At 34.3% G+C, this 110,484-nt stretch overlaps 2 protein-coding genes and 1 long non-coding RNA gene across 5 annotated transcripts; all 3 read right to left on the bottom strand.

Moving 5' to 3' along the window:
- Nucleotides 1-4,825: 4,825 nt before the first annotated feature.
- LOC141381164 (uncharacterized) lies at nucleotides 4,826-8,918 on the bottom strand. Its single transcript, XR_012400901.1, has 2 exons — nucleotides 7,349-8,918; nucleotides 4,826-6,801 (listed from the first exon to the last, which is right to left on the bottom strand). It is a non-coding gene; the product is annotated as an uncharacterized lncRNA (long non-coding RNA).
- A 3,279-nt stretch (nucleotides 8,919-12,197) lies between these two features.
- Nucleotides 12,198-48,647, bottom strand: cavin1a (caveolae associated protein 1a). Its single transcript, XM_001920667.7, has 2 exons — nucleotides 47,695-48,647; nucleotides 12,198-13,264 (listed from the first exon to the last, which is right to left on the bottom strand). Exons 1-2 carry the CDS (start codon nucleotides 48,241-48,243, stop codon nucleotides 12,566-12,568), a joined length of 1,248 nt encoding a protein of 415 aa, XP_001920702.1. The 5' UTR covers nucleotides 48,244-48,647; the 3' UTR covers nucleotides 12,198-12,565.
- A 3,006-nt stretch (nucleotides 48,648-51,653) lies between these two features.
- atp6v0a1a (ATPase H+ transporting V0 subunit a1a) lies at nucleotides 51,654-102,580 on the bottom strand. 3 transcript variants are annotated; one of them, XM_005163798.5, is made up of 22 exons: nucleotides 102,532-102,580; nucleotides 95,164-95,321; nucleotides 93,519-93,597; nucleotides 93,255-93,352; nucleotides 90,918-91,046; nucleotides 89,018-89,100; nucleotides 87,416-87,542; nucleotides 87,185-87,267; nucleotides 85,121-85,214; nucleotides 75,867-76,079; nucleotides 68,532-68,682; nucleotides 67,801-67,940; nucleotides 65,436-65,599; nucleotides 63,803-63,893; nucleotides 63,593-63,711; nucleotides 63,295-63,511; nucleotides 62,814-62,921; nucleotides 61,184-61,291; nucleotides 57,672-57,689; nucleotides 56,115-56,232; nucleotides 53,904-54,075; nucleotides 51,654-52,677 (listed from the first exon to the last, which is right to left on the bottom strand). In XM_005163798.5, the coding sequence occupies exons 2-22, from the start codon at nucleotides 95,278-95,280 to the stop codon at nucleotides 52,584-52,586; spliced, it is 2,523 nt and encodes an 840-aa protein (XP_005163855.2). In that variant the 5' UTR covers nucleotides 95,281-95,321; nucleotides 102,532-102,580; the 3' UTR covers nucleotides 51,654-52,583.
- Nucleotides 102,581-110,484: the final 7,904 nt, after the last annotated feature.

The following is a 110,484-nucleotide window of genomic DNA, read 5'->3' as shown; positions in this document are numbered from 1 at the left end:
TTATTTATAAATATTTAGAAAATACAGACTGTATTTTTAGAACTGTAAAACATAATAAATATATATTAATATATATTTAAATATAAATAAATATTGAACATGTCATGTGTTTTTTTTTCTGGGAATAATATTTCTAAAAGATGATATGCTGATGATATGGAATTGAACCAGATTTTGAATAAAAACTCAAACAATACAGAGATAAAAATAAAACAAAACAAAAATAAATATGAAATATGAGATATGTTTAATACTAAAGAAATGACACAAGGAGAAAGTACTGAACTACTGAAACATATTTAATACTCTATATAAAAGGCCTTTTAATGATGGCAGCTTAAAGACGCCTCTCGTATGGAGAATGAAGTCACATGCATTGCTCAGGCATGAGTTTTTCACAGACTTAAACATTGTGTGAAAATCTTAAATCTTAATTCTGCGGGTCTTTCTATCAGATCCAGCCTGATCTCACGAGGAAATGTAAGAATTTTGTTTTGTTAGTTTAGTGGCTAATTAGCACATATTCGAGTTCAGTTGTACAAAAATTTACAATTTTAAAAAGGACCCTACCCCTAACCCCAACCGTCATTGGGTGATGAGAAAATCATACTAAATTGTGCTAATTAGATTGTACGAATTAGCCACTAAATCAAAAAGTTACAAATTGCTGTGAGATTGCGTTGATCAGATCTGATATTTATTTTGTATTCTTTATTGAATTCAGGTCAGAGGGTGGGTTGGGCCGTTCTTCAGCTCTTTCTCGGAAAGCATTTGAGAGTTTCCTTGGCTGTGTTTTGGGCCATTGTCTTGCTGAAATGTCCACCCTGGTTTCATCTTCATCCTGCTGATAATGTGGATGTTGGACTGAAGCAGCTAATATTCATATACAGTGTCGGATGGCAGAGGCTTTCTGAAGAATACTGAGAGATTTCAGCTGCTGTCTGGGCGTTTACTGCCTTTCTACACTTTTCAAACTTAACTTAACAGAACAATCAGCAAATCATCTATGACTTCTGAAGCATCATCATGTGATATTGCAGATATTGAGTCATTTCAAAATTCAAATTACAAAACAAATATGAAAATCAATCAACTTTTCAAATATTTGCTCAACTAATTGTATATAAAGTTGTAGAATATTTGCACTGAATAAAGGATTACTTGAATTTACTTAATCTTTTTAAGGTGGTTGCAAACAATTTATTTGGGTTGAATTTAAACAAACAAATGAAGTTGAGTAACGCTCAACTTAATTAGTTTTTTTTAATTCACCATATATAATTAGTTGGCAACCACTACACCTTGAAAAAATAAGCTAAATCCAGTGAATCCTTTATTCTCAGTGCAGCCATGCCTGTGTTTGTCTTCTGTCGTCGTCTTCTTCTTCCTCCTCTGCCTCCCATCTGGAAAAGCACTCTCCTTAATCAGATTGCTCTCATTGATTATTTAATGTATTCCCTCTATGACCAACTCGACACCAGCAAGGGCAGAGGACAGACATGAGGGAGAAAGAGAGAAATGCAAGAGAGAGAGTGCAAACAGAGATGGCTCTGTGTCGCAACATCTAACCAAACAGTCTATACAGTCATCTATTATAGTACTCATGTCTAAACATCTAATGTTAGAAAAACTAGATTTTAATTTCTGCTTAGTATTTCATCACTTTATTATTATTGGAAGATTTTAAAACACCTTTCATCCTAAAACTGACTGCATACAGTGCTCAGCATGTGTACAGATCTTGATTTTAAACAAATATTTTTTATGCTTTACAGTAATATATTTGTGCATGTATATTATATTAGCCAGTACTAAAGCCAAAACTGAAGGCAGATTAATAAGTTTGGGTAAAATATAAAATGAAAAGTTAATCAATTTGTTGATAAACAGATAAATACTGAAACAGATAAACACTGAATAATACAGATAATACAAATATTAATACAAACAGAAATAACAGGAAAGTGAAGTAATTTGTATAAAATATTTTTTAAATATAATAAAATTATATATTTATTTTTGCAATAACTCGCTTAAATTTAAATGCATTTCTGAAGACGTTCAGGGATCGAATATGGAGCCAGATCAGTCTCAAAATAATACATTTACAATATAGTTCATAAATGCACGGCACAATTCACATGAACAAATTTCAATTTGTAAACTCAAAACACAATTCATAAATACAAAAACAATTTGTAAAAATCTTAAATATTGTCATCAAATGAATTGGATTTGTGTGTTTTTGAATCGTTTTTTGAACTATGTAATGAATTTGTGTATTTTCAAATCATGTTTTGAATTTACAAACTGGATTTGTGTATTTTTAAATCGTGTTTGGAATTTAAGAATTGAATTTGTGTATTTACAAATCATGTTTTGAATTTTCTAATTGTTTTTTTTTTTTTTAAAAGGTTTTGAATTAGCGAATTGGATTTATTGTTATTATTTTTTAAATTATTTTAAGTTTTTCCCATTTTAAAGAACAAACCCCAAAAATCCCTCCCACGCCAGCAAATAATAATAAATAAACATATGTGAAATGTAGATACATATGCACATGCACATCCACAACTGTACAGATACCTAATCATATTCCTCCATGAGTAATCTATACCTGCACATATCACAAGTCCAGTCAAATATCTGCATATGTTCATTTTATATAGAGCATATTTATACATATGAACAAGAGGGGGAAAAAACTGAAAAAGGAAAAGAGATAAGCAAAAATAATTAAAATTGGAAAAAAGTTTTTGGATATATGAATACCTAAACATACCTAATTATTGAAAATTTGTAATTTGTACACATAGCTATGATTTGTGAAATCTTCCACACCACTCATTGGTCAGTCTGTACACATTTTAAAAAGGGCTTCCAATTTTTTTTTACATTTCTTTGGTTTACCAGCAATCTCATATCTAATCTTTTCCATATGTAGTACATTACAAAACTCTGTGAGCCATGTCTCAAATTAAGGTGTACACTCTTTGTTCCACATCAATAATATTACCTTTTTTGCCATAGTTATTCCATATTGAACTGTCTGGATTTGATCCAAGCTACAGTTTTCAAAGAAAGGAGCCCAGCCTAATATTGCAATAAGAGGGTCAGGAGGAAAATTAATCCTTAGAACTTCAGAATAAAAAGACAACACCTCCGTCCAAAATGTAGACATTTTTGGCCAAAACCAAAATATGTGGGCCAGTGTACCTTCATTGGACTTGCATTTAATACATAGAGACGATACAGAGGAGTATATAGAGTGCAATTTAGTGCGGTAATAGTGTGCTCTATGGACTACCTTATACTGGATCAGCTAGAAGTTAGAGTTAATGGAACAGGACCTGATAACTTGAAGAGCAGTAGTCCAGTTATCTTCTGAGATCTCAGGTCCCTTTCCCAAGACACCTTTAAATTTTCTGTTAGAGCGATTCTGGTATCATTAAAATATTCAACATATCTAGAGACAAGACCCTTCTAAGCTCCAATGTCATACATGACTAAATATATTCAGGTGCTTCATACGTTTTGAAATTGGAAATATTCTTTTTAACATAATTCCGTATTTGTAAATTCCGAAAAAAATAAGAGGAAGGTAACCCGAACTTTTCACTAAGCTGCGTGAATGAAGTAAAAATGTTGTCTATATAAAGATCCCCTATAGTTATAATTCCACTATCTTTCCATGATAAAAATGTTCTATCTGACTGTGAGGGAGTGAATGCATGATTGCAAGCAAGGGGTAAGACTACAGGTCTGAGGGAGTTTCAAAATCTTTCTAAGTTGATACCAAATTTTGAGAGAGTCTAAAACAATAGGGTTACTTGTATGTTTTAATCGTATTTTGATTTTACACATTGGATTTGTGTATTTTTGCATCATGTTTTGAATTTATGAATTGGATGTGTGCATTCACGAATGGTTTTTTGAATTTATGAATTGGATTTGTGTATTTACGAATCATTTTTTGAATTTATAAATTAGATTTGTGTATTTACGAATCGCTTTTTGAATTTACGAATTACATTTGTGTATTTACGAATCGTTTATTGAATGTATGAATTACATTTGTGTATTTACGAATCGTTTATTGAATGTATGAATTACATTTGTGTATTTACGAATCGTTTATTGAATGTATGAATTACATTTGTGTATTTACGAATCGTTTATTGAATGTATGAATTACATTTGTGTATTTACGAATCGTTTATTGAATGTATGAATTACATTTGTGTATTTACGAATCGTTTTTTGAATTTATGAATTAGATTTGTGTATTTACGAATCGTTTATTGAATGTATGAATGACATTTGTGTATTTACGAATCGTTTATTGAATGTATGAATTACATTTGTGTATTTACGAATCGTTTTTTGAATTTATGAATTAGATTTGTGTATTTACGAATCGCTTTTTGAATTTACGAATTACATTTGTGTATTTATGAATCGTTTATTGAATTTATGAATTACATTTGTGTATTTACGAATCGTTTTTTTGATTTTACGAATTACATTTGTTTATTTACGAATCGCTTTTTGAATTTACGAATGATATTTGTGTATTTCTGAATCTTTTTTTGACTTTACGAATTACATTTGTGTATTTACAAATCGTGTTTTGAATTAAAAAATTGGATTAGTGTATTTTTGAATCGTGTTTTGAATTTACAAATTGTATTGTGTAACTTGCGCTGTGGATGTATGAATAAAATTTTGTAAAAGTATTATTTTTAAGACTGATACGGCTCCATAGTAGAGAAAGTACCTTTTCATTCGCATTGTCTTATTCACCAAAAATGAGGCTTCAGGTCTCACAGCACACAAGTGGACACCTTTATTTGTTTAATAAAATCCACCTTAAATCCATTTATACAGCCACAAATCTCACATGTACAACAGCAGAGCCATAAGTATCATTCAGACCTCCACAACTAAAACTACTGCCCATTTGTGCAATGAATAAAGCAATCATTTCATAATATCAGATCACAGGTTTAAAAAAAAAATCCATGTGCTGGTTGTAAAAAAAATAAAATGTAGGCTTATATGGTAGTCTATTTAGGCTATTGACCCAGAGAACATACTCGAGTGGCCGCCACCATCAGAATCTTTTTAACTTCCGGTCTTACTTCAATTGATTTTTAGACGTTAAAAACAACTCGTTGTGCTGCTTGATGTTGCAAACGAATGATGTCTTATTATTTCAATTTTCTTTTTTATGTATAGTCATTAACACACTTATTTTTAGCGCTATTGACTTGCAGGAGACGGCGTCACCATTTTAATCTATTCAACTTCCGGTCTCACTCACTTCCATTGATTTTTAGACATTAAAAATAGCTTGTTATACTGCTTGATCTTGCAAACTGATATTGTCTTATTATTATTATATCTTGTCCTTTCTCCCATAGGCAGCTGAATTGGAACTTCGTAAAAACGAGTGCACTTCCGCATTACAGAATAAGGTCAAGAATTGTTTACATACATTTCCAAAGTGTTACATCAGTTGCAAAAATGATAGCGGATATCTATGGGTTGATTATTTAACACAAGGCACTTAAAATATTAGCTTTTAAATTGAATATTTACTTTAGCCATCTAAACCATAAAGGTACATGAAGACATCATATTAAACGAACTATTCCATAACAGCTCCTTGTTTACTAATACTGTATTTATGTGTATGTATACTGTACAAAGGAGAATAGACTGAGCATGTAAAAGTAGCACAAACAATGTTTTTAGAAGCATATATATTTAGATCAAATATCACATTGCGCCTTCTCTAGACGTCAGCTGTAGTAATTAAATAAACTCTGAGTCAGACGGCGAGGCATTTAAAACATCTGGAGATCACATTCACGTCAGTAACAAGACTTCAAAACAACTCTGCATATTTCCAAGCGACTATTAAAACCTTCAGATTCAAAGAGGAAAACGTTCAGTCATCAGTGGTTCTATTTCTTTTCTGTTGCTTGCTTGTTTTTTCGTTGACTTTATTCCTTCAATAATTTCTAATTCAGTTCCTCTCATAACAATATTTTCATAATGTAACATACTCTATCAGAGTTTCACTTTCAAAGGTTTCCAACATTTTAATCACAGCGTTAAAGAGACTGTTTCTCAGGCCATCCAAGATGTGGGTGACATTTTTTTCTTCCTTTTCTTCAGTGGAAAAGAAACTGAAACTGTGGTCTTTGGTTGTTCATATTAGCATTTTGACAGTCAAAAGAAACGCATGTAAAAACTCTGTTAGGATTGTTTTTATCTAATTGTTCCTTTAACATTGTCTTACATTGTTGTGATTTGTTTTGTTCATGTGTGCTTTTATTGTTTTTTTCTTTTGTGTTGCTTGATTGTAAAGTGCTTTGAGTAAGATATAGAATTTGAGGACAATATACAAAATAAATGTATTTTTACCATTATTAATATTGTTATTAAATGTAATAATTAGTGCTGGGCAAATATATAAGGATGGGCAAACATACATCCTATATATGTCCTATATACACGCACGCACGCACACACAAACACAGTTGAAGTCAGAATTATTAGCCCCCTTGATCATTAGCCCCCCCTGTTTATTTTTTCCTCAATTTCTGTTTAACAGAGAGCAGATTCATTTCAACACATTTCTAAGCATAACTGTTTTAATAACTCATCTCTAATAACCGACTTATTTTATATTTGTCATGATGACAGTAAATAATATTTGACAAGATATTTTACAAGACACTTCTATACAGCTTACAGTGACATTTAAAGGCTTAACTAGGTTAATTAGGTTAACTAGGCAGGTTAGGGCATAACAAGGCATGTTATTGTATAGCAATGGTTTGTTCTGAAGACTATCGAAAAACTATATAGCTTAAAGGGGCTAATAATATTGACCTTAAAATGGTTTTTAAAAAATTAAAAAACTGCTTTTATTCTAGTCGAAATAAAACAAATAACTTATGTATTTATTTAACTTAATATATATATATATATATATATATATATATATATATATATATATATATATATATATATATATATATATATATATATATATATATATATATATATATATATATATATATATATATATATATATATATATATATATAAAATATTTTCACAGTATGTGTAATAATATTTTTTCTTCTGGAGAAAGTCTTTTTTGTTTTATTTTGACTACAGTAAAAGCAGTTATTTAAAAAAAAAAAAAAAAACATTTTAAGGACAAAATTATTAGCCCCTTTAAGCTATATTTTTTTCGATTGTCTACAAAACAAACCATCGTTATGCAATAACTTGCCTAATTACCCTAACCTGCCTAATTAACCTAACTAACCCAGTTAAGTCTTTAAATGTCACTTTAAGCTGAATAGAAGTGTTCTGAAAAATATCTATTCAAGTATTATTTACAGTCATCACGGCAAAGATAAAATAAATCAGTTTTTAGAAATGAGTTATTAAAAATATTATGTTGAGAAAAGGGCGAGGCAGTGGCGCAGCAGGTAGTGCTGTCGCCTCACAGCAAGAAGGTCGCTGGTTCGAATTTCGGCTTTTCTCTGAAAGTTGGCATTTCTGTGTGAAGTTTGCATGTTCTCCCTGCCTTCGCGTGGGTTTCCTCCGGGTACTCCGGTTTCCCCCACCGTCCAAAGACATGTGGTACAGGTGAATTGGGTAGGCCAAATTGACCGTAGTGTATGAGTGTGGGTGTGAATGTGAGTGTGAATGTGAGTGTGGATGTTTCCCAGAGATGGGTTGCGGCTGGAAGGGCATCCGCTGCGTAAAAACTTGCTGGATAAGCAGTTCATTCCGCTGTGGCGACCCCGGATTAATAAAGGGACTAAGCCGACAAGAAAATGAATGAATGAATGTTGAGAAAAGTGTTGAACAAATCTTCTCTACGTTATACAGAAATTGAGAAAAAAATAAATAAACTGGGGCTAATATCTAATAGTCTTAGGGTTATATGTATATATTCATTCATAGAATTAAATATAAATGTATATATAATGTCTTTCATATGCATATCAATGCTATATCAAAATATAAACATTTTCTTAAATATATGCATGCATGCATGTATTTATTTATATACAATTAATAACAGTACACATATATTATGTCATAACAAACTTTTATTTTGGATGCGATTAATCTTGATTAATCTTTGCACTAATCTAAGCACTAGTAATAATGTTGTAAATTATGTTCAGTTTCTTGAACAGATTACCACAGTTTCAGCCAAAACAAAACTCTACTGAAAAAAAAAAGGTCTACATCTTGGATGGTTTGAGGATGTTTAAAGTAGAACTATCCCTTTAAAATCCAGAGGTTCAACAGGACACAGAGGCCCTGTTATTACATTTACAGCATTAAAATCATCAGCCATCACATCACATGACAGTACAAAGAGCACAGGGCGTTCATTAAATATAGACACTTTTTATATATGGAAAATATATCTTGGCTGCAACCGCCAAGCCTTAATTACAAATCAATAAGTTAATATTATAAATCCTATCTAATAGTCTCTAAATGCCGTGACAGTGATTTCTGAAATATATATTTGATATCTGGATTTTCTGACATTAACATTAATTACTTTTTTCTTAAGCTTTTAAATGTACATTAAGCCAATCACAGTTGTTGGATCTTCTTGAAGTATTATTATATAGTTCACCACACAATAAAAAGTAATAAAATAGTCAATTTTAAAAACTGACAACTAAACTAAACAAAAAAAGAAAAAGAAAAAAAAAACCAAACAAACCAAAGGTTCATCCAAAGGTCCGGTCAACTCAACATTCACTTGCTCTCTAATCCGTCCTCGAGCACATCCCAGAAAAAAAAAGCTAAAACTGTCACTGGGGTGGTACCTGTTAAAATATATATTTGTACTTTTTAGGTACTAAAATGTCACTTTAAGCATTAATATACACTGTAAACAAATCTGTAAACTGGCAGTTTTCCATATTTTGTGGTTCATGTTTTTATTTTGCCCCCATTTATTTATGCTTTTTAATTGCATTGTGGCACGTTGATCTTTGAACTTTTAACCCAAAAAGGTTGGAAAAAGTGACTTTGAAAACATTTTTAATAGTTTAAAGTGAGCTATTGTCTGAGATGGTGTTGTATATCACCACACAAAAACCTTGTAATAAGCTGACAGTAAATTTTCTGTTATTTCTCAGACTTATTTATCTCTATATTATTTCTTCTACATTATATGAACTCAAACAAACAAAATGTCAATAAAAGTCAATTTGTTAAACGGCAGAGAATAAGGTGACTTTTTTTAAAGGTTGACTTATCTTTTGGTTTATTGATTTGTTATTTTTATGACAGATAAAATGAATACAATAAATATAATGACCTTTCTAATTAAAATACAGGTAAAGTGGCTAAATAATTCCATTATCATGAGGTTAAATAGACTATTTTTGATTAAAGCAAGTGCAGTTTCATAGGAGGGGTATTTACAGCCACCACGTTTTTAACTGGCACGCCATTAGCAGTTAAAAAGTTGCAAATCTTTTGAAATATTGCATAGATCATATCTTGCAGCATCTGGGTTGCATTAACAGACCTTAATCTCTGCTCTGTCAACTTTTCATGTTGAAAAATAAACAAAAACCTTGTAATAAGCTGCCAGTACTTCTCTCTATGTTATCTATTATACCAGCCTGATCTCACAAGAAAACGTATTTTATGTTTTGCCAGATTAGTGGCTAATTCGTACAATTCGAGCTCAGTCGTACGAAATTGTAAGATTTAAAAAAAAAAAGGCGTGGCACCCAACCCCACCCCTAAACCCAACCGTCACTTGGGGATGAGAAAATCGTACTAAATTGTACGAATTAGATCGTACGAATTAGCCACTAAATCAAAAAGTTACGAATTGCCGTAAGATTGTGTTCATTATACACTATATTATTTCAAACTACTGAAAATGCCAATAAACTTCACTTTGATTAACTGTAGAGATAAACATCCCATAATGCAGTTCACAAACAAAAATAAATCAAAAACATTTGTGAATCACAAAATATGTTAATAAACAGATGCAGTGGCGGCCAATATGATTACAACATCTGATAGATCTTTGGAAAACATGCAGTCTTACCATTTTTATCCTCTCTTAAAGGCAATATCTGGTATTTCCACCATTTTTTAGCAGATACAGCAGCACATCTTTCTGGGAGATTATCAATGCATTTCCTGAGAACTTCAACACTAATGTTCTCCATGTCTCCATTATTTAGGACTAACTGTGTGACATTGCTTGTTTTTAGTAAGGAAAATGACCTAAATCTTCTTTAGAAGGCTCTATGCTATGGTTTATAGAGTGTAATGATAACTTTATAGGTATTTCATTTGTTTAACGGGAATTGTAATGAACAAAACTGCTGAAATCTCTTAAAGAGCAGCTCATTTGGATTTTTTAAAAATATATATTTTTTATTGTATTAAGCAACAAAAGTGCAAGATACATAAAGATACTAATCAGATTTCCATTGTAACATGAAGCAAATCTGTACGAAGCTAGAAAAAAAAAAAAAAAAGACAAATGTGATTTCAGTGCATTTTCATCAAGTTGTAAGAGCGGCTCACTGTAGTATTTATAACTTAGTAACCAAGAGGAAACAAGGCAAGCTTAATGGGTATATATTATTTCTTAAATGATGTTTATCAGAGCAAAAAAATTTTCACAGTATGTCTAATAATATTTTTTCTTCGGGAGAAAGTCTTTTTTGTTTTATTTTGGCTAGAATAAAAGCAGTTTTAATTTTTTAAAAACGGTTTTAAGGTCAAAATTATTAGCCCCTTTAAGCTATAAATTTTTGATAGTCTACAAAATAAACCATCATTATACAATAACTTGCCTAATTACCCTTATTAACCTAGTTAAGCCTTGAAAAGCCTTGCTGTCAAATATTATTTTATCTTTGTCATGATACTGTCATCATGGCAAAGATAAAAGAAATCAGTTATTAGAAATGAGTTTAAAAGTATTTTATTTGTTTAATGGTTAATATAATGGCCATAGCATAAAAAATGCTGAAATCTCTTAAAGAGCAGGTCATATGGATTTTCCAAAAGTATCTTTTATGTTGTAGTAAGCAACAAAAGAGCAAGATACATAAAGATACTAGTCGGGTTTCCATTGTAACATGAAGCAAATCTGTTCAAATCTAGAAAAAACAAAAGACAAATGTGATTTCAGAGCATTTTCATCAAGTTGTTAGAGCTGCTCACTGTAGTATTGGTAACTTAGTAATCAAGTGTAAACAAGGCAAGCATAATGGAGGCAGCTGATGGATCACATGGGTCTAATGTTTACTACTAACCACTTTTCTATGAATTACGAGATTTGCCATCTCCATCACTCGATTAATATGGAGTCAATCTACGGTCATACTTGCAAAATAAAGTTTTGCAAACAAAAAATAAAGTATTAAGCAAAGATCTGTGTTCTGAAGCATTGTTTCTCAGCCATGTTTCTGGAGGCCCACCAGCTCTGCACATTTTTCATGTCTCCTTAACCAAACACACCTTATTCAGATCATCAGCTCATTAGCATAAGACCTGAAAAGGGTGTGACAGACAAATGAGACATCCAAAACATGTGGTCTTGGTGGTCCTCCAGGAACATGATTGCGAAAGCCTACTTTCCTAGAAAATGCAGAGCTTTGAATTCACACATATTACTTGCCTTATGTGTTTTACCACATATTAAATAGTTGGGTACATCAGGGTGTAAATTACATGGGGGTTTGAGAGGGAATTGACCCCCTAATTAATGCTTGATCACCCCTGAAGGATGTCAAAAAAAGATGTATGGGTGGTCAGTCCTCTAAATAGTGAAAAACAGTTTGCTCTGAGCTGTATTTTAAATAATAATATTAATAATTAAAATATAAGATAATATAAATATACATTTGAGCACCCCTATAATGGTTCATACCATTGTGAATGCATAACTGGCAGATCTAGAGCAACGATAAACAACATCAGTGTTCACAAGACACCTTACTCATAAAATAGGTGTTTGCTTCTACATTCAGATTAAATGTGAAGTAAATCTAGCTGCATATTTTATATGGTTTGACCTACAGTAACCTCTGAAATAACAAATCAGAGGATACTGTTGTTCAGAATGCATCAAAAATTCCACAAAACACTAACAAACTTAAATACGTTTTATTAATGAGGTGAATAAATACATAAATTTGATTCACTGACGCATTTATTACACAAACTATCATTATCGTAATTGTTAATCGTCAATGTATAATTCACACCCTGGGGTACACCCAATGTTTTCTGACCCATTTGCAGCTGTATAGTCTTCTGGACTTCAACACAATATAAGGACACATAATATCCCTATGACCTGCACTTCAAATATGCGCTGTGTTCTAATCATTTTTGCCACCACTGACTTTACACCTTCCTGACTGTACACCGCCTCAGTGACAGTTTAGTCCATTTATTTCTTAGAGTATCCCTTTATCCTCGTATTCCTCCACAAGATTCTTCCCTTAGCATATACGACTTACAGGCCGGCCGTCTCTCGAGGCCTCACCGTCTCCTGGAAGGCCAGTCTAGAGCGATCTGCCGCCTCCATCTCTGGGCCATCCAGACTGACCAGTTCAGCTTCTTCCACGAGATCTCCTTCCTCCTCCTCTTCCTTCTGCTCCTCATCTTCCTCCTCCGGCTCTGGCGTGGGCTCCGCCTCGCCCCCGCGGATCTTCTTAACGTGGAAGGTGAACGGCGGCACGCGATAGGTGGTGGATTTGGAGCGGGCATAGACGGTGTGGTCGGGGTTCAGTGACTTCTTCATCTTCTCCCTGGAGCTGCGGATCTTTTCTCTCCGCTCGGTGTTTGGGGTCAGTTTTGTTCCGAACTTCCCCATCTTCTTGCCTAGACTTTTCTTTGTCTTCTCCAGGTTCTCTCTGGTCCTCTGTCGGGTCTTCTCCAGGTTCTCTTTGGTTCTCATTCGGGTTTTCTCCAGGTTCTCTTTGGTTTTCTGTCTGGTCTTCTGCATCTGCTCCTTGCTGAAGGCTTTCTTCAGCTCATCCACCTTCTGGAGGCCGCTGCGCTTGATGCGTTCGGCTCGGGACTCCTCAATGGTCTCCTCGACCTCCACTTCTTCTCCTTCAGAGGCATGCTCTTCCTCTCCTCCTTCACTTAGCACTTGCTCTCCTTCTTCTCCTGCAGGCTTCTTAGAGACTTTCACAGGTTTCCCTTTTTCCTGCAGGGAGAAACAAAACTGTATTAGGACAGAGAGTTCAGAAGAACTTCTAGAGCCGAATTCGGCACAGGTTTTTCTGTGAATTACTGCACCATTTTTTGACACTTATGTGAATCATGTTGTACATTCACTTTCTATACTATAGTCAGTAAAAATGTTAAGGCTATAAGTAGCAGGTATTTTCAAATATAGTCATTTCATAAGAACATCCTGTTCATGATGCTATGGACATTTTGAGATGCTTTCAACAATGGTGGAAAAAAATCTACACCTGAATGTATAATATTGATATGGCTTCAAATTATAAATGTATAAGATTTATGTATTTATTTTAATGTATTTATAACCCAAGTCAAATCAATATTTTATGTCTATGGATTCTGCTCCTGAACCTTTTATTATTTCTATTGTAAAATAGTCTGTATATAATTACAATAAAATATATCCATTTTGCAATGTGTAGTTCTTTGCTTTGGTGTCGTGCTTTTAATACCCTTTAACCTACGGCTATCCATTGATTATTCCATACACATTACAGACTGTTGAAATGTTTTATTCTGATTTGCTTGAAGGTGTGCAATAAAACTGTTTATGTGCATTAAAACTGTTTAATGCACAGGAATTTCCAGTAAGTTTTTCTCCCGGTGCGACATACACATGAGTAGCAATCATAGTAACTCAGAATTTCAGAACATTTATTTCAATCTTCCAACAGCTTAAATGTACTATTTACATGCAAGTTTGGGGGATTTGAATTACTGAACAGCGAAGCATAAGGCACAATATATTTTAGTATTTTTTTTTATCACTTTTTCAAAAAAATCTTCTGCTAAACAATTATGGCTGCATAATATTTGATCAAAATAAATAAAAACAGTAATATTGTTATATGTCAGATTTAAATTTGGAATAACAACTTTTAGTTTTTAACAAAACTTTTATTTTAAATATGAAGCAGCTTACCTGTTTTCAACATATGATAATTATAAAAATATATATTTTTCTTGAGCATCCAATCATCATCCAGGCTAAGAATGATTTCTGAAAGATTTTTAGAGTTCACATGAGATGGAATATTGAGTAGTGAGCGGAGCTTTGTTTTTGCACAATATTCACTCATAGCAAACTAATGGTTGAGAATATTGTGGCTGAAGCTGTCAAACTGACATCATCAGAGAAGAACAGACAGTCTAAACGTAAAAGCAAATGCTCAGACTTTAATTGAACAAACTTTGTTTTTCCAGTGGAATAACTTGCACAGCTTACTTGTTCACCTAAAGAATAACAAAGTGTGTCAGTAAAATAAAACATTGCAAAATGTGATTTCACACAGATTTTATATCAGTAGTTTAATTTGAGCCGGATCCTGTTCCGGAAAATGTCAGCTATCCGTGTTTTGCGTTCCGGTATTTATTTTAATGGATTCGGCATTAACTTCTGCTTGGTAAATACCTACTTGTGTGTGTGTGTGTGTGTGTGTGTGTGTGTGTGTGCGTGTGTGTGTGTGTGTGTGTGTGTGTGTGTGTGTGTGTTTGTTTGTTTGTTTGCGTGCGTGCGTTTGTGAAAAAAAGAATATGCAAGTGAAGGCTGCGTCGATTGTGGCCGATCAGCCAATCGGCTTTCCTATGTTTGATCCCTCTTATTGGTTGGTGATTATTGTTTTATGCAGAGTAAGCAGCGAAAATAAATAATGGCATACAGGCCAATCTAAATAATATTTGTATATTCAAAATGGCAAAGAGACATATGAGAGGCATATGTTCATTTTTTAAACCAAGAGTAAATGTGATGAGTCTGATCAAAAGAGATCTTGAGAAGATGAAACTGCGCGAATGGATCAGGATAGCAGCAGACAGAAGCAAAGCGATCTTAAGTCAGCCAGAAAACATGACAGAAGTGGTAACTGTGGGCTCTTCTTGAAGATTAGACTGAGGTATTTAATTATTATTTTTCACTTCACACATAACAGTAAAGTGAACTGAATAGAGATTGTTCATACAATTTATGTTTGTAGCTATTACTTTATTATCCATGACTGACCTATAACGTTATATGGCACAAAATAATTAAACACCGTTAAGAAATGTTATGCTTTTTTTGTGTGTGTGTGTGCCATCACTGTTTAATGACGTCATGCTCTGAAAAAACTAAAATTGTGTGGTGGACATCGGTCATGATCATTTTTATCTCCTGGATTTGTTCCGGGAATTATTCATTTACAAATTAAGCACTGCTTTAAATGTCAAAAAATAGACGGAAAATATATTAAATATAATATTTTAAAATGTATCACCAAATCTACTGTCCACTGTCCATATAAACTGTAAAAAAAAAATGTTGGGTTCCAAACAAAGTGTTCATGTTGTCCCAACACAAACCGATTAAGTTAATTTAATTATTTGGACACATTTAAGTGGACTGAACATAAAACAATTAAGTTGTCTAAAACAATAAAAAACAATGATTGTGATATTTTAAATAAGCTGTTTAAACAACCAGCCAAAGTCCTCCTTTGAGTGTAGGACTGCACAATATTCTGAATTATTCTAACTTTGAACATTAAGTTAATCTTACATTAAGTAAGCTAAAATGAAAGTAATTGTACTCATATTAGCTTTATAATCAGCTGGACTTCATTCTGTCTTAAGACTCATAATCTGTGGATATTGCCACCCCTATACCCGTCCTGTACATCAGAAATGGTGACATTAGGAATTCAGGACATGCCAAGACTCGTGGAAAACTGAGAGATAATCACCATCATTACACGGCTGGAGGAGCTCTGAAATAAGATAATGAACTGATCTGTATGCAACAACGATGAGAAAATTACATTATGATTATTATAAAACATGGGCCATGCTTAAATCCATACAGTGAACAGCCAAGAGCAGCGCGCCCTCTAGAGGAGACTTTAACTATGACATCTTTACAAAACAAGTTTCAATCTGTGATTTAGAAAAGACAGGTTGTTTTTTATTTTCTCTGTATCTTATTACAGTTTTTTCTCAATCGCTAACAAGCTCTTACCCACATTTTTCTGAACTCCTAACACAGACTCACACCTACAAAACACAATTGGCCAAATGAATCATTTTCTTCGCACAATACATTTGGTTAAATCCAGGGGCGTTGCTAGGGTCGAAAGGGATAAGGGGCTTAGCCCCAAAGAACCCCCCCCCCCCCCCCCCCCAAAAAAAATAAGTAAAAAAATAAAAGAAGTTTTAATTCACCGCACTAATATACCTATTCTAATCTTATTACCAGGATTAAAAATGGTTAATAATAAATAAAGGTTTTTTAAGACTTGTAAAATCCAAATAGGAAAAAAACTAGTCTGTTATGAGCCATATCATACCTCTTGAGCCTCCTATCTCCTTCTGATTTGAAGTTTCTGTTTGTTTTTTGAAAATGTAATTTTCTGCATGTCTTCAAATCTGAAAATATTATTTATTTTATAGTATGAGTTGTTATCTAATGTGATACAAAGCTACAAACATGTTCATTTGGACAGAGTGATTAACTGAGATGTAGTGTTGTCAAAATAATGGAATTTCTAAATTCAATACCTTGCAAAATATTAATATTCAATAGGCTACTATTTTTTACATAATAACAATTCTATCAAAAATAGTAGGCTAGCTAAGGCTACAAAAAAAATAATAAAAATAAAGATCTATATGCTAGAAATATGTTTACTTTAAATTTCTTCAGAGGGATTTTTTTTTCCAGTTTTCCTCAAAATAGGGTGATGTGGGCATTGCAGCACTTTAAATGCATGAAATGCCTGTTTTATTCATACTTGAGCAGAAATTCCATATATATTCTTCACAAAAGTAGTAGAACATTCTAGGAAATCCCTAATATGGATGAAGGCATCCAGCTGTTGCTGTAGTAGAATAAAAATATGATCTGAATAAAAATAAAAAGGCTTTAACTGATCATTTACACGACTGCGACAATAAATGTTTTATACAGTTGAAGTCAGAATTATTAGCCCTCCTTTGAATTTTATTTTCTTTTTTAAATATTTCCCAAATGATGTTTAACAGAGCAAGGAAATTTTAACAGTAGCCTATGTCTGATAATATTTTCCTTTTGAAGAAAGTCTTATTTGTTTTATTTCAGCTAGAATAAAAGCAGTTTTACATTAAAAAAAAAAAAAACATTTTAGGGTCAAAATTATAAGCCCCTTTAAGATTTTATATATTTTTCTTATAGTCTACAGAACAAACCATCGTTATACAATAACTTGCCTTATTACCCTAACCTGCCTTTAAAGCCTTTAAATGTCACTTTAAGCTGTATAGAGGTGTCTTAAACAACGTCTAGTCAAATATTATTTACTGTCATCATGGCAAAGATAAAATAAATCAGTTATTAGAGTTGAGTTATTAAAACTATTATGATTAGAAATGTGCTGAAAACGATATTCTCTCCGTTAAACAGAATTTGGGGGAAAAAAATAAACGGGGGCAAATAATTCAGACTTCAACTGTATGTGCTCTTCCAACCATTTTAGGTATTTTCATAAGAAAGTCGATTTATAATTTGATTCAAACTGACATAGCATGTTACAGTAGAGTTATATAATAATAAGCTAGATGCATAAACTCACTGTGATTTAACTATTACAGAAACAGATGTGACTTGCTATATCATATAAATATATCATTTCTAGAAAGTTAGTACAATTTACTTTTTTTTACTTGTATTTACATTGATATGATGCACATTTTATTGATTATAGTTATTTTAAATCACCAGAACTACACACATTTTATACTGTGGAAACAAGCTTCATCAGTAGTTAAATCTATTCAGTTTCGCGAAAGAGTTGTATTATTACCTCATTAGCTTCAGCTCCTCAAAATAATAAATGAATGATGTGCAGTGGCGGGATTTTTTTAACACCATGTGACAACAGAGCCACTCCCACCTGCCGGTAGAAATAGGTACTGCTGAACAGCTGACGGTTTAATTACCTGACACAAACGCTGCGTTAAGTGGAATGTTCGTGATGTATGTGGTAATTTTTAGTACTTACATAACAAAATAAATGTTATACAACATATTTTTATTTAAGTGCAACATATTCCAAGAGATCAGGGGCTTTTGACAATACATCAGGGGCTTAAGCCCCCAAAGCCCCCCCCTCGCAACGCCCCTGGTTAAATCTATATTAACTCTTCATTTCAAAATAGAGCACATTTATTTCCGCACACAGTAACTTTACCAAAACACCGTTAATCTGATGATTCTGTCAAAGAATAACACTTGTTTTTGCTTCATGAGGTACATGCACTCAATTAAAGTACACCAGGTTTCCAAATACTGCCTATTGCTGCAGAAACTGCAAATACTTTTTGTCCACATGTACAGTAATGTTCACATTCAAAAGCATTCCAGTAAAAAGCTAATTAATGGGGTTTGCCATAGGCAAAGTCCATTCTTACTATGCTCTTTTTTGCTTGTTATTATTTTTTTCTTCTTCTTCTTCTTCTTCCTTCTTCCGTCCCATTTTTCGGCGCGTAACTAGTCCCGCAGCTTTCGTCCCAGACCCTTGAAAGTAGGGTCAAATCGTGCGGTCTTATCGGGAATGGTGTGCTATGACTTTTATAAGGGGTGGGGGGTTTTTTGGCCCCGCAGGGGCCAAAAAACCCCCCCAAAAATCCCATAGACTTAACATTGAGCTGAACTTTGACGAATCACAGCGCCAAGTATGAATTTCCTAGAAATATGGGATTCACAACATCTGTAGGGGGTTGCAGCCTAAGTGAGAACATACCCCGCAAGGGGGTATAAGTTGCACCCCTGGGGCTCTAGGACGTCCCAAAGTTTTCCCATTGACTTACATGGGCCCCATTGACTCCCATTCATTTTTCTAGAAGAGCACTAACGCCCCCGCGAAATGGGACAACCTTTGAAGCGTTATAGCGCCAAGTGTGAAATTCGTAGAAATATGGGATTCGCAACATCTGTAGGGGGTTGCAGCCTGTATGAGAACATACCCCAAAAGGGGGTATAGGTTGTACCCCTGGGGTGCTAGGACGTCCCAAAGGGGTCCCCATTGACTTTACATTGCCCATTGACTCCCATTCATTTCTTGACTCACATGTCAATCACATTACATAGCAGTGTCATAGACTTAGGGGTTGGCCTATTTGACTGAGGCAACCAATCAGCATCTCAATATGATTTTGAAGCTCACAAGCCACGCCCCCCAAAACCATTTAAAGACCCTTAATAACTGCCCCATTGACTTAACATGGGGTGGGACGTCCCATTGCAAATCCCATTGACTTCTATTATAAATGTCACACATCAATAACATTACATAGGAGTGTCATAGAGAAATGGGGGTGGGCACATTTGACTCAGTCAACCAATCAGCATCACTATATGATAATGAAGCTCACAAGCCACGCCCACAAATGAGTCCCATAGACTTCTATTATAATAGGGCTAAATGCATATCTTTGCATAGCAGTGTCATACAGACTTGGGGGTCGACTCATTAGACTCAGACAAACAATCAGCTTTTTATTATGATAATGAAGCTCTTAAGCCACGCCCCCAAATCCATTTAAATATCCTTTATAAGTGTTCCATTCACTGCCATTTTATCTGGTCTACATGCATAACAGTGTCCTATAGACTTAAGGGTTGGCTCATCTGACTCAGACAACCAATGAGCATCTCAATATGATAATGAACCTCACAAGCCACGCCCCCAAATTGATTCCATAGACTGCCATTATAACTGGCCTACATGCATATCTTTGCTTAGCAGTGTCCAATTGACTTGGGGGTTGGCTCATCTGACTCAGACAACCAATCAGCATCTCAATATGATAATAAAGCTCACAAGCCACGCCCCCAAACTGGTCCCATAGACTCCCATTATAACTGGCCTACATGCATATCTTTGCATAGCAGTATCATAGAGACATGGGGGTTGGTTCATTTCACTTAGACAGCCAACCACATTCAAGTTCACTCTGTAACCTCGCCCATAGCAACAAAACAGAGTACCCTAGCAACTATTCATCAACAGCTATATCTCAGCATCAGAACATCGTAGACACTTGGGGATTGGCTCGTTTGACTCATGCTAGCAAACGGAACTTCCTATACGCTACACATGCTAGCAGTGACTAGCTATATGCTAATATTGACTAGCCAAGTACTGTAACTTGCTAGAAATGCTTACTAAGTATAAATATTTTATCAGGCATGTATGTGAGGCTTGCCTAGTAACCACCCAGGGTACCCTAGCAACTGCCTAGCAATCACCCAAATTACCCTAGAAACCGCCTAGCAACCGCCTAGTAACGCCTTAGTAAGGGCCTAGCGACCACTCAGGACACCCTAGCAACCGCCTTGCAACGCCTTAGCAGCCACTTAGAATACCCTAGTAACCACCTAGCAACACCTTAGCAACCACCTAGCAAACACTCAGGGCACCCTAGCACTGTTGCTAGCATGATGCTAGCAACTCGATTAGCATGTTGCTAGCATCATGCTAACACGATTAGCATAACGCTAGCTACATGCTAATCATGTTAGCATGATGCTAGCAACTCGATTAGCATGTTGTTAGCATGATGCTAACACGATTAGCATCATGCTAGCTACATGCTAATCATATTAGCATCCTGCTAGCAAGTCGATTAGCATGTTGTTAGCATGATGCTAACATGATTAGCATGTAGCTAGCATTATGCTAATCGTGTTAGCATCATGCTAGCTACATGCTAATTATGTTAGCATGATGCTAGCAACTCCATTAGCATGGTGCTAGCATGATGCTAACACGATTAGCATCATGCTAGCTACATGCTAATTATGTTAGCATGATGCTAGCAACTCCATTAGCATGTTGTTAGCATGATGCTAACATGATTAGCATCATGCTAGCTACATGCTAATCATATTAGCATGATGCTAGCAAGTCGATTAGCATGTTGCTAGCATGATGCTAACACGATTAGCATAATGCTAGCTACATGCTAATCATGTTAGCATCATGCTAGCAACTCGATTAGCATGTTGTTCTATTGCCCAGTTTACTACCGTTTTGTACCCCATCGATTTGCCACGCAAACCCCATTCACATTTCCTTTAGGAAATGTACAATTCTAGTTAGTTTTTGTTCCTTTACTGTTTACTACAGGATGTGCAGTAGAAACACGGTATGATAGAACAGAAAAAGCTTTACAGTATATACAGTCAACAAAGTAACCATGAAAGACACCAGAGCATTCTGAAAAAAAAAAAAAACTGCAAAAAGCAGATAAAAAGGGCGATCTTAAAAAAAAAAAAAAAAAGCACAAAATTACTGTTTCTTATCTCTGCGATCTTCAGGGTTAGTTTTCATCAACATCACTACTCAAAGTCCTCATTTTACTGTATAAGTGTAAATGTAAGAGAAAAAAGAACCCTGCCACTGAGTTTAAGCCACACTGGAATCAGTTGGCTTAGTTTACCCAACATAAATCAGCTGTGTGTCAATTATTTCATGTAGTTTTTACCCAATATGCAGTCAGTAAACACATTTTCACAATGCTTACATTTTCTTAACAGACATGCTAGACCTCCCAACAAAACGTTGGATTTTTTTTTGTAGTATTTACAAATGTTATACACAGAATCCCACAATAGCAAACACAATATTCCCAGATATAATATAAAACATCTGCTTCTGTAATGATATCAGTTAAACAATATCAATATCAATAATACATTTAAAGTCAGAATTATTACCCCCCTTGAGTTATTAGCCCCCTGTTTATTTTTTCCCCTGTTTCTGTTTAACGGGAGAAGATTTCTACACATTTCTAAACATAATAGTTTTAATAACTCATCTCTAATAAGTGATTTATTTTATTTTTGTCATGATGACAGTAAATAATATTTGACTAGATATTTTTCAAGACACTTCTATACAGCTTAAAGTGACATTTAAAGGCTTAACTAGGATAATGAGGGTAACTAGGCAGGTTAGGGTAATTAGGCAAGTTATTGTATAACGATGGCTTGTTCTGTAGACTATCTTAACAAAATATAGCTTAAAGGGGCTAATAATTTTGACCCCAAAATGGTTTTAAAAACTTAAAAACTGCTTTTATTCTAGCCAAAATAAAACAAATAAGACTTTCTCCAGAAGAAAAAACATTATCAGACATACTGTGAACATTTGCTTGCTCTGTTCAACATCATTTGGAAATATTTTAAAAAGAAAAAAATCTGGATCATAAACAAACAATTGAATAATTGACAGATGATTTATGTTGGGTAAAGTGGGCCAATCAAGTGCAGTTTATTCCGTGGTGGCGACCCCAGATTACAGTTTTATACAATTGCTGACACACTAAAATAAAATTTTTCCCACAATTAGCAAAACCTTACACTCAAGGAGCAAAACACAAGGCTAGATCTGTACAACTGTAAGCACATAGTCAGCTTCACACTTTTAGCAAAACATTACACACAGTGGTTTGCAAATCACTAAACACACTTGGATGCTTTTGACACAGATATTTTTCACGATGGAATTTCCTTGCAATTACAAAGCAAAAGCTTTCAAATGAACACACGAGCCAACTGGTTAAACACAGCTGTCAGGTGTGCAGGCACACTGGTGTAAAACTGTAGACACACCAATCAGCTGGAATCACAATAAAAAGCAATGTAAACTATTAGTCTTCAAGAAATATAGAGGGCAATGTGTAAGAGGAAGAGAAAGGGAGGATGATTGGCAAACAGGAGACAATGGGGGAGATTTTTTTTGCTATTGAAATATATACATCACCAGAGAGCTGAATAAATACGCTTTACATTGATGTAGGGTTTGTTAGGATAGAGCAATGTTTAGCTATCGGTCTATCACTGTTTGATGAATTTAGTAAGTTCATGTACTTTATAGCAACATCTTTAAAACAAATCAAACCCAAATGATATCAGTATTAGTCAATTAGAAATGATACGAGTGTTTGAGTGTTTGATTACATCAGTGTGTAAATGAAGCAAACAGACTTATATTGAATGAAGAGTTCTGTGCGGTGTCAAAAGTGTGTTTTGCTATAATGTAAACTTTTGAATGAAGCGTTTCATTTTGCAAAAGAACCGACGTGTTCTGCTGTTTGTGTGTGTGGATGTGTCAACTGTGTAGTGTTTTGACAAAATGAGCCTTCATTTCAAAATCGTGCTTAAGCAATCATAGAAAACTGTAATAAAGGGACTAAGCTGAAAAAAAATGAAAGAATGAAGGAAACTAGGTGAATCCGTTCCCAACCAAGAAATTTAGTTATCAAAATGTTTTGCATGCATTAACCTGTAAAACTCAAACATAAAAGTCTGTGCAGTTTTTGTAATGTCAACAATAGGCAGTATTTTGAAACCTGGTGTACTTTAATCGACTGCATGTACCTTGTGAATTGAAAACAAGTGTTATTCTTAGAATCATTTCATTTTGAGTCAGATTTGCATTGTTTTGGTAAAGTTAGTGTGTGCAGAAACAGATGTGCTCTATTTTGAAATGAAGAGTTGGTATAGATTTAACAAAATGTATTTTTGAGAAGAAAATGATCCATTTGGCAAATTGTGTTTTGTAGGTGTGAGTCTGTGTTAAGAGTTTAGAAAAAGTGTCAAAAGTATAAGAGCTTATTGAAAATGTAAAACTATACACCGCAGCTTATTTGAGTTTTGAAGAAGTGTGCTTTGTTTTTGTTTTCCTAATTTTTAAAAGGTAATGTTATCAACATATAATACTCAATATACAATATATTGAATCCTAATTTTCTTTTTACAGTATTATACTTTTAAAATGTACATTGCAAAAAAAAAAAAAAAAAACCCTGGCTGCCCTAAAGTTTTAGCTGAATCAAATTAACCTTATTAAGTCTATTGAATTTATAATATGTTGACCTGACTTAAAACAGCTTGCGTAACTTAATGAAATAAGTTAAACAAGTTCTAACTTAATTTTATTATTCACAATGACCTAAATTTAACATTTAGGTTTAACATTTTACAGTGTAGTAACCAAAATTCAGAACAAAATAAAAGTGAAGATCTCATGAACAATGTACATTTTAGGATCATTTTACGTCCCCTAGAGTTAAACAGTTGGGTTTAACCCACAGTAGTTGACTGACTTTTTAAATGATAATGGTTGCATCCACAAGTACAGCACTCCCTCTGCTGGACATCGAGAAACTGACTGATGCTAAACTACAGGAGCTTTCATTTGCTTCATGACTAAACTCTCAGGATCTCATTACAAATAAACATTCATGCTATTATCACAGACTTGGTGTTGTCTTTCTGGCCCTGTGCCGTTGGAAACCCTCATCAACTTGCATGTGTTTTCTTATCTGGTTATGGAAGCTGAAGATGTTTGTGTGTTTAGTTGAGATCTGCCTCATTCCCTGAACAGTGATTCACTCCTTAAAGGGTCAGTTCACCTAAAAATAAAAGGTCTGTTATCATTTACTCACCCTTTACTTTTTTTCAAATCTTTTGAGTTTCTTTCTTCTGTTAAACACAAAAGAAGATATTTTGAGAAATGCTGGAAGTCTATCCACTGACTTCTATTGTATTTGATTTTCAAAGTCAATGAAGGTAATTAAGCTTCCAGCATTATTTAAAATATCTGCTTAAAGGGATAGTTCATGCAAAAATGAAAGGTCTGACATAATTTGCTCACCCTTTACAAGTTTCTTACTTCTTTCTAAGTCTAAACGTTTCTAAGTTTGTTGTTTGTAGCTTGAACTGTCTAGGCCAGGGATCACCAAACTTGTTCCTGGAGGTCCGGTGTCCTGCAGACTTTAGCTCCAACCCTAATCAAACACACCTGAACAAGCTAATCAAGGTCTTACTAGGTATACTTGAAACACCCATGCAGGTGTGTTGAGGCAAGTTGAAGCTAAACCCTGCAGGGCACCGGACCTCCAGGAATGAGATTGGTAACCCCTGGTCTAGGGGTAGATGCATATAGAAATTTCTCACAGAAGAAGTTTATGTAGTATAACAGCATGCTGGCTTTCACAAGCCACTATAATGAACGATTTATTTCAGTGCAGCGACTATATGTAGTGCAGTCCAAATAACAGAGTACATACAAATCTAGTACCCATAAACAGCACATTAATACTGCTGCCGGTGTGTCTGCCACCCCATAATACCCTAAAACGCTGTGCTAAATAGGGCGTCAGTCCAGCCTATATATAGAAACATCTCTATTCTGACTCCTCAAAAAGAAGCGAACAATTACACAGATTAGCAACTGTCTGTGGATGATGTCACCATGACAACCGTCGCCAAGACAGCAGCACAAACATTTGGTGCAGGAGTTTGCATGACATGCAGCTGAACAAATCGAGCCGCTGATGGCTTGATAACAGCTGTGTGTGTGTGCTGAAAGGCATCTAAAGGTTGACACACACCGAGCAGCTGTTGAGTTTTGCTGCAGCTGTACGCCTGAGAGCCTCAAACAGCCCCGAATAACTTTCATCAGGAGTTTAATGTGAGTTTTATGACAGGTATTACCAAAAATATGAGCTCTCGATTGCATCCGAGATGAGATCTTAGGCCTGTCAGTCAGGAGCGAGCCACATGCACGTGTTTTTCTAGGGGCCAGGATGGCATTAATCAGTGAATCAGGCTTATGTCTCTCATTGGCTGAAGACTATATTAAACTACTGCGGTTGAAACAGGAGCCAGATGCTGCATTAATGACAGCTTCATAATGGCAAAGAGGTAAAGACTTTTCACCCAATAACCTCCTTTACTAGACTCTCATTCAGTTTATGTGTCATGTCATCATGGAAAAGACTAAATAAAATATACACGAGTTCTTAAATCTATTATATTTAAAATGTGTTTAAAATTCTCTCCATTAATCAGCACTTAAAATCTTTGAAAAATAATTTGGGGAATTAAGTATTGAACACGCCACCATTTTTCTGAGAAAACATTTCTAAAGGTGCTGTTGACTTTAAATTTTCACTAGACGTTGATAACCATTAAAGAAATCCATATATGCAGAGAAAACTAATCCAATTAGTTTACAAATGAAGTTATGCGTAATAGAATAAAATGACACAGTGAAAAAGTATTGAAAACAAGAAGAAAGGGAGGTGTATAAAGGCAGTGAAAGCCCAGACAGCAGCTGAAATCTCTCAGCAGTTCCTGAGGAACTCTCTGCCCTTCCTTATTGTAAATCATTATTAGCTGCTTCAGTCCAACATCTACATTAGCAGGAGGATGAAGATGAAACCAGAATGGACCTTACAGCAAGACAATGATCCAAAACACAGCTAAAGAAACTCAAATGCTTTCAGAGAATGAAAATCAAGCTGTAGAATGGCCTGACTTATATCCAATAGAACATACAAAATATAGATCAGATTTACTTAAAACCCACAGATCCATCAGGATTTTTACACTCTATTGAAGTCTGTAAATAAAATTACACCTGAGCAATATATATATATATATATATATATATATATATATATATATATATATATATATATATATATATATATATATATATATATATATATATATATATATATATTTTTTTTTTTATTTATTTATTTTTTTTTGTCATTTTTAAATATTTCCCAAATGATATTCACCAAAACAAGGAATTTTTTACAGTATATTATATATTTTTTTCTTATGTGAAAGTCTTATTTGTTTTATTTCAGCTAGAATAAAAGCAGTTTTTATTTTAAAACCATTTTTAGGTCAAAATTATTAGCCCCTTTAAGCAATATGTTTTTTCGATCGTCTATAGAACAAACCATCGTTATACAATAACTTGCCTAATTATCCTAATTAACCTTGTTAAAGGTGCAGTAGGTGATCTGCAACATGCTAACCTGTTAGCATAAATCTTCACAGTAACACAGTCCCCTCCACTGCTGTCCAAAGCCACGCCTTTATATATGAATATAAAACCAACTTCAATAAAGCAGGCTTGGTGAAATAGCAATATTTACTTGTGTTTTGTTGTTAAATTAAATAGAAAATCTACATTATCATTGCTGTAAAAGAACCTTATGAAACTGAAAATAGTCGCATCAATCTATCTAGATTTCAGTGGCTGAACAACACTTCTGTGCATATAGCCCATTTATAACAACACAATCTACATCAGCTCTGGGTGAAGCTAAAATAGATTTAAAACAAAACATTACCCCTCTAAAAAAATACTTAAGCCATAGTGTTATCCTTCCTCCAGTGTGCAAAAGTAACTCCAATATTCATTCAGGATTTGTAAAAGTTTTGATTTAGTATGTTTTTACCGCTTTCTCCCTTTCATGAACAGGCAGCGGGTGAACGCACAAACAGAGGATCTGCATACAAACGGCTATGCAGTAGTTAAAATCTACATTTGCTGACAGACAGTCTGAGCTACTTGTCAGAATTATGGAATATGTCAGGCGACAATATTTAATTGTATGGACAGTTTTTTGTCTTATGCCTTAGCCAGATATAAAATACATATAAATACATTTAGATCATTTACTGTAATCATTACTAATGGACTGTGAAGAGACTTTCAACCAGCACAACAAAACAAGTTTCTAAAGACAATCACCTACTGCACCTTCAAGCCTAGTTTAAATGTCACTTTAAGCTGTATAGAAGTGTCTTGAAAAATATCTAGTCAAATATAATGTGCTGTCATCATGGCAAAGATAAAATAAATCAGTTATTAGAAATAAGTTATTCAACTGTAATGTTTAGAAATGTGTTGAAAAAAATCTCCCCTCCGTTAAACAGAAATAAAATATACAGGGGCTAATAATTCAGTAGGGCTAATAATTCTGACTTCAACTGTCTATATATATATATATATATATATATATATATATATATATATATATATATATATATATATATATATATATATATATATATATATATATATATATATATATATATATATATATATATATTATAATTCTTTTTTAGTGTGCTTGAAAAGCCAAACATGCTTTTATTCATCCTGAGCTTTGTTGAGCTGAAGTGAACATATACTTGGACAGCATGATTCCTAATCCAGGTTTATTCTAACTGAAGGTGGTCTGGCTCTGGCATTATTGTATCAAGTGTTGCTCCATATCCATCCACAGTCCTGCTCATGCAAGCGATATGAGAGTACTGTATGTAGTAATTCCAGGACCTGATAGAGAACACCTGTGGTGTACTATCAATGTGATACATAGAAAGTTATTTCCTCAATTTTTTATTCCATATATTTATCTAAAATACAATAAAAGGGATGCTAACACACACATGCAAACCAACTAACATGCACAAGCACACACAATAAATGCACACACAAATGCACTAAAAACAAACACAATGAATTGGATAGACACAAACACACATCAAACAAACATACACACACAAAATGGACACAATTACAAACACAGACATGTAATCGGAATCTCTCTTACTTACACAAACACACACACAAAATACAGACACACACAAACATGATCATAAATGGACACAAATTAATATCACAAACATAAACTATTACGAACACAAATGCGTTCAATTAAAAACACAGATCACCATCTCACACAAATGTGCATAAAAACATGCACTAATACACAAACAGACAGACAGACACACACACGAGTGCACATACAAACACACACAAATGTGCACAATATAAACAGAGACAGATACACACATAATCACACGCACACAATCACAAACTTATACACACAAAAGCACAAACGTACACCCACAAACGCACAAAATGCACACAAGTATAAACACACACACATAAACACACAATCACAAACACACACGTACAGATGTGATCACAAACATACAGAAAAGCTCACAAAAATATGCACACACACACACGTGTGCACATACAAAAACACAAATGTGCACAAATATACACACAGACAGATACACACACAATCACAAACACACACACAATCACAAACTCATACACACAAAAGCACATACATACAAATACACACAAAAGTGCACACATACACACAAACACACACGTACAAACACACAACCACACACACACAGATGGCAACTCCTGCTTTATTCACAGCCCATTTATCAAACATCACATTCTGGCCAGGACTAACATGAAGTACTTCTACACCTACACACACTCTTACACTGTACACACACACACACACACACACACACACAAGCAGACACACACAGTGCTGTCTGGAGAATATGATACCCTGAATTCAGCGCAAAAATAGAGCAGAGGCCAACAGTAGCGCTGGAGATCACGCAGACCTTCATAAGTCATACACACACCTCATCATCTCACGCAGACGCTCTGAGCATTCAGCGTTTCTACACTCATCATATACAGCTCGCTGACTGCAGCACACTTCTCAATGCATCAACACATGTGAATGTTCCTCTACACTAGACATGGGCCGGTATAATATTCTGACGGTTTGATAGAGTTGGATAAAAATATCACGGTTTTTATTGGGAGATCTCTACAAACTCAGGTCTGCAACCCTACAACCTCCGCTATCTTTTCTCAGTCATCCGCACCTCATCAGCCGGTCGAGGCTGAAATACATACACTGCGACTCTTGTTGGAATATTCGATCTACCAGCCCTGACGATAACGGCCTAATTTTATCCTTCTGGTCTAATACCATCACTAATTTGATCACTCTGGTCTTTTTCCCTCAAAACATTTTCAAACGTCCTATTGGCTGAGCTGATTCTGATATGTTTTCTTTTTGGTAAGCGCTAGGGTGCACTCACACTATGCTATCCGAACTGTGAACTACACATTTCCGGTTCGTTTGACAAGTGTGAGTGCTTCAGATCAGGCCCAGGAGCAGAGGTGCAAGACGCAAACCCCCCACTGGACGACAGCTGCACCTTCAAAAAACCTCCTAAAACCTGCAGCACGAGTGTGTGTCACTGCATCCTAAGCGACTTAAAATAACACTAAACGATATAACTAAACAAATATCTACTTTGCTGAGCGAGAGCGCTTCTTTTCCTGTTAAACTGAACAGTCGCATCATCCATGACGTAAACGTGCTTAGTTCTAAGGCAAAATGAAGTGAGAGTGCAGGACGTCGGGGTAGAGGGGAGTCGGGACAATCGTGCTTCAACACGATTCAAGGCAACTGTACATAGTTTGACTAACCCCTAATTTCTGGGTAAATTCTGAGGTCAGGTTTGGGATTTTTATTGCCCATAAGTGTCAGCTTCTCACATAAAATCTGACTTTAGATTTTTACGAAACTAAGGGTGCTTTTACACCTGCCCTATTTAGTTCGATTGAATCGCACTAGAGTTCGTTTCCCCTTTTGGTACGGTTCGTTTGGGCAGGTGAGAATGCAGCAATCGTACTCAAGTGCGCACCAAAAGCGGACCAAATAAGCGTACCGAGACCTGCTTGAAGAGGTGGTCTCGATACGCTTTCAAACGAACCCTGGAGTGGTTTGTGATGAGAATATGATCCGTACTAAAACAGGTCCAACCGCAAAAAGTACTGCACCTTTTGGACCAATTCAGCTGCCGTAGGCCGATGCGTTGTGCATTATGGGATATGGAGGAAACATATTTGTTGTCAGCGCTTTACCAACAGAGAGAGAGAGGGGAAAACATTACCTGATGGATCGATGGTAGTATTTCCGCAAGATGACCATGTCGCAGTTTAGCTAAATTAATTCACGCCTCCTCCTGAAGTGACGAGCGATGCATTAAACACTGTTTTCCAGCCGCAGCCGCACTTCATTCTCGAAATGTATAGTTTGTCTAAAGCAGGCATACAATCAGTCAGCGCAATCGTCCCACCAGAGTAAAAATGACATTTTGTGTCTGCCGGTTTTGTTTACCTGCTGGAGTTCATTGGCATTTTCCCGCACGTGAATTCTGACCAATCAATAAGCAGTTTAGGAAATATGTTCAACAAGATCTGGCCAATGAGAGATGTGGATTTTGTCAGATGACTGCATATTGGCTCGTTTCAACTGGTTTGGACCAAAGTCAGCAGCGTGGTGTGAAAACGACCCAAAGACGGCAGAAAATGCAACAATGAATCATTTATTACCCTTGGTGCGGACCAAATGAAGCGAACTACAGATGTGAAAGCACCCTGACTGATGCTTTTCTCCTAGACAGAACAAACTTGTTTTCTTTATTTTTTTAGTATAACACAGCAGCCTCTAAGTAAATTTCTCAAGCATAGGCACTAGGAGCTAGTGGGAGACGGCATTGGAGCATAAACCACAACTGCCTAACTCACTGAAGAATCTCCTGTTTCCACAAAAATTGTTCATTGTGAGCTCCACAGGTTCAATATACATGGCTGGGCTGCTATAGCCAAACCTTTGGCCACTCGTGCCAATACCAAATTTTGGGTTTAATGTTGACAGCAGTGAAAATCTTGGGCTGTGGACAATGTGAAACATGAATTGCTCTCTAATGAGTGCAGCTTCACTGTCTTTCCCACATCTAGGAGAGTTATGGTGTGGAGAAGCCCCAAAGAAGAGTACCACCCTGACTGTTGCATGTGCAACAAAGAGAAGCATGGGGCTGGATCAGTAATGGCTCAAAATCCTTTTGACCAATGTGCAGGACTCCATCATTGCCAAGATGATCTGATGCTGTATTGGCTTCCAAAGGGGACCCTACAGCAAACTAATGAATTATTGTGGTCTGAACCCAGGCTGTTCAGTTTCATTGTTCGACCCCTGTAAATCACAGGTAAATCTTCAGACTGCTGACCTTATTTTACTACAAGTGCTCCAATCAGCACTTCCCACAGTCTTTTGAGCAGAATGTGAGTTAGCCACGCCCATATATTTACTTGCCATGATATACACAGAGAATTACCGAAAATATCTCAGAATTGCAATTTCATATTTTGTTATGCTAATTTTATCACGCTGGCCTTTTCCCCTATTGGCTGAGCTGATTCCGATATTTTTTTCTTTTTAATGAGTGTTAATAATCAGGTAAGTTACACATTCAAGCCCAGATGTCAGTTTCAATGATGCCAGCAGCAAAAATCTTGGGCTGTGGTCAATGTGAAACATGAATTGGTCTCTAACGAGTCAATCTTCACTGTCTTTTCCATATCTGGGAGAGTTACGGTGTGGAGACGCCCCAAAAAAGCACCACCCAGACTGTTGCATGCCTACAGTGAAGCATGGGGGTGGCTCAAAATCCTTCAAGCCACTGTGCAAGACTCCGTCATTGCCAAGATGAACTGATGCTGTATTGGCTGCAAAAGTAGGCCCTACACCAGGGGTGTCCAAACTCGGAGGGCCGGTGTCCTGGAGAGTTTATCTCCAACTTGCTTCAACACATCTGCCAGGAAGCTTCTAGTATCTAGTAAGAGCTTGATTAACTGGTTCAGGTGTGTTTGATTAGGGTTGGAGCTAAACTCTCGAGAACACCGGCCCTCAAGGACCGAGTTTGGACATCCCTGCCGTACACCAAACTAATGAATTATTGTGGTCTAAAACTCGGCCTTTCAATTTAATTGTCCGACCTCTGCAAATCACAGGTAAACTTTTAATTCATAAACCTAAGTAAAGTAACTGAAGCTCTCTGTACTTTATTTTCAGAATTTTTATTGTTATAATGTTGTTTTTTCCCTTCGATGTATAGGTATTTTGTACTGCTCCTTGCTGCAGTTGCAACAATTTTAATTTATTTAATGGTATTATTATTTTAATGGTAAAAATGTCTTGCGATGTTGATTGTTCCCTGTTTTGTGATGTGAACTTTTTGCAGCAATAAAAAAAAAATAAAATAAATACTCATTCATATTGCTGACCTAATTCCTCTGCGAGAGCTCCAATTGGTCTCTTGAGCAGCATCTGAGTTAGCCACACCCATTTATTGACACGTCATGATATACACAGAATAAAAAAAAAAATCCAGAGAAATTCACCTCTGTTCACATGTTGACTTCATATGTAACTTCACATGTCGTGCAAATACTTAATTCTGCATTTGGTGTGAACCCGGTATAAGAGTGTGTGTGTTTGTGTGTGTGTGTGTGTGGACAGAGCCTAAATACCATTCTGATTATGCATGTTCCTAAAATAGAACCGAAACTGACATGACATGCATGATCACCACAGATACACAGCTGCAAAAAGCAACACACTTTTATGCAATGCAATGAAAAACATTGAAACAGATGTAAGACCATTAGGTCAGATGCCATATCTACCATACAACAAAACTTAAACAAGCAGATGGAGTTCTGTAAGCTCAGTTATTCTGGTAGTGACATCTAAAGACAGGTTCTGAGAATAATGATGTTAATGTCAAGTCTCAAAGCAAATTAAAATGCTATTTATATCACGTATTTATATCATAGGAATCATTAATGTGTGCACTCTCTGTAAGATATGCGCACACACACACACACACACATGCCTGTCACCTACAGGAGTCCAGTTTTACAGGGTAATTTATGTGGGTCTCAGAGGCCTGTGATTAGATATCTGATAAATGCCAGAAGTGAAACCTGCAGCCTCAGTGGACATTCCAGTAGAGAAGACTGAAACTGACACTTCAGGAAGAATTAAACACACCAATGCACACATACACACAAACATATATGCAAATGCACAAATACACACATAGAAGGCTGTGCATTATTGTCTAATAATTAATCTGAGTTATTCTGCTTATACTATAGTTACTATACAGCCCTTATACTATAGTTAGAAAAATATTTCTACATTTTATGGTAAGCTACCGTATTTAATTAATTACTAATGTTATTACTCCAATGTTTTGAAGTACAGTATGGATATCTATATATTATACCTGGTTACACACACAAAAACACCACCAAAAGCATGTGATGTTGAGAAAGATATTATAATGCTTTCCCACAAGCAGAAGATTAACTAATATATAGAAGATGCTCGATGTCATTCACACAACTACAAAACATGGTAACAGACATGCAACTGAGGAATGAAACTGAAAGTAATGCATTATTTATCAACGTAAGATGTAAGATTCAACTCTAATGAACATGCAGCTTTTTAGTTGGGGGACAATTGTATTGATAAAAACAACAAAGCTCTCACAATGTGTAGTTTTTGTCTCTATCATCCATGTGTGTGTTTGAACAGGAGTTTAAAGGGAAAAGATTAAAAGCTTTTTGTACGTGATGAACATCATTGTGCGTCAAACACAACCATTGAAATCATTTGGTAGAGTGATATGGCATGCTATCAATATTTATTTAATTTGTGTATGTGTGTTTATATAAACAAACAAACATACACCATTCATTTTCTTTTCGTTTTAGTCCCTTTATTAATCTGGGGTCGTAATAGCGGAATGAACCGCCAACTTATCCAGCATATGTTTTACGCAGCGGATGCCCTTCCAGCTGCAACCCAACTCTAGGAAACCATACACTCTCATTCACACACATACACTACAGACATTTTAGCCTACCCAATTCACCTGTCCTGTACCACATGTTTGGACTTGTGGAGGAAACCGGAGCACCCGGAGGAAATCCACGCAAACATGGGGAGAACAGACAGTTTATGGAGACTCATTTGTGCATCCTAAAACTCCACCTTCCTAGTCGCTGACATTATCTTCAACAGGTAAAAACGTTAACCGACAACTACTTCTTAACAAAGACTATAGAATACACAAGACTGGCACTCGTACAGTTTTGAATGGAGAAAAGTATAACGGTCAACATGGCAAATGGAGCCCTGCCTGCTAGTACAGGAGCCAATCAGCAATCGCTATAGACTGACAGTTCTCCAGGGCAGGGGCTCGGGCCAGCCTTGAGTTTCTGCAGAATTTGTGTGACTAAAACGTTTAGAAATGAAACTAAAGGCACAGTTGTTGTTTTATTTCCTTGGTGATTATGAAATTTATGAAAATATGAAATATAATCATAAGCTTGGCAAGCAATTTTGGGGAATTTGATGTCTCTCCATTCAGACAGAATGCCCGAGCATACAGTCTTAAAAGGACTTTGTTCTTACTCAGGGCTGTTTATGCTAATGAGGGAGATTGCCATTAATGGGCGGGGCTTTAGTGGCTGGCTATATTCACACACTAGCTGTTACCGAACTGTGTTTGAATCCCTTAAAGTGATTTTTTGCATAACATGCCCCCTTTCTATATAACTATGTGGACTTTATGCAGCATAGATAGCAAAAGTGCTTAAATTAGATTTGATTCAAATAGATCAACTGACTTGCTGAAAATGCACATGTAACTATTAGCAGAGCCGGCCCAAGGCATAAGCGAACTAAGCGGCCACAAGGGGTCCCCAAGAGTGTTTGAAATGACTGAGTGACTTTCGTTTTTGTTTTAGTTTGATGGGTTATGGTTGAGGGTTGGGACAACATATATGCCCATTTATCATGTTATTTCCAGCCGCGATGCATACTCTGGCAGTATCAATATTTATCTAAATTTACAAAAGATCTGAATTAATGAATTACTCTTTCACACTGACTGCAGCAGTTGATCCAGCTTCTGATTTTTACATTTGGTTAAATTTTTTTTTTTATTACACAGCCATGTACTATGGATTGAGAGGTGGTAAATACACTGCAAAAATGATTTTCTTATAATTTTTGTCTTGTTTCTAGTCCAAATATCTAAAAATTCTTAAACCAATAAACATTTTCTAGACAGAAGTTTAGTAACAATTATGTGGGTTTTTCATTTAAAAAAGCTCAATAATTAGCAAATTAGGGTAAATAAAAGAATATTGTTTGTGGTTTTAAATAACATTATTTTACTCATCTTATTGGCAGATTAAGTTGTTTGTTTTACAGAAAAAAAATTCACTTAATTCAGAATTATTTCTGAAAATTGATTTTTTTCTAGATACTTAGTATATATGTTACATGCGAATATGTCTTGAAAATACTTTCTGATTTAATTTTTTAAAGATATTTGAACTACAAAATACAATTATTATTTTTTTGCACTGTTAATATTTATATCCATGTAAAATAATGTTTTATTGTCACTATTTTTGACTGTTTGGCAGCGTCTTGTGACTGAATAATAAAAATAATAATAACAATAATAATAATAATAGGTATGGTACTGGTTATTTCTAGCTGTTTTTCTGTCAACATTAATTACAGCTCAGATTAATTTTTGTGTCTAATTGTTGAGTTTTGTGGCAAGTAGTCATATAAAAAGTGGGATCAATAGGCAGTTGTTTCAGCAGAACAATATTTAGAACGGTCTTAAAACATATTTTAGGATGTAAGCAACACAGCTACAGCAAATAAAATATCAATGCATGTTTTAAATTTAAAGCGTGCAAAAAATCAAGGATTGCCAATAATTGGTCATATTGTTTTCACCAAGGAGGGCCCAAAAAAAATTCAGCTTAGGACCCCCCTAAAGGCTTTGGCCTGCCCTGCCGATTTAGTAATAACAAAATGCAATACAGATACATTTAACTTGTGTTTTTTCTGACTTCTACTAACAAGGGCACATTTGCATAACGGCAAACAAATTATGCACATATAATTATCCGTGCATAATTACAGTATTTGCATACTTAACATTGCCACTAGATAAAATGAGCTTTGCAGCATGTCTGGATTTGCACATTACTCATTCTCAAGAGAAAAACTTTCTTTGGATATAATATATGCTCCCTCCAACACATCTGATTATCCCTAACAGACCATAATGATCCACATTAGTCAACATCCGCCTAAAGAAAACATGGGAAATAGGTGGCCAAAAGAACATCACTTTACAGATACAAAAATAAATGACCTCCATCACTCGTTCACTCGCTCCAGTCATCTTGTGTTTGCGTTAAAAGTTTTGGAGAGCAGCAGAGAGATGAGCAGAGGAAATGACTCGTTAGTGAGGCTAAATGCAGAAACGCTGCAGTTGAGTAAACAACTGCGAGGAGCTGGAACACACTGAACCTCACACTAAACACACACAAGCTTATATTTCTAGAACATGCATCTCATATTACTGAGAAAAAGGGGGCGTGATAAAACAATTACTGGCAGAAAATGATAAACAGTTGAAGTCAGAATTATTAGCCCTCCTGAATTATGTGTTTTTTACCCAATTTCTATGAAATATTTCTATGTTTTTTCTGCTTAAATTAAAGCTGTTTTGAATTTTTTATGAACCATTTTAAAGTCAAAATTATTAGCCCCTTAAAGCTAATTGTTTTCCTGATAGTCTCCAGAACAAACCATCATTATACAATAACTTGCCTAATTACCCTAACCTGCCTAGTTAACCCAATTAACCCAGTTAAGCATTTGAATGTCACTTTAAGCTGCATTTAAAACTTTAAAATATCTAGTCAAATATTATTTACTGTCATCATGGCAAAAATAAAATAAATCAGTTATTAGAAATGAGTTATTAGAAATATTATGTTTAGAAATGTCCCCAAAAAATCTCTCCGTTAAACAGAAATTTTGGGAAAAAATAAACAGGGAGTTTAATAATTCAGGGGGGCTAATAATTCTGACATCAACTGTATATCTGAAAAATATTTGAAACATAATTAAAGTTTCACAGGAAAGCAAATATTTTTGTAACTTTGATTAATTATTGCTATAAAAAAGATTGTATTGCACAGTTGACTTTTATTTCTCAGATTGACTTTTATTTCTCAGACTTTAAGGTAACAAAAAAAGTTAGCAAAAAACTTTCTTATATATATGAAACAAACAAATCAGTATTGTGACATTATAATACAACTTTATAATTGTGACTTTAATTTTAGTATTTATTATGGTATTAAATACAATAAATCACCGTATAGGCATTATATAAGGCTTAATCACCTATATTGTAATGTCATAATAGCAATATAACTGAGAACTGATAATATAATTATGCTTCCATAATTGCATTTAATGGCTGTTTCAAAGTCAAATACAGTTGAAGTCAATATGATTAACCCTCCAGTGAATTTTTTCAAATGTTTCCCACATGATGTAAAACAGATTCAGGAATATTTCACAGTATTTCCGATAATATTTTTTTCTTTTATATATATATATATATATATATATATATATATATATATATATATATATATATATATATATATATATATATATGTTGAGAGGTAAGCGTGTTCGAACACCCAATAAGGGGGGAGAGCATGCTAGGAGCCCGCCGGCTAATCAGCAGGTCAATCAGAAATGATAAACAACACCTGTCTTTCTAGTGATTGGGCCGGAGAGACTCCCTTCTTAAGGGGAACGAGAGGAGCAGTCGGGGAAGAGAGAGCGCACACACACACACACACACACACACACACACTGCTACATGTGTGGTGGCATATAAAATTAATAAAACAGTTTGTTTACCTGAATCGCCGACCCTGTCTTCTTCTTTTTCCCTCAACAACAACAAACTTTACTACAATATATAAAACTGGAAATTACAAACTTCGAACAACTAACTAAATGTTATATCTCTGACAGAGTTCAATTCAAGTGTATTTGTATAGTGTTTTCCACTATCATTATCCTTCCAAAAGCTGCCTTACAATGACTGCAAAAGTGACATGCAAAACTGTTTTGCTCAGAACTGCCGGTAGCGTCGTTAATGCAGGCTTGCAGACATGACGGCATTCTGCTCTATTATTAGACTGAATTTGAGGGGGATGGAGGTCTCAGAGTGAGTGTCTGTCCTTACTACCATATCTCCAGCACGCTCGCAACACACTTAATACTTAATATACCACTCCAGCTCAGTCCAGCTCGCTTGCACAAGACTCTCTTTACAACTGCGCTACAGATAGCAGAGAAACGCTACACGCTGTTCTGGCACTTTAGCAAAACACTACACAGAGAATATACTCACACACGTTGCTTTAGCACAAAACACTTGCTAATCTTATTCTCTTATCACTAAAAGAAACATATTTTCACTATTTAGTTCGAAATGCTGTGAAATATCACAACCGTATAATGTCATACACTATAAAAATATCTGAAGTTTTCCACATTTTGTGATTCATGTTTTTATTTTCCACCATTTATTTATGCTTTTGAATGACATTATGGGGCCTTGATCTTTCTTCCAACAACTTTTAACCTTTTTTTTTTTTTTTAAGTTACTTTTAATAACATTTGTTATGGTCTAAAGTAAAAAAATGTCTGGGTTGGTGTTGTATATTACAATGCAAAATCCTTGTAATAAATTTCCAGAACATTTTCTGCATTTTGTTTTACTTAATTCTCTCTATATATTATGTCTTATACATTTTTATTTTCAAACTACCAAAATTGTCAATAAAAGTCACTTTGTTCAACTGTACAGTTGAATTGTCAACATTAAAAGATGACAGATCAGAGATCAACATCCCATAATGCAATTCACAACTGAAAATATGTGGAAAACACTTGTGAATCCCAAAATATGGAGACTGTTAATAAATAGATACAGTGGTGGCCAATATGATAACAACACCTGACAGATCTTCGCTTTGAAAGCACGCAGATGGTTGAAATATATCAGAAAAAGTGAGTCTTACTATTTTACACCTCAAACACCCATCCAGTGTATGTAAATCGATCCTAATAAATTGCCTTATAATATAAATGTACACCCTCAGACCATTAAGATGTAAATTAGGCTCCTGATGATAGAGATCAGATCTGCACATAAAAAACTACAGTAATTTACAGTAATTATAATATGTTGCCTTTGAATAATTAGTAAAGTTAAATTAACATAAATTGATTAGTTGTGCTAGTAAAACAACTAAGTTTTTAACAACTGTATATATCACAGTTTACCATAGTAAATCAAGCAATTTATCAGTTTAATACACTAAAAAAAGACTAATGTACTTGTTCAAGCTACTTTTTTAAAAAATAATTTAGGACAACTGTTTTTATGTTCAACCCACTTAAGTTTGTAAAAACACTTAATTTAACCGATCTGTGTTGGGACAGCATAAAGGAAAAAGCAAGCATTTTACACAATTGCTTTTACAATTGTGTAAAAGCAAGCATTTTTATAGTGCAGTTAATACTACATTCTTTAAAATGTTGTACTGTAAATACTATAATATATGAAGGGTTCAGGTGATGGAGTGGCGCAGTAGGTAGTTAGTGCTGTCGCCTTACAGCAAGAAGGTCGCTGAGTCGAACCACGGCTCAGTTGGCGTTTCTATGTGGAGTTTGCATGTTCCCTGCATTCACGTGGGTTTCCTCCGGATGCTACGGTTTCCCCCACAGTCCACAGACTGTGACAGCGACCCCGGATTAATAAAGGGACTAAGCCGACAAGAAAATGAATGAATGAATGAAGGGTTCAGATGCACAAACCTTTAGGTGCCATCTGTCATTTTCTCCTAAAATTATACATTTTCTCAGACTACTCTGTACCGTATAAGTTGAGTAATTTCTCTTTTACGTCAATTAATTTTATTTGCATTACCTTAAATGTGAAACTATTTACCATAAATAAAGGACTCTCTGGAAAAATGCTCAGTTTAGAATAAAATTTCAGACAGCACTTAGAGGTTTTGGCATCTGAACTCTTCATATAGGCTTCATATATTATAGCATAGTTCAGAAACACTATACTGTAGTAATTTTTCATTTAGTTGTGCAAGAAACGGAACATTACTTACAGCATTATAACCTCAAGTCAAGTCGAGGTTTAGTCATTCTACTACTCGTTGAGGGAACAGAGTAGAAAATTTCATCATTATACCTGATATACACAATTCAAACAAATGTCGCTATAGGGCATTTGCTTCCTGAATAAACTAAACAAACATGTTGACTCAAACTCTATTCTATTTTAAAACAGAATATGTTCTGAAAAAGTTCCAGTCCTTGATTTTGATTGGTTGACATTCTAATTACACAACAGACTGTTGCTTGGCAATCCATCCACTATTAGAACTGAGCTAAAGAAATGGTTTTATTTCGGGAAAATCTGCTACACAGTGTGCCTAACACCTCTTAGCTGTAATAAATTCAATGTAAACCATGGCTTCTTGGGAACTGACGCTTCACATAAGTATAGCATGCATGAAGATTAAACATATATTGATATTCAATGAATTGTGAAAACGCACAATATTGATTTTGTGGGCACATCAAATGTCATCATGAATAATTATTTATAATTAAAATTGAGTGCCTTTTAAGAATATTAAGATTTTTGTATTGGCATTTTTCCACTATACGACATCAAAAATTATTGAAATATTTATAGACGACTTTGTGTTTGTTAAAGGTTCAAGAAACCCTCAAGTACGTTTTTTGAGATATTAACAGATTTGTGTGAGTTGAGCATCAGTTAAGATAATGTTAGCACCTGTTAGCTTTAATTGTGGGGTAAACTGGATAATTTTGAGCTTTTGTCAGCTAATTTCATCTTCCGGGTTTAAAATGATTTTGGGACGGTATCAAAATTGGTGAAGTGGCACAAAACTGCAAATGCAAAGATGACGCATCGAGCTCTCATTATTATAGCACGCAGTATTTAGCAGTATTAAAGGGTCGTATATGTTATTTCCATGATCCACGGGGTTTGTTGCATGTTTTCCCCCACATTTTTGTCGGGAGAGCAGTATGAGTATAGCGGAGAATGGCGGACCTTGTCTTTTATCAGTTCGTTCACATTTAGACACATTGCAGTGCTGCTGTGTTTGCCTAAATCCTCTAGATTACCAACAGGGTCTAAAGGTTAAAATAGACAGGGCAAGAGACCTGCTGCACCGAGTCTGCATTCAGACCCGGGGATTGAGGGAAAAGTCCTCATTTATAGTGTTTATATGAACACGATTATCTTTATAATTATATAAATTGTGATTGTGTGTATATGAAATTACAAAGGACAAATGTAGCAGGGCATTAAATTACTGTTTATTTCTTTGCATTTTAACTTTGTAAATCATAAAATCATGGGTCTTCGCACAGTTTGTGTCTCATTTTGTGAGCTTACTGACAACAGTTGTTCGCTCCCCTCCTCCCCAGCTCTGCTCGCCACGTCACTCCTGCCTCTGATCATGGAGCAACACGCCCATTATGATGCTTTTTTAAATTTTTTATTCTGAGGTATGTCATGGCCCTTAAGGCTTAATTTGTGAACATGAGTTAGTTTAATTGAATTCAAAGTAATGGCAACTAGGTTTTGTTTAGTTAATGCCAATGTATTGTAATTGTATTATTAAACCAAATTAATAACTAATAAAATCCAGTTGCTGTATTTTTTAACCAACATTAACATAGTATCTCTCACTGTAGATTTGAATGCATTGAGTTTGTTTTATGAATGAGGCCTAATTGTAAACTGTGACCCACTACATCTTTTTGCAATTACTTGTGAACTCTGAACATGTATAAAAAAATATATAAAAAAATAAAAAACAGCAATTGTCACAATCACCAGCGATCTAGCCCCTACAGATAACTGGGGAATATTCATTATCAACAGAACTACAAGTCTGCCACTGATTTGAAAAACAACTCCCATCATGCACCTCACACACCTGTTCCTGATCACCGAATGATTGCACACACACAGCTGGAAGCTCATCAAAAACTGATTACACAGACTATATATTCTGCTCACATTCCCACCACTTTGCTGAGTCTTGTTATTGTAACCACACAAAGCGTTTCCCAGTTTAGTCTTTCTGTGTTTCTTGACCCTAGCCTTGTTTCCTTGTCTATGTTGTTTCCTCCTGAACCAACCTTATCACATGTGACCTCGACTACGGATTTAGATTATCCTCATTGTACCATTCGTTCCAGTTCTGACCATTTGCCTGCCTGACTACTCTTTTAAATAAACTGCAGGTGGATCCTCATCTTCGTTGTCAGTGTCTCCTTGTTACACTTAAGTATTATATGGTTATTACACTTCAATTCAATTCATGTTAATTTATATAGCGCTTTTACAATGTAGATTGCGTCGAAGCAGCTTAACATAGAATTATGCCTGTTAAAATAACTTTTTTCCAACTTTAGGTCAATATCGTGATAATACTTTATATTACGATAAAACCTTCAACAATTAATAGCAAGCAAAATATTTAAACCGTCATAGAATAGACCATATAACGTCAAAATATATCAGATTGGGTTGTACAAGAAAACTAAAATCTTCAGAAATCTGCAGATCTAATTAAAACGGCAGCAGGATTATAATTCTATATAATTATAGAGGAGATGCAGATATAAATCTCAATGTCTTCACCCTACACCATCAAACACCTGCCAACTATCTGCCACGGCCAACTCTCTCTCACACACACACACATTAAGGAAAAAGTATAGGCCTACTCTTTGTGCAGAGAGTGTACAGTTACCTTATTTCCAGTAAGCACATGTAGGCTTATAAGACATCTGTGAGAGAGTGCATCATCTAGAAAGAACCAAGGCCTATTTTAGGCATCATATCTGTGATTAAACACAGGTTTTCGTCTGTAAAATTAAATCTCGCAAAACCTCTTCATTGAAATCCTTTACTATTCAATGGTTAGAGGTCAGGAAAGATTAATTTCTGAATAAATCATTGAACTTCCGATTCATCAAACAATCCTGAAATATACACACATATATAAACACTCTGTATATATAGATATTTTTAGACACTTCTATTCAGCTTAAAGTGACATTTAAAAGCTTAACTAGGTTAAGTAGGTTAACTAGGCATGTTAGGGTAATTAGACAAGTTATTATATAATGATGGTTTGTTCTGTAGAATATCGGAAAAATGTTAAAGTGGCTAGTAAGATTGTTCTTAAAATGTAAAAAAAAAAAAAAAAAAACTTTTATTCCAGCTGAAATAAAACATATAAGAGTTTCTCGAGAAGAAAAAAATATTATCAGACATACTGTAAATATTGCCTTGCTCTGTTAAACATAATTTGGAAAATATTTAAAAGAGAAAAAAAAAAAAGATTCAAAAGGGGGCTAACACACACACACACACACACACACACACACACACACACACATATATATATATATATATATATATATATATATATATATATATATATATATACACACACACACACACACACACACACACACACACACACACACACACACACACACACACACACACACACACACACACACACACACACACACACACACACACACACACACACACACACACACACACAAACATACATACATACATACACAATAACAAACTTTTATATATTAACAATAATAATAATAAAAACATTAATAATTCTACAGTTATCATTAATAATAATGATTCTACAATTAACATTATTAATAACAAATTATTATCATTATTATCACAATCCTTATTATTACTATTAATAAAAATCATAATTCTACTATTATTAATAAAAATAATTCTACAATTTTTATTATAATCCTTATTATTATTATAATTACTATTGTTATTAAAATGATTATTATAAAATAATAATTATTATTTTCATAATCCTTATAAATAGTATTTTTGAAAATAACAACAATAATACTTCTAAAATTAACATTATTAATAAAAATAATAATTGTACAATTTTTATTATCATAATCACTACTACTACTACTACTACTAATGATGATAATAGTAATATTAATAGTAGTAGCAGTAGTAGTAGTAGTAGCAACATTTTATTAACATTTTAATAATAAAAAATAATAATTTCTAAAAGGTCATTATTTCTGAAGCGGGCTGAAGTAATGATGTCAAAATTAGGTTTTACTACATGGGAATAATAACACACACATTTTAAAATAGATAAACAAAAAAATGTATAACAATATTAAAACTGAAAATGTGTTCTTTTAAATTGTGTTAAGATTTCACAATTTAACACTAATACAAATAAACTGTTTTACAGTATTTTCTTCTGCAGTATTGCTGCAAATGGCAGACATTTATTTAAATACCTGAAAATGTTTTACTAATCCCAAACGTCTGGTATAGATAATAAATATTGAATACTCCTGAATTATAAATACTACTACCAACTGAATGTTTTCTAATCTTCTAACATTAAAAGGTGACCATCAAATGATGTCTCTACTGTAGATAAAGTACATAAAACGCTGACAGGTACCCAAATTCCTGAGGGAACTGGAAAATGCTGACCCAGCATTGTTCATAGGTTGATGTGAGGTCAGCTGAAAGTTCACTTAGGAGTGGACTGACACTTTATGATGGTGAATGGGGAATTCAATGCCGATCCCTACATAGGAATCCATGTGTACTCCAGTAGAGGACCTGGGATAAAATGACTGCAAATACAAACTCAAACAGCAGCAGACACTATAAAACAACACCAGAGTAATGTGATATTAAATCCAAAATGATTATTGAAGCTTTGCAAATGCACTTCTTATACTATAAAAGTGTATTCGCAAAGCTTTTATAGCAATTGAAATGTCTGACTATTACTAAAAAAGCTTACGCCAAAGTAACAATATAATATCAAGATAATATAAATGACAGGTTATTGGTGAGATTGAAGGTGGTCTATGACCATGGCAATTGTTTTGTCTAACTACTCGAACATTAGTTAATAATAGCTTCAACAGGGAGGGATACAAACAAACATTTTTTTTATTTATCCCATTGTATGTGGTTTGCATTTTATATTAACATGTCTCAGCCTAAACTGTATATGTTATTTATATATTTAAAAAAAATTTTTAATTAAGTTCTCAGAGTCTCTATACTATGACAATCAATTAAAGCGTGCTATAGCAGAAACAGCTACAATCTGAACAATATTGAGAAAAAAAAAATATATATATATATATGGGCACATATTACCTGACCTTTTCAGTTTGAAGCTAGAAAAAAACCACCAAGAAATGCTGGGTTATTTAAGAACAAATTGGGTAAAATGCGAACTCAATCTGGAGTCTTCTTTATTTGCATTTTTTTTGTTAATGTGTCTCATTATTAACTGTATATGCTTTTTTAATTTATTTATTTTCTTATCAAATATTTTAACAAAGTTTTTAGAATCTCTATACTATGACAAAAAATTAAAGCGTGCTATAGCAGAAACAGCTACAATCTGAACAATAATAAGAAAAATAGATATATCTGGGCACAGTAAAAAGCTAGAAAAAGATCAACTAGTCTCAAGTCTCAAAACCAGCCAGAATTATGAAGGCTCTGTAAGCCATTAATTAGAGCTGGGAATGCAAACCAAAATAATGCAGGTTTCAATGTGATCCTTGCAGTTGAGTTATTCAACTCAATTCATCTTTATTTCTATAGTGCTTTTCTAAAGTAGATTGTGTCAGCTTCCAGGATGTTTGAGGATTTCTTTAAGTCACTTTGAAATGACCAATGAGCTAAAACACTTATTAGAAAATATTAGTTAAATAAATTATTAATTTTTTTTTAAATAAAAATCAATTTCTTCTCCCTTCACTTGTTACAAACCTGCAAGTTTTGCAAGAGATGCAAATTAAGCTTATGCACAAAACAATATTGCATAAAACATTTGCTAATAAAGCACAGTTTTCATCCAATGTGTCAAAGAGATTGAAATCATCACTTCCTGATGAACCGGATGGAATATGCTGCTGTAGGAGAAGCCACTGTGGGCTTTTTTTCATAAATAACAAACTACTTGCATCTCAAAAAAGAAGATAAAATGCAATAAACACAGCCATTTTGTAGAGACATGAGACGCTCTTTGAGAGGAATTATTACTGAACCACTTTGATGACAGACTTTGGCTAAGGGATTTTAGAATGACCTCAATATCCTTTCAGATGTTTGACAATGTGGTCAGTCTGCTGGTTTGTCTATTAATGCCATCCCCAGTGGATTTTCATTGCACTGTATAAATTTGGATTTCTGCACCAGTTTAAACAAACTTTAAACTAAGCGTATGCTGGAATTTATTCTTTTAATGTGTTTCCGTTGTAGTTTTAAGCGCACCAAACTTAAATTAAAAAGTGTATCCTACTCAGTTGTGCACATTTTTAAAATGTATTTGCATCTCAGTGCTTCCATTCAGTATTATTTTATGCAATAGTGTAAAATGTGCATAAAAATAGGTAGATAAAACAGCAATTGATGACCAGTCATTCTGGAAGCTCACTCATTAATCAATCATTAAGTCAAATGAATGGAGGCCCGATCCAAGAACTCGATATCAAGTCTGATCTTAAGAGAAAACATAAGATAACTCTTATATGTATTCGAGGAAAAGTAGCTAATTTGTTTGATCTAAAACGTACACTTTTTTAAAAAAAAGAGGCGTGCTCCCAAACCACACCTCTAAACCCAACCATCATTGCAGGAAGGATCAGTAATGTGTACACAAATGTGTGAATGAGATCATATAAATGAATACGAATTACACACAAGTTACAAATGACTGAGAGATTGTGTTGTGATATCAGTGAAAACACGTGCGCCTTACTCACCGGTATAATGAGCACTTTGATGTTCTTCCGCTTGAGAAGCTCCTGTTCGTTGTTCTCTAGTTTTTTGATCTGTCCCACTTGCTTCTCCAAGTCCGCTCGCACGCTCTTCACGTTGACGTTTACCTTCCGCACCTTGTCCAGGAGCTTGTTGACCGTCCCGGCCGTGCCCACGTGACTCTTGGCCAACTTGGCCAACTCCGTCTGAATGCTGCTCATGTTCTTCTCCATCACCTCCTGCTTGGCCTCCAGGCTCGTCTGCGTTTGCTGGATCTTGTCCACCACACCGATGATTTTATCTAGAAGCGCCAGCACCAATATGCCAGTAGCATCCGACTTCTCTGCGTCACCACCGTCCAGCCCTGGACCCAACACCAGATCCACCTCCTTCTCTGAGTCATCATCATCATCCTCATCGTCTCCTCGTCTCGATTTGAACTCCTTCAAGGATGTTGCAGGTTTGGCTGCAGATGTAACCAAAGCCACCTCCTCATCGTCATCAGAGACTTCGGCGAAGATGGCACGCTCCAGTTTGAAGTCTGTGTCGGCCATGGCTTGGTTTCAAGTAGACTCCAATTAACACACACTGCTTGCTTGCTTGCTTGCAGAGGGTAGAAGTGTGCACACACACACACACACACACCTACATACAAACGTGGCCCAGTGTGCAAGAACGCAGGGTAAAAATAAAGCACTAAAAAAAGACCTGAATGACAGAAGACACCCGACGGTGACAGCAGAATGGTTCCAACTTGCAGGCAACAAAGTCTTCTTTGAATCACGTCTTACTACCACTACCTTCTAGGTTTGTTAGAATTCCTCAAACCTTCCCTCCCTTCCTCTTTCCCTCAAGTCTACTTCAGGACCCCGTCCAGTTGGTGGAAGTAGACTCTCTCTCTCTCTCTCTCTCTCTCTCTCTCTAAGGTGTGTGTGTGCGCGTGTTCACAGCTCCCTGTGAAGTCTGTCCGTCTGTCAGGTCTTCCCTTTCCCTTCTCAGTCCAGCCCCCTATCGAGATCACTTACTGTAAGGACACACCCACACTGACCCTTTAAAGGGAGTCTCCACCCTCCCTAGAGCCTGGCAGGGGACACACGGACACACAGACACCCACTTGCTTAATTACGTAGAGATATGAGTCAAACATCTCAAATCGATTCATGAGTCATTAATAGCGTAACGGGAGCCAGGAAATTTACAAAGTTAATGAAACCTCATAGGGACTGTAAACATTATATAATAGTATTCATACAAAAACATTTTGTTGCAAAAATTGTGACACTCCCGATTGTCCTGTTTTCGTACTACTTCTTTAAAAAAGTATCTAAATGTGGTACTTTTAAGCAACGGTGGAGAGGGTACAGAAAAATCATACTCAAGTAAAAGTACTATTACTTACCCAAAATGTAGTGCAAGTGGGGTAAAAGTATCTGTCGTAAATATTACTCAAAGCTTTTAAAAGTATTCAAAAGTAGTGAGTATTACATTGTGAAAGGCACTATTACATGCATTGTGTGCATTTGTGTGAAAACGTAACATTCTGTAGTGAATTTAGTGATTGTTTAGGGCCATTTGGCGATTTTAGTCTTGATACAGTCAGTACACATCCGTCGTCATCTTAGTGACAAACAGTCTAAACAGTCTCTGGGTCATTGTGTGTAAAGATTTTGGACAATTTAAATGCTTCAAAGAGGGAGGCTGCATTTATAAATCGCCCATGTGTTGAGGTAGTTTATAAACAGTATAATGTGATTTACTTTCTATGTGCGATTTGATTGAACTGGTTTTTCAACTCAGCCAATCACCAAAAACAAGAAAAAAAGTAGTGATCATAGGTTGAAGAAAAGTAGTTGAGTAAAAGTAAAAATACTGCACTAAAAATATACCCAAGGGAAAGTAAAAGTACGCATTTTTAAAACGACTTTGTAAATTACAATTTCTGAAAAAACTCAATTACAGATATTGGAGTATTTGTAATTTGTTACTTTACACCACTGCTTTTAAGTTTATAAACTTTAGCATTACTTTTTTTTTTTAATCAATGCTGACTTGGCTTGTCAATAATGTAATAACACTCATGTATATATACAGTTGAAGTCTGAATTATAAGCCCTCGTTTATTTTTTCCCTAATTTTTGTTTAATGGAGAGAAGGTTTTTCAACACATTTCTAAACCTAATAGTTTTAATAACTCATTTCTAATAACTGATTTATTTTATCTTTGCCAAGATGACAGTAAATCATATTCTACTAGATATTTTTCAAGGCACTTCTATACCTTTTAAAGTGTAATTTTGACTTTAATTGTATATAATTGTATATATAAGTAAGTTTGAAAAGTTAAATGTGAAGTGAATAAAGCTCAGGCTGAAGGAAACGTAAATTTCCAGCTCAAACAAACCTTTCTGGCTTACATGAAGTAATTAATATTCAAAGTTTGCATTTGACAGTTTTTATTCTTTTTAAGGAAAGTGAATTTGTTTTTGTGAAACTGAGTAAATACACGTTCACATTAAAGCTGGAACAACAGAAAGCATGTTCAACACACCACACATCTGCACTTACTCCTGCTTTCTCTTAACACGAAGACAGGAGAGCTAACAGTGAATTACTTTTGGAAATTAAAAAGTAATGTGCTATGTTACTAGTTACTTGGGAATAAAAGTAATTTGATTACGTAACTGGCACTACTTCATGTATAAACTCAATAATGTTGAGATTTTTAAACGGGGTTCATACACATTTTCACTACTAAAATTCCATGACTTTTCCAAGACTTTCAAGTAAAAGTTTCGTGCTAATAAAGTTTCGTGCCCTAATGTTTCATGCAATGTCTACATATGCGAGGTAAAAGGGAAACCAATGCATGTTCAAATTTATTACACAATAGCGTAACACATGCAGTGATCTATTTAGTTTCAATGTATATTTATATCTCTGCAAAATTGGTTCACATAATGCTTACATTGCACTAATAATGTAAGAGTATGTGATTGGCAAAGGACAGAATAAAAGTCAAGACAACTAACCTATATTCAAGTATACAGATATCTGTTTTCCATGACTTTTCCAAAACTTTGTGGGTTTTTTCTGTTTTTTCCAAAACATTTCCAGACCTGGGAAATGCCCTGTCAAACTTCCAAGTCCAAATTATTAGCCCTCCTGTGAATTCTTTTCTTTTTCAAATATTTCACAAATGATCCCAGTATGTCTGATAATATTTTTTCTTCTGGAGAAAGTCTTATTTGTTTTATTTCGGCTAGAATAAAAGCAGTTTTAAAGTTTATTTTAAACCATTTTATGGTCAATATTATTAGCCACCTTAAGCAACAGAACAAATCATCGTTATGCAGTAACTTCCCTAATTAACCTAGTTAAGCCTTTAAATGTCACTTTAAGCTGTATAGAGGTATCTTGAAAAATATCTAGTGAAATATTATTTACGGTCATGGCAAAGATAAAATAAATCAGTTATTATTAATGAGTTATTAAAACTATCATGTTGTTTATAAACGTGTTATTTACAGGAGAGATAATAATAAAGGAGGGCTAATAATTCAGGAGGGCTAATAAATCTGACTTTAGCTTTATATATTGCACACATTATAAAGTCCAATTATAAAGCAGTCTCAGTGGCGCACCTTGTAAGACGCATGTGATCATGAATTGATTCGTTCGAGCATGAACTCGGCTCGAATCCAGCGTCTGATGAATTCTTTCTAGTTGTGTAAATTGCTTCCTTGTCCTCATTTGTAAGTCGCTTTGGATAAAAGCGTCTGCTAAATGACTAAATGTAAATGTAAATGTAAAGTGTATTGTTATATATAAAAGGTTATCAAAATGAATATGGTCGGTATTATAATGATACTGCATATTATTAATTTAATAAATTCTATTATTTATAGACATGATTTATCAACAGATCTTTTCTCACACGCATACAAAAAAAGGAAAAACAAGATAATGTGTTTAGATCCCCTCCTTCCTCTTTATTGACACACACAACAGACATAATCACTCCACGTCACTGACTGCGTTTACTTGGTATAGTTCATTTCTGCTACACTGAAGAACTGCTTTTGACATCTGACATAATTTCTTTAATAGCCAATGCATGTGTATGTTGCATGAATAAACAACAGTCAAAAAACCCCAGAACTGGGCACTGCAGCAAACAGATTCGTAAGATCAGATGTACATTTGCTTTTAATTGTCCAGAGAAAACAAAAACAAAACAAAACACAGAGACCAACTAAATCAGGACTACATTTTACAACCATGACTGCGAAGGAATGAAAAGATCTGCAATAAATCTGGATTAACTGCATCTATGATTCAGATATGCATGACAAAGGTTTGTAAAATGGCATAAAGTGATGTTTTTGTTGTTGTTGTGACGTTTGAAATGAGGTCCCTTTGCATGAGAACTATTAATTTAGTTATGTTCAACATAAAGAATAAAAGATACATAAAAAACAAACTCTAATAATTTAGGAAACTGGACAAAAAGACAAAATCTCCACTATTATGAGAAGGAAACTGTAAAGATATTTGCTTCTATTGAAGAGTATATACAAATTCATAGGCTTTTATGAAGGAAAAAAAGCATGACGTTCATACTATTGAGTTTGTATTATATTATATCAATATATCGAGGCAAGAGTTATTCCATGTGTTATGCTCAGATTCTTTTTACGAGTTGCATGTAATTTACTTGCATGTAAGTTATTCCATTTATGTCCTGAAGTAGAACACCTGAGAAATTTAGAGCCATGCATGTCACAGTGCTCACATAATCATAAAAGCTCACTCTAAACTGATTGGCTCCTGTAGTTTGGAGGTTTGCAAAGGAAGGGAGAGAGAGAGAGAGAGAGAGATAGAGAGTGGGTGAGGTTTATTCTTCAGACTTGCCATCCAGAATGCTGTCAAATGTAAAAGGCATGAACTTGAAGCCCTGTCCAGTGTAGAATTTATTCTGGAACTCCACCCTAAAGAAATGATGAAAGAAAAGAGGTCAGTGGAACACGGTTCAAATCAAAACGAATGAAGAAAAAAATGAGGTCAGTGGAATATGGTTTAAATTAAATCAAGACAAATCAAAGTAAATCTGTAAAACATTAAAAATTAAAATACAAATAAATACAACATATAACTTAAAAAAAGAAATGGTATAAAATAAACAAAAATAAAAAATACAAAATTTAAAAAAATCTAAAATAAAAAACAAATAAATACTAAGTACAACATAAAAACCTAAAATATAAATAATTGTTTTCATGAAAAACAAAATAAAGCATATAAATTTCAAAAATAAAGTAAAATAAATATAAAGTACAAGACAAATGTTAAATATAAATGGTAAAAAAAATTTATGAAAAACAAAATAAAAACAACATACAGCATAGAAATGTCCAAAAAAATACAAATTAATACCAAATACAACACAAAAATTAAAATATAAATGGTAAAAAATGTAATAAAAAACTAAATTTAAAAAATGCAAAAAATACAACATACTGCACAGCATAAAAATCTCAAGAAAAGTACAAATAAATATAAATTACAAAAAATATAACACAGTATAAAAATGTAAAAAATAAAATACAAATAAATACAAAGCACAACATACTAATTGTAAATATATAATATAATAAAACCTATAATATAATATATAATCATGTAATATATATATGTGTATGTATATATATATATATATAATTAAAAATGATGAAAAACAAAATAGGCAAAAATACAACATACAGCATAATAATGTCAAAAAATAAAATACAAATAAATACAAAATACAGCAAAAAATATAAAATAGGTTTTAAATATAACTAAAAAACAAACAAATAAAATGCAACAAATAAAATAATAATAAAATACAACATTAAAAATATTAAATAAAATAGTATGAGATAAAAAAAAATTGTTTTTAGCATCACATTTCAAATGGGCAAATTACTTAAAACTTACAAACTTGTCCAATTTAGTTTTATACATGAATTTTTGGTATAATCTGATAAGCAACTTAAAGAGATTAAGTTTACGCTGAATAAATCTACGTAAATTGACAAATTTTCAAGTATTTTGAGTAAACAAAAAGACTGTGTGTGTGTGTGTGTGTGTGTGTGTGTGTGTGTGTGTGTGTGTGTGTGTGTGTGTGTGTGTGTGTGTGTGTGTGTGTGTGTGTGTGTGTGTGTGTATAACTTACCAGTGCAATCTAAGAGCATGAAGAAAGGCAGAGAGACCTTCCATGACCAACAGAATAAACACTGTCAGTACAGCAAAAAAGCAAAAGATAATGGACAGGAAAATGAATCCTCCAAAACTCCTGGAAGAGAGACCCATGTGCATCACCATTGACCACAGCACCTCAGAGAGCTCTGTGAGAGAACACAAATACTTATTATATTAATTTATTAAAACTTCTACTTGCAGCAGCTATTACATGCTTCACATGCAGGAACTGTAGTTATACATGCAACACCAAGATTCAAAAAGAGTATACAAAATTACAAATGCATGTCAAACAACTATTTCTAAAAGAGGAAGAGCCCTGCTAATATTATATTTAACAATAATAAGCTATACACTGTTACAATAGTCATCTGTGTCCTCCAGCTACTTCATTTAAATTATTTTTTTATTTCCCCTCTCTCTTTTGCCTTTGTCTTATTATGTGTTTTATTTGTTTATATTACATGTTTGACATAATTTGTCCCTGTAGAAAACGCGCACTCTAATCAAATGAAAAACATTGGCTAACAAAGTTGTTTTACAGTTTTTTGGCAACACAAGTGTTCTTGGAGCTTTGTATGATCACAGTTGAACCACTAAAGTCACATGGATTGTTTTGACAATGTTTTTGGTTTCTTTTCTGGACTTTGAACTTCTTTTAACCATTGCTGTCTATGCAGTTTGTCGATGCTTTTGGATTTCATCTAAAATTTAAATTTGTCTTTAGAAGATGAACAAAGGTCTCAAGGGATTGGAGCAACATGAGGGTGAGTAATTAATAAATTAACATTTTTGGGTGAACCAACCCTTTAAGACTGTGATTGATTTGTGACTGTTGATTGTAACTCTCTCAATTCCAAGGATGCATCTTAAGAAAAACACTCATTAACAGTGACCAAATTATGAAGCCAGATCAGTCACAAAAATAATACATTCACAAAATAGAACTCATACATCCAAAACACAATTGACATTTACAAAATTCAATTCATAAATTCAAAACACAATTCAAAAATATGCAAATCAAATCTGTAAATTCAAAACACAATTCAAATTGACACAAATCCAATTTGTAAATTCAAAGCATGATTCAAAAATATGCTAATTCAATTGGTTAATTCAAAACAATTAAAAAATGTGCAAATCCAATTCCTAAATTTAAAACACGATTAAAAATGTCACCGATTCAATTCTTAAATTCAAAACACGATTCAAAAATACACAAATCCAATCTGTAAACTCAAAACACAATTCAAAAATACACAAATCCAATTCTTAAATTCAAAACACGATTCAAAAATACACAAATACAATTCTTAAATTTAAAACACGATTAAAAATGTCACCGATTCAATTCTTAAATTCAAAACACGATTCAAAAATACACAAATCCAATCTGTAAACTCAAAACACAATTCAAAAATACACAAATCCAATTCTTAAATTTAAAACACGATTCAAAATGACACAAATCCAATTTGTAAATATAAAACACGATTTAAAAATATGCAAATACAATTCTTAAATTCAAAATATGATTCAAAATGACACAAATCCAATCTGTAAATTCAGAACACGATTCAAAAATACACAAATCCATTTTGTAAATTCAAAACACGATTAAAAAATACACAAATGAAATCGGTAAATTCAAAACACAAAGCAAAAATACGCACATCCAATTTGTAAATTCAAAACACGATTAAAAAATAAACAAGTCCAATCCATAAATTCAAAACACGATTCAAAAATACACAAATCCAATCTGTAAATTCAAAACACAATTCAAAAATAAACAAATCCAATCCGCAAATTCAAAACCCGATTCAAAAATATGCAAATCGAATCTGTAAATTCAAAACACTAATCATATTTACTTGTATGTTTACAAATTTCCGAACTGGATTTTGTAAGTGTGAATTGTTCTGCGCATGTATGAATGTTTATTTTGTAAATGTATTATTTTTGAGACTGATCTGGCTCCATACCAAATTAGTAGCCTCGACTGTCTCACATCATAACACTCATCTCAGCATGTGTAAACTTTGAGGGCTCACCTTTAAAGTCTACATCCTTCAAAGAATGCAACCTCTGAATAGAGACACAGCTACTGTACTCTATGCAATGTTGTGGACCAAAATAAAAGGACTGCACAAATGTTTACAAGTGTGTGTGCTTTACTTACGGGCATGAGCCAGACTCAGCGCCCAGAGCCGTAGATAAGACGCAGTGTTTGAGATGCAGCCCAAGCAGTATTCTATAGTGTGAATGGCTTGATGCACTGCTTCATCTGCAAAATTAAACTAGAGAGAAAAAGAGAGGGCAATAAGAGATGATCAGACAAATGAAAACACATGAGGACACTTTCACTCTCAGCTCAATCACAGCATCAATTAGCAAACGTGAATCACAATGCAGTGCCTTTGAGATCTCCAGCATCATTCAGTGACATTTCTTTCGGAGTCATGCTCGCCGGATTATTTCTGTGTATTGATGGCGCGTAAAAATCAGCAAAGAGAAATGGTCATCTAGAAAAAGAATATATGTCTAGAAGAGATGGAAAAGAGCTAACAAGAGAAGACCCGACACCGAAGCCTGCATGAAAACACACACACACACACACACACACACACACACACACACACACAAACACACACACAAACACACACACAAACACACACACAAACACACACACAAACACACACACACACACACACACACAAACACACACACAAACACACACACACACACACACACACACACACACACACACACACACACACGCACACGCGCGCGCACTCGCAGAAGAGCAAAAAGATCTACTTTAGTGATGGCGCATACACACATGCACACAAGTTGTAGAGCAAAAGGTCTATAGCGCATACACACTCACACACAAATTCACACACATACGCGTCCGCACACACACGCACACGCAGAGGAGCAAAAGGGCATACATGGGTGATAGTTCATGCACACGCACACACTCACCTGAAAGCAGTCTCTCGCTCACACTCATGCGCTCGTACGTGTTCGCAAGCACACACATGCGCTCGCACGCACATGCTCACACACACGCACACACACACACACACACGCACGCACGCACGCACGCACGCACGCACGCACGCACACACACGCACGCACGCGCACGCACGCACACGCACGCACGCACACGCACACACGCACAAGCGCGCACACACGCACACACACAAACACACAAGCACACACACAGTAGAGCAAGAGGCCTATATGGGTGATGCACACGCTCATAAAAGCACGCACATGCTCCCTCGCACACACACACTCGCAAGCATGTACACGCTTGCACACACGCGCTCGCACGCACACATGCACACTCTCACAAGCACCAGCACATACACACACAAACGCTGTAAAAAAAGGTTCTATATGTGTAATTGTGCACGCTCCCACACACACGCACATGTACACACACGCGCACACACAGTAGAGCAAGAGGCCTATATGGGTGATAGTGCATGCACACACGCTCATAAAAGCACGCACACGCTCCCTCACACACACACACACACTCGCAAGTACGTACGCGTTCACATGCACACTCTCGCAAGCACCAGCACGCTCGCACACACACGCTCACACACACACGCACGCACGCACACACACACACACACACACACACACACACACACACACACACATACACACGTTTCAAAAAATGGCAACAAACATCTACATCTAGACGGCTGTCTGCTCTTACCACTTCCTCCTCTGATGGCTTGAAAGGTAATCAGACACATGCACAGACAGACAGACAGAGTTAAAATAGGGTTAGTGGCAGAGTTACAGAATCTTATGAAGAGATTGTTAGAGGAAAAAACAGGTTCATTTAGAAAATGTAAAGTTCTACTGACTGTCACAGCAAAATACAGCAGCCCCAAAAGTGTTCAGAAACTAAAGCCACGCCTAGAAATATGTAAACGTTGTTAAATACTACAAACCACGTGGCATTTAGTTTTAAAAGACGGTACATTTTAAATGTCACTTTATCAAAAAAACATTTAATAAAATAATGTGTTAGCTATAAAATGATAAAGCAGATTAAAAGCAGATTCAAACATTAAAAATTAATTTTAAAATAAAGATTTCTTTTTTTGGCAAAATTGTCAGGATGAGACTATTACTTCAGTATTAAGATCCTAAAAATAGTATCTTAATACTGAAGTAATGGCCTCATCCCCAAATGTATTAGAAGTTTGAATTAATTTCCATGTTTTTATTTTTCTGATTTTATTTAAATGTTTAAGTTTTTGTAGTTGGTTGTGTTTTGTCATTTTTCTATTAGATTTAGATTTCTTTTTTTGTCAATACACAAAAATATATATGTTTAACTTGGTTATTAGAGCTATTAGAGAAACATTACAAATATTTTTTTGCCAATTAGATGAAACATTATTAAAATTGCATTATATTAAGTTTTAGTTAGTTTAAACTTATTAGAATAATATAATATAATATAATATAATATAATATAATATAATATACAAACAGTATCATAAAAATACAGCATTGTATATCTGATTAATGTTATTGTTCATTTTAAGCAACAAAATTGGTTTGTTTTAAATCGTTTAGCTTTAATTAACTGTAATTAACCTGTAATAATCTAAATATAATAGGACAACTGTGTTAAAAATTACTTGCCAATAAAATCACATTAAAATCACTTAACATTTACAGTATTAGGTGAGAAATGTAAGGGGGAAAAAAAAGGACAAGAATCAGTTGTATCAGATGCCGTTTGGTACAAGAAAGTCTTACATTTCTAAGGGCGGCTTTAGTGACCAAACACTTTATAGGGCTACTATAAAATGCCACTGAAAAACAGATCTATGATCTCTGAGATTTGACTTCAGTTTCTAGTGAATAGAGTATTTACTGGCATGCCTGTTTGGAGCAGAAAGAGGAAGCTTATTTGGCACTTGTGTACAGAAACGATTGCTTCTGGAACTACAAAATGCCTCCATCATATATCCAGAGAAGCGAATCATGCAGTTGGCCGGCTGGCTGTTTGTTTAGTGTTTTGAGGCTGGCTGTCCTGGGATACAGCAGTCGAGGGGGGTGAAAGATGGTACTTTTAAAAGGGGCTGACCCAGTTTAGACCAGCAATGGCATGCAGATCATAGATAAAGTGAGTCACAGAAAGGAATGACCACTGCAGACACCCCATGCCAACTGCAGCGTTTTTTGGTGGCTTGTCACCATGTGGGTGGTAACTATTAGGTAGAAATCCTCTTTAATTGCTGATATTATGAGTTGTTAAGTTATTTATTTTAGTTATGTGTCATTGCGTAGTGTGTCACACAGAAAAACCCAACATTAATCAATACACCCATAAATGTGTTCTTTCTTGGACTGCAGAAAACTATATTTACACAGCAAGTAAAATGCTTTTCTTACTTCAAATTTTTTAAATCTTGTTTTTATATCTAAAAATTCTTAAATCAAGAAGCATTTTCTAGACAAGCAAAAAAAAAAAAAATACTGTGTTGTTTTAAGAAATAATTTGCCAAAATTAAGTTAGTTTTACCTTAAAACAAGCTAAATAATCTGCTAAAAGGTTAAGCAAAATAATCTAGGAACAAGACCAAAAGAAATCTAATTACGAAAAGCATTTTTTTTTTTGCAGCATAGTTTAAAAACGCATATTTTTTCCCTCTCCATTCTAGTTTTCGGTCCAAACTCATGCAATAAAAAAAACATCTCTTTTTGAAAACACACTCCAAAGTGAATACATTTGAAAATGTTGTTTTTGTGTTGCAGTGTGAACTGTACAAAATGTAGACTTTCAAAAGCTATGACACATTTTTAGTCATGTGACCAACTCAGCTAAAACTGTGGATAATATTGTAGAGCAGTTTTGGATGCTCTCCATTTTGACAGCATTGTTAAAGATTAATGTCAGTTAGCTCCAGATTGCTTTTCTTTAAAAGATGTTTGACATGTCTCTCGGTCTATATTTTTACTCGCCTTTGTAACTTTATACTCCTGTCCTGCGTTACTAGCAGAAAAAAAAAAATGCTTTTCCTTGACATATTGCTGCGAAGTAAATGAATAAATGCCTTAACACAAGCTCAGTACAGAGATGAAAGCATTTTCAGTCGTTATAGGTTGGCTAGCTTTTGGGAAGAAATTGAATTTTCTTTATGAAAACAGTGTATTTTAATTGTTCAGTATTAACGTAGATATAGCCGTAGACTTAACAATAATTGTTCATATTTTTAAAAAATAAATATATTTTGTAAATTATTTATTTTCTTTAAATTGTATTTGCTTATTCACAGCTTAAAAATGCAAATGGAACTGTAAATAGGTATGTAAAAAGGCTGAAAGATAGTGGGAAAAGGATAAATCTCTCATATCACTGCTTTGAAGACTGTATGGTAAACTAGTCCTTGGGTAAAAAAGCCAGGGAAAGCTATTTTGCAAAACATACTTATAGTACAAAGGTATTTTAACACTATTAAATTCGGTTTAACACTCTTCAACAGGTTTTAAAATCCTTCTACGCTTTCACTTCCTGACCCACATCAACAATCTATGAAAAGCTTCTGCAGTTCTTTGTTGATAAAATGTATTGTATTTGTTCTTGCATTAAAAAAAAAGTCTAACATTGACTTTTTTTTAACCTCTGAAAACCTCTGTCCAATCATTCTGTCTGGATTTTAATGAAGTTTGTGCAGTTGTTTAAAACAGTATTTATCATCTTGGGTATATAGTTAAGTTGAAATTATTTTTTTTATTTGTAAAGGACTTCCTGATTTTATAACTTTTATGTTTGATTACCACAACACACTGCTCCTTGGTGGGATTAAATGGTCCTTTTCTCATCTGCAATTAGTACTGGAACCATATTGTATTAAATCTTTACATTGGCTGCCGGTTGAATATTGGATCAAATTTAAAGGCAAAGTTCACCCAAAAATAAAAATGATGTCATTATTTATCCACCATTTATGTGTAGGACATTTGTTGTTGTTGTTGTTGCCCTAAATAGCAAATAAATAAATAAATAAATAAATAAAGTACAATACTACAGAAGTCAATGCCCATCAGTTTTAGGTATCGTGTTACAACAAACAAACACAAAAGAAACTCATTGAGATTTGAAACAAAATGAGGATCAATAAACAATGACAGAATTTTCTTTTTTGGGTGAGCTCTCCCTTTAATAGAAAGACAGGGCCAATGAGAAGAGAATGTTTCCCTTACCTCAGGCTCCTCTTCTGTGTTTTGGGAAAGCTGGTCATGCTGGATTATCTCAGCTTCGTCCTCTGTTGGGCCGTTACCCACATGGATTCCCCCAAAGTTTTGCGTTCCCTGCAGCAAAAGCAAGTGTGTACATTTAGCTGGGCAAGTATTAGATATTTCTAGTTGATTTGTATAGCACTTTTTACTATTATTATTCTTTCAAAGCAGCTTTACAAAACGTGCACATTATTGCAACAGTTAAGGTTATTAGTTTCAATTACTTTATTAGTTACAAATGAGTTTATCTAATTAATCAGTAACTAGTTAAAAAGCTTTAGTAGTTAAAAAGCTTTTAGGTCAACGTGTATCCCATGGTCAGCGCTGGCCAAATTTTTTAAAAAATATTTCTACTGCATTAACGTGAGCAGTTAGGCCCGATTCACACAGGGCTTCAGTATCAACGCTTGACGGAGGGCGTGTCTGAAGCTGGGGCTACCGTGATAGTCATAACAGCATCAGCCAATGAAATGAGTCCGCAATCAGCTACTCTCTAAGCTGGAGTTTTTGCATAAAGCTAACTAAAAGGCAGACGCTTCCGTTGGTATACTTGAAAAGAACTGTGAAGCAGTGCCGACCGACACACAATTCAGTTCGGCAACGCTTGACATCACACATTCGAAGTGAATGGGAAGTGTTGACGCTGATGCCCTGTGTGAATGGGGTGTAAATGGGGAAGTTTATTTCCATCAAAAAAATTACATCGCAAGAATAAAATGAATAACATTTTATAATGCCAGCTCTAAACTTTTCACTGACAACTAAAATCGACAAAAGATATTTTAAAGATTGTATTTATTTCTGACCAAGCATGTGACTTGGAATTCTGAAAAAATAATTTTAGATTTAATAATCCTGAACATTTATTATGTTTTGTATAACAATTCTAAATATCAAAATGATCAACAAATTATAATAAACGTTTTTTGTGAACCAAATGATTAGAAATGACTTCTAAATGTTCAAGTGACACCAAAGTTTCAACTAAATTCAGTGTTTTCATCAAAGAATAAAATACATTTTAATTAATAAATAATAACAGATTTTTATAATGACAAAACTTTGAAAATCCAACAAACTCAAAAAAAAACAAAAAACTTTTGACTGGAAATGAATAGTGCCTAAAGATTTCCATTAACATCGCATTTTTAAAGATTTTTTCAAATCAATAATAAGATTTTTCCAAGCCATTAACATTTGAAACATTTATATGGACACACTGCCTCCCGCATCTTATTATGGATATACAAATTATGTATAGACCATTTTGGCATGTAAACAATAACAATAGTCCTAACGTATTTCCTGTTTTACTTTTTTTCATTTCCAAATCTTCAAACAATTAAAAATCTCCACATATTCAAAAATAATGTAATGATAGCTGTTTTAACATTAAATTATGATTAAACTGAACCTATAATGGTTATGAAACAGTTTGATAACAAGCAGGAAATGTTCATGGGCCAATCACATGACCACATTGAAATGGTCTATAAGAAACAAAAATAACAACCCTAATGTCAAACAATAACTAGCTTAAAAACTAGGCTAAAACTAATACCTTTGATGTACAGCGTTTCAAACAGGTTCTTACCAGGTGTCTTCTCCATAGGTGTTGTCTGCGCATGACTAGGGTCTTTACAATGAGCATACAGGGTACACAGGAGAGAGCTATAATAACTAGCAGACACTGAATCACCACCTGAAGAGAAAGAGGGTGAATGACAAACTTCAGTGTTAAGTCATTTTACTTGTCAAGCATACACTATAAAAAATGTTTAGCTGCCTTTACTGGTAACACTTTACAGTGAGGTTGTATTAGTTAATGTTAGTTAATAAAAATTTTAGCTAATAATTACTACTGAAACCTTATGGTAAAGTGTGACCCCTTAACCTTAAAAAAAATGAGTAAACCCATTGCCTCAACTTAGCATAAATCTAAGCAATTAAGTTAAGTGAACTTAACAGTTACAACAGAATTACTTCAATATCATAAGCAACATCAACTTGTCACTTTTAAGGCAATGGATTTACTCACTTTATTGCTTTTATCAGTGTACTGATGTTTGATTTACCTGTCCCGTATAAAACGGTTTGTTGGTGGGATCATTGTAGCTGAAGAGGCACATGTTGATGAAGGTTATAAGAAGACTCGGGGCTACTCTTGAGCTTTTAGCATCATACGCTATCCACTTGTAAAAAATGAGCAGCACCAGGTAGCCAAACAGGCTGACCATGAAGATGATCTCCGGAATAAATCCCAGGTAGATGTTCAGAGGTTTACGAAAGTACCTTCGCACACAGACAAACATAATTAGGATCAAAAAAATCTAATGCATATATGCTGAAAGTAACAGTGGACTTTTTGCGTACAGGTGATTGAAAAGACTGAGGGAAACTCCAAATATCATGTGTATAACTCCCAGAATTATTGACATCTTCATCTTGAAGGAGTTCAGAAACGTCAGCTTGTTGGTGGCAATGTTCCAGATCTGTGAAAGGACAGAGGAAAAAGTGTTGTTTTTAAAAGAAATGGGGTTGGAATCATTATGGTACAGTATTGTTTGGAGAATAGGAGCTTACTGGGTCAATGCCGACAGGATACGGTCCAGTAAACACATTAGGAACAGCAGGGTTCAGCTGTAACACATTGCTTTTCTCCAGAACTGCAAATCTGTTAAAGGGAAAATCAGTGTTTAAAGTGATCATAAAATAAAGGTCATGCATGAAGATCTAGAGATGCACCGATAGCTGATTCAGATTTTTTAAGTCAATGTGAAAAAGTGACAGCATGTAAAATTAACAAATTTTAATAGATTTTTTTTCTCACTTTGAAAGCAATTTTGACTGACATGTAGAGCAGAATATTTTTTGCTAATGCAGCATTTTCAAAATAGCTTGAAAGAAACATGTTTGATAATGGCCATTTAAACCATTTAACTGCAAAAACTGCACAAAAAAAAAAAAAAAAACATTCACGTGCATTGATGAAATGTGCTTAACAGGTAAGTGGGCTTGAAAAACCACCTGTAGAAACACTCTCTCAGAAAACAAAACAAAACAGTTTATATAATCAATATAAATATTATTTCATTCTATATTTTTTTATAATAAAAAATCATCTAAAATTTAATTGAATAAGAAATTACATAAAAAAATATATATATTTTAAATTATTAAAATAAATATTAGTTTCCTCAAAACGGCAACAACACTAACAAAACATGTAATTTCACAATGTTAACTTTTCTTTCTGATTTTGGAAAAGTTTCTGGTTAGCAGCAAATATATTTTAAAAATAGCTTGAAATAAAAATTTTTGACAATGGCCATTTAAATCATTTAACTAGATATATTGCGCATACAAAAAATATTGTACATTGAAGAAGTGTGCTTCACACCGGTGAGTGGGTTTGACAAACCACCTGTAGAAACTCTCTCTCTCTCTCTCTCTCTCCCTCTCTCTCCCTCTCTCTCTCTCTCTCTCTCTCTCTCTCTCTCTCTCTCTCTCTCAAAAAACTAAACAAAATAATTTATATAATAAATATAAATATTATTTTACTCTATATTTTTTAACAATAAAAAAATCTGAAATTTAAATTTAAATAGAAATTACATTAAAATTTATTTTAAATAAATACTAATTTCACCAAAACGGCAACGACAATAACAAAACATGTAATTTCCAACTGTTAGATTTTTCTTTTTGTTTGTATAAATATTAATATAAATATAAATATGTTTCGATAAATATTTGCATTTATAGTTTTGTACTACTATTTTATAGATAGAATGGGTTTTCTCTCTCTCTGAAAGCAATTTTGACAGATATGCTTGAAAGAAACATTTTTGACAATAGTTAATTGAATCATTTAACTAATAGTAATAATTTGTCAAAATTTAAGCGGTCGGTTAATGGAAAAGAGATCAAAATGAGCACATAAAGTGTCTCTATAACATTATGGTCCATTGGCCAATAATACGGACCATCTGAAATTGGCCAAAAGACGGTCCAGACACTGGTCAGGCCGATCATGTGAAAAACTGCACAATTCCAGTCCTTGGCCAGCCAATCAGTGCATCTCTATCTGAATGCTCAACTCCATTCAGTCTCAAACAAGTGGCTGATTATGAGAGCCAAATCAAGCAAAAAACACAAATCCATGAGCACTCAGAGCACAGTAAGATGCGTCAATGGGCTGAAACAAATAACTCACGTCCAGTTGTCTCCTTTTTCACCAAACATTGGTCTGACACTCCATCCCGAGCCGAAGATATTGAGAGACTTGGAGAAGCAGTCATTGTAGATAATGCCAGTATACATCGAAAACAGTCCCATCAGGAGGATAATGTATCGGCCTGCGAACACCATGCTAAACATCTAGAGAGAAAGAACACATTGTGATCTGTGCCGGTACAATCTGTAAAATGTAAGTAGAATAAATAAAAGGAAATATATTTAGTAAAATTAGATGTTTTGAGTTTGTTTGTTTTTTTCAATGCAGGTACTAGTATGTTTTCATTTTATTTACAAAAGATTGAAGTTCATATTCTATATCAGGGATCACCAAACTTGTTCCTGAAGGTCTGGTGTCCTGCAGATTTGAGCTCCAACCCTAATCAAACACACCTGAACAAGCTAATCAAGGTCTTACTAGGTATACTTGAAACACCCAGGCAGGTGTGTTGAGGCAAGTTGGAGCTAAACCCTGCAGAGCATCGGACCTCCAGGAACGAGATTGGTGACCCCTGTTCTATATGATGAATATTTAAATAAATAAATTATATGATAATAAATTATAATTAATAATTATTGTAGTTTTGTTTTAACAGCTATAATTTGTGTATTTTATTCCATTCATTACCAAACAAAAAGAGATAACCTTCAACATTATGACAACCTCATTTTAAATGTAAGAGTCTGATGCTGTGTTCAAACCAGACGCGCAAGGCGTGGATAAATCCAGTAAAAAGATGTGTGAACATTTTGAGTTTACTCTTTATTCGCACATCAAATCTGCTTCATTCGCACGTCAAATTCACTTCACAACAGATGCGGATTCACGTGATGGGCAGGGCTTCTGTCTGCCCTGTGACTGTAGCTTCATTGCTAAATGGCTAACATGGATTTTATTAAGGGAATAACTGTGTTCATGTGTTTTATAAGGGCTAAAAAACAGCGTCGATTAATTTGGAGCAGTGTCTGACATGTAAATCACTCGCACTTGGTCCATGTTGCTTTTGTATCCGATTGTATCCGATCCTTTTGATGAACTGTTTACATTTACATTTTTACATTTAGTCATTTAGCAGACGCTTTTATCCAAAGCGACTTACAAATGAGGACAAGGAAGCAATTTACACAACTAAGAGCAACAATGAATAAGTGCTATAGGCAAGTTTCAGGTCTGTAAAGTCTAAGAAGGGAAGTATTAGTAGTATTATTTTTTTATTTTTTATTTTTTTTGTACAGTTAGTGTGATATTCAAAGAGGCAATTGCAGATTAGGAAGTGAAGTGAACTAAATGTTTACGTCAACTTACTTTAAAAGTGACTTGTATCTGAATGTCTGCATTTACACTGCACACGGGCAAAGGCGCAACGACAGGGTGGGGGAAAAAAAAACAAAAAACCAAGAGCTTTTGTAAACCAGTAGTCATCTTATGTAAAATCCGTGGCATGATTTATGCACTTTATGTATGCAGCAGTTTTATAGTTTATATTGTTTACGTGATGGATGTTTGTTTCTCTCTCTCTCTCTCTCTCTCTCTCTCTCTCTCTCAACATTCCTCAATACTTGTGCTACATGACAATATAAAAGTTTTTGTTGTCCTAGAATATGAGATTTAAGGTTTGAGACTTTGCTGAAGTTCGTTCTAAAATGAAAGCGTCAGACTTGACGTCATTTATTACAGCTTTTAATGACGCGCAACTGGCATTGACAAGAACAAAATCTGATCTACCTGTTTACACTGTATGAGGGCACAGATCCGATTCATATTGGATAAATTTCCACATATGGACAAGGCCTGAATCTGATTTAACTAAATCAGATTTCATGTGATTTTTTCCTGCTTGTACATGGGCCATATCCTATCTGTGCCACATGGCAGGAAAAAATAAATAAATAAATAAAATAATAATAATAATAATAATAATAATAATAATAATAATAATAATATTTTGGAATTGTGTACCTTGAACCATGCAGTGTAAATGCAGCCTAATTTATCTCTTAGAGCATATTGCATTAATGCATTCTTCGCATATTGTACTTTATTATAAGTCACTTGTACAGCACTTTAGTCAACCCTGAGTTATTTTTGAATAAGCTTTATAAAGAATGAATGAATGAATAAATAAATTTATCACACAAACCCCTTTTAATAAATTTCATATTTAGATTTACCTTCATTTAAATGTAATATAAATGTCTTATTCTTTTTTTGAAAGCTTTAAAATTCACTGTTCACTATTGTTAACATTCGGGATCTATCCAGTATACGAAAGCTAAATGACATGGATAATTTTTTGATTTGAGATGATAAGATGAGATTGTGAGATGGACAGGTGGATGAATACCTCGCTGTCATTTTTCTGGGCAATTAATCGGCTCTCTCGCAGTACCAGATAAAGTGCAGCACAGGTCATGAGCACGCCGTGACCCAGATCACCAAACATGACCGCAAACAGGAAGGGGAAGGTGATGATGGTGTATGGAGCTGAGCACATGAGCACAAACAAATATGTAACGACAATCACAACATGTGTGTATTCTGGAGTCTCATTTATAAACATGGTGTACACACAAAACAGGGGTGTAAACATGCATACATCATTCCCCATGCAAAAGTTGTGATACATAAAAAACAAAATTGATGGGAGAACGTGCACAGCTGTAAGTAAACATCTTTAACTTCAATATTAACTGAATTTAATCACTTTAAATAAGCATATGAGCTATTCATAAATTTAAATTTATTCTGTATTTATTCACTTTTAGGAAGGTTTCTATGCAAAGTTTTATAAATAAGACCCCTGAAGATTCTTACAACCCTGAAGATTCATAACACATTACAATACGGTTGTATTCATCCATGCGAGTTAGTTAAAACAATAAAATGATTCACTGTTAGTTCATGTCAATTCACAGTGCAATAACTATTGTAAACAAGCATGAATTTGGATGTTAACTATGATTAATAAATGCTGTACAGGTATTGTTCATAGTTAGTTCATGTTAGTAAATATATTAACTAATGAAACCTTATTTTAAAGTGTGATTGACTCTGAAGGTGAGAGGTCAGAGTTACCTGGGTTCATCTCCCGGTAGTTGCTGATGCCGTATGCATCAACGATACTCTGAAAGCCAGAGGTGAACTTGTTGGTTTTGTTGTAGGTGGGGGGCGTCTGTTTGGTCTGCATTCTGTTCAGGATGGAGGGAACGGTGGATCCACTTCTCTCCTGCATGAAATGGAGTGATTTTTAACAAAAACAAACTTCTCTTTTAACAGTGGCACAGCTATACACATTTTTTCAGAGATGATTTGTGAGTTATGGGTGCAATTTCTGTTTAATTATTAAATAGGTGAAGTACACAGTATATATAAGTAAGGTATGTAATGACGTATAATTATTCTCATCACAGTTTATCCATGAAATTTCAAAAGGAAGCTTAATAACTTTGAAAACTTTGGAAAAAATGTCAGAATTTACAGTAACACTTTACAATATGCGACATGTATTTAAAGTTAGTTAATGTATCCGTTCATTCATTTTCTTTTCCGCTTACTCCCTTTATTAATCTAAGGTCGCCACAGCGAAATGAACCACTAACTTCTCCAGCATATGTTTTACAACGGATGCCCTTCCAGCTGGGAAACATCCATACACACTCATTCACACACATACACAGACAATTTAGCCAACCCAATTCACCTATACCACACGTCTTTGGACATGTAGAGGAAACCGGAGCACCCGGAGGAAACCCACGCGAACACGTGGAGAACATGCAAACTCGGTTAATGTATTTAATAAGACTTTTTTCATGATGTCAATGAAAATACAGTTGTTCTTTTTAGATCTTCTTAACTTAAACTGCATTAATTAATGTTAAAAAGCACAGTATTGCATTTTAATAATGCATCTGTAAAACTTGAACTATGATTAATAAATGTTGTACAAGTATTGCTCGTTGTTTGCTCACATGAGTCAATACATTAACTACTCATCTAGTATTGTAATGTGTGACCGAACTAACAAATTTCTTTCAGAAGATCAAAAATAACTCAAAGATAAATAAATAAATAAATAAAAACAAACGTCTTTATGATGCAGTATTATAAACTATATATTACTGTAAAGCAGGAAATTAAAAAAGAAAATAATTTTTAAAAATTAAGCACAGTAACCTAAAAAAAAAGCTTGCCACAGAGCCTGTGGTATTAAAGTCATGTGTAAAAATATAAAAATAAAATTAAAAAAAACAAGCATAACATTATTTTCATGATAGATAAACATAAATCAAGCCAAATGTACCTCTAACTAAGTTAGGTTTCACCTTGTATATGAATTTTTTGTATAAGAACATTATTGAAAGTGATTTGATTCAGTTCTTTTGAGTTAAATTTGTATGAAAAATGCAGTTCATATGCAGGTGGATAAGCAAAACATAAATGTATTACTTGTCTCTGTGATTCAATATTGAGTTAATTTATCTGTGCAACTACTGTTTGCTTACATTTGCAATGGCGAACTGAAGTGTAAGTGCATGTGGAAGCAATGTGTAAGACTGCTGATATTAATAGCTGCCAGTTAAATAAGGCACGAGGAAGAATGCCATGTGTAAGGATAGGCTTTGAACTAACATGCACGCACAACCCCTCACATTTCAACACGCCGCCTACATGGACTTAACACCATTACACTTTCTAGTTTTGCTTCAAAAGGAAGATACTTTTTTTGGTGACCAAACAATAGCTTTAATTGGATTTTGTTCCTCTATGTTGGCTGTAAGAATTGTTCTGTAGGTTGTTGGCTGTAAATGCAGCACTACTCAAACTACGCATAATCCATTTTAACCCTATAAAGGCAGACAGAAGAACAGAAGGTGCGTTTGTGTGAGCAGTTAATCTACTTAGAGGTTAACATTTCAGTGACCTCCGACCCTTACGCTACAACTTCTCATCGCAAGGATTACAGGAATTACACACAGTTCGCCCTCACTGTCCTGCTGTAAGGTGTGAGAATCCTGAATCTTCTTCTGAATTTGTCGCTCGAGGGATCTTTAGCTCACAGACTTTTATCATCCTAAGTGCCACCCGTTATTTAATATGCAATAGTCACGTACAAGTGAATAAGCAAAACTGCATCCACATTTATAAATGTAATAATGATCACTATTTAATCCCAATTATATATGTTCTGACTGATTGTACTATTAATTTATTCTTTTTAAACCTGTTTAATACATTTCTAACTGGTTTTCAATCATTTTGTTTTCTGTTGTTTTTATATTATGTTATAAAAAATATTGTTATTATTTTATGATGCTTTTGACTCCTCTTTTCCATGTATAGCACTTTAAACTAACATTGTGAGCTACCGTATATAAATAAACTTGCCTTGCCTTACATTATGCATCATGGGTCATAAAGGCTTAAACTCTAATAACACAGCATAAGCATTATCTGTGGACCATGTGTGATTTAGAAAATGCCCCCTCTGACATATGAAATTTGTGAAGCCTGTGATTTTACTCAAATTTTCTCACTTATCTGCCTGGATTTAGATGGTCTAGGCAGTTTTTTTTTTTTTTTCAACTTAGATGAATTCAAAAAGTTAATAACACTTTAGTTTAAGAGTACGTTCACACCTGTAGATCGATTGTTTTGTTCTAAAACAGAGATTAAAATTGTTACAATGTTGCACTTTGTTCTTGGTGCTGTTCGCTTTCACACGGCAAAGTTTTTAAATGGACCAAAGTAGCTAAAAACAAGTCAAACAACTCTCATCACATTGGTCAGAGTTCCATGATTTATTATGGTCCCGCTCAGCTGTCATGCATCCTTATTTTTAAGTTTTGGCAATCAGCCATATAAGAATAAGAGATTATGAGCAAAAAGCTGAGCTTTCATTTTGAATGGTGACACCCAGGGACATCGTCAAAAATAAATCAGAGGTAAGACTTTCTCATACATAGCCTTGACTATAATTATGCACTAAAGGATTTACATTATAGAGAGAAATAACCGATAAACCGGTAACACTTTACAATAAGGTTCATTAGTAAATGCATTTACTAACATGAACTAATCATGAACAACACATGTACAGCATTTATTAATCATAATTGAACATTTACTACTGCATAGTTAAATATCCAAGTCCATGCTTGTTAACGTTAGTTAATGCACCATGAGTTAACATGAACTAACAATGAACTACTGTATTTTCATCAACTAACATGAACAAATACAGTAGTAGATGTATTGTTCATTATTTGTTCATGTTAGTAAATGCATTAATTAACATTAACTAATGAACCTTATTGTAAATTGTGACCGATAAACCAAGACTGCAGTTTAATCAGTCTTCCTAAAGGATAAACAGCATTTGTTAATAGTTCAGCATGCTTTCACTTTCGTATTTGACATAAAACGCACATTTACTGGTAGGAATGATGACATCCCACCCTACTCATAATTCTCTCTTTATATAGCCGTATATACATGCCTATTGCATATCAATAATACAATGTGACATAGGCTGGTTCGTTGGATCGTATTGCTTTCTCACTACAATCGATCCGCTCCAGAGTTTGTTCAATCAAGCCGAGACCACCTCATTCAGGTGATCTCGGACTGATTGTTTTGGCGCGAATTCGAGCGCTATTTCTGGATTCACATATGCCAAACAAACCACGCTAACTGGGGAAACACACCAGCTTCCGAAACAAAATAGTAGGTGTGAAAGCACCCCAAGTCACAACTGACACCATTTTCTACTGGCTTATTACCTGCCTGTTAAGACATTAACTGTATATTAGAACATATAAAGTATGATCTTATTGTACATCCCTAATCCTACTCAATACCTAAACCCAACTACTACCTTACTAACTTTTAATAAGTAGCTATTTAGTAGTTTATCGAGCAAAAAGTCTTTGTTAATGGTTTGCTAATATTGTGAATTAAAAATAAAAAGTGTGAAAAAAACTTGGTGGTCTGCAAAATATGGTAGGTCATTTATGGGGAACTTTTTACTGTACAAATTACAGAAAAGGCAGATTCAAACTGGATTAAGCTCACAGACAACATCTGCAATTATCACAAATAACGAAAGGTCCTTAAGTAATACTAATCTCGTCCAAATAGGAATTGGCTGCCAAAAATTTATGATCAAAAAGGGCATTTTTGGTTTTCAGCTGAAAATTACGAGCCCAAGAAAGGTTATGCTGCGATGCAAGATCTGTAGTGTTCAGTGTGCAAGTTTCAGGCTCCCTCCAGCTGCAAACACTGCACAACAGACATAGAAAGTGCTGCATTATTAAACTCAATCACTTTAAAGTGCTATGCAAAGTTTGGTTTGTTGCATAATCGAACAAAAGCTAAAGAACAGTGGAAGTCAAGCTCAAAATAGCTAAATATTCTGTTCTGTGGATATTCCTTTCATGAATATGTATACTAATCTATGCATAAACTCTACAAAAAGAAATGCAAAGTCTACTCAAATATCATGCTGAAGGGACATTTCTATGCTATCTTGTTCCTGCTGCTTGCAATAGTGCTACTGTGTTGTCATGGCAACGCTAGTAAACTCATGCTTCTTGACTCATTACCTGTCAATGAAATGAGCTTATTTTAATTTTTAATCAGTATGATGTTAAAGTTATTGAGATAACTTTCAAATGCATTACAAAAAATTATGTAATTTAATAAAATAATAATTACTATAAAACAATTTTAGTTTTTCGGCCAAATGCATCCAGAATTTCCGGTTTTGGACCAAATTTTTAATTTTGGTGCATCCAGTGCATAATAGCTGAAATAGCTTTTTGCCTGTGCAGCACATTAAAAACTAAACAAGTGGACATATTAGATCAACTGTTCCATCCATTGTTCTCCATCAGCGCAGAAGTAATGGACAGAGCACATTTGTGGTGCTGTGGATCAGGATCGGGTTTCAGCTGCTCTTGACCACAGGAAAATTTCAAACTTTGATCTGAGGGCTCTCATGACTCAATGTAAAAGCATCTGGGCATTCCGTCCTAACACTCGCTCCCCTGTGTGCATGTGTGTCTGTGTGTGCTGGGATAATAAAGCTAAAGTCATGTTTACAAAGTGTGAGTCATCGTATGTGATGACAAGAACAAATAGGCTGCTCCTTAGAGACAACACGTGTGTGGTGCTAATATATGTGGTGTAACATATCAAATGTGAACTGGAATAAATGCAGCCCAAGAACAAGACACCTTAGTTCAGAGTATGCATAGGGGATTTAAAGCAATAGTTTACTCAAAAATGAACATTTCTTACTATTTACTCACCCTAAAGTGATCATTTGTTGAACAAAGAAAAGGGAATTCTGAAGAAAGCTGAAAGCTCATAACCATTGATTACCATAGTATTTGTTTTTTTTCTACTATGGCTGTCAATGGTTACAGGTGTCCAACATTCTTCAGTAGGGTTGTCATGAGACTGGAATTCGCTACCAATCGATACTGAGGTTTTTAAAAAGTCCATTTCCCGCTAACATTTGAGCGCTTAACAGAAATGACTGTGATTGGCCATGAGGGTCATTAGTTCACCGAACTCACTGCTGTTTACGCAGAGCACGTGAACAATGGCAAAGCAGCTGTGTTTAAGAATGTGCTCAACAGTGCTCAAATGTTAGCGGGAAATTAACGTTTTTAAAATTTCAGTATCAACTGGTGCTGAATTCCAGTATTATGACAACACTATTCTTTAGACCATCTTCTTTTGTGTTTAACCTCCTACACAATTCCGTGACGTCATTTACTTCTGAATTCTTTACATTTTAAAGGCCCGAACTGGCCCAATACCCTTATAAGTGGTTTCGTTCGCTCATAGATTATGGTAGAGACATTTTTATTTTTTCTTATGATTACTGACATGTGCAGGAACCACCTAAATTATTTACAGCAACCTAGACCAAACAGAACCTAAAAGGCACACTTTCAAATGTAAGTTTACAAAAAAAGTGCCTCTTTTTGGAGGAATTTATTATAACCGACAACATATACAATTATTTTAGGGCGTACTCACACTATGCTATCCGAACCGTGCCCAGGCCCATTTCTCAGATCGTTTGAGAAGTGTGAGTGCTCTGAATCGGGCTCAGGCATGGTTCACTTGGCCGGCTCATGAATAGTTGGAAGAGGTGTGCCAGGGCATGGTTCACTTGGGCTTTGGCACGTTACCCTTGTAGTGTGAGTGCAAAATGCGCCTGAGTCCGAAACTAAAGATGAGACGTAAATTATAAGGGACTGTTTTTTATGTGTTTATTAAGCATTCTTACCGTTCAATGAATGAAAACCGTCGTAGACTATTAAAGACGTAAACCCCTCACTTAACAACAGCTGCACCTTCAGCAAACCTCCTAATTCCTGCAGCACGAGGACTTGATGACTGTTTATGAGCGTCAAAAGTGGCTGATTTGTTCGGCGAAATTTTTGACTGCGTTTCAATGCATCCTAAACGACTAAACAATATAACTAAAGAAATCTCCACTGTGTTGAGCGAGAGCGCTTCTTACTGCTCAGGTGCGAATGCAATGTGAGTGCGTGCCATTGGGGGAGATGGGAGGGGAAACAAGCGTGCTTCGGCCCGGTTCAAGGTAACTATACATAGTGTGAGTACACCCTTAATCACTTTCAGTAGTGTTTCATCAAAATTGAAAGGTTTTTCTTTAAAATGATACCAAACTTTTGCAGTTCCACCTCTGCATGTGGATTTGGGATGCTTTGAATTTGGGTAGGCAAAATCCATGCGGAAACCCCAAAACAACACTTCACTTTAAGAGGTTAAAAGAACATAAAGACTCAAACCGGTTTGAAACAAGTTAAAACTTAAGGGGGGAACTATTCCTTTAAGTACTCTCTTTGTACTCTCTCTGTTCTTTCTCTTTCAACAGGACAAATAGGTCAAAAAGAATTAGCGAAAAAGACCTTTCCTCTAATATCTAGCAATGGAAAGTGGTTTAAAGCTGCAGCATAAACTAAAGGCAACTTATTAAAAAAATCTATATTATTACTTTAATTAGTCTTAATACTTATTTAATTTATTTTCTTTAAATACACATACAGTCTAGAGTTCAAATGACAAGATTACAGGATAACCAAAATATTTAAGATATGGATGTGAGATTAGATTCTACACTTTAATGACAGTTAATGTCTTCCTACTGCAATAGAAATTCAATTAATTTATCAATGATGTGGTCATTATACAGTATATGCAATTATACTAACAGAAAGTTTCGCTGGTGATTTGAATTTCTTGAATCAGTCTACTGCTATAAGGATGAGCAGTCTGTAGAACATGAGACTGGCTACATATTATAAGTAGTTTTATAGAAACATCAAACTAAATGTATGTGTGTGTAGTAGATGTGTATCTCCTCACCGTGCCACGACGGAGTGCAAACTGAATGGAGTCTAGATCGGACACAGGGCACCAGATCTCAGCGATCAGACACTTCTGGGTGACATCAATGTTGCAGAGGTTGAGTGTGTGATAAATGGCTTTCATCTTGCGGACCTTGATGAACCACACTCGGACAGTTTTGGCAGCTGCCTGCAAAACACGCTGCCTGTGATCCTCTGTCTGGTTCAGCACCTGGAAGTAGAGCAGAAATGTGAGATCAATGGACAATGGTGATACAGTAACATTATTAGAAATGAATATTCTCAGGAATTAGTTAGTTAAACCTGACTGTATCCTTAAAATGTTTGTGCCCGAAGCACATTATCAGTAGTTGGCCAAAACTGAGGGTCTTTCTGGCTAGTTTTTGTGGCATAATACACACATTGGCATACTGAATTGGCCTTTGAAGATGCAGTATAGTAGAGAGAAATCACACTGATTGGCCATTTAATGTAACCTCTTTGACCTCAGGATTTTTAATACGTCAATATTTTCATAACATGATCAATGTCTTATCTGCATATCCTAGTTTCAGTTTCTGTTTTTTAATGAGAAAAAACACGTTTTTAGTGTGAATGCAAGTTTGCAACCCCCTGCAGTCCGTGGTCAAGAACAGCATTTTGGCCATGATGCAGCCAACATATGAACTGTTTTTATAATTGAAATTATATTTATGATTGGCTTTGTGTTTCAATGGGTGCTCAACCCAGAACTTAAAAGCATAATTCGAGTGTAACAATGTAAAATTGTAAAAAAATAAATAAATAACTCATTTTACATTTTAACCAATTTAAGCTTATTATACTTAACAAAAACGAACAAAAAACAAAAAACTAGAATTGAAAATCATTTTCGTTAACTAAAATAAAAGTAAAAACAAGAGTTTTTTTTTAAACTAGAACTAACTGAAAGTGTAATGTGTACATACAAAACTAACTAAAACTAACTAGAATTATAGCAGAAATGTCCTTCGTTATCATATTTGTAAATATATTAAATTCATAAGCATTCTGTAAGCCTTTCAGAAGTAAATCTATTAACTTCACGCTGCCAAGTGTTTGACCGTACGACACCCCAGAGTCTGTATTCCTGATGCCATTGGCCAGATCAATCAAATCATCCTCACTGTTGCTCCTGGACAAAACAATAAGTGGACATGACAGCAGCACGATAATAGCATTAAATAAGACCCAAGCAGACACTTAAAAGTAATAATTTAACACATTTGTACCCAATAATGGGTTTTATTTCTGTAATAGTGATCCTGATCGTGAACAAATCCTTCTTTTTAACCAAATCTTCCAAGTGAACCAGTTGAACTAATTCACCAAATAGAACTGAATCATTTTAAATGATTCTAAACATGTTTTATTTAAGGCTGCTATCTTGTGTGCTATTGATTTTAAGTTTGAGGATGGGTAGATGCTTGTGTTCTTGTGTCAAAAAAATGTAGCCTATCTTTGGTTGAGTTTTTTTTATATAGTATTTATTCTGATGATATTGAATTCTGCACCTAGCAAATATCCTAATTTACTCAAAAACCACAAACAAAAAACTTAAACCCAAACTTATAAAAACTAAACTAAAACTAAGCAATTACAAAATATAAAAACTAATAAAAACTAGTACATCTCCGCCTAAAACTAGCTTAAACTAACTGAACTTGAAAACAAAATGTCAAAACGAAATAAAAAAAACTAAAACTAATGAAAAATCCAAAACAATTATAACCTTAAACCAAACTAAAGTGCCCTAAAACCCTTCACTCACATACGAGTCTGAACTGACATAAATATGAATGAGTTATTAAAAGTGTACAAGCATACAGGAGTGTCTGGTTCATTCAAAAAGGGACCAAATAATAGCAGTTTGTGCAGTGTTTTGTGCACAGAATGAGTTCCGTAGTATTTATCCATGCAACATCATCTCAATTTAGTCACAGGTGACAGCTTTGGCATGAACAGGATAATTAAAGATCCACATGTTGGCTGCGAATCCCAAACCCCAGTTGTGTGAACGTAGCCTGTGGGTTTTCTATTTAAGTCAGGTGAATTTCTCAATCATTCAGGAGTGGCCAGGGATGAGCGCCAGCATCTGCCTGGCATGTTACAGACAGATAGAGTGGCAACATTAACTTCCAAGTGTGCATTCTCACACACATGGGCAGGACACACATAGTCGCCACCTCTGAAATCAGACACACTCGCCCACGCTAGAATATCCCACATGCTCGCCCACGCTGGAAATACACAGAAGCTCATCCACGCTGACAAATCAGCCAAACTCGCCTGCTCGAGGATTTATGTAATCCTCACTTGGTCAAACAGCAACCAGAAAACACAAACAAGCAATGTGTATTGAACTAAAAGACACCAGTTGTTTCTAAAAGCTAGGAGGAGCACAGGGACATTAACAATTCAGGGCTGACAGCCTCACACACACGCATAGTGATCATTCTCTCTCACTTCAGGGACAAACAGGCCCGCTAATAGCTGGAGGTGAGTCAGTGATGAGGAACTCGAGTGTGCACTTCGTCCCGGCCCTGTCAGCACTCTTGCACTTGGATGGGTTCCTTCTTAGCTTTTGAATAGCAAATGGATATGTATGGCAGATTTCTGAACGTGTGGGTTGAGAAGGAATCAGCAAATAAGTGTGGCAAACATAGAGAGCAAACTCCCTCGTGAAGTGGGTATGAGCTCGTTCACTATGAAGACAGCTGCTATGAATCATTTCTGAATGAAAGGCAGTATGGAGGACACTGTAAAACCCAAAATGTTAAGATAACTCAAACCATTTGAGGAAACCAATTGAAACGAACCATTTAAGTTCAAAAACAAATGCTGTGTGTGCTAAATGCTGTGAACTTAATCCATTTGAGTAAATGAAGCAATTTGAGCACAGTTAACCCTGATAAATGAAGAGAACTCAAACCAACTGAATACTGTACAGCCCAATGAGTTACGGCAACTCAAACCGTTAGAGAAAACCGATTGGTCACAAGCCATTTGAGTTAAACTAATCTATACGAGTACTGTAACCTTACTCCATTTAAGTTGAAGTAATGAGGTATTTAATTAACTCATTACCTTCAACACTTACTTCAAAACTCTTTTCAAATGAGTAGAATTAACTTTGTCAATTCTGAGTTAGGTACACTCATTTCATTTGATAAAGTTGACTGTTGGGTTTTACAGTTTATGATTTCTGTAATGTAGAAAATGAGGACGGAAATGTAGAATCTGGTAATTATTCAGAATGGCAGCTATTTTATTATTCAACATTTTTATTTGGTATTTTCCACACTACAACACTGAAGCTTATAGAATTTGGCAAATTTTGGATTAGCAAATTAAATCAGGATAGTATACCTATGATAGTATTATAGTATAATAAAGTATGATATATAACTATATCTTACCAAGTAGCCCTGTTTGATTAAGGAAAAAATTATAACCATGATTATTTTGGTCAATATTGTAATCGTGATTTTTAATCATGTAGTTAACTCAAAATTAACTCATCCTTGAAAACTCACTACTTTACACTGGCCTATTTGTGAGGTGTGCATTCTTGGTTTGTTTTATGTTTCTAGATATTTTAATGTTTTATCAATTTTGAATGTTTTAGCAATTGTGAATGTTTTATCTTGAATGATTCAATTTTACTGTTATACTAAACTGTTTTATATCTGTATGTTTTTTGTAAAGCGCTTTGAGAATAGGCATGGGCCAGTTTAAGACTCTGACAGTATGATAACCTTAGATAAAAATCACTGTTTCACGGTATTGTGATTACTGCTCTAAAATATATTCTTTTTAAATGTAACAAAAACTTTTTTCCCCTTTGAACACAGTATATTTTATTTTGAGAAACATTTAAAATATTTTGGAACAGTAAACATGTCAGGCTAAATGAATTATTGACTTCTGCTGTCTTTATTTGTTTCAAAACTCCCCTTTTTTCTGCTAGAGATACTGTTGTCCTAAAAAAAGGTAAATAAAAAAAATTCTACACATACTTTAGGAACGGTATTGCAGAAGGTTTTGACGGCTTTAAAACCATGACTTTTCCAAACCGCGGTATACCTTGAAAACAGTTATCGTCCCATGCCTATTTGAGAACTAAGTTTTAAAGGCGCTATATAAGAAAAAAATTATTATTATTATTAATATTATTATTATTATTAAGGATTATGATTGGGCTATTTGCCTGAATTTCCATCTTTATTAAGTTCTCTTTTGCACTTGTCAAAACATTATAAATCAAATACACTTCAATAAATCAAGCACGTTCCATGCTGAAAAAGTGACACGAAATGATTTTACTGATTAAGACATGAAAATTGGGCTTTGCAGAAGAAAAATGCTTACTATTGGAAAGGGGGTGGGTTATGGCGCAATAATTGTTTTATTTTGATAATTGTCTTTTTCAGAATCGTTGGAGGCCAAATCAAAAATGAATTTCAATTAATTGCACATCCCTTATATAAAGTTTTTTTTTTTTTTCCAAAATGTATTTATTTGCATTAGTTTGAACATTAGAACTAAAACATGAAGCATTACACTTATTCTGGAACATCAGGAATCAAAATAAAGATATAGATTAACAATTTTTGTACATTGCACTTCTTACATTTACAATGTGTTATTTTGTATTTTGATGGCTAAATCAAGTTCGTTAATTGTTCTGCTGGAACACAAGATATCTAAATAACATGCCCAAAAGTGTTTGACAGCTTAATATAGAGAACATCTGACTCAATCTCTTCACAACAAAACTGTAAGCGTTAAAGTTTGATTTTATTATTAATTGTAATTTTACTTTAAAAATAAATTAAAAAAATAAACATTTAAAAAAATAGACATAGAAATAAATGTTTAGATGTAAACATATTTTAACAATTAAACCGTAATAAATGTAAACTGCAAAACAACTTTTTTCTACATCCAATTTCCATATACTGACATGTTTTAGGTAGCTCAACTAAAAAAGAATTTAATTGGGTATATGCAGAGCTAGTGTTTCTTCCCATAGTGATAAACTTCCACTTAATGTGACTTTTTCAATTTTATATGGTTCTTTTTACAGCATTGATGTTGTACTGTAATTAAAATATAATCAGTTAAATAGATTTCAGCATTCATTTAGTTGTTGAAGCGTAAACCGAGATGAGAAGCCATTTACACACACGCGCCCGTCAGGATCAGCAGGGTAGCGCAGAAATGCCATTGAGAATACTGCAATAAATACATTAAAATATTTTAAAGACATGGCGCGGAAAATTTTTATTTAATGCAGTGCTTCTTGTACATTTTGAGACCCACTTTATAGCGTATATCATTTAGGCAGTGAAGATTTTGTAACAGCATACGGTTCACCGGAAGCGTTTGACCCAGGTTACGACAAATTATAAGTCCATCTGCATGCTTTTGCATATACGTTGTCAAAGTTAACAATCAATGCAGAATTTCATGCAGATGAAAACAAGAAAAATGACATGACTTTTGAAACTCGTACATGCCACTGTACAATCTTTGAATAAATCAAACTTGAGAACTAAAGGAGCAGTGAACTGTCCAGCCATGTGTAGAACCATTCAGACTGTGCGTGCATCTGTGTGGGCAGGAAGGCATGGGTAATATGTAAATGTGCGAGGACACACTAACCCAAAGTTTTCCTTCCCTAATAAGGCACGGTGATATTCTCTTATAGACCCAGATATGTAACACTCTCCTTCAGTCCCCCATTATGCCTAGTAGAAGCCCTAATGACTAACCGAGGGAGATTCCTTCAGCTGTACAGACAGACAGACAGACAGAGAGTGACTCTGAGTTAATATAGCCAAGTAGTCTATTCTGTACAATAAACCTGAACTTTTCTATTGACCAATATGGAGTAAATGTCAGAGTTACGTCACTTGCAGCTGTGCATGAATACAGGTTGCAGAAATACACTGGTAACAAGTGGAGGGAAACTTTTAAAATCAATGCCTTTGATGATAAAAAAAATAAATAAAAACGCAAACAATTTTGATCGCGTATTGTCATCAAAGTCGACATTTAAATCTGAACTTAGATGTTTAACAGTAGTACTCCTGGAATTCTGGTACTGCATGAATGCCCACAGCAATCATTCTGACTGAATTCTAGACTGTATACTGAATGCCAATTTTGTCAGGTTTACATTTGATGCTCCTATTGATGAAGAATGATGCTTTAAATGTCTATTGTTATACATTATTTGTAATGTTTAATTGTGTAAAAGCCGCTGCCTTGGAAAATGGGAATGGTAATTGAATTTTTTAATCAAAGGCTTTAAATTGTAAATGCAAACAATCATGGATTGAAGCAATTAAATTTGTTTATAAAATAATCTTAATTTCTCATTTAATTTTAATAGGCTACAATATGAATTTTTGATTATACAACGCACAACAAAAATCTTCTGAATGTAAAGTTGTCTACACTGAAAAAAATAATTCATTGGATTTATTATTTTTTTTAAATAAGTGGTTGCAAACAATTTATATGGGCTAACTTTAAACAAACAAATTAAGTTGAACATTGCTCAATTTTATTTGTTTGTTTAAATTCAGCCCATATAATTTTTTTTTTTGCAGCCACTCACCTTCAATTTTTTTGTAAATACAAGACTGCTGTCAGATATAATCATTGTCAATTTAACCATACATGGCCATTCAAGGTATAATTTACAAATCTGAAATTATTAAAATAACGTTAAAACAAATAACACATTTGTAAAATTTAAATGAAACCACTTAAAAATGTACAAAAAAACAAAAACAGATCATATTATATTCAGTGCTAAACAGGCATGTTAAGTGGATGAAAATGGTTATTACTATACTTTTAAAGCATGAAACAATAGTTTGTTTTATATAAACAAAAGGTCTGTATAATTGCATATGCTGAATGGCATTTTTGTCAGGTCTACACTTGAAGCTCCTGCTGATATTTAAGAATGAAGCTTTAAATGTCTGTTTGTAGTCTTTTGTAATATTTAACTGTGTTAGAGCTACCACTGTAGGAAATGAGAGAGCAATGCTTTTTCCCAATCGAAGGCTTTGAAATTGTAAATGCCAACAATAATAGATTGATCAAAAGAATTTGTTGGTAAAAACATCTAATTTCTCATTTTATTTCAATAGGCTACAGTATGACCTTTGGACTTTGGGCTGGACACCTTTACGGCACTCGCATACATTAAAATAAGTACAGGCCACAATTGAACATGGAGGATGGTCTCTGAATGGCACTCTTCAAAATTAAATGGTGAATACATTTAGGCCAATTGTTCTGTGTGTGCTGTTGTTTGCAAGGTTTATATATTTATAATCACCTCAGTAGATATTGGAGGTCGTGGGCTCAAAAGTTTGGGAACCCCTGTTATATACATCTATTACTATTAACATTTTATATAACATGTAATTATTTTACTTTACAATTCTGGCTTTTCCCTCTCCTAAATCCAGTAATTCTCAAATAAGTCTTGAAGTTTATTTTGATCTTAATGGAAAGAGTAAAAAATAAATACAGAGGAGAAAAAAAAAAAAAACACACAGCTGTGCAGTCTAATTCAGTTATTTTCGAAGTAATGTACAGCGGTCTGACATACAGGGGGCGCCACTGTATGTCAGAGAGGGTAAAAAGAATGATAAATGTAGCAAGTAAAACCTTTTAAATAAATAAATACAATTAAAAATGTAAATGCATGTAAACAATGTATGTAAACATACACAAATTCTCAATCACGATGACTGCATGACTAGACTTACTTGTTTTTAACAACACTTGCAGGATTTGTTTTACGAATAAACTTCATGTGCTCAAATAACAAGTAAATCTTTATGCTTTATTTTTTTTTCTTTATTAATTTATTATTATTATTAATTTATTATTTTTTTTTTGCCAAAGGGAGGCATACCTACTGTAATTTATTTAACTATGTATTTAGCTTGAACAAACTCTCCCTTGCTTGACTCCAGTATATCACTGAGGTTTAAACTCAATTCTCCTATGATTCCATTACACCACTTAGCTGCACTTTATGAAGTGAACAAGATCAATTGATGTCCTGTCACATCATATCCACTCATATCACTTGTATTCATCTTATTATATAATCCCTGATGTAGCAATAATCATCGTTATCACATCAACTATTCAAAATGGCTCATAATCAGGTTAAGGCTGTTCATTCACATAGCTCTCAGGACAAAAGAGATGAGAGATGCACACTGTGACAAGGACATACAGAGTTTGTTTAAACCATAAACAGGTGCCATTATGCTGATCCTTATATCATTATTACAGCAAATATACCAGGTATTGACAATACTCTCTGAACAAGCAGATGCTTTCATTGTTGTTTGTTAAAATGAGTGCAAACACTCAGTCCAACATGTTCAGGACAGACCTGAATTCGCTAAGTTAGATAAGATCAAGTCTGGACTGGTTTATAAGAGTTAACTCTGATACTAAAGACATAAAAAAAACCTTGGAAAGAGAAATCCATTTTTTGAGAAATAAATAAAGGCGATATCAACTTTGTTCATAAACCTTTGTTTATTTATTTATTACATATTTATTGTCACATCAGCAACTTATGGCTATTTCGTGGCCAAATGGATATACATTAAAATATTACATGATAAAAAACTAATTCGTATTACACTAAAAAAGTTACTTATAAAGTAAAAATGTATAAAACAGAAATCGATAGAATTCATAGAATTCACACAAAAATTATTTAAAGTTATATATGATTTTTCAGCTCTATTTTTGATTAAAAAAAATATAAACTCTTCCAGGTAGTACATTTTTAAAAATGTCTATCAAAGTACTCTTCTTATAAAAATGTTGTCTAATGGAATTTAAACTTCTGCATTCCAACAAAATATGTTTCCATAAACCTTTGTCAGATAATGTGTGTACAGGTTTAGCTATACATATGAGAGCTCAGTTGTTATAACTTATACAGTGAGATATCAAAACAACCAACTACTAGAACATTTTACTGCTCCTAGTTGTTTTATTAACATGTTTTTATTAGTATCTAATGGCATTTGTTTTTGTGAGGGTTGGATTTATGGGTAAGGGCTTAGACATATATAGTGTCATATTAACCTAATATATAAAAACAATGGAAGTCTATGAAATGTCCTCACGAAGAAAGGAAAACAACTGTGTGTTGTGTGTTTTAATATGTCTTACCATCTGAAGATCATCAATACGAGTGTTAACTCCGGCTGCCATTTCTTTCCTCTCTTGAGGGGTCTCGGGACAGGGGTATAGAGATGCCCGAAACCTATCATAAACACATTAGCAAATTAAAACTTTGTAGTGATTGTGTAGAGTACAGATAGTATGAGTAAATACTACATTAACAGATTATGTGGATATGAAATATTTCTCACTTTTATGAATGTTATTTACACCACCGTTCAAATGCTTGTTTTTTTTTATTATGGTTAACTTTTATTCAAAAACTATTCAATTGATCAAAAGTAGCAAGTCATGATGTTTTAAAAGATTTCTATTTAATATAACTGATCCTCATTGGAAGAATCAATCGATCAAGAACAAAATGAGTAAAAAAATAATGGTTGATTAGTTAATGTTATAGAATGTATTTACTAACATAAACGAAGTATAAACGATCGTACTGTATAGATCAGGGTTTTTCAAAGTCTAAGACAGTGGGCCTCCCTTTTGACACAACTTATCCATTGGCGCCCCCCTCCTCCCAAACACGCGCGCGCGCGCGCGCACGCACGCACGCACGCACACACACACACACACACACACACACACACACACACACACACACACACACACACACACACACACACACACACACACACACACACACACACACACACACACACACACACACACACACACACACACACACTATATATAAAGACACAGACAGATGTCAGACTGTTAACTCACTTTTATCATCATTTGCATGAACGTGCAATTATTTACAGAGTAATAACAAGTATTTTAATATAACGTTTTTAAAACAGATCCAAGAACTGTCCATCCCAGTCAAAACAGTCGAAGTTTAGCGGGTCTCATGCTGTCATTAGCCAAAATATCTTGACAAACCACACATAAAGGTCGTGGTTCATCAGCTGGTCCTGTCCACGTAAATCCTAAACTCAAATACTGATCATCATATCGTCGTCTTTTGGGTTTAAGCCCTGAACTTGAAGGCTTTTGTGGCGAGGGGGCGTGGCCGAGAGCCGTGGGAACGGAGTGAGGCCACCGCGTAAGTGGATACACCTGCGGTGCGCACCTGCCTCGGAGCTCTGGATCATAAAAGGAAGAACGAGGGCAGAGGAAGCCGAGAGAGGACCGGGCCGGACATATTTTACTTTTGCTTTCAGTGTGACGGCAGTCTCCGTGAGGAGCTGCCGTCCGTTTGTTTTGGTTTAGACGGCAGCCTCTGTGAGGAGCTGCCGTCACTGTTATTAATAAATCATTTTAAAACTGCGTCGGTTCTCCGCCTCCTTCCTCCTGTCGGCCAAAGGGCCGTGAACTTCATTACAGCTTTGAAATGAAACCGACCCATTGTATTAGCAGGCATATACCTGTATTGGCGGGCTTGCCAAACAGAAGCGAATTCACAGCTATATGGCCTTCTGGGTAAAAAAGGTTTTCTTATATTTGACGTATTATTTTTTTTTTTGCTTTGTTTAATTAAAATGTTTAAATAAAATAAAAAATACATATAATAATAAACTTAATAATTCTATTTTTATTATATTATATTTTTTCCCGCGCCTCCCCTGACATGCTCTGGCGCCCCCCAGGGGAGGCGCGCCTCACACTTTGAAAACCCCTGGTATAGAGCATTTAGTAATCATAGATCAACATTTACTAATGCATTATTAAAATCCCAAATCATGCTTGTTAACATTAGTTAATGTGATCAAAATAAAAAAACTTTATTGGTATTTCCTAATGTTAACCCAGATAAATGAATGCTGTAATAAATGTAAGTTCGATGTTTGTTCATGTCATTAAATACTTTAAAGGACCATTATTTTAAAGTCTCACTGAAATGTTTTCCTGAACAAAAATGAAAGCATTAAAGAGATTTCTAAAGGATCTTGTGACACTGAAAACTGCAGACAAGAAAAAAAGAGAAAAGCAATTAAAAAATGGCCTAAAATATTTTAGTCCACAAAATCAGTATGATTTAAAACAGGTTTTGGTTTTGTTGACTGTATTGAGACTTAGTTTTGGCAGTGATGCCTAATGCCCTACCCTTCACAAATCTTCTTGACTCTGTTCTTCAGCTGGTCTCCCTGGAAGAAAATGATGAACACTGACTTGTGCACATTGTCTCCCTGAAAATAAAGAGAAGTTGCATTAAAAAAAGTGTTCGTATAACTATTAAACCCAGATATTAAGTTCATGAAATAAGTGATACTTTTTTTAATACTAAAAGGTTATTTAAAGGTTAATTTATTCCTTATTTCATATCAGTGTTCTTACGGTAGCGGGGTCTTCGAGTGGGTCTTCAATATCTGCTTGGCGCAGGAACACATTTCCACGGCAAACTCTCCACAGCATCCTCTCAAAAGTGGGGATCCTTTCTCTGCCTATCACCCCCGCAACAAACCTGCAACCAGTTAGGTCATGTTAAAAACATTTGAACATTCTTTAAATTTTCTTTTCCTAACTCTCTTCGTGGTGTTTTCCTATCATTGAGTGCTGTGAATGGAAAAAGTTTGTTTTATGTTAAGTATTAAAGGCACACAAACATTATTGATCAAAAAAATCAATGGCAAACCCACCGGCTGAATTAGCTGTAGTTACATAAGAACGTGTGCTACAAGCTGCTTTATTATCTCCATCTTACTAGCACAAACCTATTATATTGTACTGTGATTTTTTTACACATCAACCCAGAATGACTTGACCACATGACTACTATCTAAACCGTATTTATTATTCACATATGCTTAAAGTATAAGCATTTAAAAGATCAGATCCTGATCTTTCTGTTGCATAAAGGCAAATCAGAAAATCTCTTTTAATGCGTTTTATCCAAGCATACGCACACAGTATTTAAAAATTGAAGCAAGCATGTTTCAGTAATAGTGAACTGTCTCTTTAAAAGATTAAGCTTGTGAGGATTTGAAAACTCTCTGAAAGTATTTCAGACAAAGGCGTTCAGGCTACACTGTAATAACCAGAGCCAAGCATGAAGAATCCACTTTTTCAGTCCAATAAAAACTAGGAATGCACCGAAATAACAATTCTGCGATGAAACCAAAAATTCTGGATGCACTCATCCAAAAACTGAAAACGCTTTGTAATTATTATTTATTATTATATTAAATAATATTAATATAAAGCAATTTTGTAAACCTTTTTAAGTTAAACACAGTAACTTAAATTATACTGATTTAAAAAAACAGCCTATTTTATTGACTAAAATTTCATTGACAGTGAATGAGTGGAGAGGAATCATTTTATCAGGATACCATGAAAGCACAGTAGCACTACAGCAAGCTGCAGGAACAAGTATACTACATAGAAATGTCCTTTATTATGTATTATTTGAAAGAACTTTGCTTTTCTAGTGAGAATGTGCAGTTCATGCATAGATACATATATGGATAGATGAGAAGATTATACAATGATCAGTATTCAGCTATTTTATACTTTGCCTGCAAAAAGTGTGTGCATACTAGTCAACAGTGTGCTCCACTTCTCTTGCACTTTGGTTAGCAGAGAAACAAACTGCCCTTGGAAAAAGCAAGCCATTGAAATGAATGGGTTTCATAGCACACTGCAGTGCTTTCTACTTACCCTACAGTAGTTACAAAAAAAGACACAGCTACAACTTATGCATTACTAAATAGTTGTGCTTCTCCATTGAACTTAGTTTAAATCTAACTCTATAATCCAGTTAAATATTTATAGGATTTAGGAGGTGTTAAATGATACAGACATAAATGCTCAGAGAACAGCAATATTTATTTCTTCTCTATTGTTGTTCTTGGCTATAATGGTTGGACATATTTGTACAAAAAATTGAACAGTTTTTGTGTACACATGGGCTAAGCACAGAAACCAATGGCAGCTCACCCAAGCCTGAGAGGAGCGGCCCGTCCAACTTCATTCGGGTCCAGTAGAGTTGATGACTCTTCCAAAAGTGAAGGATCTTCCATCTAAAAAGGAGGAACGAGAACCTTTGATTAACTTCTTCCTATCTTACTGTAGAAACAATCTGATTTAGATTTTTCATCCAAGCATTGGTAATGTTTTATTAAGGAAATGGTCAGGAAACAAATAAAATACCGAGAGAAAGTAGATTTAGGTGGCCACAAGCTGTTAAAGTAAACTAGCAGTAAAGTTGTTAGATACAGTAATTATTTAAGAGATATTTTCCCCAAATTCTGTCATTATTTACTTATCCTCCACTCGTCATGATCCTTCTTTTCTCTTTCGAATAAAAGTTATTAATTATTGGAAACCTGTAACCATTGACCTCCATAGTATTTGTTTTTCCTAATTATGGAAGTCAATGGTTACACATTCTGAACATTTTTCCAAATTTCTTCTTTTTGTGTTTAACACAAGTCATAACCAAATAGAACAACTTGAGGGAGAGTAAATATTAAGTTAATTATCATTTTGAGATGAGCTATCCCTTTATTCTATTAAGAGTAGTTTTATATAATTAATAAATATGAATAACAATAAAAGCAGAGTTTTATTTTGTGTAAGTTTTATTAGATAAAAATCACAAAAATTAATCAAAGTAACTCGATATACACTTTTTAGAGGGATAACTAACCGTGAAATGCCTAACTGGAAGACATGAGGAAAGGAGGACGTGTTTAGTCCTTCCAGTGTGTATTTTGTATTTTATTTGTTTAGATTTTAACCATTAAGCCCCACCACCCTCACACCGCCCACCACCAGTCTCCGCGAGAGCCTAAATTTGTGTGAGTGTGAAGTGAATGATTACAAGACAGCTAACAACTTAACTGCTTATTCTCAACTGATCCTTTACAACTTAAAAGAAATGCATCACAATAAAAAGTTAAAGTTCAGATTACTGTTAAGGAAGCACAGGTCAGAGATCTCCGACAGGCTGAAAAACAGAAAAGAAACACCCTGGGAGAAGCCAATTATTATGGGCACCAGAGGTTGCCGTTTTTGTTCCTTGGTCTTTTTACAATTTTAAGAAACGTGTGAATAATATGGAGTCGAACACCTTGCTGAACTGGTCTCGGGAAGGGCCCTGTGACATCATCATCATCATCAACGGCTGAGATGTGACCGGGAATTCAGAGAATGGCCTGTCAATCTGTCAGACACGCATCTGTCTTTGTCATCATCGTGAACATTATCAAAGACATGGCAAAAACATTTGTTTTGGTTCCTCTGCTTGCGTTTCTTCCTTTCACTATTGAATGGTGTTCGTTATTCAGATTATGTATTGTGTTTTATTACTACCACATAATAACATTTCTGAGTAAAGGTCATTTTACACGGTAAAGGGGAACAGTGAGTTCCCAGTTGGCTTTAAATGAAAGAAAACAAAGTTTCAGAATGAAAGGCGACTCAAAAAGTGGCTCTACAGCAAGCTTGATCTCAAAACTACAGTATCTTACAACCTACAGCTAGCTATTACTATTTTGAGGTTATTTTATTCACAACCAATTAAACTGTAGTCAGCTTTTTTGTGGTCAAACAACAACACTGAGAGGTTAATTTAGCCATTACTAAACACAAAAAACAATGTTATAATAACTGCCTCAGTGCTTGCAACATATGTGTTCCTCAAGCTGATGCAACAGCAGGTATCACTGTGGTTGCACTGACACATTTCACACCACCTCCCCAAAATTTCAGCGCATGACAGAAAGTGCGAGATCACAAGCGAGCTTGCAAATTGACGTGTGCCGTGTAAAATGCCTCCGAGACCACAGGAAACTCTACAGGCTAAAGGCTTTGTAAGAGATAAGCCATTGCAGACCTCATCAAAGAACTGCTGCGTTCGTCGGAGGATGTGCTTGAGCTCAGTCAACTCGAGAAAATTCTTCTTCAGGGCTTCCTGGTTGGTGTTGATCTCCTTCAGCTCGTTCTCCAGTTTTTCAAAGGTGGCCTACAAAAGATCAATCAGACATTTGAGGATGAACACAATGTAAATATGTACAAACATTTTGTTCAGTGGAAATTTTTTAATGTTTTTAAATAAATACATTTAATTTGAACATTTGAAATTGCTTAAGCAACATTTATTTGTATAACTTATGTTCAAAAAGAGTTATGCTGCTTAATATTTTCCTTCTGGCCTATTTTTTTTTGGTATGCTTCTGAGAACTACAAAGTCCAAAGGAACAGCAATTACATACACTATAAGTCAATGTTTAAACGTATTGAACTACTCAAAAATTGTTCTGTATTTAATTAATGTTTTTAGCACTATGCTCATCACAATAGATTACTGAATCTGCTTTCACAATGGAGAACACAGGCAGGACTGCATTGGAATTTAACAAAAGAAACCCACACAATTAGGATTCCAACCTTTATATTAGAGATTTGTAAAAAATAAAAATAAATAAATAAAAACATTCATTCATTCATTCATTTTCTTTTCGGCTTAGTCCCTTTATCAATCTGGGGTCACCACAGAGGAATGAACCGCCAACTTATCCAGCACATGTTTTTACGCAGCGCATGCCCTTCCAGCTGCAACCCAGTACTGGGAAACAAAAATAAAAACAAATCATTAATAATAATTAAAAATATATTTAGTTTATTTTTGTGATGATACCTTGGCTTGCAAGGGTAACCATTATGAGACTAAAACTACCAGTAATTTGCGACAGGGCCCTGTATACTAAACATTTATCAAATGATTTGTTTAATAGGCTGATTCATTTTTTGCATCACTGGATTATTGACCCAAATAATTAATTTAGGGACATAAAACCATAGTGTTGCTCTGAGATGCATAAAACGATGTGTTTATTTGGCGCTAATAATATCTACAAAACGGAGGAAAAAACAGCCAATATCTTGACTAAAAATTTAATCACATTTGTTATATTATATACACTCACAGGCCACTTTATTAGGTACACCTGTTTAACTGCACGTTAACGCAAATTTCTTAACAACCAATCACATGGCAGCAGCTCAATGCATTTAGGAATGTAGACACGATCAAGATGGGAAGAAAGGTAATTTAAGTGACTTTAAATGTGGCATGGTTGTTGGTGCCAGACGGGCTGGTCAGAGTATTTCAGAAACTGCTGTTCTACTGGGATTTTCACTCCTGTCAGCTAAGAACAGGAAACTGGGGTTACAATTCGCACAGGCTCACCAAAATTGAACAATAGAAGATTGTAAAACTGTTGCCTGGTCTAATGAGTCTCGATTTAGGGTCAGAATTTGGCGTCAACAACATATAAGCATGGATCCACCCTGCCTTGTTTAAACGGTTCATTCCAGTGGTGGTGGTGTAATGGTATGGAGGATATTTTCTTGGCACATTTTGGGCCCATAAGTACTAATTGAGCACAGTCCATGTCCATCCCTTTATTACCAAAGTGTACCCATCTTCTGATGGCTACTTCCAGCAGCATAACGTGCCATGTCATAAAGTGCAAATTATCTCAGACTGGTTTCTTGAACATGACAACGAGTTCAATGTACTCAAATGGCCGCCACAGTCACCAGAACTCAATCCAATAGAGCACCTTTAGAATATGGTGGAACAGGAGATTGGCATCATGGATGTGCAGCCGACAAATCTGCAGCAACTGCGTGATGCTATCAGGTCAATATGGACCAAAATCTCTGAGGAATGTTTCCAGTACCTTGTTGAATCTATGCCATGAAGGATTGAAGCAGTTATGAAGGCAAAAGGGGGTCCAACCAGGGACTAGTAAGGTGTACCTAATAAAGTAGCCCGTAAGTGTACATATGCTAATGTTAGGAAGAACACTTACATCAAATTATGTGAATACAAACAGAAACATACAGAGATGTTAATTATTTAATTAATTTATAGGTGAACAGTAACTGCGTTCTAATCAGCTCCATAGGTTAATAGGCTCCATAGATTAACACGGTTAATCATCTTGGAGTTTTTGCTCTGAAATATGACTAACATACTGAATAATGTTTACTCAAACATTATTAAAACCACAAATATGATATAATTGCTGCTGATAAATATCATAAATCCCTTAAAACTTTATATCTTGCCTTAAAAAAATCTGAGGCCAGCTTTATATTTTTGGATAGTGTTTTATTCTGTTAACTTCTAAAGTTGTCTTAGTTTGAGTTGTGCAGGTTGTACCTCCAAGTCAATCATGTCTCGTGGAAAGGGGACCTCTGGATTCTCCCCTGTATCTACAATAGGTATGTTCGCCTTTTTGATTTCCTTCTCAACAAATCCTTGAAAAGAAAAAAAAAGACAAGCGAGATGAAGAAAAGCAGAAACAGAAAAAAAAAGAGTGCGTTTATAAACGTCTATCTACCTAATTCAATAAGAACCCATGATGCTGTTTGTCAGCAATGATTTCTAGCTCACTATGTCAGTAACGCTGACTCAGTAACTCACTCAGTTTACGGTCCATCTCCTCACAGCGACGGACCTCATTCACAAACTTCCTCTGGAATGCGTTGACATCTGGGTTCAACTGCAATTCAAAGAAAGATAAAGTCATTATTCTCTTAATTATGGAACAAAATCTATGCCAAAAGTATTGAATTAAAAAGCTTGTTATATAGCACAAACTAAAAACAAATAACACACCAAATTAACAAGTTCTTGTTTTTTTAATGACATGAATTTCAGGTTTTGTATTTTTAGGTCCTGAAATTTAACATAGCTTTTTATTTAAGCTGTGAGTATTTCAACTAAAAATATTTCAAACACGCTTTCATACTTATAAATTCAATAATTCATATTCAATTTCCAGATTTCACTTACAAAATTTTCAATACCCTTAAAAAATACGAGGTATAATATTCAAAAGGCAATTTTCAGTTCATTTTATTTCAGTTTAAATATTCGCTTCCATAAATTCAGTGGTTCAAATTCGACTGTAAAAATTCGACATTACATCCGGGAACTGCAGGAAAAGCAATAGATTGCAGATTGAACATCGCCAGCTGCTTAGTAAATGCATCCCTACCCTAAACCTAACACTAACTGTAAATTATTCCCAAAATAATCCAGAAATGTATCTCTTAAATCTAATTGGAATGTTGTTTAAAGGCTTGGTGAGATGTCCCACCAACCATTTTTAATCTCGCCTTGTAATACAACCAAATAAGATATCTACCAAAACAATTACATTAAATTAAAATGAACAATGCTATGTCAGTGAAGAATCTTTAAACAATGCTTCAATTTTTCTAAATGGACTTCATATGCTCATCTAAAAGGCATTAAGGTAGATTTTAAAATGCCACCCTACTCCAGCATGTTCAACCCACAAAAATGAAGCATTTTGAAAGCCCTAAAGATCCTGTATTGGTTTAGAAATGCTGGTGTTCTGTTTCAGTGTACAGCCTGAAACACAGACTTTTGAACATGGAAGTGCTGCAATCCATAATCGCTCTTAAATTCATCTTCTGGACTACTGCGTATCGTTCCCAGATTCGTCAAGCCTCTGCCATTACACAACCAGTAGACTGCATTTATGAATGCCAGCAAATATGTGCATGCCCAGTGAGCATGAATGGTCACGTATCATGAGTTTTAGGCTGTAGTGGACAGATTGTTTTCCTGAAATGTAATAAAAACCCCAGTTTGGACGAGGAGGATTTTCCTTTTAAAAACAAAAACTCAGCTTCCAGTGCATCTACACAAAAAAAGGCTATGGTATGCATTTCCTCTGCATAAATTCCATTAACTGTTCACATTAATACTAAGCTAAATACTGCAAGCATGTAACTTTCATTTCAATGGGACACATCTAACGTTTAGAGACTGCAGAAATACTCCATTAGCTCACTAAACTCTACTCTTAAGTAATCACTGTTTGGAAATCTTCCCCTGCTGGAGATAAACGATGAGCTACATATCCTACAATTGTTAATACTGCACTGCTTTTCACTGGACTCCACTCATGGTTTCCTTTTTTTTCAGAAATGGGAACACTTTTTGTTAGTTCAGGAATCAGGAATGTTGTGGATTGTAATGCTGACATCTGATGACAATGAGGTCAATGTTACATAATGAAATGGTCTGCACTTACATCTCTGAACTGCACCATGCCGATCTCCCCCAGCTCACTGACACAGCAGTATGCAGACTCTGACTGGAGAAAGAGCTGGGCCAGGGTCATCTCCTCGCTACGAAACAGCTCCCCCATAATGCACTGCTCTTAACCCAATGCACTAAGGGGAGAAGCACCTGAGGAAATAGAGTGAGGAAAAATATGAAGGCCTCATGCAAATAAACGGAGAATGACAATAATGCGGTTAAGTCACTTGCATTTTATGAATTAATACCGTGGTTTGTTTAGAAAGTCATGAGAATCATGTGAATGTTCTGTTTTGAAAGTGTAATATACAGAGGTCATTCAGCTTGTAGATTATATCAAAACAGCAGCTATGTAGTATCAACTTTGACTACAAGCTAAGGCTACTAACATGTATTTATGACAACTATTTAGATGAATAATAAGATACTAAGTGACACGATGGGCTGAAATCCGTGATCGCCACCTATAACCTTAAATTGTGCCCTATTTGAGGGAGTAACCATTTGTAGTGATGTCCGACACCACTAAAGTGCACTTAATCAATACCACAATGCAACGTGCAACGTAATAACAAATGTATATTCCATAGCGGAAAAATACCCATAATGCACAATAAAATTCAGCTGAATCCTATCTGAGCATGTTTTGAAAGAATTTTTTATTGTTAACATGACAGAAACCAAAATACTTAGTTTCATTACTAACAGATGGTACATTGACAGAGAAGTGGAAAATCTAATCAATCTGAGGGATTTAAATTGAGTTAAAATGCACTTGTATAGCACTTATTTGTACATTAAGTATTGTTCCATTTATTAAGAGATTTATGGTGTTTTATTAAAACAAAACAAAAAGCAAACCAAAACACCAAATAAAAACAAACCAAACCAAAATAAAAGCTAAAAACAAACAAAGCAAAACAAAACCATACAAAACCAAACCAAACAAAACACACCCTTGTGGTGGAATCAAGTGCAATTAATCCCTTTGAGTGGACTATATTAGCAGCAGACTAACTTAAGAAAACTGAATGAGGGTTTTGGGGGGGATTTTAAATACAGCAATAGTTTTATTTTTATTTTTTATTAAAATCTTATAACTAGGACCAGACAGAATCTGCTGACTTTTTTGCTATTTATGCACAAAATCTTGTAAACAGTCTACAGATTTACAGAAAATTATTTTGTGAGAAAGTAACTAAAAGCTTAAAACAATTATATCAAAGCAAGTCTTTCATCTTATATATATCAATATATAGTCAAAAACATTTATGAATTAATATAAAAACTGAATAAATATATTTACACATATTTAGTAAACAAATAAATAAATAGACTCAATGATGGGCTAAAAAAATGTTTAAAACTGCGAATTGCTGCACGTGGAGATTCTGTAGGGGACTATTATAAGTTATAAATATATGTACATAGTGCTGCACAATATTGGAAAAATTTAACATTGCAATATTTTGTTTTTCTGCAATGTATATTGCGATATGACTACAATTTCCCCAGATAGCATAAATAGCTCTATTTGAAAAAAAAATTCAATAAAGTTTTGATTATTCTGGAAGATTATGGAGATTATTCTGGATTATTATAGGGAATATAGAAGTGAAATATTTTATATCCTAGAATTCAGGTACAGAAATTGAATAAATCAAATGCAAAATAACACAGTATATAGTCTTCATTGTATAAATAATTAAATAAATACAACTTTATTAGAGTTACAATTTCTTGTGCCTGATTAGTTTAAACTCTGGAGCCTGAATGCTTACAGGATCACTGGCCTTAAAAACACATGCCAATGATAAACTAACTCCATTAGGGTTAAACTCTTCAGTGAATCCAAAAAACTGTGGCTCCTGGTAAATTATAGTCCCAACATATAAACTTACATTACTTGCACTTCGATGTGACTATATTGTGAATGTGCACATTACGATATCGATGCTGAAACAAAATATTGTGCAGCCCTAGTATATAATACATTTGCTTAAAATAAATAATATGATTTTTAATTAAAATAACATATTATTTCCCATACAAACTGTCAAGAAAGAGTCAAGAAAAAAATTAACAGCAGGGAGAAAAATATACAAAACTTAGATCAGAACCAGAAAAACAAAATAAAATTTAGGTCATATCTTGACATATGCCAAATTCAGAAATCATAATGAAACTGAATGCAGCTCAGTGATCAATTTAAATTGCTTGTATTTTTATAATAACTGTAAAAAAAGGCAAAACTGTGAAAACAACAGTGATTAGTGATTATTAGTGATTAACCAGTCAGCAATACTACTACAAACCCTAAAAGGCCACATTCATAATAACACATTTTCATCTCAACTATGCAAAAGTCATCTTGAACTAATGTCTGCGGAGAAACAATCCAGTAAAAAGGCTCAGGAAAGATTCCACAATCTTGTGCCCTGAGGGCACACAAATAATAGCGTTATGCTTCTGTGCCGTTTCACCATTCCTGAGGCATGTGATGCCCCAAACAGCTATGGGAATTTAAGATGCTCTCTCAGAAGGATGAAGAAAACACACAGAATAACCTGATGAACTTTACTCTGCCTGGACCTATTCCGCTACAACCGCATGGCATCTGCTGTCCTAGGGCAAATCTTGATCTTCTCAGCTGTTCTGCTCAAAAGAGTGGATTATAAATAATAGCTATGGAATCTGCGCCCACACAAATCTGCACATTTACACAAAAATTTGGGCCTTGCAGTTAATCTATTTATTAACTTAAATGTATATATTTATTTAGTTTATTCAGTCATATTTATTTGGCATTTTTCAGTAATATTATTGAATAATATGCAAATGTTTAGATCATTTATGCACATTACAATTTGTAAATCAACATTTGTGTTTTTAATGGATGTACTATGAGACCATCTTGATACCGATTCGTCAAACTCGAGAAAGCAGGGCAAGTCAAGCCTGTTCCTGAAAGAGAGGTAACTTTTACTAAAAGCCTGTTACCGAGGTAACTTACTCTGTGAATCTAACCTGGTGACTCAGAGCTGGTTTAATTTTATACCTAATAATACCTAAAATTTTGTTTTTGAAATTTAAGGCTTTTTAAGACTCCGCGGACATATATGTTTAATTGTTGTCCAAATTAATTGAGCATAACTCCTATTCAACCTAATGTGTTATTAAACCTTATGCCTATTTATAAATATTTTGTGCACTTATCCTTACTTTTGCAAAAAGCTTTTGTGTAAAAGAAAGATCATGTAAAGGAACATACTGCTGTTATTATCATGAGGAATTGTGTAATTGTTTTTAGCTTTCTTTTCCTGATAAGGGAATTTAATTAAGAGAATTTGCTATTAAAATGTGTGTTGTGAATTGCAAAAAGTTTAATACCTATATAAAAAAAAATATTTAGATGGATTGTTGGTGATTGTGGGTGTCTTTTAAAATTAAGACCAGTTTAAAATGATTTAAAATGACTTTTTAAGACCCTGCGGACACCCTGTTATAAACTACGATGAACTGCACTCACAGGGAGCGGATTATGGATTAAGCTGCGCCATGTGACTCTCCATACTAAACATTACCAACACAGAGGCACTTTCGGGCAGGTTGAAGCACAAATAAATTCAATAGAGCACACACACACACACACAAAAACAATGTATTTGTTAGCTCCATTTGATGACTGAAAAGTGGTCAAAATGGTATAAGTGGTGTGTGGTTCATGGGTAATTCCACACGTGCTAAATAATGCAGCACTTTGGGGAATTATCAAGATGCAGATACTCTTTCAGTTGTCTCTGTGGATGCTCCTCTCATTTTTTCCATTCGCCTTTACAACTACAGCCGTCCCAGCATTGAGAGCAGTGGGCCATAGAAAGTCTTTCAAAAGCAGATCCTACAATAGAACACCGTATTAATAATGTGAACTCCTGTGGAAGGGCATCTAATCAGGTTTCATTCGAGTATGTGAGCAGTTTTCTGACTGAGCCGAGCTGTCGGAGCATAAGACTAGACTCAATCAATCTTTCAATCACGCATTATTTATAAAGCACTTTCAAAACACCCACAGTGCTGTACAAAAAAAATAAATAAATAAAAAGACTCGAACAGTACAAAAATTACAATTAAAAATGCTTGAAATGCTTATGAACAAAACAGAAGCATTTTTCTCCTCACAAACATTCGGCTATAAAATACATATAACAATTAATTAAAAATAGCGATGCTCCAATCGATTGGCCAATGATCACAATTAATGACTCAATCGGTACACACCAATCTGGCCGATCTTATAAACCGATTGCAGGTGTTTGTTTATGAGTTTACAAGTAGAGAAAGACGCACATGCACACCCGGGTTATACAGATAGCAGCACCTCAACATGTGAGGAGGTAAATAATGCGTAGTGGCGTAACCGATCACAGCAGCTAAAATATACTGTATACAGATACGGTGCTGCCTCTGTTTCTACAGTTTATTGGTGAAACTCGAGCAAGTGATGGTCTCTTTGTTGCAGCCATTGTAGTGTTTTGAGCTACTGTGACGCAAGTGAAGCAATTAGCCCAATCTGGTATTCAACCATATGATTTCTCCTGGAAGCTCCGGAGGTCTCCCGCATATTATCTGTTATTTTCTGTGAAGCTGCTTCTTTCCACAATAAATGGTTATAAGAGAAAGACATGTTTAAGATTATATGCCGTAATAATAATCTATATGATTGCATGCAGCATCCTTAGTTTATCTTAGGTAAGGAGAGATCTCCACTTACTTAGAGGAAAAATGTGCTTCATGCAGTGGCCAAGTTACATAATGCTTCAAGCATCAGAATCGGTACTCAGTATCAGCCAATCACCATGACAAGAAATCGGTACGTTTATTGTTTTTTTAATAGCAATAATAATAATAATTTATAGCTCTGTATATTCAGAATTTTTTTTAATAAAAATATTAATTTGGAAATATTTTGCTTCTCTGTCGTTTCCGTTTTTTTACCCACTTAATATAAAGCTTTACTGAATTTTATTTAACTACTCATTTAACTTTATGTGTTTTTGTTATTATTGAATAAAAGAAAAATAACATCACTGCCTTGAAGAGAAAACGCAATAACAAAAGTTAAAACAGAGAGGGAAAGAAAATCTTTAAAAGGCCTCAATCATTAAGACAAAGATTATCATAAGCTTTAAGAAATGTATTATTCTTAATGCGCTTAAGAGATTAAATAATGAATGAAATTTTAACAAGGAAAGTAAAATTTCGGTATTGTGTAAATGTGCATTTTTTGGGTCAGTAATATATTTTCTTATAATGCGAAAAGTGAAAATATACAAATTAAAGTACTTTATAAAAAAAAAAAAAAAATATATATATATATATATATATATATATATATATATATATATATATATATATATATATATATATATATATATATATTTAAAAAAACACCCAGAAGGGGTATATACACTTACATTAAAGAAAAATATTATGCAATTTATAATTTTTTGTTGTTTTTAAAGCCTTTTTTGTAAAAGAGTTAGAAGTAGTTTCAAAGTAATACTCCATTTCAGCAAGCAAAATATTAAAAATATATATTCTTTATATTTAAAGGTTCTGTTTTGCAACCAACAAAACCAAACAAAACATTTTTCCATAGTAAGGAAAATTATTTTTCAAAAATTCTCAATTAAAAAAGGGAAAAATCTTTCCAAAGCAAATTAGCATTGCCAAAATAAGGGACTCTTTTGCTTACAAAATGAACAATTTGTATCAATATCTTTTTTGTATTTTACTAAGAGAGTATACACAGATAATGTCCGATGGATAATTCTAAATGAAACTTTTTTTATCTTATTTGTAATTAAGTAGCTATTTGAAATTAGCCATATTTGTTCACAAACAATATCATGAACAAAAGAGTTCCTATAAAAAGTAACAATTGGAACTGACACAATTCCATTAAAAAATAAAGAGCATATTGATTTGTTTGAAGAGGTTGGCAAGAAACAACATTTTTCTACCATTGTAGTAGAAGGGTTTAAAAGAGGAAACACAGAAGGATAGGGGATGCCATGGAATAATCGTATAACTCCAGATGGAATGGCATCAAATACAACAGCAAATTCTTTAGGGGGGATGAGACTATTGAATTGATTAAGAATTCTTTATAATTTAATAAATGGTCATTTGGATTAAATAATAGACTAACAAGCAGAACAATTGCTTCAAATCAGCTTTGAAAAAAATAAGATTGGTTTTTGTATACAATATTTTGGTTATTCCAAATAAAACATTTGTGAGGAGGGAAGTTGTGCTTGTATAATAGTGACCAGGCAAGAAGAAATTGCTTATGAAATGGAGATAATTTAGCTGGTATTTTTTTCAACATTATAATTACAAAGTAGTAAGAAATAAAGCCACCCAATGTTAGAAAATATGTCATTTAGAATAAAGTTCCAGATTGAAGTAGAATTTTTGAAATTTTTTACCCTATTTAATTTTGACAGTATTATTAAATGTACAAAAATCCAGCATATTAAGACCACCATTCTCAAAGCTATACTACTATATTTTTAATATAATGAATACCATTTTCCAACTAAAATTAAACATTTTATTAGTTTGATTCAAAAATGGTTTTGACAACATGGAGAGACTAAGCAGCATATGAAAGTCGACTTTCTGGAGACAGATCTGGAGATAGCTTTTCCTTTAGTAAGAAGAATTCAACCCCTCAAAGATAAATCTTTTTGGAGCCATAATTTTCTTCGTGTTTTCTCAATAATAGGGTAAAATTAATAGAGCATCTATACTTTACACTGCGTTCCTCTAACATTACGTCACATCGATTATATCAGCAGTAAATTAGCCGCTTTGCTAAATCGATCAAAGTGTTATGTACTTTCATACTTATCCTATATTGATCATCAAGCTAAAATTACTTCAGCATTTCGAAAGTGTAATTATCTCGTTGAATTATAACTACTACTAGACCAAGACACCGGCTTAACTAGCCTGACAGAGGATATTTGTGTACTTAACTGTCAACTTGAGCTTGTTGCGTCAACAAGTAGTAGAGCAAAGTGCCACTTCATTCACTTCAGTAAGAAAGTTCCTGAAAAGCTCATCTTTAGAGATTTAAAACACAAGCATAAGCTAAACTAAACAGTACGAGCGCTAATGCTAATGATCCTCGACAGGTTGTTAACGCCAAGTTAACTCAGAGAACGTAAATACTCAGCAACGCTTCCTAAAAACATGTCTGACAAACAAACACGCTCTTGATTTCTGAATACAAGCGTTTGGACGTTTTGAAGTAGTTAAACACTGATAATAAAGTTGGAGTAATGGGACTTACTGAGTTTAAACGGGTTAAAACGGAGTCCTGCGGTGTCTGAATCCTCTGCGTCGCGGGCATCAGCTGACCAGAACTAGGCAGAGCGAGAGTGACGTCAGGAACAGCCCAGTCCTGGTCACGTGATCGGATTTACCTGGAGAGGGTGGTTCCGAAAACAGAGGAAACAAAGGTGACGTTATTCTTTTGTACAAACGTACCGCGCGTGAGTGCGCGCGTGTTATAATTTCTGATATCTCTTTAAAATATGAAAATATAATTCCAGGATATAGACACAAGAGTGAACAGTCAGATGTCTTTTTTTAATTATTATTATTTATTAACTTATTTTTAAACTTAGCTTCTGGCTAAAATTGTATACAGAATGCTATTTTTTTAAGCATAAGCAGTTCTTTGGAATTAACTTAAACAATAAACTCATTTAAATATGTACCATTTCAGATTCTTGTAATAATAAAGTTTTAAAATGAAATTTGTTAAAAAAATATGTCTACATAAGTCTCCCTGAAATATGTTGCTCTCTAATTTAATTATGTCTGGTCATGTTAATAATAAAACAAACAAACATGTGCACACACACACACTTCTGGCACACTTTGAGGTTGGTCTTTGATGTAACTATGGCTGCTGTGGTTTAACACCACTTCCTGCTGTGTTTTGATCCTTCAGGACTGGTCTAGATAAATGTTGACTTTATGTGACTTTATTGACTTTTTTCAGTTTTACTTCTGAGCTTTACATTTCTGGAAAGTAATACTCTGCAACTCCTTTTGGCCTTTATAATCCCCTTCTAATTAAACTTACCAATATTTGATATTAATCCAAATGTTACAGAGACAGTAGCAGAAATCATTTTTGTCTGAGAGACTACCAAGGTTTATAGTTATATGTATATAAATAAATAAATAAATATATATATATATATATATATATATATATATATATATATATATATATATATATATATATATATATATATATATATATATATATATATATATATATATAAAGTATAGGGGAGCGCAGGGCACAAGTAACATGGGGTAAAATGTTACACAGAGTTATAAGGTATTTGCTCAGGATTTACCATGGCATACTTCCGAGGTAAATAATATTTTACTAGATATTTTTCAAGACAATTCTATACAGCTTAAAGTGTCATTTAAAGGCTTAATTAGGTTAACTAGGCAGGTTAGGGTAATTATGCAAGTTATTGTATAATGATGGTTTGTTCTGTAGACTATCGGGAAAAATATATAGCTTAAAGGGGCTAATAATTTTGTCCCTAAAATGGTGTTTAAAAAAATCAAAACTTTTTTTATTCTAGCCAAAATAAAACAAATAAGACTTTTCCAGAAGAAAAAATATTATCAGACATACTGTGAAAATTTTCTGAATCTGTTCAACATCACTTGGGACATATTAAAAAAAGAAGAAAAAATTTGAAGGTGGCTAATAATTCTGAATTCAACTGTATATACAATACACACACACACACACACACACACACATACGACCAATTTGGTATCGGTTCAGTAATAATAATAACCAGTTATTATGTACTGACGTCATATATCACACTTGCGTTATATGCCAGGTAGATTACTATGGCGAGGGTGGTGACCGCTCGTAATTAAAACGCTCCAACTACTTAAAGAAGATAAGTGTGCACAATTCACTGCTTGTGAGTTTGCTGCACAGTCTTTTACTGACAGGTAAATACATCTGAACCCAGCTAGGAAAAAATGAAAGCTGTAAACTCTCTCTCTCTCTCTCTCTCTCTCTCTCTCTCAGACCCTCTGTGGCCGCTTTAACCTGCTGGCATGTTCTTGAAGTAACATTTTATCTCTCTCTATCTCTCGGCTGTTACAACAATAACGTTACTTTACCATTTAACGTTACCAGACATGAGTGTGTATGCAGAGAGAGTTTTCTCCACCATTTTGTCTGCTTTAATGGATCAGCTGATTGTTTACCATCAGAGTCCGTGTCACTGTTTGATGAACAGCGCCAGAACTGCACTGACCGTTCACAGCCAAACGCAGCCATTTCTGTTGAGCGCATGATCAATCATAGGCGTTGAAGAACTCGCTCAACAATGCTCAAAAAGCAAGCAGGATAACATTTACATTTGTTTTTTTGCTTTAAATGCTCATATTGTTCTGTTCATGTACTTGAGTTTTGTTTGACACATTCAAAAAGAGTGTTTTCTTTGAGCAAGAAAATGTAAAGGTACAGCACATAGATCTGACTGCTTGTATTACAGGACAAAATTGTATTACAAATTATATATAAATATATTTATAAATTATAATAATACAAGAACTATTGTGTTGCTAAGTAAAATATCAAATTGTGTATGGAAAGCAACGTCAATGCATCATGATGAACTCAAGATATCGCATTGAACTGAATCGATGGCATGTAACCGAACTGTGAGACCAGTGTAGGTTCACACCCCTAATATGTATATATGTATATATATATATATATATATATATATATATATATATATATATATATATATATATATATAAAAGCAAACTCTAGCATATTTACTTGTCAGACACTGCTAGACTTTAAGATGGTTCCTGTGGTCAAATCAAACACACAAGACTGGATAAAAAGGTAAACTCCATTAGAGGCACCTGCAGCCATACGGCTGTATGCACTGTGCGTACCTACCATAAGAAGGCCCGAATTATTGCTGCTTATTTATTTTTATTAGATATATCAGAGATATATTAGATTCTAGACATCTATTGGCTTTAGTTTTGCTGGCGGTTTTTCTGCACACTAAAAATTACAATTCAGATAGCTATTGTTTAAAACAAGGTTCAAAATGAATAAATGCTCTTTAAAACAGCTCAACTTTATTGAGACATTTACCAAAAGGCCTAAAACTAGAATTAAAATGGAGACCGCAGCAGGCACGTGCAAACGTAGGGCTCAACCTTTGCAGTGCACATTCCCTTTTTATTACTCTTGGATAGAAAGTGCCCTTCCAAAATGATCTGAGGTGCCCCGCGACAACCCTTAAATAATGTAGCCTTGTAGAAGGCATCAGTGTTTTTTGAGATTGAAAAAAGAATAAGGGGTGATGGGGCGGGGCGGTGTTGGATATGTGCATACCAGAGAATAAAATCCGGCAGGCGCCCCTGTACCCCATATCCTACTAATGTTAAATGTACTGCAGTATGTTGTGATTTTTAGAATCTTCTATAATATATAAATATAAACGTTTAATTTGATTGCCTATGCTAAAAGTCTTATAATGGACCACAGCTGGATCTTTTTACAATGACAATGATCCAAAACAAATACAAAATAAAAAACGGGTCTGTGAGCTGAAAAGTAATGATCTGTCATGCCCATGCAAGTCTCCTTGTAATGACAGTGCAGGCAAGGGCGAGAGGAGAATCCAAGCATAGTAAAACATATACAGTATTGATATCCAAACACAGCAGTCCTGGGCAAAACAGGGCAAAACAAAATGTCATATCCAAAGGCCTAAAGGGTCAAGGGCTAAAAGGCTAACAAGTGGGCAGAGACAATGACCTGCATAGACAAAACAATCTTATATTGACATTAGAAGTTAAAAAAAATGTTGACACAGGAGGGCTAATAATTGTGTCTTAAACTGCACATTTGTAATGTATTCTCATCATCATCATCATCACAGCCGATATTTTTATTTATTTTGTTGTAAATATTTGGCCTCTTTAAAAAATTTAATTTTTATGTATTAATGTAATTTAGTGAACATATCAGTTTTACTTTATAGACTTAAAGGGGTTTCAATTTAACATACTGTGTGCTCATTTATTGAGTTTAAATTATAATAAATCTAAAACTATCAGACTTGTTTTGGAAGTTTTAGCTGCATATTAGTCTTGTGAGACTTGGCCACACTGAAGGAGAACAACAGCTAAAACACAAGACAAAGCAACATTAATCATGACACTGAATTCTTCAGAAAATGAGGAACTGAACAGGAACAAGCACAAGCATCTGGAGAGATCTGTAAAGAAAAATGCTCTGTAATTTCTTTCCAGGTTTCCTCCTTTCACCATGCTTCATAGGAGACGCTGAAACAGTTATCTTGGCAAATGGAGGTTACAAAAAGCATTGAACAAAAGGGTGCCAGTGAGTTTGTGCATTGGAGAATAATCAGTTTTCTTTTGTTTAACCTTATTTTTAAATATTAAATATTTGATTGATCGATTAGTGATTAAAAGATGAATACACATTTTATTACTGATTTCTTTATTCATATTTACCAAGGGGGACAATACTATTGACAATGCTGAAAATACTGTACAGTCACTCCAAACATTTATCAGACACCAGGTTTTTGATATAGCACAATATATATATTTATATATATATATATATATATATATATATATATATATATATATATATATATTTTTTTTTTTTTTTTTTTTTTTTTTTTTTTTTTTTAAAGACCCGGCTGGGTCAGTTGGCATTTCTGTATGGAGTTTACATGTGCTTCCCATGTTCGTGTGGGTTTCCTGCGGGTGCTCCGGTAAATAAAAGGTTTTGCATGGCAAAAAATAAACAATTGCTTTATTATGCAGTTACCACAAGTTTCATTGCACACTCATTCATTTTGCTCTCTTTTTTTGCTGTAATTTATTGCACATCTAGAATCTTTGCTTGACAGTTGAAATGATTTGAGTGTGCAGTCAAAATTGTGGTGCTGCATAATACGACAAAAGTAGATTTTTCGCAAAACAAAGCATTTTATTATCATTGACATCATTTTTTAATTAAATGGTTTTTTTTATTTGCAATTTTTTTTAAATTACTGTGTACTTATTTTCCCCTAAAACTAAATATTTTTGATTGAATAATAAAGAAACACGACTAACTCCATATGGTTTCCCCCACAATTCAAAGATATGCGCTATAGGTGAATTGAATGAACTAAATTGGCCATATATTGTATGAATGTGTGCGTGAATGAGAGAGAGTATTGGTGTCTTTTATGTAGGAGAGTATGGAAATACTGTGACATATTATAGCCACAAACTCTTTATACAATGAACTTAAAACCTACAGGAAGTTTAGGTTTCGCTACAGGCTGCTGTTGAGACCCAACAAAGTTTTGATAGTTGTGTAAATATTGCTATACTAACAGTTCCCTGAATTGTTTTTGGTTGATTGTTATCATTGTTGGGTGTAATTAGTTACAAAGTAACCACTGAACAAAAAGAGGATTATTGTTACTGTACTTTAAAGTCATTTAACTACTTGATTTTAAAAGAACTGTTGAGTTTATTTACAGTATTTAAAGCAATACAGAAAAGCAAATTACATTAATTTTGTTAATCAGATCCACTGTAAAAAAATGCAGGGTTCTACATAATTCATTGATGTTGTCTCAACACAAATCAATTAACTTAACACATTTAAGTGGGTTGAACATAAAACAATTAAGTTCTTATTTTCTTTTTCCTGGCCTTTTCTACCTTGCGGTGTAGAGGCTGAACAAAGTTTCCGCCACCTTTTCCTGTCTGCAGCCACTGTTCTGGCACAGTTTGGGTCTACTCCTCTCTTTGCAAATGCTGGGCTGAGTGAGTCCATCTATTTCATTCGAGGCCTGCCTCTTGGACATCTTCCTTGAGTTCTTGCCTCTAGAATCTGCTTTGGAACCCTGTGGTTTTTTATCCTGACAACATGACTGAACCACCTCATTTTATGCCTATCAATTGTTTCAGTCAGTGGTTCGACTTGTATGTTTGTCCTGATGGTCTGGTTCCTTACCCGATCTCTACGAGTTTTGCAGCGACTCGTCTAAACAATTAAGTTGTTCCCCCAAAATATCTCAAGAATTGTGTTGTTTAAGCTCATTTTAAATAAGTAGTTTCAAAACAGCAAAACTCATTTTTTAAAGCATAGTACATTAAAAATAAAAACCTAACCATAATTATTAGTACCTTTAACTATAACTGTTAAGTAAGGTTTACTTGGGAATTCCTGCTAAATTGTGTTGAATTTTTGTTTACTTAAAGGGTTACGAAATGCCAAAACACATATTTTGAGATGTTGACTGTCATATATGTGTCCCACGTTGCTAAAACACTATTAGGAAAGATATATTTCACTAAAAAGTGAAAAATTCAGTTTTTAAAGACATACCTTAGTAAATAGTAAGCTTAGAGTACGTTAAAATCACTACAATATTATGGACTGAAAGATCAGCTGTAAATGCCACTCTCCAAATGTAAACATCAAAAACTCCATTAAAACTACACTCTTCCAGCTGTTCCTTGCATCCAATATCTCGTTTGTCTTGGGGGCATGCATAAAATGTTCCTTAATGAAAATGCCAAACTTCAATTAAGGTCGACAAATTAAGAATGAAACACCCGAAATTACATGAAACTCCAAAGGAAAAATGGATAGCGCAGTGTCAAATTATGTGCAATATATGAAATGGGATCATGAAAGGAACATTCAAAACGCAACTCATGTAAACACTTTAACACTTTACATAATTGTCTTATTCAGATTAAGGCAAATAATTCCATTACTGATGTCCATGTAAACGTAGTCACTGAATATCTCTGCGTCAGTATGTTTGTGTTGCCACTGTGAAAATCAGTGCATGCTTGTACTGAAACTCCCCTTTTTATGCAAACCCTTCCTTCTTTCGCCACCTGACACTCCCACCTAAACAGAGCTGGACTCACCCACTTTCCTGACTATTTTAAACTAGAGGTGTAAAAACACCCTGCTGAGACAGTAAATACAATATAAATATATTATAATTTATCGATTTTTTATATAACAGTTTTTCCTGAATTCTTCCTTTGTGTTCAACAGTAAAAAAGAAACTCAAAACAAGTGAATAATAAGTAAATAATGACATAATTTTCTTTTCTTTTCTTTTTCTTTCTTTTTTTTCAACTATCACTTTAATGGGGACCTATTATGCAAAAATCACATTTAAACAATTGTGTGACAACATTCTGTGAATAGAAGCAAGCAGCTTCTAATGGTAAAAATTTTTTATTTTTTATGATCACACTTCATAAAAAGTCTGCAGAAACACTTTGATCGACATTCTTCTTTTGTACATGCCACAGGGGGAAAGATCTCTCCCTCATTAGCATAGGTGGTTAGTTAGTTTTTGAATTTGCCACTATGCTGACACACAGGCATTTGTTGTCAGGTTTGGGTCTCGGCATGGTGAAAACAATAGCGGTAGTATCCAAGTGCAGCTTAATAATAATTTATTAAAGAAAGTATTCATGCAGGTAATCATGGCCAAAAATAGGAAAAAAATTAAGAATGCAATCCAAAAAATCATAGTCAAAACAAGGTCCTAAACAAGGCATTGATCCAAAAGAACAAACAAAGCAAACAACAGACTTAGACTAAGGCAAAAACACAGAGACAAGTAATATAAGTGACGGGAAACAAGAAAGACTGACTCCAGTCTAATGCGTGTAGGGTGTATAGTCTGGATAATTAATAATAACAAGAGTCAGCTGTACATGTGTGATTAGTGGAGAATGGTGACCGGTGTGTAACAGCATGCTGGGATTTGTAGTTCATGGATGAGTTTGTAGTTCACCAGTGATATACCAAGCAGTGATCGCTGGTGATCAAGACATTTGTAGCTCCGCCCTCTTTTTAAAAGAGCACAATCTCATTTGAATTTAAAGCGACAGTCACTAAAACGGCACAATTAGGATCAAAGCCTAAAAGGGGCAGTTTCAAAGAGTTATAAACATTATTTGTGGGGTATTTTGAGCTGAAACTTCACATAAGCACTCTAGGGACATCAGAGACTTAATTTACATCTTGTAAAAAGGGTCATATTAGGTCTTATTTCAATTGTGCGTCTTATTTTATCTTCAAAAGTGACCAATATGAATATCTGAGTAGCAGAGAAACAGATCCTTGATCCTGAGAGCTGAAATG

The sequence above is a fragment of the Danio rerio genome, chromosome 3 (assembly GCF_049306965.1).
Source record: "Danio rerio strain Tuebingen ecotype United States chromosome 3, GRCz12tu, whole genome shotgun sequence".
NCBI lineage: Eukaryota > Metazoa > Chordata > Actinopteri > Cypriniformes > Danionidae > Danio > Danio rerio.
Note: the sequence above shows the minus strand (reverse complement) of the source record. Positions and strands in the feature narration are given on the sequence as shown.

What these genes read in the sequence shown, in the direction of transcription:
- cavin1a (XM_001920667.7), bottom strand. Translation starts at nt 48,243, where the DNA reads ATGGCCGACACAGACTTCAAACTGGAGCGTGCCATCTTCGCCGAAGTC. An exon ending in TCAAAGTGCTCATTATACCG is followed by an intron (nt 13,265 to 47,694) that starts GTGAGTAAGGCG and finishes TTCTCCCTGCAG; the next exon opens with GAAAAAGGGAAACCTGTGAA.
- atp6v0a1a (XM_005163798.5), bottom strand. Translation starts at nt 95,280, where the DNA reads ATGGGGGAGCTGTTTCGTAGCGAGGAGATGACCCTGGCCCAGCTCTTT. An exon ending in CCCAGAAAAATGACAGCGAG is followed by an intron (nt 65,600 to 67,800) that starts GTATTCATCCAC and finishes CTTTCTCTCTAG; the next exon opens with ATGTTTAGCATGGTGTTCGC. An exon ending in GAAAAAGGAGACAACTGGAC is followed by an intron (nt 63,894 to 65,435) that starts GTGAGTTATTTG and finishes TCCCTTTAACAG; the next exon opens with ATTTGCAGTTCTGGAGAAAA.